At 37.4% G+C, this 144,179-nt stretch overlaps 1 protein-coding gene across 1 annotated transcript; it reads left to right on the top strand.

The window, feature by feature from the left end:
* Positions 1 to 29,859: 29,859 nt before the first annotated feature.
* On the top strand, positions 29,860 to 112,074 carry LOC149078126 (uncharacterized). Its single transcript, XM_089242102.1, has 4 exons — positions 29,860 to 30,058; positions 93,802 to 93,907; positions 102,447 to 102,604; positions 108,852 to 112,074. The coding sequence occupies exons 1-4, from the start codon at positions 29,860 to 29,862 to the stop codon at positions 109,331 to 109,333; spliced, it is 945 nt and encodes a 314-aa protein (XP_089098228.1). The 3' UTR covers positions 109,334 to 112,074.
* Positions 112,075 to 144,179: the final 32,105 nt, after the last annotated feature.

Genomic DNA, 144,179 nt, shown 5'->3' with positions numbered 1-144,179 from the left:
ATTTTCATGAGGAACCAGATTGTTTGAAATGTTGAAATTTTACTCTTTTTCCCAGAAATGCTTGAATGTTACGCTGTCCAGCTATCATAAATTTCAAGGGAAAAAAAAATCGGCCGAGATGTTTTTAGCTATACCTAGAAGGACCATTGTCAATTTGGCCGGTAACGTTATAGGCCCTTTCATAACAATGAGCCGCAAATATTTCGTCGAATCGTGGCTTCTAATTACAACTAATATACATAGATATGCTCACTTCGGCTAGTTGAACGCATCCTTAATGATAGACTAATCACAAAATAAAAATACTAATATGGCGAAAATAGCAAATCATTGAATGTATCCGAAAGTTAGTAGAAATTTCAGCAGTGATGATTGTTTTTCTTCTTTAATACTTGCTGAAATACTGAAGCAGAATAATACTACATTGGTAGAGATAATAACGAAAGATCGAAAAGAAATTCTACGTGAAATTCATCAGGGACCTCAATTTATACCAAACGCGTTTGACACGTTCATACATAAAGACGTTTCATTTCCTGTCCACTGGGTAAGAAAAAGGAAAATATTCTTCTACTATGTTCAGTGCATTTAAATACATATTCTGAAAATTAGAAAGAAAGTTCTAAAACCATCGAGTTTTACAACAAAATGAAGAATAGTGTTGATCAGATGACTCGAAAACATTCCATGCCAATGTCACTCATTTGCTAGTGTGCGTTTTCCACAACATTCGAAGTACCTTCAAGAAATGCTTAGTCGATTCGTAGGGGTAAAAAATGAAACTGGGAATTTAATTTCCTTCCTGTTGAAATTGGCTAAAAAAGCTAAGCAACTTATTTGTTCCGGAATCAAAATTTTGCTAACAACAACAAGCGCTACTGTACTAGGAAAAAAGACAGCGATGTCAGGTCCCGCGATGCAATAACAAAACAAACGATAAATTTTCGATGCGGAAAATGTGTTTCTAATATAACGAAGGCATTGAAAAGTGTAGAAAGTGCGATGCGTGTGCGGATACAAAACCAATTATAATGTTTAGAATGCAATTTTTTGAAATCAGTTATGCCACGAGGAACTTATGGGTAGGTTTGTCCTCTTCAAACCTAAGCCAAAACTCACCATTTAAGTTATTTTTCTGATGGATTTGTGTTTGTTGTCGAAATGGCAATTAAAAAAGGGGGAAATTGGGGAAATTAAATAATCAACTTAATTAATTGTTTTAATAAATCAATAATTTATTAATCATAATTAATTAATTAAAATTAATTAATCAGATAAGAACCCCTTACTCATACCTCAAGTCTTAACTTGAAAAAAAGCAGCATTAAAGAAACCATTAAAAAATAGATATACGTATGCGTATGCCTCTGGAGCGAAGAGATTAAAAACAAAATTTAGTTAAAAATTTGTTTGGAAAACACCAGTTTTCATATTATATTGCTTACCTACACTCATATCATTTAAACAAAAAACTCAGATTTCATAGTGAAAATCAGCCTCCGGTCATTTCGACCGGTATCGGCTCTTCTAGATGAACGAAATGTCGATCCTTCTAGTGCTAAAGGAGTGTCAATTCAATGAAATTCTTTGAAACTGGGTCTTCGCACTTATTAAATTGATTAAATTTTCTAGTTAACCATTCGTGTGATTATGGAAAATTTAGCTAGACCCACAAGACCTTCAGCACGTGTTTTTGAAACAGAGCTGAGAGTGTTCAGGGTTTACACCAGGGGTTCAGAACCTTATCATCTCCGGCCCAGATATGCAATATTTGTGCAGCTGGTGGGCCAGAAACAGGCATATATAGGGTGATCATATGCCCCACATTTTGCGGGATATTTCCGTAATTATGACCGTCCGGATTTCTATACATTGCGTCGTCTTTTCAACGAAGCTTGAATTTTTGCTATTCACTCAAAATTCGAATTAAAAATGACCATCATAATGAATTGTTGTCATCTGAAAATGGTCTTCCGATATATTTGTCAAATATGAACTTTTTCTATGACTTGGCTATAACTTATTTCGGCTATAACTGGTAACTTAGGTGATAATTTGCGATATCCCATTTTCCCGAATTTTTTGTGAATGAAATATGGTCAGCTTTTTGCTTTTTTTCTTCCCCCACAGGGACACCTTTTGAGGTTTTGAGGGTTGGACAGAAATTTTGGATGGCCACATATGGCCCGCAGACAAGTGTGTTACCTTCCCATCCCACGGTTTTTATGGAATCCCTTCTCAACCTTTTCACAAACTATGATCAAAGTGGCTCAACTGAAAAATAAAAACATTTTCGTAGCACACACACACACAAATTCAATTTTACTTTATTTTATACTTCCCTGAAAAAAAATGGTATAATCATCGTAAATGTAAGCTCTAATGATGACATTTTTTACAAATTATCTCATTCTATTCATCGAAGTACCTCGCACTGTGGATCTGGTCCCCTCCGACCGAAATTTCTGACTAACGACTCGTTAAAAACGAGCATTCATTATTTAAAACAACACATGCGGTAGGCAACAGGGAGATGTGCATACAAATTGTAAATAATCATAATAAAATACTGTAAAAATATATCGTAGTTTGCTTATTCCACAGTGGTGACAATTTTTTTTTTTCAAATTATAACGTAATTAAATGTTTTATGATTGCATTTTATCACTTTATCGTGTTTATTAGGTTTAGATTTTTCTTCACATATATATTCATATTCAACTAAATATATGTGAAGCCTAGAGGACAGCACAAGTGTATAAAACACACGCGCAAAATCTACTTACGAGATATAGTAAAGGTAAAATTAAACAAATACATTTATTCGTAAAATAACAAAGAAAGCCATTTGAAATGCTTCTTTGAGCCTAATGGAATCTTGTTGATGAGCCAACGAAGCCTTTCTCCACTACTCAAAGTACTCATTCATTATAACCGATTTCTTTTATACAGGGTGGTAACTATCGACCGCCCAATAATTACACATGTGATTTCTTGTATAGTATAGTATAATATTATGTTTATATTATTGTGTATAGAGACCATTCTCAAATCCTTCCCACTTCAGCATGCCAACTTCTTCTTCTCCTTACTTGCTCGCAAGCCTTTTCCACACTTCTTGAAATCCCATTCTGCAGCCCTCATGTGCCACTTGGCGCACGTGCAATTTTTCCCCCTTGTCATTGGGTTCATCTATAAATTTTAGTGAAATGGCTTGTTCGTTGCATCGAGTTGATGGCAGTCTTCATGGGAAGAACGACGCGAGTGATTCGATACTTGCGAGCACGGAGCAAAGAGAGCCACCACTATAAATCTTTGCCAACTCTTCCGACACAACTCTGCCTCTTTTGAGGTAACGGAAGTAAGGTGCTTTGCATCGGTTCGGAGTTGTGAGCGGTTCTATCTACCTATCTCACAAGTTTATTGATAAATCACGTAATTGTCCTTGTTTCTGGTAAAATAGGCCGATATAACTGAAATAGATGGATAGAGTGATAGATATAACCACTCACAACACCAAACTAATGCAAAGCGATATAACCGGGAAGTTACACTAGAGAAAATAAACGAATAAGACCAGAAGTTTTCGTGGAAAAAAATCTCTTTTTTTTTACACGCTGACCCTTTGAACGAACAGCATTCATTCAGAAACTGAAAAGAAATATTTCCACTATTATAGAAATAAAATTACATTTTTTAGCTGTTTAACTTGTCGGTCAAGTTTTCTTTTAGAATTTCGTATCATTACGCGGCGTTAGACATTGTTCTGAGATAAAGGAAATTGAAGTTGAATAGGAATAATAAGATATGCCCGAAAAAAAAAATTCGGAATTAGTTTAATTAGAGTGGTTTTTTCAATTAGCTAAAATGGTTATTTGAGATTAAAAATATAAAATTTCCTTGATTTTCCAGGTTATCTGACAGCAGGCGAATTTTTGCTCAGCACATTTAATAGTTTTTACCTTGAATTTCATTTCCGATTCCTTCAATTTGGTGAAATTATATAAATCTCTGAACACGTGAAATTTCAGCATCACTCAAAAAATGACATCCCACAAGGAATCAACTCTTTCTATAAAAAAAAGTTTGCACTTATGTGTCCTATTTTGCACTGAATCGACACTAAAAGATGTAGTTCCTAAACCATTAAAAAACGGAGGAAAGAATTTGGCATAATGTTCTCTTTTTTTTGGGGGGCGGGCGGGGAATTTGGACCATGCATGGTCTATTCAAATATTTAAGGTGATAGATAGATAGAACGGCTCACAACCCCGGACCGATGCAAAGCAACTTACTTCTTACCTCAAAAGAGGCAGGGTTGTGTCAGAAAAATTAGCAAAGATTAATCTAATTAATTGATGATTATAGTAGTAACCCCCTTGCCCCGTACTCGCAAGTATCAAATCACTCGCGTCGTTGTCCCTATACATACGTCGATGTAACGTACAAGCCATTTGACTAAAAATGGATAGCTGAACCCAATGACCAGGGAGAAAAATTGCACGTGCGCGCAGTGGCACATAAGGGCTGGAGACCGCAGCTTGGGATTTGAAAAGAAGTGAGGAGAAGTCTTGCGAGGCAAGTAAGAAGATGAAGTTGGTATGTTGAGGTGGAAGATTCTAATGATGTAAATACACAATATATACAAATTATATACAACGCCTCCACTGTGACGGGAAACGAGGAAACAGAGCCTCCGTCAATAGTGCTGAGCAGTTTTGCTTCCCTTTCTTTTTACAGAATATGCAATATGCACACACACATGAAAAGACACAGCCTCCACTGCGATGGGAATAATCACACAAACAGCCTCCGTTTTCACAGTGCTGGGCATTTGCATTACTCACATGCATTATTTACATAGCATAAGTTTACCTTTTTTACGTATAATTGGGAATGCACATAAACATTACTATAAATACAACACATACTGGGAGCAGATATTATGTGCTCATATCATACAAATACCATGGTTACAAAATTACAATCATGCTATGCCAGTGTATATACTAAAACATTAGTATTATTCTTCCGGTTGTTTACGACAGGGTGGCTGAGTGTGGTGTTTTTAAAATAGGGTGTGTGAGGACACTAATTCTTACTTTCAAAAATTCCTCTTACACAGATGTCCTTGATTCCAGATGATTGTATATTATGGTGTAGGAGCCTAAGTTGGCCCACTTAAATATTGAGTCTGCTTCTATTTCAGATTCTACTTCCGAATTACTAGTAGTCTGTTCACTGCTTCCAGTTATTATCAAAACAGTTTCTTTATTATTCACCAGATAGTTCAAGATACTCTTGAGTAATAAAGAAACTGTTTTGATAATAACTGGAAGCAGTTAACAAACTACTAGTGAGATAGATGGCTTTTTATCATCCCAAGATATCAAGTAAACATTTATTTTCTGGATATTATGGAGATGAACTCGGAAAGAAAAGTCATCTAGTCTCCGCCGGGACTCGAACGTCGTGTCTCCAGTGGTGTAGATGGTAGCATGCTTGACCGCTATGCAAGAGGGCCTGGGTTCGGGTCCCGGCGGAAACGAGATTACTTTTCTTTCCGAGTTCATCTCAGCATAATATCTATCTATCTATCTAATATCTATCAGCATAATATACAGAAAATAAATGTTTCCTTGAAACTACTAGTGATTCGGAAGTAGAATCTGAAATAGAAGCAGACTCAATTTTTAAATAGGCCAAATTAGGCTTCTACACCATAATATATCAATCATCTGGAATCAAGGACATCTGTGTAAGAGCAATTTTCGAAAGTAAGAATTAGTGTCCTCACACATTATTTTAGGGTGTTCCATGGAACCAACTTACAGAGGTGATAAAAGACACCTAAACAAGATAAGCATGTTTTATGATAGAATGTGCGGTCGAATCGCAATAGTAAAGGGTGTAGAAGGTGTTTTTAGAGACTTCTCAATAGTACTTTACCAAAAACAAATATATTTTCAGACGGATTCGTTGCGATATGGGCTATCAACCATTTGCGGATGCACCGTCGGATTGGAGTTTGTGTTTTACTGGTGCAAGCACCATGAAGGTTATTTTGCGTCAAGCAATGTCCAAGCGGTATAGGGACTTGTGGTACAGTTACTCAGTATACGTTACTCAGATTGCACCATGAGAATACCTATAACACTACAATACCTCCCACCCTGGAATGGTTTATTGGACTTATTGCAGCAAATCCAACAGAAAAATAGGATATATGCTTTTGGTGATGATTTATGCTCTAAGAACACCCTCTACCGCCTTTGCTATAGCGATTCGACAGCTCATTATAAATCCAAAAATTCTTGTCTAAACTCCTATATCAACTCTTAAAGTTTGTCCAGTAAATTTAGAATTACCTAGCACACAGAACTATAAAATGGTTAAAACTGCCAAAGTGGCCTGCCAGGTTTACCGAACCGGAACCGTTCGTAAAGACGTTATCGGAGAAAACGATACAGTTAGTTACCGAACGAAACCTGAAATTTATCTTCTAAAGGCTATATAAACCGAAGTTTATTATGGGAAAAATCGCGCCGTTTCATACCTATCCTTTAATTCGCACACTGAAAAAACATTATTCGGTTTCATTTGCAATGAGCAGTTGCAGCTAGCTACACGACGAAGGATGCCCTTTTGGGATGGAGATTGCTGGATTTTCTGAAGTTTTTTGATGCTTACAAGAAATCTAGAGGAATTTTGAGATACTATCTTTCAAAAATGGATTTTGTACAGTGTCAACATGAAATTATCAATATGACTTGATTAGTTACACTTTCACATTGTTGTGGGGTTGCGATTTTGACTACCCCCGAACTAGCAACTTCTAACGAATTCCAGATAACTGTATAAATATTTTAAATATTACTAAATATTCTTAAAAAACAACTAAAAAAATAATCGATCGTATAGATATACTATATAGAAATTACTATAACTTCGTTATTTGTTTTAAATGTTACATTCAATCAGAAATTTTAACCTGTTTTGTGGATTGCGATTCCTTAACTATAATTTTCTAGTCTGACGTGTTCTCTACGATAGATGGCAGCAACTGACAAATAAAAAGCACATCCGATAAAAAAAAAAGAATAAAAGCAGTGCTAACTTTTTCACAAATGTGAAATGGTGAAAGTAGTTGTGAACTGTTTCGCATATACCAGTGGAAATAGGAGAAGTAAATTCACCTACCGGCGAGAGGAGAAAAATAAATACAGTGATTCCCCCTGCTACCGCGAGGTCGCGCGATTTCGGAGCGATTTTCTGTGAAAAATACATAATTCTGAAGTTTAAAACTAATCGCGGGATTATTACTAAGGTTGTGGGGATCATCAAGTGATAATCAAGTAAGGAATTGTTTCATTCGATTTGATTCTTTATACGTAATGAAATTGAACTAATTGCGGAGAGGCTACAATATCTAAAGATGAAATTTGCGCTGGGATGTAGAAATGGTACTCCAAGTCTCTGTTTATATTGTGTCTGCTATTTTTTTACAGATAGGGTCACAATTTTATACCTTTATAGTTTAAAAAAATAGTTTGTTTTACTTTTGCAGCAGCATGGACGAGATATGTCGTCTAACTTGATGTCATTTATTTATTTCCGTAATTGCGAGTAAACTCTTGTCCTCAAAACCGCATGACTGAAATTACTAATATTTCGGCTATGCCGAGAGTATTGCAAATACCTCTTCTCAGTAAAACATATTTTCCGGCCCACTCAACCTGTCGGATCAACTGTAGTAATAACAACTGTAGTAATGTCAACAATGTAATATTCTAAAAGTGAGAAAAAAATACTAAATCCGTCGAGTTTCACAACAAAACGAAATACAGTGTTGATCAGATGACAAAAAAGTATTCCGTGCTCAACTCATTCATTTGCCAGGGTGCATTTTCCACAACATTTGACGCAGCCTTAATAAATACTCGGCCAATTTGTAGAAAAAAAAGGAAGGTGGGAAAGTTAATTTCCTTGTTGAAATTAGCTAAAAAGTTTAGAGACTCTTAATTGTTTAGGAATCTGAATTTTGTAACAACAGCAAGCGCTGCTGTACCAGGAAAAAGACCAGCAACGCAATGATTTTTATATCAATAGTAATAATATGAATTGAATAAATTTTGAATGCGTAAAAAATCTGTGTGCGGAACATAGGTTTCTACTATAACCCTTAACTGGCGTTGCGAAAATTCTGTGCGTAACTGACGCCGTGGTGTCATTTTGACCCCAGCAAGTGTCAATGCATTTTAAAAGTCAACAAAAGAAATTTTCATAAAATCAATGGGCTTTTTACATGACTTCATTCATGCATCAATTAGTTCATTAAATAATTTTTCAAATGTCTAATTATTTTCCCAAAAATTTTCAGGAAAAAAATGGAAGAATACAGAAGGAGGATTTAAAAAAAAATTCAATTATATATTAAATTTTTGAACGTAAAACTGAACTAATATAATTAAAACATACCTAGAAAATAAAATTTACTATATTTTCACAAGCACCAAAGTTAGTCTTATTTTCTAAGTCGAAAACCCACTACTTGCAAACAACACCATGAAATATTGATCACGCATATCTTAAGTACAATTCGCTAACAACATCATCTTCATGCTCATCTCGGATATTCGATGTTTCACCATTTATTTGATCGCCATTTATTTAAACCGCTATCGAGAAAACTAGCGCTCTTCCAAGACGACATCAACACTACGGCCGTAAGACAAAAAATGTCTTACGCAAACGGAAACTTTGACAAGTAAAATAACGGAAAGAGAAAATAGAACAATCTCATTAATTTGTCAAGAACGTATAAACAACCTGCTTGAAAAGTACTGATAACAGGATGCACCTGATACATTTCTTTCTCAAGGGAGTGGCATGTTGAGTAGTAATGCGTGGGGTCAAAATCACCCCGCCACGCGAGTTGATGGATAAAGAAGTATTGAAAAGTGTTGTCTGCGAATACAATTGAAATTATAACGTTTGGAATAAATATTTTTCCTATCAGATACTAGCTCTTACACACGGCTTCGCTCACGTGGATAGCTGAAAATCGTTTGGCGATGATTTTTGTGGAGAAAATAAATGCTCCTTTCTGGGAACCCCGTATGGCGAACTATGTTTGCCGGGCCGAGGATTAGTATCTCTTATTAGTTATAAGGGGGGGGGGGGGCGTTCTCTCAAATGTTATAAGTTATAACATTTGAACGCCCCTCATGACACATTGGTGGTTGAATTTGCAGAAATCAGACATAATGAGTCTCTATATTATGAAATATAATACTGACCAAATTTCATGTTTAAAGCTTCAGCGGATTGGACTCAGTGATGCCCACATAACCGTTGAAACCTGCTCCCACTTATGGCCTCCCCCTTAGGGGCTGGGTGATTCCTAAAGTGGTTTCGGCTAGATCATAAAGGGTTAAAACTGCCAAAGCGTGGCCTGCAAGGTTTACCGAACCAGAAGTCGGAACCGTTAGTAAAGAAGTCATCGGAGAGAACGCTGCAGTTAATCACCGACGTAGCGAGTCATTGTGAGAAGAGAAATTGCTGATAGGTGGCAGCACTATAACAAGAATTACACAGAAACAAGATTCATAACACGGACATGCACATCCCAACAGGTACCAATTCGTTAGAAGTTCCGCAGAGGAATATGGACGAGGTGCATGTGTGGTTCAGTAATTAAGTTAATTACTGACGGGGGCTGAAGTTTTACTTCTAAAAGAGTTTGTAAACCGGAGTTTACAAACTCTATACATACCTGTCCTTTAATTCAGACGTTGAAAAACATAATTATCTTTCATTTTCAATGAGCAATTGCAGCTACACAGGGAAGTTCAAAAGATACACTTTTAGGATGAAGCTTGCCGGATTTTCCGAAGATGGGTGTTCACAAATGATCTCTTCCAGAGAAAATTTGAGCTGCTGTCTTTGAAAAATGCCTTACGTATCGACACGAAATAATTCATATGACTTGATTAGCTATACTTTCAAATTGCCGTGGGGCAAAGATCCTTACTACCCCATTACTAATAAATTAAGATAAATTTCAGTTCTGAAAATATTAATATTATAATTTAATTATATTTTAAAAAATATAATTAAATATTCTTGAGGAGAAATTGAAATATAATTAATCGCATAGTTATACGATTTAGAAATTTTTGCAGCTTAACTTTTTGTTAGACGTTACATTCAATTGGAAATTCTGATGTTTTTTTAATCGCGATTCATTAACTATAATTTTCTATTCCGATCTGTTCTCTACGACAGATGGCACAAATTGGCGTATATAATAGGGTGGATCGAAAAAAGTATAGGAATTTTTTTTTTTCGAAATTACTTTTGGCTTGGGATGGGAAAGTTGTGTCTTGGTTCTATTAGTTTGCATTTCGGCAATGCCGAGCCCACAAAGATTTGTAAATACCTCTGCTGAGTAAAGCATATTTGCCATTCCCCCCCCCCCCCCCCCCCCGGTAACCTGTCGGATCAACTGCGAGTGGGCGGTGAGGTTCTGCTCAAAGTTAGATAACGTAAGAAGAGAGTCGGTGTTTTTTCCGGCATAGTATAGGAATATGCGCGCAGTATAAATAATAGAAAAAGATAGAGTATTCCTCTTCTCCTTGTTTTTTCATAATTGATCTTTGTACTGGTGTAAATCACTTATCACTGCATGAAATCGAGAAAAAAAGTATTCTTCTTGAAAACGGATGGTACATTGCAGTAGGTGTAGTGACTTCCACTGTGATAATTGTAATGTGTATTCGGGAAATTTTTAAAGGTTTATAAAACATAATGTATTGCTGTTTGATGTTCGTACTTTACCGCACACCAACTCCCACCATATATCGCCATATCGCAATTTACAACTGGCTGTGTTGAATGGGAAATAAAAGCACCATCTATCGGGGGTTGCCCCAGGCTCGATAGGTAAAGAGCTTTTTCTGATGTTCTTTTGGCTAGATTCGAATCCGTGGACCTTGGCGGCAACCTTCATAGTGGCCGCGTGACAATGCACCTGGGTCTACAATTTTCAATTTAACTTACTTTCTACTACGTTAAATGCATTGAATTATTGAAATATAATACAGTCGAATCCCGTTTCAACGAATACCGTTATAGCAAAAATCTCGTTTTAACGAACACTTTTCTAATCCCCCCAAATAAGTTTACATGGGAACAATGCCAGGTAACCTGGAATTCCTTTATAACGAAATTTCATTTCAACGAAGTGATTCCTCCAGTCTCTTGGAGTTCGTTATAACGGGATTCGACTGTATTCTCAAAGTGAGAAAAATTTCAAAAAAGCGTCAAGTTTTACAACAAAAAGAAGTATAGTGTTAATCATTATGTCCAGAAATCATTCCGTCCTCATATCATTCATTTGCCAGAGTGCGTTTTTCCCAACATTCGACGTACAATAAATACTCGGCCAATTTGTAAGGAAGAAAAAAAGAAATTGGGAAAAACGGTATGCAAGAGGGCCTGGGTTCGAGTCCCGGCGGAGACGTGGTGACTTTTCTCCATTAGTTCACCTCACCATAATATCCGGAAAATAACTGTTCACTTGATATCTCAAGCTGAGAAAAAGCCATCTATCTCTCTCTAAACCGTCCCACCCGGAGGCCATTTCCTGAAGTTAAGAGAGGCTACTAATGCCTCTACTTCAGCACCTCACGCCACAGCGCATGAAATAAGGAAGGCCGGGTCATGTCTCCAGTGGTGTAGATGGTAGCATGCTTGTCCGGTATGCAAGAGGGCCTGGGTTGGAGTTCCGGCGGAGACGTGAGTGACTTCCCGAGTTCACCTCAGCGTAATATCCGGAAAATAACTGTTTCCTTGAAACTGGGAAAATTTGTTTAGGAATCGGAATTTTCTCTAACAACAGCAAGCGCTACTGCACCAGGAAAAAGACCAGCAATGCAATAAGTTTTATATTAATAGTAGTAATATTAATCGAAAAAAAATTTGAATGCGCGGAAAATGGGTTTCTAATATAACGAAGTATTGAAAAGTGTAAATAAAGTGTTATTTGCGAAATACAATTGAAATTATAACATTTAGAACAGTGTTTCCCCATCCTTTTGAAGTTCGCGGCACCCTTTTGAAAGACATTAAAAACTTGAGGCACTCTTCCGCGAATACAGAATATAGTTTATTACAACAAAAATCACTGAATAAAAATACATCAATAGAGTTTTGTTCGATTATAATCATTAATGTGTAAAACTTTTAATTGATGCTTAGAGAACAGATACTTGCAGTCTATTTCTTGCTTTGCATTTCACTGTTGCTCGCATAGATATGATGTGGAAAACGGTAAAAAAAAATTATGTGCCAATTTCTTTCTCCATCAGATCAGGATACTCTTCTCTCAATCCATTCCAAAAAGCAGCCACAGACGCCTCACTCTTGGTGTACTTACCTTTGAGTGTGGAATCAGTGCAAAGATCACAATAAAGTCATCTTGTTCGCAGGCAGTGAAATATATTTCCTCCGCATTGTCGGCGAAATCTAATGGTGAGAGACAACCCAGTGAAGATTCTCAGTGGAAAGAGATTGAAAGTACATATCTCTATTGTATCTTGCGGAATGAGGTTTTTCAGCTTATCGGAAGATGAGGTCACTCTCCACTATCACTACGAAGGTTTCGACAGCTTGCTGATGCGAAGATAAGTCCAACAAAAAAAATTCAACTGTCCTTACGGAGAATCGAACACACGTCCTCTCACTTGCCGTTTGATCACTCCTAGACCACTACAAAGCCGAGGAATCCTCGTTCCTTAGGTGCTCGAAACGGGGCCTAAGGAATACATGGACATACATGGACAATCAAACCTAGCACATTACTCACAATACCACCAGATGGTGACTTATCTGATAAGTCTGCCATGCATGAGAATAATTAATTCAAGTTAATTCATTTTCAGACCTTGAGTGGACCGCAATATTTTTTTATTTTTCTTCTCGAGATTTTATTTTTCCATAATATATCTCGCGTCACCCCTTAGCCGATATCACACCCTGGGGTGCTTGGGCACATCGGTTGGGAAAGACTGGTTTAGAATATGAATATATAACTGATAATATATATATATATATATATATATATTATCAGTTATGCAGCAAATCGCTTTTGGGTAATTATCATCCCTTTTAAACTTGAGCCAAAACTGACAATTGAAAAAATTTTTTTTGATTGATTTGCGTTTATTGCATGTCAAAAATGGCGTGTAAAAGGAAACTGAATGAGGGGAAAAGTAATTAACTTATTTATTTATTCAATTAGCTACCCTTACGCATAGCCCAAGTCTTGACTTTCGAAAAGAAACATTAAAAACGGTCAAAACACGGGTACACATACGTATGCTCATGGAGCGAAGAGATTAAAAATGTAATTTAATTACAAAATTTATTAGCAAAACTCCGGGTTTTCATATTGTATTGCTTCCTTACACTCATATCTACATTGAAGCAAAAACTTTTATAACAAAAACGAGATTTTATAGTGAAAATCAACCTCCGTTCCATGACCGGTATCGGTCCTTCTAAGTAGAACGAAATGTCGGTCCTTTTTTTTTTTTTTTTTTTAATAACATACAAACATATATACAAGCATATACAGAAACACATTAAACATACACTTTTGACCTCAAGGGACATGCCTGTCCTTCCAGTAGGTCTACAGGGTTTCTCCGTAGATTATTTTTCTTAGCAACAGCCTATTATGGTTTAGGTCGGTTTATAATTGTTCAATATACAGTTTTTTTTTTGTATTTATGTTACAAAGAAATTTTACATACAGATGGATTGTATCATGTGGTTGTATTATTGTTGTAATATAGATTCTAGACTGGTATTCATAGAAAACGTGAATATATTGTTATTAGATCTTATGTAATTATTTGTATGATTGATTGTATGGTATAGATTCATTATTTTTGGAGCGGTGTATCTATAACTCTTTTGAAATAACGTTTTATTTGTTTTTGGCACTTTATATATGTTATTTAATCTAGATGACATTCTATTTTGTTTCATTTCTAACCAATTATTGTTTAAGAATGAAAATTTTATTAGTCTATAAACATAATTTTGTCTTATAGTTAGCTTATGGCATTCTGTTTTGTTGGTGTTTATTGTGGTGCTTGTTATTTGGGATCTTATCTTGTTATATATATTATCTAGTTTTTGTATATCTATTTGATATGCACCTCCCCAAGCAGTGATTCCATATGTTACTGTTGAATATATCCAAGCATAAAATAAATCTTTTAGAAAGTTATTGTCTATTGTGTCTATTAGTCTATAAAGAATTGCTGCATATATTCTTAATTTTTTTATTATTTTTTCACACTGTGATTTCCATTTTAAATCATCTTGTATTATTATTCCTAGGTAGTTGTATTCATGTACTCTTTCAATTTCTTGACAGTTACATTGTAATATATGTTGACACGGACAATGATCATGAATTTTTATACTTAAATTTGCCAAACTATTTATGTTTCTTGTTTTTAAGCATATGTATTTAGTTTTCTGTATGTTTAGTTTTAGTTTATTTTTCTTGAGCCAGTTACTGATTTTATATAGGTCCTCTTCAACTTTTTTTATTAAATTTGTAATTTCAGTGTCTTCAACATACAGTACTGTATCGTCCGCGAATGAGATTAATTTACCATTTATGTTGAGTTTGAATATATCATTTATGTAAATGAGAAACAATATCGGGCCAAGCACAGATCCTTGGGGGACACCTTTTTTTACTTCTATGCATGTACTCATTTCTTCACCTATTTTAACTGATTGTTTCCTATTAGAATAGTATGATTTAAACCAGCTCAATATGTTTCCACGTATACCAGCTGTTGACAATTTTCCTGTGAGTATCTCTAAATCTACGTAGTCAAAGGCTCTTTTTAAATCCAGAAATATCGTTATAGAAAATTTATTGCAGTTGAACCCGGTATTTAAATAATTGCACAGCTCTAAGATGGCCATTTCTGTATTCTTACTTTTCTGAAACCCGTATTGGTTAGGAGCTAAATAATGCTGATAATTAAGAAAATCTACGAGCTGTTTTTTTATGCACTTTTCTATTACTTTTGAAAATATTGGAAGAATTGATATGGGTCGATAGTTTAGTAAGTTATTTGTCTCTCCTGATTTATAAATGGGGTGTACTATGCCATACTTTAAATCGCTATAAAAGACTCCTTCCGTTATAGATGAGTTAATTAGGTTTTTTATTACATCCACGTGATAATGGGCAATTATTTTCATCATCTTAGGGGTTATTTGGTCAATTCCACTTGCTTTATTAGTCTTCAATTCTGACATAACCTTATCAATATCATAATCGTTAATTTCAAAGAAGTACATAGAATGGTTAGAATTAGTCATTGGTTGGTCATCTTCACAATTACAGACTGTGTTTAATTCTATTTCTTCCAAGTTTCTTGTAACAAAGTCTTCGTTAAATTTCTTCGCTAAAACGTTATGGTTATCACAGATAGGGAGTATATTTTGCTTTGCACTTTTATTAAGTATATTCTGATTTATACATTTCCATTGCATTTTTTTGTTATTCTCGCATTTCGTAAAAGTATCTCTGATATATTCCTGTTTTATTTTTCTAATATACTTTTTCAGTTCCTTATTGTATTCTTTGTAGTCTTGCTCGTATGACATAATAGTGGTAATAATCCTGCCAAATTCACCGAACTTACACCAAGCATATAGCTTGGCGTTTTTGAGCGCTTTTAATATTCCATTTACCCTAAGGGAAATCGAGAAAAGAAACGAATTTTTTCCATTTTGTGTGTGTGTGCGTGTGCGCGCGCGTGCACTTTCCAAATTTTTACGTGATTCTTATCGTTTCGATTATTTCCCAAAAATAAAAATGTTTTTGTTTTGATCAAAGTTTCACAACGTCTGTTGTTCATTTTATTCGTCACGTTTAAATGAATAAAGTGTCACTAAATTTTGAGGTGAATTTTTTTTTCCAGTTCCAATTTAAAAGTTTTGGAAGTATTACATGGTGCATCACGGCTGCTGATTGTGATTCGGCAACACAATAAGCTTGTTGAACGAAATTGGTCACAGTTACAAATTGCCGTGATTAAGTCCCACAAACACAGTTTAAAATGTTTGCGGCATTTGATTTATGTTATGGGTGTGTGTGTATGAAACAGTATTGAAAGCCTTATCTGGAACAACAAACAGCAAAGAGATGGCTTTCATGTTGAAAATTGAGAGCTGCATATAATATATCGGCTTAGATATATAACATAACTATCTTACATTATATATAGGGTTCCAATTATATTATAAGGGGAGAGGGCATGATTTTTCGGAGAGAAAAAAAAATTATAAAAAACGAAATTTAAGAGTATGTCAAAGGCACGGAAATGTGCCTAGCACAGTGGGCGCCTGAAGCCTGAAGTCCCCATTTCTGCTAAAAGTGACTATGGGGGGGGGGGGGGGGGCGGTTAGACAACCGCTCGTTTATAAATACGCCTTTGAATGAAACTTCATCTGGAAAAGTGACCAAGTTCTGCGCGAATCATGCAGGCTGAAATAAATTTCCAACTATCAAAATTTTACTTGTAAAAAGGTAAAGTAAATTTATTAACACATTCAGGCGCGGTAAAAAATCGATTGCAGTCACAAGGAAATGAAAAATATTCACTGAAACGTGCAGAATTCGGTAAAAATGAGACTTCTATGAATCGGAAAAAATCCGAAACCACTAATTACTTCGAATACGTCAATTCATAAAATAATTTCTTTCATTCACATTTTCTTTCTGAATGTTTATTACCTGTTATCTTTCTGTTTCCTCCAGTCATCTTCATCAAGCTACCATTTTTACATCCTTCATTGAAGCTTTCTACGCATAATAGTTTCGATAAAATTTTGTAGAAAAAAAACTCAAAAAATATTGTCCTGTTTCATTGACGAACTAATCTAACTGATAACTGATCTAATTCGACAGACAAGAGAAGAAAAACGATCGCGCAGTAAACACCATGCACTGCATGCACCTTCCCAAAAATAATTTCACTTAACAGTGAAGGAGAGCAAAATTACAACATTTTGGGGGAGGGGAAAGTCTTGATTTTGGGAACAATAGATCTCATTTCTCTAACGCTTAGTGATAAATTTGCCAATATAAGTGGGCGTAGCTACCACGTAATAACAAGGTTATAACATCATATTAAATGGAGAGATGAAGCGTCAGTCGTGAAAGAAGATGACGATCGAACTTGGCTTCCAACGGTATTTAATATTTCAGTTCCTTTCCAGAAGCTAAAGCCCACTTGCAGGGGTGCGTATTTACTTTCGTTCAGTGTTTGGCGTGTAACTGACCGTTACAAAACTGACACGTCACAAAAATTCAAAACCCTACATCTCCTTAAATATTCGTCTGATTCTTAAAACAGAAAACACTTTTGCGTATCAGTTTTCACAAGGAATCGCGTAAGTAATAATTCGGCGGTCGATAGTATCCATCCTATATAGTCACAAGTCAGTGTTCACTTTGGGCCTTAAGTATTTTTTTCGAATTTCCAGGAAAAAAAATACGGGTCGTTCTGTGATTTCGGACGTGCAAAAATAATGCTTGGAATCATACTTTTCAGTGCACATATGGTCAAAGTGTCTTTAAGAGACCGAAGAAAAATTTAAAAAAAAGTGAAAACAATTTTTCGATCAACCATGAATCATAGAAAATTGCTAATAATTTGTAACTTGTACAGAATATTTTACTTGCTCCGTAGAAATGCTGTATGCATTTTCGTGAAAATAGCCTATACATTATAGAATAATGTGCAATTTCCTTCAATTTGGTTGAAACTAGTTTTTATAAACAAAAAAACAACATGCGATGAAAATTTATTTATTTTTTCAAGAAGCATGTATATCTTCTTAACTCTTTACGTGGTTTTTGAAATTTCCCTGATCCTCATTATAACTGTCATAGTAGAAATCACTAAACCTCCAATAAATTGACACCTGTTTTCAAAAAGATTATTGGGTTTATTTTTCCGATCACGTGTAGTGATAAATATTTTTTCCTCCCAAAACCGAATAATTATAACAAAATAACAAGGGACATACAGTAAATACTCTATCTGTTTTCTATCATTAATTTAAACCACCGTCTTCTTTCTCCCGTCATTCAACTTCGAATAAAAGCTGACTCCACCCACTTGGCAGTTGATTGACAGGACGGGGTTGGGGAAGGAAAACATGTTTATCAGGCAAAGCTCTGCGTACAGAGCTAGCTGGGCTTGGCATTGCAGAGGGTTTTAAAACAGTGATATACTTTGGAATCGCCGAAATGATGGGTTCTAAGAAGACTCGGTATGACCACGGTGAGATTAAGTAAAAACGCCCATGTGCGTGTCATTTTCACGAAAATTGATACAAGCATTGCGCAAAGCAAATAAAATATTCTGTGTGAGTTACAAAGTATTCGCAGAGGCTACAAGGGCTTATCAAGAACATTTGTTTTCCTTTATTTATTTCTGTCGGTTCACTAAAAACACTCGCGACCGAGTCTGCATTGGAAAGTGTGAGTTCAAGCATTATGTCTATGTGCTCGCAATTATATATTTTTCTAGAAATTCTGAAAAAAAAATGTCTAAACTTCAAAGTGAACACTGACTTATGGCTTTATAGCTATAAATAATATAGCTAACTATATGTCAAGTGGCATCACATTCAGAAACAGGTTTAATGAGCACGTTATTGGAAAATTACTTCACTAATGCTATGCAAGTCTCGTTAAAGTTAATTTCAACATGCCAGAGTCCTCTCCGCAATGCTTCAGAGCAGAGCTCGTTTACAAGTGATGTTTGAGCTGCGATATGAATCGATAGCTCATGTAATCTCAGCATGTTTAGTTCCGGAATGCTCCGAGAAGTGCCCGTGAATTATGAATGAGCATTCGCATTCATGGTTGGATGGGCTGGAATGTTACTCAGTGAACACGAAGCTTATGGTCATTTTCGTGCTTTATGACTCGGGGAAAGGTTATAGCGCACATCGTAGACAAATAAAAACACGGGAAAATACCAATTTTTCATGGGTGAGAACACGAACATAACTTTGCTATTAGCCTTTTTTGTGAATAATTTTTTATGCGAAAGGAAAACACTATATTTGAATCTATTTTGGCAAATCAGAACATAAAGATTCTATTCTAACGATAGTACAAGGTGTCCTATAAATCCGTAAATAGTTAAAAAAGTTCATAACAGTCCAAGGAATTTGTATATTTCAATGCAGTTTGCGGGAAAGTTATTCTCACGAAAGGGGATTTATTTTCGTATGGAAAAAAATATTTAGTTAAAATGTTTGTTGATAGAAAGCGCTGCCGAAAGCAAATCAGTGGAAATACTCAAATCAGATTCCTATAAATTGCAATTTGTACGATTAACAGCTCATTTGTGAATTTTCCTGTTACTGACGCAAACCTGAAATTTTCAGTGTGAAGTTGTTTTACCTCAATTACGAATTTTCGCTCCGGTCTGAATGTATTCGAGCAAAACCAATCTTACCGAATCGGAAAGACTTTAAAAAGATGTGGAAAGCTTTCAAAATAACACACTGCATAACTTTCTCAATGCATCGATGCTGATTAGAAATGAAAGATATAAAAAAGGATGCTCGTATCAAAACAATTACTCATTATGCTGAAAATATCGCTGGAAATTTCTATCAACCATTCCGATGAATCGGAATTTCAACATTTAAGGGAAATCACTCTTCATCGCTGTACAAAAAGACTCCGATTTTGCTAGACTGAAAAACTTTCTTAGGGTCATTAGGCATGAAATTTAGAATGATTGTGAGAAAAAAAAATCAAGTCTTTTGAAAAGGACTGCAACTGTGTATAAATAATTATTCATTTCATATTATTCACAATTTCACCATATTAGCATAATATAGGGTGGTTATACACTCATGTCCATAAATTAAGGATAATTCAGAATCACACGGAAATCGAAATCTATAGTAAAAATTTCACCTGTAGAATTATCACACACACATCTGCATGAATGATATGCAAATTTCAGGAAGCCACCAGATGATGCCGATAGTACGTCACAATGACGAGAGTGTAAGAGGGGGGTATATAAGGAATGGTGTCAAAGAAGTAAAATTGTTCACAAGAGTTCTGTAAGGCGCTCAGTGCCATAAGCGAATAGTTATGACACAGAGGACGCATGTGGATGATTTTTTACGTGGTAGAATTATCGGACACCTGGAATGTGGGCGTACTCAGATGGAAGTATCCGAGGAACTTGGAATTGCCCAAAGTGTCATCTCTGGGCTTTGACAACGATTCCAAGATAACGGAAATGTCAGTAGACGTTACAGTACGGGTCGCCCCTGAGTTACAACGCCGAATGAGGACCGGTATTTGGCAGTAACTGCCAAAAGAAGCAGACGGAGCGCAGCATCCGACCTGTCTCGTCAGTTATCTGCAGCCACAGGTACCACAGTTTCAAGGCAAACCGCGTACAGACGTTTGGAAGATATTGGTCTATATGCTCGCAGGCCTGTCAGATGTGTTCCGCTCACGGCAACTCACTGTCGGCAGCGATTAGCCTGGAGTAGAGAACATTCAATGTGGACATCGTCACAGTGGGTTTGTGTGATGTTTTCCGACGAGTCCAGGTTTAGCTTGCAGTCCAGTCTTATTCACGTCGGACTTTCATATGGAGAACGCCAGATACCCGTTACCACCAAGACAACATCATTGAACGACACCGTTACGGTGGTGCAGCATTGCTCGTTTGGGGTGGAATTATACTGTGTTCCAGAACAGATCTGCATGTTCAAACCGGAACCATGAAAGCCCAAATTTATCGGGACATCATTCTGGAACAACATGTACGTTTGTTTAGGGGTGCCATGGGGGGAAGAATTTGTGTTTATGGATGACAACGCCCGTCCTCACCGAGCAAACATCGTAAACGAATGCCTTGAATCTGAGGATATGACCCGTATGGAATGGCCAGCATTCTCAACTGACTTGAATCCGATAGAGCATGTGTGGGACATGCTTAGCCGACGAGTTGCAGCCCGTCAACCACCTCCTACATGTGTACCGGAACTTCGGAGAGCATTGCTTGCTGAGTGGAGTGATCTTCCCCAAGATCAGATCGATAATTTGATACTCAGCTTGCCTAGGCGTTGTACGAACTGTATTTGATCGCATGGGAGACATACAATGTATTAACCATCATACCAACCATGTAATAGTAAGTTTTTGTAAAGGAGATATTTTTTACAATTGCTCCAGGGAGCAATAATCGTAGTTTTTATGAATGGTATCATACATACACCATCGTTTTTGTTCTTTATCTTTTGTTTGATAAATGGGCTTTTTAAATAAGTAACGATTGTTTTGTTTCTGAACCTTTATTTGCCGGAGCTGGCATTATCCTCAATTTATGGACATGAGTGTACTTTAAATAAATTGACATTACTCAGCTTAATTATATTTTCACTATTCCGACCTATGTAGCGGTATTTCATTGAAACTTAGTATATACGTTATTTGGACGACGAGAAAAGATAAGTGCGATAAAACGCGTCAGTTTTTCACCTGGTGGCCAAAAATTGAACTATTTATATTGAATATTTATTTTCCCTAAATGGTCCATATATCCTACAGTCTGTCTCAAAAGTATAGATAATGCGGTTTTCTTAAAATAACAAGAAAAATTCTGTGTGTAAAATTAACACCTTTTAATGAATAATACTTGAAGCATTTCTACGTTCATAGGAATGAAAATTCCACTAAAGATTATTTATAAAATATTTATAGTACCAAAAATACAAAAAAACGTCTGCCTCAAAATTTAGAGAAAATTCAGGTTTACAAAAATTACAGGCTTTTAATATAGCTAATAGGCATTCCATTTTTTTCTAACAACCTCAAACACACTATCCTCCATGGATCTAATTAAATTCCGTATCGTTCCAACATCAAAACTGTACCGTGTTTCCTCGATAGAGCTCTTCAAGTCATCAATAGTCTGATACTGTATCTCATTTGCAAACAAATTTATCGTAAGTATGCCCTATGTAGGAATATCCTAATAGGATTCAAGTCGGGATTCAGCTATGGCCAGTCTAAAACCGATACATTTTTGCGATTAAATAGCTTGTTGTGACGGCAGATCTTTGAATAGACACGTTACAATGCTGAAATATCATGTTTGTCCTCTGAAATTTTCGCCAATCAGTAACAAGTTGTTCTCGAGGATTTCCTTCAGGCATCAAAGGTTTGACGACGAATTCCAAAACGTAAAGAATCCTAATCATTTGAAGCAAATGCTGCAAATACCATTATTACCATTATTATTAATACCATTTACGAAGCTCCACCTTACTGTCTGCTAAAAACATTCGTTTGGAACATGTCAGCTCCAGCTCCATTATTTCTTTGCACCACTAAATATGATACAGTTGACACTCGTTATAACGACCATTCTATTACAACGACTGGTAGTATAAGTTTCATGTGTTTTCATAGAAAGAATATCATTTGTGTTTGACGTTCGATTTTACCACCCTCCCAATATAACGTCTGTTTTGGACGGAACGAATGGGGTCGTTATATCGAGCGTCAACTGTACCAAGCTATTTGTCTTCATAAAACATGATTTCATGCCCCTTTCAATCTCTCTTCTCCACCTCTCTCTGTGACAGCCTCTCTCTGTGATACTTTCCTGTGACAGGCGATTTACTAACCCTTTTTTATGAATCGAATGCAAAATTCTCTGATCTGTCTATGTATATGTTGAAGTTTCCACTCTAGGACCTTTCATAATTTCATGCAAGGCCATTTTTTTTGCGTTTTTTGCCAATCTTCCAACGGGTTTGTTTTCTCATAAACTTGTACTGCGTTGCCTACCACAACCAGGCTTTGACTTTTGGGACAAACGTTGGGTCAATACATGCCAGACACTTTTTCACTCTTCTTGTTTTATATATAATCTATGTTAATATCATAACTGGCGGGGGAGCCTCTACAATCTAACCTAATTTAAATGGATCCATTGTTTTTTTCCTGCCCAAAAAAAGCACCATAAAATTTAAAATATTTCCTATTTCATACCGCATTAAAATTATTTGCTTAGCGCACTAAGGTTTTCGAATCAACATACATATGACGAAGAGGCCATCAGCTGAGTCTACACTCAGCGAAGACCCTCGTTACACCATTCAAGTTTTCGAGAATCACCGGCTGAAACAGTTTGCCAACGTTTCGAACACAGGAGAGGTTGAAGAACTGTTCACAAGTCCCATCACTACTGCCGGACCGGTTTCCCAGCACCCTTATGAAAAAGAAAAAAAAATCGAACTAATTTTTTTTATCTGTACAAAAAATCTCTCTTTGTGAGAATAACTTTTACGCAATCACTGCATTCAAATATATCATTCTTTTCAATTATATGAGTTTTAATGTTTCTAATGTTTCTAATGTTTTAATGTTTCTAATGCTTTAATGTTATAATGTTTCTAATTACATTTTTAATTGGGTTGCTTTATTTTTGAAATATATGACATCCATATTTGTTATGGGCATCTTTTTCTCAGCCACCTCGCTAGGCATTTTGCCTGTTCTGGTGTTGTATTTGTATTTGTATTTTGTATTTAAGATGTTTACGAATTTATGCAACGTCCATACTCATATAATGCCAAACACAATGTCTTATGGTTCAAGATATTAAATTTTCTCATTGTTAGTTTTTACATGAAAGTTGTTTTTATTTGGAGTCACTTATTTTTTTTTTTGACATCCATACATCAGTCCATGGATCAATTTATTATACTTAGTCATCTCATTATCGTGTATATACAGTATTCCAAGTATACGTCAACATGCTGCTTTCACGTTCCATCCTACGTCAAGTTGCGAAAGCTCTTAAAGATTGCAAGTCATTGTACTTCGCTCGAGAGATTGGGATTGGGGCCTTGCACAAAACTTCCAATTCTTCGATAGGCATCTCTTTCTCTTGTTGATGGGTCCTTTCTTACTTTTTGTTTGTTTTTAATAGTAACTTGGTTGGCGTGACTACCAAAGAAACTTGAACGGTGGTACACTAAACGTTGGTGTAGAATAATTATCTACATGGAGGCATTGGCCACGTCGTCAGTGAATATTTCTTCCGGTACATAGGGTTTAAAAAATCTGTCCTAGCTTCAAAAATTTCTTGTTTAGAGTCAATCACTATGAAAGGAGATGGTTTTACACAACCGTTTCAATGTTATGTGTATTGCTTTTATTTCTAAAACAAAACTTGAAAAAGTTGCGTCTGATATTCTAGTGTCTTTTAATTATTTTTTTAATTCAAAACTTGTTAAATTTTAGTCGGAGACAAAAAAAAAAAAACCCCGTATGGAGTGAGAATTTCGAGTTTACTTAGAGCTTGAATACTCCGATTCTTGAAGCGTCATCTGTTGATGGCATTTGTAAAATTTAGTTTTGGTTTGTATTCAGTAGATTCGGAATTTTTTTCATGTTTTCGAATATTTACTTTATAAAACATCAAAATATATAAAAGAAAGTTATCCAGAGTTGAAAATGAAGGCGTTCTATGTGGAGAACGCTATTTGCTGACGGAAATTATTATGATGAAAAATGTTTTTTTTTATTAGATGGGTAAGTTTTCTGAGTAATTTAATAAAGTGAGAATTCTTATTCAAAAGAGGATTCAAATATAGATAGTAGCTCACAAAGTAAGTTAATCACTGTTCAAGGGGTTAAGAGGACGATGGACATTCAAAATGAAGATTTATATTAGTTTAAAATGTTTTCAGCTTGCCTGTATGTACGCAATAAATGCATTTTGGTGGAACTAGTCAGAGTATTTCGATGAAAAAAAGTCATGTGTTTAATTGAATAATGTATTGAAGAAAAACCGCAAAACTGAAATTAGTCATATTTGTCGCCTGTGTTTTCTAATTTGATGAAATTCATTTGTATTTTTTATTCTGCTTCCAAAGGCACACACAAACATTTATAAGCATTCATTTTAAAATGTGTCCAGCAGTGAGTAAGAAAAAGAAAAAACTAGAAATAATAATCGCAAATCACAATTTACTTTCCCTTTTTCACAATAAAATAATTTCTTATGCACTAAATATTAATGTATTCATAAATGGATGCTTAGTTCTCTCATATAGGTCATGGAATAAAAATGTGTAAGGCCTGGACTGCACTATAAAAGTTTTACTGAAGTTGTTTTTGCAGTGTAATTCCGGCCTAAAATTTTGGAGTACATTGAATGGAATTTAGTTCACAAGAGACATTTTGAATATCAGTTTGTGACTAAAAACGCACGCTTAAAAAACAAGAGATATGGCAGGCCGCTGTACCCAAGATTAATTGCACCTACGGAGAATTCATTTTAAAATTCATAAACATTTGGGAATGTAGTGTGAGGGCTCCTAGCGGATGTAAACTAGTGATACGCAGTTGTTCATGGGTGGTGGTCGGCTGAAGTTGGTTTTCTGTTGCGCTCGCGGGAATGCGAGTCGATCCCCCCCCCCCCCCAAAAAAAAAGTCTTGCCACGGAAAGCAACAAGCCTACACCGGGGCAATTCAATCATTGCACTTCATAGTTAGAAAAACTGATGGCAGATGGCAGCGTACTACACATAACAAGCATTACACAGTAGTAAATTTCACGTTAGGTTCACAACAGGAATACACACACATTCCTACATCTACCAATTCGTTTGAAATGCCGCGGAGGAATGTGGACGAGGTGCATGTGTGGTTTTGTAGTAGTAGTAGTTGCTCACGGGAAACTAGCTCGTGCAAGACTCGAAGTAAGTAAATGTGATATTTTTACTCTTTTTTTGAAAGTCAAAGTGCAGAAAAATGCATCTCATCTTTATTTCTTTCCATCCTTTGTCATGGTCGTAGTTAATTATCGAGGATTTGATGATTGAATTTTGATTTTAAAATCATCGAAATCTTAACCTACCACTTCATTTAAAAAAAAAAAAAAGGCAAAGTGCACCTTCGGACACTCTAAGGCCATAGTGCACAAATTTTTTGTTCCATCGCCCCCTTCTTCAACTGTTTTGTCCTCTGATCGCCCCCAACAGAAGCCAACCCTATATCAAACTCAGGAAACCTACCGCACCACTGGACTCTTCCATCGCCCCATATTGGACGATATTTCCCACTTTGGAAACACTGCTCTAAAGTGATGTACCTTTGGACACAATCGTTTGTGTCCAAAGGTGTCAAAAACTTCCGTCATCGGAGTCCAGTCCAGTCATCGAAACCGTCAACACGTGTGTGTGTGCTCCATAGTAAATGGATTATTAAATATTTTCGAGGAAGTTTTAAGTGTCGCGTGGCTTTTGCCGCTGTGGTGGTCGAGTGGTTATAGTGACGGACTCGCGATGCGAGGATCCGGATTCGAACCCCACAGTGGTGGTCGGCTGAAGTTGGTTGAATTTTTAAAAAATCAGTATTCACAAATTTAGATTTTAGAAAACATGACTTTATTCATTAAGGTTTTGAGCACAACCCGAGCATTTTACCAAATGAAAATATGTTTCCCAACGGCTGAAGTTTTTTTCTGTTTTGTCTGTATAGGTATAGTCTTCTCCCTCTATTATTTCCCGCAGATAACCATGATGTTTTAGTTACAAAACCTCCAAAAGAAAAATAACTAACGAATTGAATGGATTTTAAAGCAGTGTGTGTGTGTTGAAATATTTTACGCAATTTTCGCTCTTTTATGTAAGAAAAATCAAAACGAATAACTATCTCGTATCCCCTTAAAACTGCAAAGAGACCATTTGCCATCAAAATCTATTTGTTTCAGTTTCTCAAAATATACACAGGTTTTGGAGATAAACAGTTCATAATTTCTTACGCGTTTTGGCAATACTGTAATGATAACTTGGGACTGGTGCATCCTTCCATGACTATGAGTTAGATTTACTTACCAGTACGACTGTGTTACCGCCGAAGCCCGAAATTGACCAGTTCGTCAAGTGGCCAGAGCTCCCTGGACAAAGTCCGACAATAGAAGACATGATCCAGGACTAGCGTCAAGTTGGCTTATTGTTTCGTTATAATTATGTCCACGTTAGCCATGGCAAACCATCATCCCACACACAATCACGATGCAGGAATAATTTGTTCCCCCAAAAATTGGCAGAAAAAACTATGCCTATATAATTATTTTTATAGTTTTTTCCTGTCAGATTTCACTTTTTTTCTCTCTCGTCTCAATGGAGCTAATCCAACACACAGCTGCTATAATGTATAGCAATGTATCAGACGTTGGCGACGAAAAAAAAAATGCATTTGGCTCCTACCGGACCTTCATACATCAGCACATCGAACTTTGGCCAGGGTTCTCTGACCACTTCGTGAATTGGCCGGCCAAATCCCGAATCATTTCTGAAAATCGGAACTTTGGCCGAAACTCTCGACCACTTCGCGAGTTAACCACACTTCAGGCTTTGATACCACCACCACCAGACCAACCGTGACCCCCGCTCTGTCTCTCTAGGGGATATAAGCTGGTCCGTCTCAGGAGACGTGGGCCACGGTGGAAAAAATCCAACGATATCCAAGACCAGCAAACCACCCACACCAAGCCACATAACCACTCAAGTCAACCAGCAGCAGGACCCTTCAGCTTTGGCAGCAACAACTGCAAGATCGTTAGTTTCTCCTCGTGACAGATAATTATACCGAGAAGGTGAAAGTAAAGGGAATTTTAAAAATGCAATCACTAATCAGAGTATATTAGTTTAAGAATAAAAACAGTGCAATGAGAATTTCGAGTTAATTTAGAGCTACCATACTTCAATTCTGGCAGCGTCATCTGTTGACGGTACATGTCAAATTTAGTTTCAGATTTAATTTTTTATGTCGAAACCAAATTTATTTGCTTTCGTTTCAAAGTTATATAGACAAAAACTCAAAATATGTTAAAAAAGTTATTCAGATTCAAAAATACAAAACTCATACCTAGAAAACACTAACTACTAAAGTAAACTGTATTATAATAAAAATTCATTAAAAAATACCATGTCGCAATGAACAAAACCTTTGGATTCAAGTAATGAATTCTCACCTCAATGAGAATTTACAAGAGTCTCGCTTAATTGTTTACAAATGTCCGGCTCTGCGATTAATTAATTATCTTTCAAAAAAAGGGCATTTTTTTTCAGACAAATGCTTCATAACTTTCTAGGCATGTTGGCACCGTAGTACTGCGACAACAGCTTCAGATCGGTTCATTATTCATCATGTCTTTCACATGGAAAAACAAAAGAAATTCGCATATGCAAAACATGTACAGAAAACGGCATGTTGTGTGAAGATGCTGATTTTTTTTTTTGAAATATGATGATTATTTTGGGAAAAAAAATTCATCAAAAGTTTTTAAGTGCAACATTCAGTGACATATTTGAATTCAAAAACGGGGAAAAAATTATGAAAGAACAGCATAAATGAGGGAAAGAAGCTTTGTGCGTCAGTTTATTTTTTTTTATATAGGCATATTTATAGCTCACCACGGCACATTTTCGGAGTACTTTTTGATATGGACTCACGGCACACATTCAGATCTGTTGTGTGTCCCGTGGCACAGTACCAGTTCAACTGAGCGACCCGCTGCATATTTATAGCTCACTGCGGCACAGTTCCAGAGTGCTTAAGTGACCTGGGGCACATTTACGGAGAGCTCAAGGGGGGTTGGCGAACGATGTTGGCTTCCCAGGGAAAAATCTCCAGCCTTTAAGGAACATTTGAAAATTATCCATTTGCTTTATGCCCTGATTTTTTTTTTTTGTCTATCACTATGGATATTTTTTATAGAATTTAACACAAGCATTTAGGATTTTAATTGTTGGTTATTTGTTCTTGAATTTTCGATTCAACAACATGCAAAATTTTCCAATAATTTACCCATATTTTGTACCATGATTTTTTTAAAAATAATTTTAATAAAAAATCCCAGTGTTGAAATATGTAACACCATAGCGATGACACACATGCAGTTTCAAAACATTTGAATAAGTGGTGTTCCAACCAAAAACTTACTTTTGAGAAAAGAATACTAGAGTGGGAAACATTAGCATATATAATTCCTGCCAGCAGTTTATATCAGGATATTTTAAAAATATTTATACTATAGGTAGAGCAAAAACTTAAACACAGTAAGACGAAGAAATTTCCATAGTATTTCGAAATTGAAAATTCAAAAATGTATTTGTTTTTTGGAGAATATGAGTGCATCAAACCCCCTAGTGGCCGTAGCGCATTTACAAATAACTTTTGTCCCGCGACAGAGTTCTAAATCACTCAAGTGGTTCGTGACACATCTGCAGATCACTTAATTAAGTGACCCGTGAACGTTTTCAAATCAATGAAGTAGCCAGCACTCTCCTGAGGTTTGAACAACCTTTTTTTCACACAAATCTAACTTATTTTAATTTGAACAAACAAATTTACTTTAACGCGTGAGAAATTGAAATGCATGTTAGCATGCATACATGCAGTTGAATGCATGTATGCCACAGAAAATTCTTTGTGAAAGTATCGCCTGGAGAAAACTTTCCCCCCATTGTCAACTTGTCATTCCTTTTTCTTTGCATCTCTCATTCAGGGTGTTTTTCTTTTGAATACAGTTTCAAGCTCAAAAGATGAGGGGGGAGAGGCTTTTTGCATTGTTATTCTTTGTGAAATTCCTTTCCATCCCTCTTTTCCAGTTTTCTCCAGCGCATCTCCTAATTCAACGAAACTGCCACCTAGCGGTGAGATGGACCATTAAGATCATGTATTCCAGTGGAAAGGATGTCAGTTTACGGGTCTACGAAGAGTCACTAAAGATCAGAAAAGCGCTCGAGACAACATCTGCCACGGGTTTTGGGATAAGTTATGTCACAAACCAAGTCGCCAAAATTGAGCTCAAGGTGCTTTACTTAGGATTAGTCGTATTGCAATCCTTTCGCTGTTCTCTCGGTGAGGAATTTAGTAAGTACTATTATTACTGTCGTAATTAAAATATATCTCGTAGCATGTGCGTCAAGAAAAATATCCATTAAGAAATAATAATATATATTCTATATTGTGAAGTGAAAAACGAGAATTTTTTGTTCAAAAAAATATATGGAATTTTCGTTAAGGCAACTGACTACGTGCAGAACACTTTAAAGCAGTGGTTTTCACAAAACGTGGTTTTTCAATCAGAGTGTACTGTATAAAATAAGGTAATCCAGTAAAATTTTCTAAATTATTCTTATAGCTTTTTGAGACGTTTTTATGTTATGTTACCAAAATTAGTTCAGTTTCAGCACTTAGGCCGGGCATAATACACTGAAAACTACAACGTATATTCGAATAACTTTAGTACTGTGTGTTGCTATGAGTGTTTCTATGAAACAATACGTGAATTTTCATAAAAAAATTAATTTTTCTATTTGAACAGCTGTAAAATATTGAATTCTAAGTATAAAGACAATCCAAGTTTCTTGTTCATTGCACAGTTATTGTTATCGTGAACAGTTGTTATATTGTTATGATGAACGCCGTTGGGAAAGTTTCGTGAGAATATCTAGAGTAGGTTTTGGAGAACTTCGGTTCCGCGTGGAATAAAGTAACAAAAAAACGAATCTTCAAAAGACGTGTTTGAAACTGTTTATTGCCTTCGAAAACAATTGTTTCAAATGATTTAAATCAGCCGTAAGTATATTTTTACTTATTGCATGTCTTTGAATAAAACAATTTTGCATTCTGTGTAAAACAGGGGTGGCCAATCCGCGGCACGCCGGAGTGACACGCCAACACTTATCAAAAATTAATGAAATTCTATATATTCCATTTTTCAATCAAAGAAATTCTTCCAACTTTTAGACAATCCTTTTCTCATGAATTATGGTCTTGTAGGCTGCCAAATCCATATTTTTTTTGCTACACCAAATATAGTATCAGATGCAGTGTTTTATCCAATAATATGATTTTGAGGGGTATATAATTTGACTCCTCTAATGAAATTTTGATGGACATTTTGGGAAAAACAAAGGTATTTTTTTGTCACAGTGAAATAACTCTAGTAAAAAAATTGCCTAAAAAATTTGAAGGAGTTTTTTCATTCCTCAACGGAAATTGGTGAAGTAAAATAGAATTTTAATTAGATGCGTATTCGCGAACACGGTAGGCACATTTAAAATAATAGTTATGTGATGACTTTCTATTCAATGCGTTTCTGTTCGGTTTTTGATAGTTGCTGGATATTGCATATGTACGAGAATCAGTATCGTCGAGATCAGGATACGAAGTTTATTGGGGAGGGGGCGGGGCTAAGCAGCTTTAGTCCTTAGGGTCCAGTGTCTTTACCCAACATGGTGTAGGTCAGATGAACTTCTGCGGATATACATACACAATCTGCATTGAGATAGTCGAAATCATGATTCAAATCAAATAGAATCAATTTAGAACTCTATTTTGAAAATGGTAATACTTTTAATAATACATACCCTTTTCTCTCTTTAGAAAAGAATGATAAACTGAACGTATTTTTGGGAAATAGGAAGACAGCCGAACGCTATTTTGCAGAAACGTGATGAACGTGTCCCGTAAAAACGGGACGGATAGTCGTATGCCTTAAAATTCGTAGAAAGCCAAACGCATCGAAAATAATCTTGATTGTGGGCACGGCTTGGTAAAGGTTGGCCACCCCGTTGTAAAAAAATCCTTTCAAATGAATATATATAACCATTTTCGACAGTTTTCAAACAAAAAAACAAAAAATTCATACTATCTAGTCAGTTGGTTTAAGAGACTATTTGAGTATGTGAGTGTGTACTGAAAAGTACTGCTGTAATAATAGACATTTCCATGTATTAAGAGTTTTTTGTTTTATTAATACATCGGTGTTTAAAAAAATTGCATGAAACGGATTTAATGTCTGTTAAATTGTCAAAATACTTTATCTCATCTGTTTATTGGTATCTAAATTGGTATACAAAATACCGTATTTCTTAGCCTTTCCGCTTCATGGGCATGACCAACATATAAAAATTGTCAAACTTAAGGGCCGCACTTTGTAGGAGAAAATCAAACGCCCACATTTATAATACAGCGGAACTTCGGTTAACGAGGGCTTCGGTTAGCGAGCAATTCGCATAACAAGCAAAAATTTTGAAAAAAAATTGATTCGATTAACGAGCGGTGATTCGCATTACGAGCAAATATTTTGCGCTTTGTTTATTTAATGTCATGTTTTCACAACTAAGCTGATGATTTTTCGCTTTCGTTCACACATGTGCTGTGGAATTCTAGTAATATTCTCCTCTCTACAGTATTCGAACAGCGTGCCTCACTGGAAAAATTGAGTGTGACTATTATACGAAACTAGGTGTCGCATTGTAATCGCGCGTTTGTGCTCTTGTTTTTTATATAAATTCTGCTTGGCCAGGAGATGACCATAGACGAACTAATCGACCACCATTGCATGCAACAGCAACAGCTTATATTGAAGGTATTTTTTTCTGAGGAAGAGAGAAGTCCCTCACTTTTCAAATGTGATTAGAGAGAAGTGTAAAATGTGGGAATCCGTGCAAAATTATGTAGAAAAGTACCAATGAAATAGAAGCAAGCAATAAAATCTACACAACGACAATGCAATTTCCCATCTCCGAGAAATCCTAAAAAGGAGGCAAAAATCAAATTTCATTGGATACGTTCTTTTTAAAATCACACAAAACGAATAAGAATGCAAACAGTGACTCCGTAAATCGTCCAACACGACAGTCCTCTTCTCTCTCGTTGTTTAGAGTAAGTTAATTTGGATACAATATCATATCGTATGTTTGTTTATGGCGTTATTACATTATATATGTTGTACATATTTCACATGAAAACTCCAATTCTTCACCTCTAATTCTGTGTGTCTGGCCCCCTTCAGCACTTATCGTGGCTCCACTTTCCATTTGTGGCCCCCTTTCAGAGTATCCCAGGGACACAAACGGACCAGATGGCATCAAGTTACGAACTACTACAGTATTTTATATATATATATAAATAACATGCAAAGAACTTTTGCTGCCACCTATCGAATAAAACTGCTATAATTTCCCGATGTAACTTGCTGACCGGCTTCTGAATGTCGTAATAAAGTGATAAAAAAATATCATATGATATTAATATTACTTTATAAAGCAATAATATACATAAAATTATCAAATATACAAAAGAATGTTGCCAGTTAATATTTGTATACAGCAATATTATATTAGTAAATTTTGTCAAACGAGTCCGTCTTCCGCTTTAATGAGTGATTGAAGTTAAAGAGGACGTAGACCAGAATGAAACGGAGTCCACATTTAAACCAGGACGGCTCTACTTTGCAAACGTACTGATATTATTTTACTTTTTAAAAATATCGACCATTAAAAATTTTGAAAAAATTTGATAATTTAATAAATATTATTGATTATAAATATATTTTATTATACCATATTATATTATTTTTTGAATATAACCTCATGAATCCGCAATTTTTTACCAATGTCAATTGAAAAATTATATTAATTTTATTCGTTAGGTGGCAGCAGATATTTTAGATCAATAATTTATGTTATTACCATTTTAGATTGCAGTGGTTCTTAACATGGTGCCATATAGCCCTCCAGTGTCTCTGGGATATTCTGGTGGGTGGGGGGAAAGGAAACAGGTGAAAATCAGATGAAGCGGATCTACGACAAGTGCTGAACAGGGACCCTCAAAGAGAGGGGAGAGAGCAAATGTTACTACTTTCTGAATCCAGCACAGCATAGAATCAGGACCATCTAAATCCACGGGCCCATATGGGCAGGATCCGGGCCCCTCATATCCATGGGGGGGGGGGGCACATGATGAGACCTGGTATTACAATTTCTGGATGTAATTAATAAATAAGCAATTACTTTTCTCTCCAGCCAAGTACGGGTGACCCTAGAACACTTTGTCAGTGCCGTCTTAACACGTGGGCCCACCCTGGAACGACCCGGGGACCTTCAAGTTTGAAAGGGGTGTTCGTGATAACGATATTTGGTCAAAATTTTCGAGAGCTTCAATATGTGAATAGCATACTAGACTGGCATTTCTATTCAAGTACGGGGCCTTAGAAAAATTACTGTATCCAAGGGGGGAATGACTCTTAAGACGACTTGCCCTGCCCTCCCCGCAAGAGAGGGAAGTTCACTGATTTCTAGTCCAGGATAGGCACGGGCTACGACAAACTATCTCTGAAAATTCATTGGCTCGTCCAATATATGTATTTTATTGTGTTATATAATATTATTATTATTGCATGTATTATTGAATAAATGGCGTTCTTATTAGCCATTTTTTGAATGCGTAATTGTGGAACGAACTATCCGTGTTTCTATTATTTCCTATGGGGGAGTTTGATTCGAATAACGAGCGATTCATATAACGCATACGTTCGCGGAACAAATTAAGCTCGTTTAACTGAGTTCCACAGTATTTATTTAATAATTCCTAATTTCTGAAAAAAAATGGTTGCAAAACGTGCAGACCAGTTTCTATATTGTTGAAATTAAATTTATATTTGGTTGAAATTTGAATGTTATACGGTGCTGTTCACTGTCAATTTCGTGTATCTTGAGTTTTTTTTGAGTGTTGTGAGGGAAATGAAGGCTCCATCCATCGGTGGGCGCTACAGGCTCGGTAGGTAAAGAACTTGCTTCTTACGTTCTATGCCCGGACTCGAACCCATGGACCTTGACGGTAACCTTCGTAGTGAAAGACGAGCATCTTACCACTTCGCCCATAAATATGTAGCTGGCCTTGTTAAGGGAATGTTCGTCATTGTCCTATTGATGCCTGATGAAAAAATATGTGTTCGGCACCTCGACTTTCTTGTCAGTGACATGTATTTTAACATATTTGTCATTTCCGACTTTTTCATTCATAAAAATGTACTTTTAATTCAATTTAAATGCACTTTAATTTTTTTTTAACACAGCTTACTTTCATATCTCTGTTTTTACAAGAATCGGGCATGAAAATAATTTGCATAAGTTGTAAATTATGTGATAAGGAATTTGGCTGAATATTGATTTCTCATATTTGGCAAGTTAAATTATTTCGCCTAGAGATGCGTTTTTAATAGCTGCGCAGTTGTCTGAAGGGTTATTAAAACGAATAATATTTGGCAATTCTGTTAACAAAAGTGGCATCATTTTTGGGGAGAATAAGTGCCATCTCTCATACATGCAACGGTGAATTTGATAATCTGGTTATTACGCATAATAACCAACTATCATGAATAATTACCGAGAATTTCGGTAAGTTTAATAAATTTCCCTAAATTTATCTTACCAGTGTCAATGCTTGGTACTAAAGCGTCGTCATTGCAAAATTTAATAAGTAGTAGCAATTACCATTTTAACCAGCGATTACGTATGCATAATATATACTCAAGCGTCGCGTCTTTGGTAAACATGATAAATCGTACTACATGATATATTCGTACACATGATAATTCATACAGCTAATGTATCATTATATCGGAGTCCAGCTATACTCATCGCACATGATAGACTCATTTCGAATTTTTTTTAATATTTATGAAATTCACCAATAAAACTAGAGTATTATGCATAATCCCCGATAAATTCGATAAATTTCAAGTATTCATCAAATTTACCAGCGACGCTTCGGCATTATGCACAATCACCTATAAAAGCGATAAATTTATCAAACTTAAGACGATTGACAAGTATGCATAATAACCACATTTATCACAGTTACCGTAGCATATATACATATATGACGTATATGTATATGATCCTCAAATTTCCTTTAGTTTCTCGATCATACACATGGTCACCCATAATCATATTGAAAACGACTTCACGCACAGTATTTGATTGTATCTGATAGTCTGCATCATTCGTCGGGAAAATGCCTTAGAAACGTCAACCTCGGTTATAACGACAGAAATTCACAGAATCTTTGATGTACCGAGTTCGACTCGCTTTTCGTCAATCGTACGAAAATTACGTATACCCTAATGATGATAAGGAGCTGTTAAAAGCCAAAATAAGCGTTGAGGTTTCGAACGCACATCAATATTTACACTAAATAAATATTTCGGTTTTTCTCTTAAATGAAAGAGATCATTTCCCGCGTGAAACTCCTTTTATTTAGAGATTTACGAATATAGTCGGCAAGGGGATTCGATTTCCAAGAAGCTTTTAAAAATATCTGTTTGCCCCCCTCTTCGGTTTCTACGTATTCATTTATTTATTCAAGACTAAACCAAGACTAAACTCGAGGCAATTGGAGATCCATTAGCGCTACTTGATGTACGACTAATTCGAGTTTCCGTGAGACAAAGAACAGCTGGTGCTCTCTCGGATCGGAACAAAAGTTCTCTCCTGACAATTTTAAGAGAAAATTGCAGCTTTTCTCCTGAGATATTGAGATTTATATGCGTCTCGCCTCTCTCTCTCTCTCTCTGTTGGTAATTGCTACGATTCCGGCGACTTAACAAGTATTTGATGATAAAAGAGAAGAGTGAGGAAAAAGTCTAATGATAGAACAATTACTGATGGAATAATGATGTGTTGCTCGACTGAGATTGGTTTCGATGTATTTATCAATTTCGGTGAACGGATTTATGTTCCCCACGTCGTCTATTTCCGTGGGAATCGCTCCCTTTTTTTGTGGTGGTTTTAATGGGAATTACTCGCATTACGATGAGCGAATTGATTATATTAAGGGATTCATATATATATGTATAATTGAATGAATTGGATCATTTTTTTTTCTAAGTATAAGTCGATTTTTTTCTTCAATACTCTATTTCTTAGATTAAGGCAACCAGAATATATTTTATGGGTAATGTATGGCATATTATTAATTATTAGTTTTTTTTCTTTCCTGATATATGCTTTTATGATGTAGAACCTCCCTTAACGGACATTCCCCGTTAGCGGACACTTTTTGGATCCCCCCGGTTTCGTGGAATGGAGCTTTAATGTCAGTAAACTCCCCGTTAGCGGACAGTAAATTTTGGCAAACTAATTTTTTTCCTCAAATTCTAATTTGTGAACTTTTGTTCATAAATCGAGAATTTATCATACTCAACGGTGATTATGTATAATCCGAAGCAACTGGTGAATGGGATAATCCGTCAATTAATTACTTGATTAACTTAACTATGGTCGAGGACAGGGCCGTCATTTCAACTTTTTCCGGGGTGGGGGGCAAAAGGCATGTACTAAAGGTACCCATATATATATATATTTATTTATATATAACATTTGTAGTGTATTTTCAAAAGCCAGGGGGGTGGGGGACAACGGCCTCCCCTGCCCCCCCCCCCCCCTAAATGACGGGCCTGGTCCAGGAGGCTGATTCCGAATGGTGATGTTGATTTTGTTTGCCTATGTTGATACGTGTGAAGAAAGCCAACATAACTGATAATATTGTTATGAAGGTTTAGTTCTTCACACTTATTTTAATTTAATTTAGTTTTTATTACACAAAATATATGTAGTGCACGCACCATGGACGGGTAAAAATAATTTATTGGTTTAATGAATAGAAGAAAAGTTATATACATTTTTCCCGTATTTTCAGACTTTATTTGGGAATTATTCATAATTTCCGGTAAACGTGATAAATTTAGTGAAACTTTATATCGAGACGTTTGATGATTATGCATAACCGCCGGTATATCACTTTTGCACATAGTAAGATATAGGAACCAATTGCGACCGAAGCCAAACGTCGTATAAATGTGAAAGCCGTATAAACGAGTTTCCACTTTATATCATACCTCCCCAATAGCGGACAAAAGTTTTGGTCCCATGGGTGTGCGCTATCGAGAGGTTCTACTGTATTGGGTTGCTGTATTTTGGTTATTGACTTCCATATTTTTTGTTGGCATCTTTATTCAGTCAATTCGCTGGACAACATGTCGGTTGCGGCGTTTGTGTTTGTATTTGTATCATTTAACACCAAAATGATATCAAATAGAGATTCACGAAATATTGTCGTTATAGCTAAGGGTGGTATTTTATTTCCAAGGCCGTTCAAATATGAAAAATGCAATCATATGAAATCAAATACTGTAGAAGAAATTGCTAAAAAATGGAGATTATGGTGACCATAATTAATCGGAAAAAAATACATTCAATTCTCGTTTTTGATCATCGCGATCACGCCGTTTCACGCTACATACAGCGAAAATGCCAATTACAGATAGTAAATAGCCCTCTGAAGAAAATAAAATAAAACAGCTAGTACATAATGAAAACAAATGTACAGGGTGTTTCAAAAAGAATCATCCTATTTAAAAAAAAGAAATCGTAACTATTCAGCTTTTAATCCGTTTCGATTGAATAATGTATAGGTAGAAAGAGAGAAATCTCGAGTTTTACGCAGTTGCCGACAGGTAGCGCTAACGCTCTTCCTTCGGCCGCCACTTCAGTGTTTGTCAACATGGCAACTGCACCACAGAAATCGTTTTGTGTTCTAAGCTCCGCGAAGTATGAGTCCGTAACAACTGTTCACCGTGCTTTTCGTCCATAATACCCTGGTGTTGAACTTGCTACCACTCAGAGCGTTAGGCGGTGGTATAAACAATTCCGAGACACGGGTTGTCTGTGTAAAAGGAAATCCCCTGGCCGTCCCGCATGTCAGACGAAAATGTGAAGAACATCCGACAGAGTTTCGCCCACTCGAAGTGGATGCAAACATGCGCGAAAAAGTTTGGGACGAATTTGACTACCGTATAGACATATGCCGTGCATCCGTAAGTGGACATATTGAGCACCTTCCATTTGGTTTGTGAAAAAAACTTTATGATTAGCATGTAATATAAAATTAATCTTGAGTATCTATGTGTTCAATATTTTTTTGTAATAAACGCATTTCAAATCGGGCGATTCTTTTTGAAACACCCTGTATTTTACAAAAACAATAAGTTATTTTTGTACACGACAAGTATATGAGAGGAAAATTTATATTTATAGTCATATTCAGGGGGTGCGGAACCATCCTGCGGCACACGGGCCAAATGCGGCCTGTCAAAGGGTTCTATCTGGTCCGCGAGAAATGTTCCGGTTGTATAAGACCGGTATTACACTATGAAAGTTTTATAGAAAAACTTTTGAGACTTACAGTAGCAATATCGCTCATCTGGCCCTCGGAACGGAAAAATACATGCACCACTAGTCATATTCGTTGTAATGCAATTCACAAATTGTGTAAATAATCTTCATCTCCGATTTCAGAAAAGATTATGAATTAAAGTTTGTCCCGATAAAAAAAAACGGGACATTTAAAAATAATTACAGGAATCCTGAATACGGGTCATACGATTACTCCCTCTACGTATAATATATATATAAGTAATACAAACAAAAATTGACTAAACACTTGCCGTTAGTTCTTTGGGGGTCGTTGCGTTTTCATTGACGTTATAAGCAATGCTCATTAACATTTTTCTCTATGAGATTAATCAGGACGGCCAATTACTATTGATGGTGTAATCAAAGTTACAACCGAGCTCGAAAAATTCGGGTTTGTTTGTATTGGGAGAAGACTCGGACACAAAATATATGCATTTTATCCATCTTCATTCATTTCTGATTCATCACTTTCTATTCTGAAGGTAGATGGCAGCACGAGCTGAATTTATTACGCCAATACGCGAGCATACTCTCACGCACAATATCGATTTTACCATCGTGGTTCCGACGCAATCCACTTTATTATGGTGAAAGGAATAAAGGCCATCAGTGTTGTGGGACCGGAATATGGATCAGGCATTGATCCGGGACGATGTGTTGAGAAGGGCGAATTGTGTAAGTTCGTTGGATCGTCCTGTATTTTATGAAATAGAAGTCCCCTCCTATTATTGGGCTCTTGTGGAGGGGGGGGGGGGGGGGCTTTCTGGATCCTTGCCTGAGCGAAGGCAAATATCTTCAGCTGCGAATAAAGCGGAGACAGGTGGATCCAAGATGATGTGTTTGAAAAGTGACTTTTGTGTAGGTGGATAGAATCAACCCGTATTTTACGGGACAGAGAAATTTCACTCATATTATTCGGCTCTTGGGTGTAGCGATTGCTGCCATTACCCCCCAGGATACGCAATTTATATAGATGGTCGAAATTACTCTATTGTAATGGAAATCCCTACCGCAATCAGCGTCGACGAAAAAAAAAAATCTTACCAATAAATAACTTATTCTAATTAATATCTTTCGAAATTGGCCAAATTTATTTCACTGTGACACCAAAATTGTTTCCCCCCTCATTATTCAGGTTAATATTTCAAGCTATAAATTGAGACGTTATAATAAAATAATCATATCTCTCTTTCAACGACACACACAATCACAACTTCTAAATTCTTCGTCGTACATCAGGACAGAAATTCGAGACGCGATAAATTTCCACATAAAATCCGAAGACAAAGCGGAATATTTTTATTTTTAAACGAAAATTCCGTGGGAAAATTGAGCTCTGTGCTTAATTTATGAATCATTTTATCACATGAGCGAGTGAAAGACCGGAACCGAATCATCCGAAAAAATAATTTCGTTATATCGCTTTTTACGCTGCCATTTTATGGTTATTTGAGATAAAAACAACAGTTTGCGTTTGCTAATAAACTCATTTTTTTTTCACTGCCAGAGGGGTTTTATTATTTACATTTTCTCCTTAAAACCAATTCAAATAATCCAATAATAAAACGTTTCTGAATTCAATTTAAGGGCGAAAAATTGGGTGATTCCACAGTGAATGGGAACACGTTATCTGTCTTTTGGTATTATCGTTATTTTTATTATTTTTATTATTTTTGTTCCCCGTATCGATACACTTTATATATAGGGCGCTCTATTGCTAGCTGTTCAAATAATAAATGTGGTTGGGATTTGAATTCTTGTTTTTACGGATTTCTGGGACGGAAATTGCTTCACCCCGCTTATTTATTTAGATTCATTTTATTCAAAATATCCTCTTTTGGTAGAATTGCCTGGAGTTTATGGTGTTTCGCTGACTTTTTATGCTCTTCGTTGGCCATTGATAAAATTGTGATAAATGGTCTCAGACTATAGAATTTTCATCCCTTTTTTTTTTTTGGTGTTTCGAATGCGGTGTGTTTTTGTCTATTTCCTAGTTTAATTTTTCTAGTGTTATATGTGTGTGTGAGGACATAAAACAAAACTGTGGTCAAATGAAATTATCGATCTTAATTACATGCTGAATGTTTGCTTTCAACAGCATAAAGATCAGGCCAACACTTTCTACAACAGAAAGCCTCCGCGCGGAGCTCGTGACGTCACTGAAGTCGTCCATTTCACCTATAGTCATTGGATATACTACTAAACCAGACGTGCACCTCATACATGTTCCTCTGCGGAACCTCTAACGATTTGGTGCGTGTTGGAATGTGTATGTATGTATAGTGAGCTTTCTGTGAAGTTTGTTTCTGTGTAATGCTGCCATCTGCGATCAATTTTTTAAACTGTGAGTTTTTTCCCTCAACTCATGGAGCGTGAAGTGTAATGAATGAATAATTATAACGTTATAGGCCTGTTGCTCTCTGCGGCAAGACTTTTTAGGGGGAGATCGGATCATTTGCGTATCGAAGTTGGGAACTGCAGGAAACCAACTTCAACCGATCACCACTGCGGCGACGGTGAAGTTTGAACCCGGATTCTCGCGATGCGAGTCCGTCATTATGACCACTCGGCCACCACAGCGGCCATTGGATATACTGCGAAGAAAGGTGATGATGAAGTCACCCAAGATTCGGTAAGCGGGAACTACCAGCGTGCGAAACCGGTACCATGTTCATTGCTACTAAGAACCAAAAAAAAAAAAAAAAATTTCCGAATTTTTTTGTATTATTATTTTTTAATGTGTGGCTACATGTTACATATATTGTGGAAGAGATCCGTAAACCACGCAATAAAGATGAAGTTTAGCTTGAAATTTCGCGAATGACATATCTGATTCCAATTATAGCCTGCAATTGTTCAAAACATGAGGAAAAAAAATAGAATTAAGCAAGTCATTTCAACATTATAATAGACAGGAAACTCAAGGAGAGTTTCCAATATTTGAATTATCCACATTATTGAAATTGACCAAGTTTGAATTAGTTAAGTTCACCTGTAGTATGACAAATGCATGCACGTTCTGCTGTAGAAGGTGTTGACCAGACCCAGACAAATCTATTTCCCAACATGCCCATGGGATATAAAATTTTGAACGTGCATGCATTTTTCGTACTACAGGTGAACTTAATAAATTCAAACTCCGTCAATTTCAATAATGTGGATAATTCAAATATTGGAAACTCTCCTTGAGTTTCCTATCCATTATAATGTTGAAATGACTTGTTTATATAATTCTATTTTTTTCCTCATGTTTTGACCAATTACAGGCTATAATTCCAATCCGATATGCCATTCGCAAAATTTCAAGCTTACTTTTACTAAACTTCATCTTTTTATTGCGTGGTTTACGGATCTCTTCCACAGTATATGTAACATGTAGCCACACATTAAAAAATAACAATACAAAAAAATTGGAACATTTGTTTTGTTTTGGTTCTTAGTAGCGATGAACATGGTACTGGTTTCGCGCACACTGGTAATTACCGCTTACCGAATCTTGGATGACTTCATCATCACCTACCAATTGCAGATGAAAACGCTACGCGGCTCGGGAAGTACGCTTGTGTGAATGCGTCTGTGGAAATTTTCCTCTGAGACAGAATTATTTAAAAGCTGGAATATTAAATTAACGCACAAAAGCATCGCTGCAACGTTGGTAGACTGCAGCATTTATATTGTCGTGAGGCTGACAAAATTTATACTTTGGCGATATCTCTCGATAGGAGTATGAAACATTGTTTTAGATCTTTTTTGCAGTCTCGTGGATCTTTTGCAGTCTGGTAATAAAAGTAAAAAAACTAGAAGTAAAAGTCTCGTGGATGACATCGGTATCGCATCACATTTCCGTGTACTGGATACAATGCCTTCCATTGCTCGAGAATATTCTCGCTGATACAACACTGTAGTTTCTGCTGCTGTAGATGTGGAGGTCCACGGCAGACAACAAGCTTTCGGGATAGCGGGCACGACAAAATAATAATAATAACAATAAAATTGGGAACCATTGACGTAGTCCATAAATCATTTGACCATTTTTTGTCGTACCACGGTCATTTTCTGCACACGAGGGCTAATTAGACCTGGACCTACAATTTATTACCGATTCCGGTTGGTGCGCTAACTCCATAGTCCATAAATGGTAATACATATCCATGTGCTTTCTCTCGGAAAATACAATATTGATTCGATATACCAATTGTTTGGAAACTGAATATTGCATTTCTTTAAAAAGGAAAAACAAACAAATTTATATTATTATCGCGTATTTGCTGTCAATGAAAAATATCAGATAAATCCACCCCACGCTTCTTTTTTTTTTTGGAAAATTTCGTGTATTGATTTCCGCTTGCGGGTGAAAATAGTTGGACGTGGTGGTTGCGGAATAAAAGTTTTAGAAGCGATAAAGTATTGGTTTCTCCGGGTTTGTTCCAATAAGAAACCAATAATTAAGTAAAGCTTCCTTCGGCGACAAAGCTCGGTTTTCATAGGGTCACCATAACTTTTCACTCGATAAGAACGGACACAAATTGCTGACCTGCGGTAAATGAAGCTAATCGTCGCCGATTTATTGCCATTTGATCGAATTAATGACTATATTCACGGAGAAATGGCACCAAGGGGGGAAAAAATGTCATTTCGGGACGGAAAATGTGCCCACGTATATATTAGTAACCATTACAGGCATTCCTTGATTTATTTTATGCTACATAATCGCCTTTTTTTTTCGCATTTAAGCAGAATGCTCCCATGATCCACAGATGATCAGCATAGTAGCCTTGCTCAATGATCCATAATGATCTGAATTTTTCTTTTTCCTTTTTAAGGGGGTTGATGTGGCCGCAAATTTTCCAAAAAATCACGTTTTCTAATTTTCAAATACTATAAAATTTTCTGCGTCCAACAGTGTTCAAGCTTTTGTTCTAGCTGCACTAAAAGTATTTTTAAAATATTTTAATATAAACTGCTGGCAGCTATTACGCATGCTGATGTTTTTCACTAAAATGCTTTTTCTTCAAAACTAAATTTTTTTTGTTAGATGAGGAACATTTTTCCGAACAGCACTCATTCAAATGTATTGAAACTGTGTGACGCTCAACACTATTGTGTTACATATTTTAACTAGAGCTTTTAGAGTTTTAATTGTTGGTTATTTTTTCTTGAATTTTTACTTTAACAACATGCAGCTTTTTTTCAAAAATTATCAGCATTTACCCATATTTTGTGTCATAAAAGTTTTAAAATTATTTTAATAAAAAATCCCATTGTTGATATATGTAAAATGTGATATATGTGTTGAGACACACAAAGTTTCAAGGCATTTGAATGAGTGGTGTTCGAGAAAATGTTCCTTACTAACAAAAACTTAGTTTTGAGAAAAACGCATTTTAGTAAAAAATGCGTAGTGCCTACTAATACTACTACTACTTAACCATACATGCAGGTCGTAGACATTCCTCTGCGGGATTTCTAACGAATCTGCACATGCCGGAATGTGTGCTCTGAATGTATGTGTGGCCCCTAACGTATTTATGTTGCTGAGTTGCGCTTGTTTAGTGTTCATGCTGCCATTTTCTGAAGTAACGATGGAAATGCTTGTATTTTCATGTTATGCCAGTATCGTGTTGTAGGTCTGCCTGCTCTCTGCGGAGAGATTTTTCAAATAGGAAATATTAATGGGAACGGAGATGGCATGTGTAATGCCTGTCAGCAGTTTATGTTAACATATTTCAAAAATACTTTTAGTATACTTAGAACAAAAACTTGAACCAAATTAGACGAAAATTTCATAGTATTTAAAATTTTAAAAATTGGAAAACGCATTTTTTGGAAAATTTGCGTGCACCAACCCCCGTAACATGAAGTTCTTAAAATGACTTATAGATAGCGTTCTTCGACCTATGTTCTAGTTTTCTTTACTATTTCTCTATTTACTATGTAGCAGAGGTTCTCAACCTTGCGGTACTCGGATAATCTAGGGGAGGTGGGGGGGGGGGCACCGGTGAAATTCAGATGAAAGAGGGAGCCACAACAAGTGGTGAAGGGCGCCACAAAGAGCTGTGGAGAATCGTAGATAAAGAATAAATTTATTTATTCTACGCCTATGGAAGAAATAAAACTTCCCAGTGAAGTATTGTGGGAAAACTACCGCTTACAGAATCCAGCATTGCTTTCCATAGAACCAAGACCATCTCAACTTATGGGTTCCTATGGGCATGACCCAGGGCCTCATATTTAAAGGAGTCCTCCACGATGAGATCTGGTGTACTATGACTTTTTAAATGCCGAGGACCCATGATGTTGAGAGGGCCATGCACATAACCCCTACACAAGGAAGAAGCGCACTGAAGCTCTTAGAGTGATGTTTCGCGGGTCTATTTATTGTGTACATCCGTTGAATTTTACGTCCGTATTTCACACATTTTTCCCATATAATTCGTCTCTTGAGACACCTTCTTGACCCGTGCTTCGCCCAGGGTTCCAGAGATCGATCTTATTTATAAAATCTTTGTTCGTTATAAATTCAGTTTTGATTAAATTCAGTTCGATAAGTAGAAAGGGTCTTGCTCTTGGGTGAGTATAAGGGGCCCTGGATAAGACACGGGAACCACGAGAAAAAAAGAAGGTCCAAATAGGGGGAGGGGGGCCCGTGTGCTGAAAAAGTTTGATAAGCCCTGCTTTATAGGATTGACGTAAGTTGATGAGAAGTAGTATAATGCCTGCCTCTACCAAGCAATATTTTGTCAGTTATTGTGGGTTCGGACCCAGATTCTTTGTATTCCATTTTTTCGCGACCAGTGAAACCTGTAAGAAACGGAACGTCAGAAACAGAAATAATATTCCAGTTTAGACAGGTTTCCGTTTCATAGAGGTGCAGATAAAAGCGGTAATCAATGCAGGGACTATATTTCTTGATTCCGTCAAGTCAAAGACAGGTTTCCGTCTCATATTGTGTCCGTCTTAGATAGGCATCACCTTATTTGCAACATATGAGTTTGTGTGCCATCTATCTTTCATAACAAACAACTGGAATGAAAGGGAAATTTTTTTACACCAAACGGCAGTGTTACCGCCGTCGCTCTCTCCGATTATTTTCCGCACCCTAGGAGTTAAAAACCCATGAAGTTTAGAAAAATTCACGCATTCTAATTGTTTCTCTCAAACTGAGCGCAAGTCTGGTCTATCGACATGTGCAATTTACTACCGAATGAGTTATGCCGGAAATGTGAGTACTGACTCTAGTGTCATGCGGGAACTTTTAGAGCTGCCATCAATTTCTCAAACTACGAATGCGATGTAATGTTTAAATATTTGTAGCGTTGTAGGTCTGCTTCTCTCGGTGGCAAGACTTTTTAACAGGGAGATCAACTAGCATTTACGCCTTAGGGTTGGAAACCATAGAAAACCAACTTCAGCCGACCCCCGTTCTGCCGCTGGTGTTCAGATCCTGGTCTCTTTACGATGCGAGTCCGTATTGATGAAAGAAATAATTCCAAAATTAACTGAAATTCAGAATTGATGAAATATTTCCGGAATTTGTGAAAATTCCAGAATCAAATCAGTTGAAGCTCAAACACCTTGTTTAATATAAAAAAATGCATTTGATAAAACGTATTTTTTCACTGATAAAGTACTGTAAGTCGGGAGCCCTGCGAAGTGCGATGCCCTGTGCGACCCCACCTGTCGCAAACCCCTAAGGGTGGCTCTGGAGCAATTTCGCTGAACGGAAGTAAATCATTTGCGAATCGGCAATAAATAAATTATTAATTAATAAGAATTATTTTGTGGACCGACAGAAATTCACAAATGATATTTTCGAAGATACATCTGAAACCGGATTTCGGGCTTTCACCGTAACATATACGCTATCTCTTAAAAAAAAAAAATAATAATAAATCATCTAAAGTGCCTGCTGATCGAATTCGGTCCAATCGGTATGGATCAGTAGCGCGTCCTCCATAATCCTCTGAAAGTTTAGTTTCGATAACATTGTACATTTATCCTAGAATGAAGCTGGAAGTGCTGGCATGCCCTCTTGTAAAACTTTCATGGATGTTATAACTCTAACATTGAATGGAAAAGAAAATCCTCTCGCATCTTTCACTAACGCCATTTCCGTTGTCTTCACTATAATAAGTCTAGAGCTTTAGTGTCGGGGAAATATATTGCCCAGCTTTCTGTACAAAAAAGAAACGGATTTCAGAGTAACACCGGCGAATAAAAAGGAATGGGCTGCCCCGTGACGATCAAGCCTCACGCTACAGAAGAGTGCGTAGGAATTGGATTAGGACTGTTCCTCGAATCGACAACTACGTAAGTGAATAAAGGAAAGCCCATTCTTTGGACTTTAGGTGGTTTCCTTTTGTGTTCGAATGTAGAGAAAATAGGAGATTTAATATTAAATGTATTTGCCGTAAGAAAAACGCATCACACAAGCCATCATATCCGCAGAGCGCCGTCCCGTTTCTGTTCTGTAAATTTTTCAGCAGTACAAGTGAATGTGATTTGACAATTCCTATGGGGAGTGGCCCAGAGTTTGCTGAAGGAGAATGCTCTTACGTACTGTTTATTATCGTTTCAGTAAAATATTTACGTACAAGTTTTTGAAATATATGGCTTCCATATTTGTTATGGGCATCGTTCCTCAGCCACGTTGTTGGGCATTTTGCCTGTTGTGGCTTTGTATTTGTATAAGTTTTTATTAATACTTTTTTCTGCATAGTGTCACTGGGCGCTGCTGTGGTGGTCGAGTGGTCATAGTGACGAGCTGGCATCGCGAGAACTCGGGTTCGAACCTGACCACCGTCACAATGATGGTTGGCTGAAGTTGGTTTTCTGTGGTTCCCAGCTTCAAAGTGCGAATGCGAGTCAATTTCCCTGTTAAAAAGTCTAACGAAGTGCATGTCTGGTTTAGTAGTTAAAAGTCTCGCCACAGAGAATATCATTCGTACAATGGTACGAATATTCAATCATTGCACTTGACTCATAGATGGCAGCACTGGAACTCGAAACACGACACTAGATACGCACTCAGACTGTTAGGCACCTGCACACACATACTTCCGGCACAACTCAATCGGTAGTAAACTGCCTATGGCGATAGACCTGAGTTATTCTCGGTTTGAAAGGAAGAAAGTTGGTAAGCAGGGAAAATCTCTAGGTGTTGAGTACTATGCACGCAACGAAATTTCTGATAGAATTTATGGAATATCACTAATCCACTAATAAGCGTCGTTCATGTTTTCGGCAAAATGAATTCCTCCAGTGCACAATGCGATCGGCAACGAGAAGCTGTCCTACGTATCTATTTTACATTGGTCACAATTTGGCGGCTATTCACGTTTGTTTTTTCATTCCGTACATGCAATCTCTTCGCAAACTTCACGCGTATTATAGTTCAAACCTTATCACTGGACTGCCAGGAGATAATGAAGCTACGAATTATACAAGAGATGAAAAAATAATTTTTTAAGGTAACAAACCACGGGATTAGTGTTTGTAATAAGGAATGGCCTTTTGTTCAAAATTCAAAAAATAAAAAAAAATACATTAACAGGGACTTATTGCAGAATAAGTCGAAGAGACTGAAGAGAAACTATTTAAGAGAAGTTTCGGTAGAGAAAAATAATTTATTTTGATTTGTTCTGTCCCGGTCGAAATGAGTGCTGTCCGTCGTTCCAAGTAGCTCAAAATTCCCGTTGCTCTTGTGTTAATTTAATTACCTTCTATATAAGGTTACGTACGTAGAAATTCCTTTTGAATAACGTAGAAATTCGGACATATAGTGAGCTAGCTATATTTAAGGTAGATTCTGAAAGTAGCTGGATGGTAAAGGATTTCCCGTAGATTGTCATCGTGGTTATTTACATTATTCAATCACAAATAAGCGCAGTATTTCGTATTTAACAAATACGCGTATCGGACAGAGAAACATAGGATATATTTCTTTTGTTTACATCCTATATACTAAAGATTTATTCATCCTGTAAAAGAAAAATAATCTATAAATTAAGTAAAAGTTTTTTTTTTAATTATAAGTACTGGGTGATTTTTGGCTCTTGAACGAGTGTTTTCTCCAGAATTCAGTAATATTATCAGAAACACCCCTTTCCTCTCTCTGTGCAGACTGCTACAATTATATTATCAACAGATGTCACTGCTAACTGTGACTCTAGGAACACATAATGACTTTCAAATAATTTTTTTTTTCAAATGAAGTTTGTGGTTATTTGAGATGCTATAAATTTTCTGAGGGTCTGCCTGTGTAAGATTTAAAAGAAAATACAAAAATGAACTCTTTATGTTTGAACTTGTGTAGAACAAAAATCTATTTCTACAGTCGTTGAGAAGGGAAAATATATATTTTGAGTATCCTGCACACAAAATTGAAATCGTGGACAAAGGAAATTTCTGTTAGCAATTATGAGACTTTTTTTTTGTCGTGTCGTGTGTTTCCAGCAAAATGAATTCATTCAGTGCACCAATGCAAGGCATCGGAAAGGTGCCTTACGTGTGTATTTCACATTGCTCAGGATTTGGCAGGATACTAACGGGTTTTTTTTATTTCGAACATGCAGTCTCTTCCCAAATCCCTCAAGCGGATTATGATTCAAAACTTATCAGTGGATTACTAGGAAAAAATGAAGCTACGAATCATAAAACATCTGAAAAAAACCATAGTCAAATCTCTTTTTCAAAGTCACAAAACACGAGATTAGTCTTTATCGTGACAAAATAATTTTCTCAAAACTTCCAAAAAAACTGATTGACTAACAATAGTTTATTGCAAAAATAAGTCAAAGAGACCGAACAGATACTGTTTTGAAAAGTTTCGGGGAAGAAAAATATATAATTTATGCTAATTTTTTACTTATTTGCTGTCAAAATAACCGCTATCCGTCGTTTTAGGCAGTTACTGTCGTTCTAGCGTTAAAAAGGGGAAAAAAGATCAATCATCATAGGATCATACCACGCTGATCGTCTGAGGAAGATCGGAGAGGTTTAAGCGGAAAGTATGTTTGATTGCCGGGAAATGCTATTAACAATTATTTGGAACAGCCAAGTTTATGCTTAAAAGAATGACATTTGTTATATCCCAAACCAGAGGTATATCTGGCATGCGAAAGATGTCCCCTAGATTACATTTGAAAATAATTTTAATCAATTACCAGATGTTCCCATAATATTGGTCACCCTTTGGTTCCCCCCCCCTCCCCCACTGACATGAAAACCTTAGAATATTTTGGAATTATACAGGGTGTCCTGTAAGTCTCGAAGCGGCCTTTATCAACCATCCGTCGTAGAGGTATGATTCCAATTTACGTCCAATTATGTTCAAAATGGGTTCAAAAAAATTGCCCTATTCCAGTTTTGAGAGTGGAGATACAGAGTTTGATGCGTATTGAATGTTTTGTACCACAAAATAGAAGTATATAAATTTTTTTGCGGTCCACTTGTCCTATAACTTCCAATTATAGCGTTGTTGCTCCGTATGTCTTTAGGCGAACAGAAAGAAATTCCATGTTTCCAAGTGCAATATCCACTAAGATATGTGAATTCAAAATTCTGAGAAAAGCTATGTAAGAATAGCAAAAACTAACGAACAACGAATTCCCCTTTCCCTCATTTATTCTATCCTTTCCCGACTTTTCTTCACTTTTTGAATTCGAATACAGTCCAATCCCGATTTAACGAATATAGTTATAACGAAAAAAAAAACTCTTATATCGAATACTTTTATAATCCCCCAGATAAGTTTACAATTTTACAATTGTTCCTATGTAAACTTATCTGGGGGATTAGAAAAGTGTTCGTTAAAACAAGATTTTCGCTATATCTGTATTCGTTAAAAAGGGATTCGACTGTATACCTAAGTGACGCGGACGGTAACCTTGAATATCTATATGAGCTTACAATAATATTTGTTCTCAATATGGATTGCCCTCATAGTAATGTTTATGTGCATTCCCAATTATACAAAAAACGAAAATTTATATAATATAAATAGTATACGTGAGTAACTCAAATGTGAATTGCCCAACACCAAAAACAGAGGCTCTGTTTGATTATTCCCGTTGCAGTGGAGGCTCTGTGTATTTTCATGTGTGTGCATATTGCACATTCCGTAAAAAAATAGGAAAGCAAAACTATCCAGCACAGTGGACAGCTGTATATGTTTTGTATACATTATGTATTTTTAGATCATTCTGGAATCTCTCCCACTTTAACATGGCACCTTCTTTTTCTTACTCGCCCTACAACTCTTCTCCGTACTTCTTTTGAAATCCTAGGCTGCGGTCTCTGGCCCTTATGCGCCACTGGGCGCACAAGTGCAATTTTTCTCCCTAGGGTTCAGCTAAGCATTTTTTGTCAAATGGCTTGTACGTTACATCGAATTTATAGTTGTCTTCCTGGGGAGAACGACGCGATTCATTTGCAACTTGCGAGCACAGGGCAAGGGGACCACTGCTACGAATCGTTGCTAACTTCTTCCGACACAACCTTGCCTCTTTTGAGGTAACAGAAGTACGTTACTTTTCAGTGAGTGGTTATATCTATACATCCATGACGGACAGTGTATGAGATAAAGGCCACATTAGAGAACTTACAGGACACTCTGTATATACTCAATGCCAGAGACTTTCTAAAAACCTAAATAAAACGCACTAGAAGCATCAATTCCCATCATATAGGTGAACAAATGGTTAACAAACACTGCGATATAATCTCAGGGCTCGAGTTCTTAGGCGTAGGCATGAAGTCATCCATCACGATGACATCGTCTGATAGGATACTTTTGCATAAGAGCGAACATGATGGAAAATGATTGTCGCTCGAAATTTGCTCTGAATCAGAATTTCGGTTTCATCGTTCAAGCGTAGTGAATGAGCGGATTAACGTAGAAAATCAAATCTTCTCATTGAAATACAGTGTATATGTTACGGGTAAATGTGATAAATGAGATTATCGTTCGTAGTAAAGTGTTGTTATACATACTTTACAAGCATTTTGGTAAGTTTCATAAATTTCCCAAAATTTGCCTGTTTTTACCGGTGATTGTGCATTGTGCATACATGATTGTGCATACCCAAGCGTCGTTGGGGAATTTAATAAGTAAAAAAAAATATCACTTTTACCTTCAATTATGCATAAAGCATCTACCCAAGTATCGCGTCGTTGGTAAACATGATGAATCTAATATGATATACTATATATATATGTACATACATGATAATTCGTACGTGTATCGTATCATTATATCGGTGTTCTATAGTAAATTTTTCAATCTTGTATCGGGGATCCGACTATATTCATCACACATACTAGACTCATTTGGAACTTTTTTCATATTTATCGAATTCACTAATTAGAATAAGGTATTATGCATAATCATAGATAAATGCGATAAATTTCAAGTATTTATCGAGTTTACCAACGACGCTTGGGTATTATGCAGGTACATTCGCAGGTAAAAATGATAAATTTATAAAATTTTCAAGACGATTTGGTAAGTGTGCATAATAACCAGTTGTTATGCACAAAAACCAATTTATCACATTTGCCGTAACATATATAAGATAAAAGTTTGAAAAAAATACATAAATCGGAGAAAAATAACTTATACTTATAATACAACGTCACAACAGGCAAATTGCCCAACGAGGTGGCTGACTTCAGAACATCATGGATCCCCCGAGCCATTTTTTGGAGGCCCTACCTACTACGGCTACACCACACATGCACCCCGCCCACCCCCCCCCCCCGCGGAACCCCCAACGAATCGGTACATGCGGGAATGTGCGTGTACGTGTAGTGAAACCTGACGTGAAGTTTTTTTTTGTTTCTCTGTAATGCTTGTTATGTGTAGTGCTGTCATCTGCCACCAGTTTTTCAAACTATGAGTGAAGTGTTATGATTGAATGATTTATCGTTGTAGGACTGTTGCTCTCTGTGGCGAGACTTTTTAACGATGAGATCGGCTCGCATTTGCGCCTTGAAGTTGGGAACCACAGAAAACCAACTTCAGCCGACCACCCCTGTGGGGTTCGAACCCGGATCTCCGTCACTATAACCACTCGACCACCACAGTTTATTCATTTCAGCTTGAAATGAATAAATAAATGGGAGAAAAAGATTTAAAATCGGTAAAAAATATATTTTATAGGACAAATAATTTGCTATAGGGGGAAAAAAGGGGGAGTAAATAATTTGTGTACTGACGAGAAAATTCATGAACAGGAGGAAAAAAAATTGCGGATTTGAAAAAAATTACATAAACGGGACCAATAATTGGCTGACCGGAAAAAAAATGCGTAAACCGTGGAAATACATCGCGGACTGGCAATAGATAAATGAGAAATGCCGCTGTGGTGGTCGAGTGGTTATAGTGACGGACTCGCGATGCGAGGATCCGGGTTCGAACCCCACAGTGGTGGTCGGCTGAAGTTGGTTTTCTGTGGTTCCCAACTTCAAGGCGCAAATGCGAGCCGATCTCCCTGTTAAAAAGTCTCGCCACAGTGAGCAACAGTCCTACAACGATAAATCATTCAATCATAACACTTCACTCATAGTTAGAAAAACTGGTGGCAGATGGCAGCACTACACATAACAAGCATTACAGAAAACAAAAAACTTCACGTCAGGTTTCACTTCACGTACACGCACATTCCCGCATCTACCGATTCGTTGGGGGTTAAGTTACACAAACGGGACAGTTAATTGTCGGACCGGCAAAAAATGCATAAACAGTATAAATAATTTGCAGACCGACAATTGATAAATCGGAAAAGGAAAAAAAACACGTAAATAAGAGAAATAATTTGCGGTCTGACAAAAAACTTATAAATCAGGGAAATAATTTGCGAAAAAGAAATAAATTGGTAAATAAATTTAAAACTGCAGGAAATGCATAAATAGGAGAAATAATTTGCTGACAGTAAAAGAATACGTAAATAAGAGGAATAAGTTGCGGACAGACAAAAAATACGTAAGTTGGAGAAATTTGAGTTTTGACACAAGTACGTTAATCGGAAACAGAAAGAACTCGAGGACCGACAAAAAAATGCACAAACGTGAATTTTCCTAGTCTGTAGCTTTTTATTGATTGTGAGGTCGGTCGTCCACTGGAAGTGACAACATGCGGCAAGCTGCGTAAACCGGCAAGAACCCCAGTGATTGATCTCAAGAGGAAATATGATCTTCGACCACGTCGGCGTCAACAAAAGTAACCGATAAAGGGAAAACAGAAGCAAGTTCACACCTGCGAGGAGATAAATCAAGTCATTGATGGCAAGGACGAATTAAGTTTGATTTACTCGGCTATATATAGTGAATTGCGCTGATCTTAGTTCACCCAGTGACGATTCCGGTAACGATTTGCGGCTTAGACGACGATGATCCGCGACTAATTCACCGTGATTCGAAATGTTATGTTCCAAGATTATCGGCAATCATTCGATCAATTGACGATTACTAGATTCTTATGGGATGGACGGCTATACACCACCATCTTATAATACCGTTTATAATTTTGATTGCCCATTGGCGTTGATTGTTTAGATTTTATTTATTTGTTATATGACTTCAGGGGCTGACGATAAATTTTTATGTGAATTATTTTATTTTGCTGCCTTCGTCTGAGGTGGTCATGTTACGTTGTTTTTAATAAAACTTTCCGGATACACCTATCCTACGGGAACGCTTCGATATCTCTCTTAGATGGAAAGCGAGGTGTGTCCGGTCTCCAAAGGTCAAAGGCAAGCTGCACAAGCCGCAAACGCCGTCATTGAGTCCGACGGCGAAGGGCGTCTGACGTCGTCCACTCAAAGCGACTTCTACACGATACTCAGTTCACGATTGCACTCCATGCAGAAGAAAGATTGTGTTAGTTAAATAATCTTGAGGATTATATTGAAAAACTAATATTTGAAAAAATGTATCAAGGCCAAGGCGTTCTTGCAGTTCAATAAATAAATAATTATATTTAATCTATTACTATATACCATCACAACCCGTGAACGGCAATTATCAAATTTTAAGCATCCACGCTCACTCAGGCAAGGTGGAAGGAGACTGGTCTGAACGGAGAGAGAGAAACCCACCGAAATAGGAAAAAAAAACAGAAACGGAGCGATGGCGCGCTAAAGAAGTAAAAAACCACACTGTGCACGCGCAGATAATACAAGACGCGTATATTCCCAATCCAAGTGGAGTCATCGCGATTCCTCGTTTTTCTGCTGATGTCGCTCGCTCAAGATCGTTTTCAGTGGATATGACGTACTCTTTTCTGTGCAATGTGGATCAGTCTCGTGAATACGAGCAACTGCGGGCTACTGGTTTATTGATTCAAGCTACTGCCATTGGACTACCTGCTTTAAAATCACGTAGCAGCTACACGAATTCCGTGAAATGTTCTGCAGACCTGCAGTTGAGATGAACGCTGGTCTGATTGATGATGGTAATTTCATGCGCAAGTCAATTAATATTTGGAACCTTCCTCATCAGTACAAAATTCCCTCATTTTTATCAGATTCGATATTTCTCTGAACGTCCAAAATAAGTTGCATAAATGGAATGGAGATTTTATTTTGGAATATGAAGTGGAAACACGGAAATTCCATAATTATATTATGTAATAAATACGGTTTAACAAATATTTTCTGCCGAATTTTTTTTTCTTTGAACGTAACTCACGATACTTTAGGTAATAAACCATCTAAGCTCGGATAGTTTTTTCCCTCGAAAAGTTTCTTTCACTATATGGAAGAAACGTGGAAGCTTTTAAGATCCATTAGGTAAGACGGAATCGTTTCCTCTCAAATGGACGAAAATTGAGAAATACTGTGTTAGGCCGGAATTATACTATAAACGTTTTATAAAAGTACTTTTATAAAACTTTTATAGTGTAATCCCGGCTTTAATATGATAAGAATTTGTCTTTTACAAAGATTTTTTTTTCAATCACACGACTATTTTTTAAATGATATCTTTGGAATACGGTTTTCCGTTATACGGTATTCTATTTTCCATAACTATTTTCCTAACTATGGTTAATGTTATTAATAATCGAAACTCTACTTCTTAGATATCGTCGGGATCAAGAACAAGATATCCATTTATGATTTATCCATCTATCTCATCTGTTCTTTAACCTATGGGTCGCTACCGTAATTTGAGTCGCAAGGTCTTCCGCGATGGATCGTTCAAATATACTAACAAACTAAGGATCTCTTGCGCTATGGGTCACGACAAAAAACTTGATTTACCACAGGTCAGGTTACACTGACTTATTCTTTTGCCCTGTAAGTAATCGTTATTAGGCTCAAAAACTATGTAGGGGACTAGAAGGTCTTTCCTTTTACCTCGCTTATTAACAAACATTTCCGTACTATAGTGTTTCTTCAAGCTCACGGCTCCTAGGGGCGTCGTGGTGAGTTGGTGAAACCTATTTGTGTGGCTATTCATGCTTTGAAGTGGGAATTCATAAGAGGAAGTATATACCAAACTATTCTGGTGAAGTCACAGATCAACCATGAACTGGACGAAGGAGCCGTGTGTGAGACATAAGTTTGAGAATAGTTGCAGAGCTCCGTAATCGGATGTGATCCATGCACGCGAAGAGCTGCTTTTGCAATGGTTTTCCTATAATGAAGGAAAATGTATGACTCAAAGAATAGGTAGATATTTATAGAATAAAAGAAAAAACGAGAAACTATTGAACCTTATGCAACCTATAATGTCGGAAAGAAAATCAGTTGTCACGTGTTTCCCCAATACCCACTTACCACACGTCCCATTTGACCAACCGGGATGTATGGTTACCGTACATAAAAATGAGATTATTCGGATGCAGATACCATTCGGTTATTGTTATCAGAAACCCTTAGTCCCGATGCGATCTAAGTGGCGTTGACTGTATATCCAAAAGTATTCTCGTATTATATTTCTTACATTAGTTCTAAGAAGTATTAGAGGTTTTGTAATACGGAAAAGAGAAGATTTAAAAGCAATGACGTCATAAATGACGTCCCACCGAATATATTTCATGTTTCCCCTATTGACATTATCTCAAAATGCTTACTTTGAAAGGTTTAGTTTTCTCTATCCGCGTTGTCAAACACTTCTAGTGACATGATATCTACTGATAGATCTATGTTTAGTTCAGGGATAAAAGCTTAAAATGTTTGCTTCTTGTGTAAATAAGTCTGAGACAGAATAAAGAGGGTTTCTTTTCTTTCCGGATTTCAATTATTTTGCTTTCATAGCAACACGAACAATTCAAACAACCGTCGACTAAAAGGACGGCAAGTATTGGCGGGCACGGAAACCGAATCCCTTGATATACAACACTCTCCCTTGATGTACAGCCATTATGTTGAACGATGCTTCCAGCTGTCATGCTTATGGCTTTTTTTTCCCGGCATTTCAACAATTGTGCTCTGACGTAATAACTTCCTCTATCGTCCGACGCAACGGTGATTTTCGATTAACTTCTCAGCATGAACTATAACGTATGAATTTCGCATCAGGACGGTCATCATTCGCTGTAGGTGACATCATTCAGAGAGAGGCCTATAGTATTCAAACATGAAATTGCTTAGATCGGCATTCATGATGCGCTTGTCATAAGATCTCCAGATGGCACCACACTAATAAAACTATTTTTATCTTAGAAATAGGCAAGCAACAAACCTGCTGTACATTGCACGGTCCCATTCATATAGGCTTTTTTTTTTTTTTTTCAAACCGAGCACAACTCAGGTCTATTGCCATAGGCAATTTACTACCTAGTGAGTTTTGCCGGAAGTGTAAGTGCGTGTACCAAACAGTCTGAGTGCGTATCTAGTGTTATGTATGATTTTTCAGTGCTGCCATCTATATCTCAGAAGTGAAGTGAGTGATGTGTAGTGACTGAATATTTGTACTGTTTGTAGGACTGTTACTCTCTGTGGCAGCGTGGGGGGGGATTTGATGGCTCGCATTTGCGCCTCGAAGTTGGGAACCACAGAAAACCAACTTCAGCCGACCACCACTGTGGCGACGGTGGGGCTCGAACCCGGATCCTCGTGACGCGAGTCTGTCACTATGACCACTCGACCACCACAGCGGCGATTCATGTAGGCTGAAAGGAAATATATGTCCGTTGATTCCGTAGCGTAGTGGTCTAGTGCTCTCACCCCGTTTGCAAAAGGACGGTGGTTCGATTCCGGCGGAGGCAGTTGAATTTTCATTCCTGTATTCATCTTCGTATCAGCCAGTTGCTAAAAGCTTTGCATGTAATGGACCACACCCACACAATAATAACGGTTGCTTTCAGTGATTTTTCTAGTTAGCTAAAAACATTATAATACAAATACTACGAGTCAAGAAATACAATAAATTCTTTGATGGCCCATATAGGCTCTACAATGCTAGCATGCATGTTTGATGTGCATGTTGTATCAGAAAAGGCCTTCTACCTTTAAAATGAAATAACTTGTAGAGAGTGATAGATTGAAAATGTGTGTGAAGCACGTTTTTCATTTGATTGGGGGAAGCTGGAATATCGAATGCGCAAATTTGCGATATCAGTTACATCTTTGATTAGTAGATGAAATCACAATCTCAGTGTAGTATCTTTCACATAGTGGGAGATATTGTCATTCGCCAACATGGGGTCAAATTATATGGAGATGGATTTGAAGTGAGAGATCACCTTGCTTAATAAGGACATGACAAAATGGAGCAGTCGTGTGCGAAGCCACTTTCCTGCAATGTCTCTGCTACAACGCGTTGTAGTGTATGTGCTTTACAGATGAGCAGCGTTTGAACAGCCTTTCTGTAAACAATGACTTTCGAATGGCCCTACAGAAATAAATCATGAAGTATAGCAACTGCGGGACCATTTGTAAGTAAAAAATGCAGTTAATGTTGCAAACTGGTGTAATTAAAATTCTAAGAATCTTATGAAACACCTACTACTTCTTCCTCCATCTTTCTATCTCACAGTTACACACACAGTATGCCATTTCAACATTAAGGACTTCTTTTTGAAACACCCCGTACGAGTATACATTGTCTAACAAAGAAAGGGTCCCAAAGTGACGTCTTTAAAATATTTTGAAAAAAAAAAAAAATCTGATTCTACTCATGCAAATATGCACAAAAGTACAAAAATTTACTGCGGAATTATAATAGGCCACTCGAAAATAAATGTAAATATTTGACGCCAATAGAGGCTAAAAATGAATTTAAAATCGCCGCAACCCTAGTGTCACTGACGCCATTCAAACAATACGTAATCAAGTACAGCACAAAGAAAGAGAAAAAAAACAGACATAACTAGTTTTCCTATTTCAAGAAAATACAACAGAAAAAACTGGAGGAAAAGAGAAAGGAAAAGAAAGTGAAAAGAAGTTTTTTTTAAATAGATATCGCCAAGAATCACGAGAGGCGATGAGTATCTGACTGTTATTATTTTTAATAATTTTTTGGGACTTTAATAATTGCATTCCGTCGTATTCTTGTTTCTGGCCAATCCTTTTCTTCTATTTGTTTCTGGGCGAGATGAAAGTACTTGTTTTTCATAATATTTTTGAGTACGACTCCTTGAACCAATTTCCTTGCAAGCAAAGTTTTTTCCCCTCTTGGAAACACCACGTTCTTCTCTCTCATTGAATATTTCATTTAAAATTCTACCACGTAGGTGTAGCTACGCTTTAGGGTGCATTTAATATAAATAAATGAAAACATCCAACATGATTGATGCTCGCAATGCGTATCGTCGTACACGTGAATGCGCATTACTCGGATTCCCGTAATACAATCCTCAGGAAGATGTTTCCAGAGGATTTTTTTTTTTTTCATCCGCCCCGAGGCCTTCTTTCATTTTAGAAAGGAAGAGTAAAAAGGAATAAATAAATATATTTTAGCTTCTTTTCTTACGAGAGATAAATTCACGGGTGAGTTGAGTGATATGGTCGTTTCTTGGATGTAGGCCATTGATTTCCTGACTGGAATGAGACGATGCGAATAAAGGAATCGAACAGAGATGAAAGGAAAAATGCTCCTTTTTTTTTTTACTTTCCCATGCATATAACCGGATGACAGCTCCATTTCATATCTACGCTGTACTTTCCATTTACCAGGACAAATATTCATTCACGACGTTGTTTGTTCACCACTGACGCGACCGTATTTATATGTAATGATAGCCTGAAAGGAAATTCCGCCCGGCATCGATTTAAAAGCGACTCGCTCGTTGAAGGTATAAAGCGGAGTGGACCGTGTGCAAAATTGTATTATCGTAGAAGTGTTAGACTTAGATCTCTCGCAACATTCAAATAATGTTTGGCTTTTTAATTGGATCTTCTTTTTGCATATGTTAATATTTGTTTGCACGGAAGATATCTCTCTGCAACTGTTGACTTTGGAAACATACTTTCAATCACAAAACAGTTTTCAAATGGCATGCACTTACTTAAAAATCCCAAATTGTGTTCGATAGGCCGTATATATAATATAGAAAAATAAAGAAATAAACTCATTATACAGTCACTACAATTACTGAAATGTAGATCCCACTCTCAAAAGTCATTTGCAAAGAATTTCATGTTTTCGAATGCAGTGTTTTTCGATATACATAATGTTGCTGTGTTTTGGCAAGTTATCGCTGTGTTGGCAAGTTTCCATGTGCTCAAAAGTTGCCATTCTTAGGGAACTGCACACAAATACAATGTGAACTCAATCGTTTTCATTTTTTTATTCGAAATAAATGAAGTTACATTTTTGGACAATTATTTTGAAAATTGCAGAATTTTTACCGAAGACTTCAAAGGCAATTATCTTCATTAAAATATCGCTTTTGGAATTATGAAAGTTTTTGCGAATGACTTCACTTAGCCGCATTTGCATTTCACTAATTAGAATTTTCATCACGCAGGGTCTACATAAATATTCAATATCTATTTTTTTCATTTATATTATCCCCTTGGGAAATTTAAAACTTTTTGAGTTTTCTCCGCACGTCATTTGAACCCCTTTTTGTAATTTAAAGAAAAAGCTAGCACGGATGCGCAGAAATATCTGCTGTGCAAACAATTTGGGACAGCCTCTATATACGTAATGATAGCCTCAAAGAAAATTCTGACCGACGTCGGCTTAATTAAATACTCGTTGTTTGGGAGGGAGTATAAAATTATACTAGAGCGCGTAACCCCAAGCGTATTATCATAAAAATGTTAAACTTATGATCTCACAACATTCAAACAATGCATTGCTTTTTGTTGGTTCAACCTGTTTGAGATAGACGGACGACTTCTTTCTCAGCCGATGATATCAAGGAAACAGTTATTTTCGGATATTATGCCGAGGTGAACTTCAAGAGAGACTACTTATGCCTCTACTTCAGCGCCTCACTCCACACTGCGTGAAATAAGGAAGGCAAGGTCGTGTCTCGAGTGGTGTAGATGGTAGCATGCTTGCCCGGTTTGCAAGAGGGTCTGGGTTCGACTCCCGGCGGAGAGCGGATGAATTTTCTTTCCGAGTTCGCCTCGACATAATACAGAGAAATATCTGCTACCCTTGTAGCCGGTTTGACAATACATATGCACGAACACAATACATACACATGAGAAGCGGGGTGTGTCCGGTCCTTCAATATCTCAAATTCTTTTCTCAGCGGATTTTCTGCAACCTTGACTTTATTAGTATACAGTCGGCCCTGTGTGTGTGTGCTTAAATGGATATCAACGGATCTCTCACATAATATCTCATTTGACGGGATTTTCTATTACTCGGGAAGAACTCAATTGCCGTTTCACAGCATTAGTACAGTTTGTAAAATGTATCATATGGTTTGCAATGTCGTGAACATCAAATTGTTCTTTTGCAGCAATCTGCGTAGCCATGATTTTGAAGCAATCGTCATGGGGGGGGGGGGGGGGGGGAGTCTATTCAAATGGTTCTTGTGACGTCAATTACCAAGTGATCCTGTTAACCCATACAGAGCAGTTGCATTGTAGTACTGCATGAGCACTGCAGCACCACGCTCTTTTTTAGTGTTAAAAAAATAACTCCCAGAATTTTAAAGAGAGGAGTGAAATTACTATTCCCAATTACTTTCCCGAATAACACAACGATGCTTAGAATTTAGATCTCCTACATATATCTTTCTAAAAGGTGCATGTAGTACAACATTCCCAGACAACATGTCATGCCACATTCGCTTCGTGCTCCGAAACTCCTGTAAAAGACGACTCGGTTCTCCTCTGCTCCATTTTCATGGAACAACTAAAATTGCTAGTTTTTTTCCCCCCTTCCAGACATAATGATGATGAAAATTGCATACACAGACAATGACAGTCTTCATGTTAAAGGAATGTGCGTCTCTGGGAGGGAATAACAGTAAAAAAGAAAAATATGTTGCTTTCACCCTTTTCAGAGAAGAAAGAGAATATGAGGTAAACACAGAAACGTTACGAGAGCGTAACACGTCAAAGTAGATGAAGGGAATGAGCTAAAGGATGTATCTTGGCGGATGCTCAAGACAAACACAGGTAACATCTTCTCTTTAAATCTCTTTGCAAACTTCCCGCTGGGCACTTTCTGTTAATGCCGTGGAAATACACCCCTTATTCTTACTAAGCTATAAAAATCCACAAACGTCACGTTTCGGCTCAAAAAAATTGCTCATACAACGGATTTGAGCGATAAGTGGAGCAGTTAAGCATAATTACCGATTTTTTTTTTCTTTTGAGTGTTTCGGTGACAAAAGAAAGTGGAGATGTATCCTCAAGGACTCATTTCACTCGATATACTTAACGGTAATTTGGAGCCGTGGGCGTGAAAAAAAAATTATCGCAGGTGTCGTCTCTGGGGGAATTAATTTGCTTCATCAAATTCGAAGATGGATGAAGTGATATTACTTGAAGTATTTTGAATACGATATTAGTGATTAATTTTAGGAAATTCTCCAAAGATAGGTTTTAGAAGGTCCCAAAGCCAGGAATTATGTGAGAATATATTCCTTGTTTCTGTTTTCCCGTCTTGTACATTCATATTCATGTATCGCATTGGTTAAGGTATCTACGAGTACGTTTAAAACGTCATCATAGAAAAAAATATCAATTTTGTTTTTTTGGTGTGAATACATCCTTTAAATCGCTTGACGGTACTGGGGAACATTCGCACAAAAGTCAAGTGACGAAATTTTTTAAACTCTCCTATCTCAGGGATTACTCAATGCGAGTCAAAAGCAATGGTATCATCAGATGTAACTGCCAAAGGTGAACTCAATGATATCGCTCCGGTTTCAATATCTCTTCCGATCTGGGCACCAAGCCTGCTGCTCTGATTCGTAAGAAATTTTTTCCGTTATATCCGTTTCGCCGTTCACAACGAAAATAGGCGACATTGGTGTCGTTTGTTAGCTTTATTACAAAGGGCCGCTGTGGTGGTCGAGTGAGTGGTAATAGTGACGGACTCGCATAGCGAGGATCCGGGTTCGAATTCCACCGTCGCCGCAGTGGTGGTCGGCTGAAGTTGGTTTCCTTTGGTTCTCAACTTGGAGGCGCAAATGCGAGCAGATCTCGCCATTGTAAAGTCTAGCCACAGAGAGCAACCGACCTACCCACAACGATACAATTATTCAATCATTACACTTCACTCATAGTTAGAAAAAACTGGTGGCAGATGACAGCACTATATATCCACAGAGAGCAACAGACACTTTTTATTGTACAAATTGAACAATCATAACACATCACTTCACTTCTGAAATATAGATGGCAGCACTGAAAAACCAAACGCAACACTACGTACGCAATCAGACTTTAGGTACGCAATCAGACTTTAGGTACGCACACACAGTTACACTTCCGGCACAACTCACTAGGTAGTAAATCGTCCATATATGGTGATAGACCTCAGTTGTTCTCGGTTTGAAAGAAAGCAATACACATAACAAGCATTACACAGAAAGAAACTTCACGTCAGGTTTCATTACACGTACACACACATTCCAACATATACCAATTCATTAGAAGTTCCGCAGAGGAATATGGACGAGGTACATGTATAGTTTAGTAGTAGTAGTAGTAGCTATTACAAAGGCAAAGCCAATAATGACAATTATGATAACTATTTAACCTCATATGTCAGTACCAAACACGCGATTCACGCACGGCACATAAAAACGTATTCGCGTCAAAACCTGCGGCCACAGCCTACCCCATTGTTTTTCTTTCATTTACTTTTTAAGAAAACCCCCATTTCTTGTGATTCCAAAATAGGACTTGTATATGACGTTTAGAACCGAATTTACGTGCACATTAGTGTTACGTTTTTGCATCAGGCAATCTGGGAATAGAAACTTTAAACGTGTTTTACGAAAAATGTTGTTCTTGACATTTCACTTGAGTTTGAAACATGATTTCTAAATATCTATTCATTATATCATTACGAAATTTTAATATGATATTCTGCTATATGTTGCCGGGGTTATACGAACTAAAATCTTAGGTCTATGACATACATTTGTCTAATTTACAGTGTTCCCGTACATCAACAGATTTGAGTGTACGTTATGAGAGAAATATCTTATAATCCTCTAAATTTTAGTTTATAGCCTGCATCATCGTTATCTGTAAGTACTGCGAAATTAACAAAACATAAGTTTTATAAAAGGGATTTTATCAAACTTTTATAGCGTAATACCGGTCTTACATGATATTTTACTTGAATTTCAAACATGATTTGTGATATTTTACATGATATTTTACTTGAATTTCAAACATGATTTGTGATATTTTACATGATATTTTTCCATATATTCTTAAGGTTATGAACCTAATTCTAAGGTATATCACACGTGTTTATACAAATACAAATACGACGCCACAACAAGCAAATTGCCCAACGAGGTGGCTGACTTAAGAACATCATGGATCCCCGAGCCATTTTTTGGAGGCCCTACCTACTACTGCTACACCACACATGCACCCCCCCCCCCGCGGAACCCCCAATGAATCGGTACATGCGGGAATGTGCGTGTACGTGTAGTGCAACCTGACGTAAAATTTGTTTCTGTGTAATGCTTGTTATGTGTAGTGCTGTTATCTGCCCCCCAGTTTTTCTAACTATGAGTGAAGTGTTATGGTTGAATGATTTACCGTTGTAGGACTGTTGCTCTCTGTGGCGAGACTTTTTAACGGGGAGATTGGCTCGCATTTGCGCCTTGAAGTTGGGAACCACAGAAAACCAACTTCAGCCGACCACCACTGTGGGGTTCGAACCCGGATCCTCGCATCACGAGTCCGGCACTATAACCACTCTACCACCACAGCGGCAAAATGTTTGTCTAATGGTAGCGATTAATTAACAGTCAAACGAACTAATTAACAATTAAGTTTTATTTACGATATGTAGAATAAAATTTTGAAATATTCAGGTGTCTATCAACAGATTTGGGTGTAACTTATGAACTTACCATACAATCCTGTAAATTTCAGTTCATAACCTGCACCATCACTAGCTGAATGTACTGTTAAAAATAACACATTTCAGTTATTTTTTGCAGTCGTGTTTCGAATATTACATGAATTATGCTTGAAATTTTATGTAAAACATAACTTTCTCATATAAAATTACACATGTGTAGTCCATAATTCATTATTATTTTCAGTATTTTCAAACACTTTCTATCAAAAAATGCTATTAATGTTCATTCCATAATCATTTTGCAGAAAACTGCTAAGAAAACCAGTCTTAAACCTTAATTGATTGCGGGGTCAATAAAATGTCGGATGGATATCAAATTCGAATTACAGTTTTATTCGAAATTAGAATTACAGATAATTATTTATTAGAGCACGAGTTCCCAAGTTTTTAATTTACTGAATAGGAGGTTTTGGAAACTGGCTTATGCGAAAGTAAATTCTTCTGCTGGATAGGAAATTCAACTGCTTCTGTGAAAGGAATCACACCACTTCCCGCTCACAATACGTGCAAGTGAATTATAATACTGAGCTACTAGAAAGTGACGGTCATTTTTTTTTCCCTTACACCGTATTCACGTTGACAGGGCCAATTATACAGTTTACTCGGACCTAACTCAGTTAATAGCTCGTATACACTGGCATTGGGTACCAGATGGCGATGTACATATTAGAGGAGAGGTCTAAGGGTAATTATGGAGGATGTCCTGTAAGCGCTATCACGGCATTTATCTCATCAACTGCCCGGCGTAGTGGTATGATTCCAATTCAAAAAATGCTCAAAAGACGTTCGAAAATTACCCTGTACCAGTTTTGAGAGTGAAAGTACAGAACAACAAAAATTAACGAACCGCGCCCCTTCCCCTTTATTCACTCTGTTCTTTCCCAACTTTTCTCCGATTTTTGAATTCGAATATCTCATGGGAATTAACTTAATAACTTAATAACTTAGAAACATGGATTTCTCATTTTTTTGCTGTTATCAAAAAATAAGAAAGAGTTTTTCGAGAGCCAAGACAACCACTTTCTAGTTGACATTTAGAGCACAGGAGGACCGTATAAAAATTTAGATATTTTTATTTTGTTACACACTATATTTTCACTCTCAAAATTGGTACAGGGTAATTTTTGAACGGCTCTTGAACATTTCTTGAATTGAAACTACATCCCTACGACGAACGGTTGATGAGATAAAAGTTGCATCAGCGCTTACAGGGCACCCTGTATATCTCTTTAAAGACGTACATGAATAGCGCAGATTGGCATCTTCCCTATCATAGATTAAGGTGAAAGCACCCGTCTGTTATGAATAGGCACATCTGGCATCCTCAATTGAGCACAAAAATGCTCACTTTATAAAAAAATATATTATCATAAACAAACTGATACTGTTCAGGTTATCTTTCGAGAGTTTCTGGATTCTTTAAATATATACAGAGTGACTCAAAACATTTGTAGTAGAAACTTAAATGGATCAAGCACCAAACACAAACAAGAATTCTTTGTCATAGAATGTGATCGGATTGTAATGTCAAAGATGTTGGACCGTGCAAGTGCTATAAATTCCGTTTTTATGTTTATTCTATCACATTTTAAAACATACGTGCTCATTCCATGGCCGGCGGGCCGAATGCCGCCCTTGGAGTTATCTGGTGTGGCCTGAGACCTCACGCATAATTTTGTAAAAATGTGCCAAGCGACATATTGGCAGAAAAATTGAGTGCACTGTGGCACAGTTTCAGATCACTCAAACGGCGCGCGGCGCACTTCCAGACCTCTAAAGAGACCCACGGTGCGTTAGCAGATCGCATTATTAAACCACGTCACAGTTCTAGATGAGTGTTTCTCCCAGAGACACGAGACACTCAATCACTCAAGCGACCCGCGGCGCATTCGAAACCGATAACGTTAAAATGACTCGCTTCGCATTCACAGATTACTTGAGTGGCCTGCGACACGTTTTCGTTCCCGTCTAGTATATAATCACGCGGAAAATCAATTTTTCTCATCAATTAAACTCAGCGAACCTTCCATATATTAGAATAGATTCCTGATGACACAAATATCAATATAAATTCCTAGACAAATATCAATTTTTATCGCGATTCTTATATTCCAGTGATACACAGAAATCAAGCTACGCTTCCTCAATTTTCCACATGAACTACTTCTAACGTTTTAACATTGTTCTATTATGCGTAAATATTCAATAGCTATTTTCGGACCTAAAGATTTAATAAAGGTAATTATTATCATCGTCATATAAGAACAGCAAGACCATCCCCTGTAACGCATCTCGATCTCATCAGAGAAGCGCATTCATGTTGCTCATCGAGCCATAATGAAAGATCCGACGGAGATTCGGGAGATAATCTACGACCAAACAAAAAGAGATACAGCCATCATTTTTCCCCTAAAAGAGATAAAACTGTCTTAAACATCGACGGCTTTAATACCTCCTCGATTAAACTCCATTAACATCGCGATGAGCTGAAGCGGCTAAAGACCGTGTGGTATTATGGGGGATTTGCCTCCAACGCGTAATATACTTACAATATGCAAATGAAGGGTATTAAGGAAATCGCCTGAAGCCACAAAACAGGGTTATAAATTAATTCGAGACCACCTCTGACGATTCCTTTAATTAAAAAGGGGAAATCCCGTTGTACGAAAAGCCTTTAAATACAGCGGAAAAGACCATGGATTCTTGATAGGAATAAATAAGCTTGCTTTCTTGAGTTGTTAATTAGATTTTAGAGCAGAAAAATCCAAATGAAGAACTCTCAAGTAATTTATTTGAAAATACGCTATTATATGGTGTGATTTTGAAGCATCAATTTCAACAAATCAAATCATACTATGAGACAGTCCTTGTGTCTCATTTATAAATAGCCCATCGATTCTACTAAAGTACATGTAAAGGAAAGACAGTCGTGAGGCCGGATCACCAGCCTCAGTAAAGTAAAATAATTATGTAGAGAAATACATCCCCTCCATTGGTTAAATAAGGAATACTTTATAGAAATGCTTAATCTGGTGGCCTTGATGGCACTTGCCGGATGTTGCTGCCGTCCTACGCTCGGACCCCATTCAGCATTTACATATATAAGCGGAAAAAGGGAATATCGTATCTACTTTCATAGCTAAGTGGTAGAGCACTCGTCCAGCATACGAGAGACCGGGATTCGAGTCCCCGTGAGGGTACAGATGATGTGTTTGAGGGTGAAAATTTAATATCTCTTTGTGTAGTCAATGTTCTGTATGGAGAAAGTGGGACAAGAAAGAAGAGAGTTTGTATATGTTTGACACCATCGAATGAAAAAAAGACAACCATTCTGGTGTATGACCTTCAAAAAGGTTTCACCGATGGACTTAAATACGCAAAAGAGAGCATTAAAAAGGAAGTGTTGGATGCGATTGATTCAAAGGAATTCAGCGTTTACAAGAAAATGTGGTCATGACAAACCCATAGTATCTACCACCCCCACTCCCCCAGATTATGGTTGCCAAATGAGAAAAGGTGACGAATTTTAATGGCAAAAAAAACCGGGACATCTGGCTACGCAATCCCAGATAATTCCATCCCACTAAAAACGAAACACTGCTCTACAGCTGTGGTTCTCAATCCGTGGTCCGCGGAACACTGGTGCCCAGTGAAGCCAATTCAAGTGTTCCGCGAAACAAATCAAATCCGTAATTAAAAAGTGTTTCAAAAGAAAAGTCGATACAATATGTATTAACTTAATACACTCTCATTCATACATGCTCAACCCATGGCACGCTGGCCCAATGTGGCCCTCGAAGTTGTCTGATGTAGATTTCAAACCTAATTTTGTTAGATGTGACATTCCCAGGCACATTTCCAGATCACTAAAGTTACTTGCGGTGAACTCCCTATCACTTAGGTTGGCAGCGGCACATTTCCTGATCACAAAAGTTACCCGTGGTGCAGTTACCAATCACTTGAGTGATCCGTGGCACATTGCTAGATCACTTGAGTGACTCGCGACATGATTTCCAACTATGAAGAAACTACTAAGTTTCCACTACTACTGAACTACTAATAAACCCACTCTGTCCTAAAGGTTGAGTACCCTATAATTGCTATTAAAAATAACGTTGCATACAAGACCGAGTATTATAGGAAAATCTAGCAAATGGCATTACGATGTCAGAGAAAGGATACATTCTCCAGCTCCCGGAGGTGAGCTGGGGCTCCTAATGCCCCAGGTGTCAGTCAGGACCATCCCAGTTCATGTTGCATTGTAAGTGTTTGGCTCAAAAAAAAAAAGGCAGTTTAAGTGTTCCTCGACTTCCGAAAGATTAAAAACTAAGGCTCTACAGCAGAGGTTCTCGACGCATGGGCCACTGATCATCTTCAGAAAATGGATTTAAAAATTTAGAAGCGATGGAATCTAGATTTAATGAAAGAATAATTCCGGAATCAATGAAAGAAATAATGCAGACCCTCAATCTCGTCTGAAATTTTTGTAATAGAGGATTTTAGTTATACAAACTGTGTGTGTCCATCGATTTTTTTGTTTTGGTGAAGTAGTTCTTTGATTTCGATGAAGTACGATATACAATCAATATGGGCGTCAGTCTTTAGAGTTTGTGGTGTAAACTGTCCTCCCGGATTCTCTTAGAAAGCCATGACGATCTCTCTTACTGGTGAGTGGAGTAACGAGCGTGTTTGTAGGTTGAAACACAGCGTAATCTGCAATGGAAGCGTTTTTAACCATTATTTCCTTTAGTACCGGGATTTCGTTTAATTCGAGCGGCCACCAACAGTCTCCCCAAATTTAGAAGCAGGCCGAGTGCAATCACGGAAAATGAAATGTCGGACAGACATATGGCATAAAAGAGCTTCAGAATAGGTAGTTTCTCGACTCATATGCGGAGCAAAATAAAAACTTACCGTTAAAAATATCTATAATTACTCGGTATTGAATAGATGAGATAGGCATAGCGCATAGTAAACACAGGACGACTAAAAACATCTTTATAACTCGAGAACTACTGTTGCCGCCATTATCCACTAACAACCAGGGATTCTTGAGCTATCTGTCCATACCCAGACATGATGCGCATTGGTTTCAGAATTGGGTCGTACTGATTCACTTTCAACCAGGGCCTCTTCATTTATTGGTCATGACCCAAAATTGATTCGCCGGAACTTTCGAGAAGGGTCATTCAAATCCACTGACAGTCAGGGATTCTTGGGCTGTGAGTCACGACCCCCTACTTGATTAACAGGAATTTATAAAACATGTCTGACAAATTCATGAACAGTCAGGGGTTCTTGAGTTACGGGTCCCGACATAGACTTCATTAGTAGGAGACTTCCGACAAGGGTACTTGAAATGTGTTTTTCCAATTTTTCTTCTATGCTCATATAAGTTATATACAGAAATGCTTCCAGGTCATCTTCAGCCAAATAGAAAGTCGTATCTACTGCACTTCCGTTAATATGGCTGCGTATCACGTCTCTAATGTCAATCGTAGTCAATGATAGAGCATTCGCCCGAACAGTGAGAGGTTTGTGGTTCGATTCCCCACAGAGAAATATCGATTTTCTTTCCGAACTTCATATACGCTTGGTTATCCAGACTTTCGTACTTACCATTATGTAAGACAGCTTTTCGATTCTTCACGATCTTACCCACAGAGCTCCAGCCGGGAGACCGAGAGGATTCTTATCATTTTGCTTTTTTTCATACCATGAATTCGCTGTAGAAGGACCCTGGGAGGTCCAACGAAAGATCCCAGCCTGGGGAGGGGGGGGGGGGGTATGGGGAGCCATTATTTTTTGCAGCATATGTTTTCGACTGAGGAGCAAAAAAATAATTTTGCAGAGAAAAATTTGGTCTTGAGCAGTATGCACAAATGAAATTGAAATCAGGGATGAAGGAAATTTCCGTCAGAGATTATGAAATTTTATTTCTCTATACTAATGAGTGTATCATTGATGTTTTTCCGACAAGATCAACTCATTCAGTGAACGATGTGATCCGTATCGAAAATCTGCTTACCCGCGTGTGTAGCTCACATTGCTCAAGATTTGGCGGCTATTCATATTTTTGCACACATTCCGACAATCTCCTCGAGAAAATTTCTCTAAAGGGTATTTATTATACTCCAAACCTTGTCAAGTTTGAACTGCCAAGTGGAAATGAAGCCACGAATTACACGAGCCAAAAAATCATAACCAAACCTCTATTTAAAGTAACAAAACACGGGATTGGTCCTTGTCAGACCACAAGCCCTTTTATCAAAAAAAAATTGGTAAACGAACAATGGTTCATTGCAAAAATTAGTCGAAGAGGAATACTGTCGTAAATGGATACTCTTTAAAGAAGCGCCGATTGAAGAACTACAGAGGTCATTCTGACCACTACCATTACTTATAACATAGTAGACTTTGAAAATCAATTATTATGTTTTTTGAAATTACATCTAAAAATTTTCTGTAATTATATAATAATTTTTATTCGTATCGTCTTAAAAATATCACTATAGTAATATAGTTTTAATAAATTATGTTTAGTTGAAAAATATTTACTCAAATACTCACTAAAAGAAAACTCAGCATATTGAATACAAATCCATTTGAAAAATACAACCCAATTCTATTTTGTAGGAAAGATGGCAGCACTAACTACTGTTTGACCGTACATGCGTGCGACGTGTACAAATTCTTTAACGGAATTTCTAACGAAATGGTAAACGTCGGAACGTGTTGAAATGTAATATATCCCTTATATTAGACAGACCTGAACATTCCATTTTTGGAATTTTTACAATGGTTTTACATTTTTGATACAAAAAAAATTCATGTCAGCAAATAATTTTCATTTTTTTTCCCTTCAAATTTTCAATTTATTTTATTTTATGCTTTCAGTGAAGAAACAATTCACTTTTCATTCAAATTGTTTCAGCCAAAATGGTGATATGTAGTGTATATTCATCTTTACGTAAACTATTTTCTAGAATTTTATTGCTAACTTTTATGTGATGAATCACAGTTTTCCCGGAGGCACTTTCTCCTCGAAGCCAACTTGAAAAATCCCGACAAGTTCAACTTCGGGTGTACCTTCTGATGAGAGCCCCAAAAGATCATATTCACCATATTTCCAACTCAAAATTTACACAATCCTTCAAGCCAGGACTTGATGGACTTGAACTCAATAAAGTCAAAAGGAAAATTCTGAAGTGGGAAAAAGCAGCTCACACATTGTGACACCAGGGTTATACAATGAAACCTGTGAATAACGATACTGTCTATAACAGGCATCTTCAACCCGTTGCTCATGAGCACCACGGTGCTCCCTGAAGTACTCAGAGTACTCGATACTAATGTACAATTTCGTGCTCGCGAGCACTTGATTAACATTCCTATTAAACACCTTAGAGGAACTGTATTCAAGGATTGAAATCATCGCCATTTCATGCATTCGTTTGTTAAACTTGCCGTGAGGGTGCTCTTCTTTTGATGATGGGTACAGGCAGTGCTCGCGACTGGAAAAAAGGTTGAAGACATCTGGTATATAACGATAAACCTGCCTATGACGATATTTTCTTTGATCCCGGCGGAATTCCTATTCAATAGGAAATAGCGCAAATGCTCAAACTGTTTACAACGATAACCTGTCTATAACAATATTTTTCTAGGTCCCTACAGTATCTTTATAGACGGGTTTCCAGTGTACATGCATGGCCCTAACCTATTTATGTTTTCACAGCTCTGCTTGTTCGTGTTCTTATTGGTGCCGCCATCTGTCTTCCATATTTTAGAGTAAAGATGATAAATTCATGGATTTTTATGTTCTCGCCTATCATGAAATTAGTTCTTTCAATCAAAAATGAATTACCAGAGTGTGGAATTACTACTCCGAATAAATCTCTTTCCTTTTATAGCAGCCGAGACAATCGCGTGTACGTCTTCCGACTTGTTTGCGCATGTGCAGGCGACCTTTGGCATTCGTTCTTGCAATTTCTCTTCTGCTCGTATAAGTTGTCAACAGAAAAGGCTTCCGGGCCATCTTCATCCAATTAGCAAAGCCGTATGCACTTCACTTCCATTAGTATGTCTGCGTATATCTACCCTTTCCTGTCTCTAACGTTAATTAATTACGACTCCTGCTCCAGGAGTTCTTTTTCTGTCTTTTCCCCTCTCCTGTTTCATGCTTCTAAAAAAATTCCCCCCCCCCTTTTGTTTCGAAACTTTTCCGACGTGATGTTCGTTCGTAATTAAAATTCACCCTCGAAAAGTTTCTGTGGGAAGAATTGTTGGTCAGGATGAATTTTCACGAATATACACATGAATTCTCCCTCTACGTTATTCGTATCTCCTTATCTCTCATTAGCCCTAATTATAAAGCGCTGTTTCTGTATGAAAGTGAATTTTCATCGAATTGTACGTTTTCTGATATTTTATGCATGGTCGCGGATAAGTATTTTCTTCAATTGATAAGCGTATGTTTTTTATTTGGAAGTAAAAATGATCTTTGGGTATCCATATCGTGCCGAGTTATTTCTGTATTCGGTGATTTCGGGGCGTATTTGTGAAAAAAGAGGTTCCAACACTCTCTGCATGTCCATAACTCGTCACATATTCAACTTAGGACGGGATTACACTACAAAATTTTCATAAAAGCTCCTTTATAAAACTCGAAGAATGCAACCAATAAGCAAATGGGTTGTTGGATCAAAGACTTCTTGGTTGTTGTTTTTCAAGTTTTATAAAAGAACTTTAATCAAACTTTTATGGTGTAATCCAAGTTTAACGCCACTATAAAAGTTTTATAAAAATTCTTCTATGAAACTTGACGAAAGCAATCAATGAGCTGATCGAATGCAACCGATACGCTCATTGCTTGCATTTTTCAAGTAAATCAAATTGTAAATCAAATTGCCACCAAAAACTGTATCCGACAATTCCGAAGTTCCGTCGAATATTCGACAAACGCTGATTTTCAGTTATGTATTGCGAACATAAGGCTGAACTTCTCCTGAACTAAAACACCGATATGGTCTATTGCATTATTCTATTGCTCTTATTGTAGAAAGCTAGTGTAATGGATAAGTTTTTTTGGTAAATTTGACCGATGTTGCTAGAAGGGCGTTTGCGTCGTTAGTCACTCAAAATTTTGGTGACAATTTGATTTTGAACTTCACCATTCTTTCAGCGCCATCAAATCCAGATATTTCGATGAAATTTAAATCGCTTCATAGGACTTTCTCTGTTCTTTAAAAATATGTGCTTAGTTTGTGAGTATAGGTCTCTCAGAAACATCACAAATGCAGGGTGTTTCATGTTACATCTGGGCTGGTCTATCACCCTCTTTCGTTTAGCCGAACATATTACATAATATTTTATGATTATATATCATCAAATAGGCCAGGCCCCCAATAGATACACTATTTATATGAAGCCCTGGGCCATGTCCACATGGGTTTATAGGTTAAGATGGTTTTAGTTCTATGGACAGCTAAGCTGGATCCTGAAAGTAGTCAAATTTTCTTCCGCCATATTTCCCTTGTATGCTTTATTTCTCCACAGTTCTCTGTGGGGGGACCCCTTCACCACTTGTCATGGCTCTCCTTTTATCTTATTTCCATCTGTGTATGTGTGTGTGTGCCCCTCCCCCCCCCCCCCCGAATATCCCAGAACCGCCAGGAATTCATATGGCTCCAGGGGTTAAGAACCACTGTTCAGTGATATAATGCCAAAATCGATGTTTTCCTCTCTACTTTTCTTTCGCACCATATCATACTTCCAATATCCCGGGGCTTTCTTGTTAACTATAATATCAGAGCTCATACAGGGAACGTTAATTATGTTCATCCTGTGTACACATGCAGATTGAAACATACGCGCGAACTCACATTTTTCCTTTTGGCTTGAAATCAGGGTTTTTGAGAAACGATTCATTTTCCAAAGTAGAGCAGTGTTGTGTGTATTTCGCGACACTTTTTCCAATTGCGGCTTGAAAATGTCGCAAAGGATCTCAACAACTAAATGAAAATTCATATTCGTCGAACAAATACAATCACTATGATATTACAATCATTTGCTATTTGAGATAAGTATTTTTTTTTCAAGTTTTCTTGTGTATCGAACCATTTTTTTTTCTAAACAATTTTGTTATTTGTGATACTCGGTAGGCGTTGTTTATCTGCGATAGATGGCAATCAATTTTTTTCTTAATTATATATTTACTTTCTCACTTTTCCCTTAATGTACTAACTAAAGATTACCGAGAATCAAAGTCGATTCCGAATTATTACAATCGATTCAGTTGTGAGAAATTTATTTTCCAATTTCGAGTCTCTAGAGCATAAACAAGCCTTACGTGGAGATAGATGCACAGGACGAATCAAGACCGATTCAAACTGTACGTAACGTCAACGTGACATGCAATTATTATTTAATGTCATTTGGATGTTGCCGTTGACGTAGATCCACAACATTACGAGACATAATTTTCAATTTTACGCATGAATTACTCCTCTTTTCTCGTCGCCGCAAGTATCAGATGGTCATATGGACCTGAAGATTTAATAAAGGTAATTATTATCATCATGTAACAACAGCCAAACCATCCATTAACGCATCTCAATCTCATCAGTGTGTTGCTCTTCGAGGCATAATGAAAGATCCGACAGAGATTCGGGAGAAAATATATGATTAAACAAAAAGAGATACAGCCACCATTTTATCAAATAGAGATAAAGGTGTCTTGAACATTGATGGCTTTAATACCTTCTCGATTGAACTCCATTAACATAGCGATGAGCTGAAACGCCTAAAACCCGTCTGGTATCATGGGATTTGCGTCGAACGTGTGATATACACTCATACACATGCAAATAGAAATGCATGAAGCAAATCGCCTGAAACCGCGGAACATTGTTATAATTTAATTCAGGGCTTCCTCTGACGATTCCTTTAAATACGTGAGATCCCGTAAGAGCGAAAAGCCCTTGAAATACACGAAAGAAGCTCCAGGGATTCTCCCGGGAGGAATAAATAAGCTTTCGCTTCCTTGAGATGTAATTATATTCCGGAGGAGAAAAATCTAAATAACGCACCGTTTAGAATGGTTTCCAGCAAATAGTATCTTTAAATTTAATTTTATGTTTCAAATTCATTAGATTTGGTTCATACGACGAGCCAATTTCCGCGTGGGATCTATGCGAGTACTTTCTTATTTCTTTCAATGTGTTTCCCTAACCTCTAAGAACCTGCGGTAGACATTGAAGCGTTTTTTTTAGACAACGTTAAATTCAAAACCTCACGAATTTGCGACCATTACAAATACGGATCCAAGTTACTTTTCTAATTTTTATCCAGGTTCTCATATTGTAAGAAGAAGGAAACTGTTATACCTTCAAACATTCAAAATGCTTTTAAAATTAATGTATTCTAATTGATGTTTTGGAAGTTCAAAAAAGAGATTAAAAATACATTAATACCTCGCTACAACGATACTGGATTCAACAATGAATCCCTCTACAACGATATTATTTTAAAATCTTGTTTGGAATTGCCTGTAGTCTAATGTTAAACACCTCTCGATATAACGATGTCCTTGTACTACGATAAATCTCTCTATAACGGTATTTTTTGAGGGATTTTGAAACCGCTGCAACAATTTTTTTTTTATTTCGCTGACAATCATCTTGAATTTAATTTCAACTTCGTCACTCGTTTCATTTCTCCAAGAGCGTCCAATGACATCGGCGTTTTGTACCACGTGATCGCTGAAAAATGTTCATAAAGCCATTTGTATTGCCATTTTCTCGGTGCGATACAAAAGTGCAATAAACTAAACTTCTTTACAGGGGCAATGCATTTGAATGAATTCCATCAATGAACGAATTGATTAGTTTCCAACGACAAATATTTTTTTTTTGAAGAGTGTTTTTCTGATGGTGCTAACAACACAGATTTACAGAAGATGCCAACAACAGCCTAAATTTGGTGCCACGTGATGACAATGCTGCTTCTGGATATAGCGATAATCTCTCTACAACGTTATTTCTTCGTGGCTCACAGAATATCGTTATATAGAGATTCCACTGTATATAACCTGAAAAATGAGTGTTGTTTTAGCTTTTTGTCTGTGACCTTGAGAGAGATATTGCAAGTGTAAGACCCATTTTCGTTACAACAAAAACAACACAATTTTGTATGTCTTCCCAAAATTGCATATTTAATAAACTACATACAGTAATTACGATTTGTGTCAGAGGTCTTCCATGCATCGCCCGTTGACCACTTTTGGCCCTCGGAACTTTTGTCATGGCCCGCTGATCATTTTCAGAAAATGGTTGAAAACATTGAAAAACGGTTTGTTCTAGAATTGATGGAAGAAAGTTTCGGAATTGGTGAAAGAAATAATTCTAGAATAAGAAAAATAAATAATTCTAGAATAAGAAAAATAAATAATTACAGAATTGATGAAAATCCAAAATAGCTGAAAGAAGTAATTTTACAATTTTTGAAATAAATAATTTCTCAGAATAGTGAAAAAAAATTACAATATTATTTCATAATGAACAAAATAATAATTGCATAATTATTGAAATAAATGATGTCAAGATGTATTGAGACGGAAAATAAGTCCAGAATTACCGAAATTAATAATCAAAGAACCATTTAAAGTGAATCCAGATTAAAATTAATGTCACAATTTAATCAGTAATTGATTTAAAACTTTTTGCAGAATTAGTGAAAAAATTATTTCAGAAATAATCGAAATTTATAACTGATAAAAGTGATAATTTCAGAATAAATAAAAATTCTTCAATTATCTTTATATCTGTTAACCTCTGCCGCCCCCCCCCCCCCCAGTTAAGATTTCATGAGCTGGTGTCCCGTGGCCTTCGTTTAAATGTGGCCCGCCGTGCCTGAAAGGTTGGGGACCCTTCATCTATGCAATCAGCCGATGAGCCATACCAAGCGCTCAATCATACCAAGAACTGTGAATAAAGCTATTAATATTTTCTTTCGCAAATGGTGGAACCACATCATTCACCTTAAAACCATAAAAATCCCATGCACCCCTGGAAACAGTATGCAACTTGAAATTTTAGTAGTTTATCTTGAAAAATACCCTTAACTTACGCTAATTTTTCAACTATTTTTCGTTTCTTTTTTGCATACAATTTATATTTTAAAATTTACTTCTATACCAGAGACTCTTAACCCCTATGGGTCGCAGTGGCTTCGAGATAGTGGGTCGTATAAACCCCCTTACAGCAGAGTATGTCACTTTTGGTATGAGTTACGACGGAAAATTCCTTTGTGATGTCTTACCAAAATGAATCGTACAAATTTTTTTTCAGCCAGAGATTCTCGACCTATGGGCCACGAACCAAACTTTATTTGCAATAGCTTCCGAAATGGGTTTTACAATCCCTCATACAGCCGTGGATTCTTGAGCTATGAGTCACGACCCGAAATTGATTCACTCTGGAATCCAAGATGGGCCGTAAATACCCTCGCACAGCCGAGTATTCTAGAGCTATTGGTCACGACGAAAATTTTATTCCAAAATTTTTCGAAAAAATCTACTTACAGCGAGGGATTTTTCAGCTATGAGTCACGGCCCAAACTTGATTCCCAAACATTCACTTATAGCCAGGGATTCTTGAGCTATAAGCTACGACTCAAACGTGATTCGCAGTGTCTTACTAGATCAGTCATTCGAATCCGTTTACGGCCTGTTATGAAATATACTTATTTTGTGTTACTGATTTCTCTCATTTAAAAAGTCCCATGGGTCGAAAGCTGATCTTCGGTCACGGCTGAAAGAGGTTAAGAACCCCCGTCCTTTACTTCTCTCCTACAAAAAATTCAAGTTTTGCCCCAATTTCTTCTCTTCCGTCCACATTTGGTTATCTCCTGGTCAAATTTGTTAGAACAAATATGTTGTGGGATGACATGCGCCAAACAAAAACTTTCATCAGTTGAATTCTCTTACGAGGAGAGGTCAGATATTATTTCACTCCCCTCAAGCGCTCGATATAGCAAATGTGACATCATGGATGACAACAGGACATCAACACTCTACGGCAGGGGTTTTCAACGTAGAGTTTCTTGAGGAACCCATGATGGTCATTAGGCTGTTCAGCGGGACCCTTGGCGGTAATGAGGCTGTTCTATACGGAACTCAAACGAATTTTTTAATATTTATCGAAAAAAAAAAGTGTGTCCCTACTGCCGTGTCTCAACAGCATCATAGACCCCGGACAAAATGAAAGAGGGCTTAGGCACGACCTCCTAATCAGGGGCGTACGCAGGATCTATTTTGAAGAGGGTGCAAAAGGCTTGGGGGCACAAAATTTGTCTTTTTCCCGATAAATTTTGAGTTACCGCCCTTCAAAAAGCATTAGAAATGAACAGAAATTGGGAAAAATAGCACATAAAAGGTATTTCCATTCGATATATAAAATTTTTAAATCTAAATATTGAACTTTTTTTCAACTTTTTGTTAATTTGGGAGGGGAGGCAAGCAGGGTCCCTCTATTCGCTCCCCATGCGTAGATCTCTGCCCTTAATACACATATTTATTTTCATTAATCATTGTGTCAATTATTATCGTGGAACCCTTATTCAAATGAGGTCTCCGCATGGCCCGTACAAGAGATTGGGCTGTCAGGGCTCCAGCCCGGAACAAGTGATTATTCTCATCATTTCTGTTTTTCACACTATGCGTTCATAATGGGGGGGGGGGGGCGTAAAGAGTCTTACGTGGCAGCCCACCGAAGATCGCAGCTTACGAGCCTTTCTTCAGGATGGGGGGAGAGGGGTCTCCGTGCCGTGGCCCATTCAACTCATGGTTGGAACTCGAGAGTTTGGAGCCCAGTCATCTGATTCAGTTATTATTTATCTGAGTTGTCGGGTTTTTTACACTTTAAATTTACTATAGAGGAGACCCCACTTAAGATCTTAGTCAAGTGGCCTGGCTTCAGTATTGGAGGGGGGGGGGGAAAGGGGGTCATTATTATTATTATATGATATGTGCGCTTTAACTTTGTTTTCTTCCAGATGGGGGTCATATTGTCTTTTAGTTCACCTGCACTGACCCGTTTTTCTGCGCATGAAATTTCGATATCTGTTAAGAATGTCGAAATAGCATGCTATATACAATATCGGGAATTTTTTTTTCTGAGCAGGAAAAATTCGTGCACTCAGGGGCATTCTCAGTTATTCTCAAACTCTAAACGCTCATATTTCGTATACTTAAAAACCATGAAAAAATGGCGTCATTCTTAGTTACTTCTATCCATAACCAACAATCGGGTAAAAATGAAATATTAGCAGCCAAAGTATGACTTTCAGAAAACAACTACACAGTACAGCATGTATTATACTGAGCAACGTCATTAAAGTGGAATCTCTTCTGATACTTATGAGGTAAAAGACACAACTGTCTTTTATCTCATAGGTATCAGAAGAGATTCCGTTGGGTTCTTGTAATTGTAATCGAAAAGCATACGAACCGAAAACAAGTAGATTTTGGTTGTAATCACAAGTTAATGAGGGCCTATCCTAAATATGACATAGTGAGTGCACTGCCGTGTACACGGGGTTCCTTTCAGCAGAAAAACAAAATTTCCCCACATTGTATGAGGTAGTATATATTTTATTTTCATTCCGCACAGATATCGAAAATCTGTGCGCAGAGAAACAACATGTCTGTGCAGGTGTGTCTGTCAAAGAAAATGTGTCCACTATCTAGAAAATAAAAAAGATCCTTGGTAACACACACACACCAGAAATAAGAAATTCTATTCAGCTCAGCAGGATTTGAAACCTGTCGGTTTCAAATCTGTGCTGATCAGCCGCTGTGGTGGTCGAGTGGTCATAGCGACGGACTCGCATCGCGAGGATCCGGGTTCAAACCCCACTGCAGCGGTGGTCGACTGAAGTTGGTTATTTGTGGTTCCCAACTTCGAGGAGCGAATGCGAGCCAATCTCCCCGTTGAAAAGCCTCGCCGCAAAGAGCAACAGGCCTACAACATTACATTCATTACACTTCACTCACTATTAGTTGAAAAAACTCATAGTTTAAAAAATTGATTGAAGATGGCAGCACTACACATAACAAGCATTACTCAGAAACGAACTTCACGTTAGGTTCACAACATGTACACACGCATTCCAACATGAACCAATTCGTTAGAAGTTCCGCAGAGGAAATTGGACGAAGTGCATGCGTGGTTTAGTAGTAGTAGGAATATGGACGAAGTGCATGCGTGGTTTAGTAGTAGTAATAGTACTACTAAACCACGCATGCACTTCGTCCATATTCCTCTGCGGAACTTCTAACGAATTGGTTCATGTTGGAATGCGTGTGTACATGTTTTGAATGTACACACAATGTGAATAGTAGGGGTTCTAATGTGTATAATGATATTATTTACGCACTCACACAATATGCGAGGGGTAGCGTTACCTGAAATTCTTGAAATTGGACATGAGGACGCATGTACATGCATCTTTGTCTATGTTCCTTGCACAAAAGATGAACAACAATTGTTTTACAACCAAAACAGAACCACACCTACGATGCTTTACAACACTCAGAGTATTTATTATTAATTATCAAGCATTGAGTGCTGTTTCATTCATTTTGTTTGCTTCTAAATTGAAGAGGGAAGATATTGCCTGATACTTTAATACCCCCAGGGCTGTTTCAACGCATGGGTACTACTACTACTACTAAACGCATGGGCCCCGCCAAGCACTGTTCTGGGATCCTTCTCTGGTGCCTAGGGGCACTCCATGATCCAAATTAGCCACCCGGGACAACAACCTGCTTAGCCCCCCCCCCCCTCCCCCCATAAATATGTCTCCGTGTCACTGTCTTTCGGTCGTCCACATGCTTTCACAAATTCTAGGGTAATGTTGGCGTCCGTTTCTCACCGGGTCATCCTTTTGATCACTCAAATGCTTCTACATTCTCTTGGTTAGTCCTCCGAGTGGTCTGGATTTTTTTTAAAGGGCACTATCTCGTTAAAATTCAAAACAAGGAACAACTTTGCGAACATCAGTAGGTAACAAGAAAGTTTTCTTCTTTAAAAGCTCCCAGAGATCCAGGATTTTTAAGGGTTCCGGGACGTTTGATGACGCGGAACCCCAAAAAAAAACTGTCAGGGAACAAAAGAATTCAGCAGAACACCAGTTAAAAACCCGTGCTCTACAGTTCATTAGGCCAACGGTCTTCATCGCATAGTCCGCGGGCCAAATGTAGCACTCTTCGAAGTGACCCGTCAATTATTTTCAGATTATAAATTCGCCGATATAAAGTCCGAATTAATGAATGAAGTGATTTCAGAATTATTAAAAGAAATAATTCCGGAATTACCGAAAGAAATTAATGATAGAAGTAATTTCAAAATAAGAGACATAAATAATTTCACAGTGATTGAAATAAATGTTTTCGATATATATTGAAAGAAATAATTTCAGAATAATCTAAAGTAACGTCAGAATTAGTAATCGGAATAATTGATCAAAAATGAATTTCATAATTTTTTTTCACACACAGAACAATTAAAAATGTTCAATTATTTAGGGCCCTTGTTTTTATTCCGAGTGGTGTTTGGCCAATATGTTATGACATCATTGAAAATTTCAATAAGTTCTTGCGCGTGAATGGATTCTACCTTACAACTATGAATACCGCCGTTTGATTTGGCGTAGAGGCCAGCGGGCTTCATGGAAAGTTAGCATTTGGCGAGCAATCTCTGAAAGGTTGAAGACCCTCCCCCCCCCCCCTCCTGCATTCGACAATCTGAACACTCCCATTTGTCCAATATACCTACAGCATTTAAAAGGAATGTTTGGGAGGTATTAGTCTCCAAGCAAAATTCCCGAAATGAACGAAATGAATTTCCTCGCCGTTATGTTTCCCTGTCGGCAAATTTACGATTTGTGATATACGCACAGGATGGTTAGAAGCACTATTCCTAATTAGATAATTTCGAAAACTTGTCAACTCCTTCAGATTTGAGATTAGATTGATGAGCGTCTTCAAGTCATTATAGTCGCTACACCGAGAGAAGTTTACAAAGATTGTGTTAGTGAGAACTTTGATTGCAATTATGGGAGTTTTGATCGCTCTAGGATGGTAAGCCGTAGTTTTCAGTTCAGTTGAGTGTTTGAGAAGCATAAATACAGTAGGACTCCCACTTATATGGACTTATAACTAATGTGGACCGTACCTAACTTGGATGATGGAAATCTTGGATGTTATGGACCTCACTACACGAAACTGTAATGTACTAACATTTCGAAGATTCAATATAAACGGAAAACTGGCTATATGTAGAAATGCTGATTCGTTTGGATAGTAAAATTCATCTCTTCCTTCACAAGGACTCGAACCCTAGTCTCTAGTATACCGAACGAGTGTCCATTTCAAAGAAGAAGAAAAAAAAAACAGTATATGTAGACATGTTTCTCTACATACATGTCACCAACTGGTGCTCCCTATATCGTTTACGAGAAGTCAGCTGATTTTTGTCACTGTCTATCGCAAGGTGTCGTTCATCATGTTTTTATGCTCCAAGGAAGAAATATCCTGTCTACTTTCATATCTTAATGGCAGAGCACTCTCTCTATAGACGAGAGACCCGGCTTCGATTCCCGTGCAGGCAGAGATATAATTTTCTTCCCCAAAAAAATACGAGCATCTCTAGATTTAGCCAGTGTTCCGAAAATATTGTATTGACAAGTAAAGAGAACATCTAGCTCCACATTTAGAAGATTATTTTACATTCCGTATACACTCTTAAATTCTTCAGGGGGAACCAGAGCCATCTTAACAGCACCATGGGTACCTGAGCAGAATTATGTTCCAGGGTTCCTACATAGCTGGATGTGTGCCTGCCTACAAATTCACATGCATATTTACTTTTGGAAATCATAGTACTAAATCTAATAACCACGCGGTTCTCTATGCGGATGACGGCCCCGGGGCAGTGACACTGAGGTCCAATGCGTTAATACGAGGCTGGGGAGCACCATGGTGCTCGCGAATTAAAGTGCGGTATTTTTTCTTAATTCCGGCCTTATAAACATTTGCCTCTTCATTCCCATAGCTGTTTCATTCCCTCTTCTTCATAGCTGCTACTACATTATCGATTACCGACACCGGTCTCGTTGTCATACAGCCATTACTACGACAATCATAGTCGGAAATTTTTCACCTCAGAGAAAATTATGTTACACGTCTGTTTTCGTCTTGGACAGAGGTGACTTCCGGAGAGAGCATATTGAGGCGACATCTATCGGTGGTCACCTCAGGTCGACAGGGAAAGAACTTATCTATGCCCCCCCCCCCTCTCACCTCAGGATCAAACCCGCGGAAATGACGGTAGCCTTCATGGTGGAAGAAGAGCAAAGAGCTGTGGTGAAATTTCAGTAATGGTAATGGACAATTGAATAAATCTGGTTAATGCGATAAACTGGTTTTTTATACATAACCGGAAATTATGCGTGATGACCGATCATTTTGGTTTGATAAAAATCTCTAAGTTAATTACTTTTGCATAGTACTCAAGCGTCGTTTTTAAATTTGCTAAGCACTAAAAAGCTATCACTTTACAGGTGATTATGCATATTACCCAAGCGTCGCGTCGTTGGTAAACATGATAAATCATATTATATGATATACTATACATGATGATTCACACATGCATCGTATCACTATATCGGGGTACTATTTTAAAATTTGTTATCATTATATCGGGTTCCGACTATATTCATCACACACAAGACTAATTTGGAATTTTTTTTTCATGTCTATCAAATTCACACCAATTATACTAGGGTAATATGCATAATCACAGATAAAGCCGATAAAATTTTAATATTTACCAACGACGCTTGGTTATTATTCATAATATACGGCAAAAATGGTAATTTTTTTAGTATTTATCAAATTCACCAACGACGCTTGAGTATTAGGATATTCGCCGGTTAAAGTGATAAATATATGAAAATTACCAGGACGATTGGCAAGTATGCATAATAACCGGATATTATGTATAATATAACCGATTTATCACATTTACCGTAACATATACATAGGGTTTAAGAACTAAACAGTGCAACTGGAGCAACATAAAAAAAAATGTAGGCACAGTTAAATTTTTTTAGGGGCTGACACTTGATACTTCGAATCACAATAAACGATATTGTGAAATTTCCAACGTCGAACAGATACGTCGCACGGAATTTTCGATTAAGCCGTCAGCAAGTAATGAGCAAAAGGATGGTATTCTGGCAATTTTGCGGTCGACGCCAGCCATGTAAACACAAGCTTTCGAAAATAAGTGCATATCACTTTCATCCATCGTCATTACTATACGACGCCGAAGATGAACTCTTGCCTGCGAAAACAAAGGAATGTATCCCTCTCGGTGGATACACTGTTTCGCTATCACGATTGTCTTCCCACGGATCATCTTGCACGTATATATGGACACAGAAAAAGAAAACAACCTCCCTGACGTCGGGACACCGTTTTCCATTGAGGAAAGTTCCTATATCAAGAATTATGGGAGCGCTGGGACACATATAGGCTACAAAGAGGAGAAGCGAAAAAACAAAATGGCATAGGAGGAATCATTTTTCTTATGTTTGGTATTCCTTAAATACGTAGGCAATGCGGCCAGGATGAATTCTCTGCTTCTTTTCCCCCTATGTACACAGAATTTTCCATTTATCCCCTTTATGCTCGCCGTGTGAGAAGAATATCACGAGTCACATCCAGCCGTGTGAGAGATAAAAGTACCAAAAAAAGATCGAAGTCCTTATCTTCCACACGCGTGACAAGTCATAAATAAGAGGAAAAGAACACAGGGAAAAGTAAAGCATATATAACCAGAATAAATCCAGGAAAATATTCTTCTGTGCACGCAATGGTCCTCCAAAAGAGCGAGACATTGTTTCGCACTTTTAGGATTCGCATATTAGAAATATCTGAATTAAAATAACTTCTCTGATATCGTTGAAAATAATTTACTTCGATGGAATTGAATTTATTGGAAATTACGTGCTGGTTGTTTGGATATGAGTGTTTCCAGTAATATTTTCACAAACTACAGGTTTGAAAGCGAACTGGTTTCTGTATTGGGATAGTAAAACGTTTTTCGCCGTGAATCTCAGAACTGCAATATTCTAAAAATCATAAATTTTATTGATTTAGCTCTGGAGCAATAATCAAGGTGGCAGTGCATCCAAAAATTAATAAACAAAACACAGAGATGTTAGAATAAAGCACCAAGTTCTAGGGTAATAAAATAAATAGATAGAAACAATACATTTCGGACAATATAAGCAAACATAGAGTATATGCAATTATATTACAACATAAAAATGCATTAGCAAGGTAGGGGGTTTTGGGGTTCAAACCCCGCCCTTGAACTGAGATTTTGGTGTTATTTTATTGTAAAAAACATGACCCCCTGGCTGTGCAGAGTTCGGGCGGTCTCGATGGGACGCCCTGCCTGTGCATTCACGTGCGAATGTGCATCTCGGTACGGTTCAATGCGGCGATCTCGAACATCCAATTTCAGATTCATAATCCTCTTGCCATATTTTTCTTTTCTCACAAAGTTCTCCGTAGTAAATAACTTTTGAAATAAATTTGCATACATGAAAACTAAATTTTGTACCAGAGTTCAACAACAATGTCTCAAATTATCAACTTTGTTCTTTAAATAACATATTGTATTATATCTAGATAATACGGGCAGTGAAAAAATACGTGGTTCCATGTTTCAATTACAATATGTGCAGTTGGCCCCAGGGGTAATTTTGAGAGCTTTGCCATTAACAAATAGACTACCAGCTTGAGTTCGTAACTGTATGAATATTCTTTTAAATATTCTAAAAATATGTCAATTCTGGTATCGAATATAGACAGGACAACAACCTTTTAATCGTATTTTCGAGGACAGGTTGTACGTATAAAAAGCTAATTTCTATGTTTTGGTAACAACTCTACGATCCTTTGCAACATGAATGACGTACCTTAGGTCTATACGTTATTTGGATAATTTTCCTATGGGAAGTATGCCTTTAGGACAAAGCAATTCGGCCTTTTTGTAGTCGCGAGCACTGGCTGTCCCCATCATCAAAAGAAGACAGCAACCTTGCGGCAAGTTTGGCATACGGATGCATGAAATCAAGATGATTTCAGTCCATAAATGCAATTTTTACAAGGTGTTTAAGTGAAACGTTGATATCTACTGTTTTCGAGCACGAAATTCGACACGATTATCGAGCACTGTACTTCAGAGGGCCACCATGGTGCTCGTGAGCAACGGGTTGAAGATGCCTGCTCTAGGATCAACGGTTCGCTAGTAAAACGCGGCCAGGTTTTAATAGCAACGTGCCATTTTTACCCCTTTTCTATAGTATATGCAATGGCTATAGGTGAGATGACCTTCTTCAGTAACGTCACGAGCTTCGCGCGTAGGCCTTCTGCTATAGATGATATACCCGCAGACGTACAAAACACTGAGATATGAGCTTTAAATTATTTATTTATGTAACTTCTTGCGAATGTACCCAGTATCGTCAGATGATTTAAAAGCCGTATTCGCGTCAAAAACTATGGAACAGCTTTAGTATAAGGGACACGCCAAGTTGGCGACTTTTTTCCGACGGTAAGTCGCCAACGCCGGTGCCGCTTCCAAATGCTTAAAATATGACTAATTCCTCGGAAACCCTCCAAGTACAACTTGTCATTGAAAAATAAATGGCATGACAAAAATCCGAGCCCTACCTAACACTACTCATCGAACCAAATAACCTTCGATGTGAGACTTGCGATAATAATCATAACCCCATCGATAAATCACTTCAAAATTCACTTCAAAATGAATATTGTGGAGATCCTTCAAGTCTTGATTATTCGAATGTTATAAACTTGGTATTTGCGCAGACTCATCTATGATCTCCACAAATGACTAGGAAATACTCATTGTTGGTGTAGAGAAATGTAGAGCGGAAACGAATGACACTCAAAATATTCATAGTAGTTTGTTTGCTCCCCCGTAATTAACCCACTGTAAGTAATTACAGCGAATTTTGAAGCTCCCGAAGTGTTATTATCCCTCGGGCAGGATAAACTTCGGTCACATCGCCGGGAGTTGGATAGTTAGCAAGTGTGAATCGATATTCAGACTACACCACATGCTTTTTCTTTCCGAGTGTTAATATTGATATCAGAAACGGTTTCCTCTCAAGATATCAAGATTCTCGACGAGAGGAGAAGCTTGACACAGAAATCGCGACGTGTAAATATTTAAATTAGAAATCTCTCACCAAAATTAGTCTGAACGGCGTGTTGGAATAAATATCCGAACTTGCAAGGAGTATATAATTAAGGGGATCGAAATAAAAACCTGTATGCACAGGTTGAACTAATAGTGGCCAGGCTATCAACACTATCACCGTTGATGAACTTCAAAATCAATGGATCTATACAGGGTGTCCTGCAAGTCCTAATTCAGCTTTCATCTAATCAACCGTCCGTCGTAGAGAGGTATAGTTTCAATTTAAAAAATTCTCAAGAGGCGTTCGAAAATTAACCTGTAGAAATTTTGAGAGTGAAAATACAGTATTTACGGCCGAACTGCAGTTTTTTTTCAATGTCCACTGAGAGGATGGTGCGCTAACCCCCCCCCCCCTCAATGTCCGAGTACCAGCAATCTTCTCTTGTGGTCATGTCGCCGTTTCTGTTTTACCACTGTGTCAGGAAGGTTTCTGACAAGGACTAACCGGGTATCGAACTCGTGACACTTCTAAACATCCTTTAACACTTTAGACGAGTATCTTATCGATTTGGGCCACCGCGCCGCCCAAAAAAGTGTTAAGGAAGGACAGCAAAAATGAGGAAAATGAGGTTTGTGTCCGTTAGTTTTACTGTTCCTTCATAATTTGTTGAAATCAAATATCGCGCGACAAGGGTAAAAACATCAGTATCGTTTTTAGTAAGGGATAATTGCAGGTTGTGGAGTCGCAGGGTGTTTCTTCTCTAATAGAGTTGTTAATAAATGGACTAGCTTAATTTCGACCGTCGTGAATTCTATTACACTTTATACGTTTGAAGGAGAAGGACGATAGCTATTGTGGGATGAATCGGGAAGCTATCAATACTTAAATTTGAGACAACCATAATCTTTTTTACTGGCAGTGTATTATATATTATTATTATTTATTACTAGCTACAATACCCGGCGCTGCCAGGGTTTTCTTCAATGAGGCTTTTTGGATCATGCGATATCTCCCTCTTTCTTTGAGGGACATGCAAACCGTGTATAAGTTAACCAATATGGCGACTTCCTGTGCGACTCATGAAAGAAATAAATCTAAATTTAAAGAAACGTAGAAATGAATAGTCCCCCCCCCCTTTTTTATATGTGTAAGATATTTCGATCCCCTCCCCCTGAACTTCAAGTTATCTATTTCTGCCTGTTTGAGCTTCCAAAAATGCTTAATTAAAGCTGTTTAAAAAAACACATTTTTTTTAAACCAAGCGATTTGAAATTGTTATTATATAATTTATATCTGTATTATATTGTCATTAAAGCAATTTTAGCAAGAAATATAGAATAACTAGCTATAATACCCGGCGCTGCCCGAGTTTCCTTCAATGAGGATTTTCAGATCACGTGATATCTCTAGCTTTCTTTAAGGGACATACAAACCGTGTCCACGTTAACCAATATATGGCGGCTTCGTGCGCGACTCATGAAAGAAACAAATCTAGATTTAAAGAAACGTAGAAATGAAAATATATTTTTTTCCTTTTTCAGGGGGCGCTAAGTATTTCGATTCCCCTCCCCAACCCCCCCCCCCCCCGAACGTCAAGTTAGCTATTTCTGCCTATTTCAGCTTCCAAAAAATCTTAATTAAAGCTGTGGAATTTTTTCGATGCACTTTACGGGGCCCAAAACTAATTTTAAAAACATCCTAAACTATATGAATTTATGCAAATAAATATCAAAAGACTGTATGGAGACATTCATTTTCGTGATTGAGAAGATATAAATAAAAAGTTGAAATCAATGTTATTGCATGGATATCCAACTCAAAAGTAGATCCGGGTAATTACTTCGTATTTGATCTCCTGGGCTTCGTACATCTATCTCTAAGCGACCTCACTATTTCAAAAATCGAGTATTCAATACAATTTTTATTATTGATGTGACAGAAAACCCCAATAAATTTCCGCATTTATACAATAGAATCGGCAATTATAACACTGATTTCTAGGAGGATCACCCTTTTCCTGACCCTCAAAGCGATGATGGTGATGATTATGATGTCTATTCCAAAAGCCTCATTACTGAGAGTATTGAAAATGTGGCAAACCATTACAAAGGCATAAACTATTATACATAACTGGCAGCATTAAAGAAGTGACAAACCATTGTAAAGGCATATGCATGTCTGAAACGCATTGCTATGGAACCACGGTAACCAAAGTAAACGTTCGGAAAGTGATTGTTGAGGTCCAAAAACCATTGTTTCCCGAGAGTTTTTTTGCCCGTTTGGGGCACTTGCCCTGCTCTGATGAAATTTTAAAGTAGCCTATCGTTCAAGTCGGGTCCCATTAGGTATATATGCAAAATTTGGCGACGATCGATCTAAAATTGTAGATTTGTATAGAGAACATACACACACACAGAAAATCAATTTTATATACATAGACTAGCTGATACCCGGCGACGTTGCCCGCCCCGTAAAAAATTTATATATGTATAGCTTAATAAATTAAGCTTAATAAATTAAGCTTAATAAATTATAGCTTAATTAATTACTTTATTTCTTAATGAATGAAATTTCCGCAGCAAGTAAGAAAAAATTACTTTTATTTTTAAATATTTTAATTAAAAACTTGAGGCAATCGCTTCTGGATACACAATATTTTTTGTTTTTCCATCTGGTGTGTAGATGCACAAATTTTTCGGATTACCAACACGCGAACAGGTGACGAAAAGGTGTCCGTGTGGAAAACAGGGCTCAAGTAGTATTCAACGACTTCAGAAATTCTGCAGGATACAGAACTGTCTGCGCTGAGTCTGTGAAAGTGTCAACCGATTTGTAAGATGTGGTCTCCAGGAATAATTTTTAGGATTTTTTCGGTGATCTTGTTCACACTGTCATTTTTCGATGCCAGAATCATTCTCTCACAAAGCCACTCATGGTTTCGGTGATTTTGCTGAATGTTTGGGAAGACTGTCTGAGTAAATTCTTGAACTGAGTTCAACAATTGGCAAAATCCATTTGGGAACGTAATCAGTCCAGTGCTTGGGTCTACGGGAATTCTTCCATTGCCAAGTTTGGTCAACTGATGCGAAAATTATAGCAGTGCTGAGTCATTTTGCTCGCATGTTGGTGGATAATGATAATTTTTTAACTTCGTGCCAGAGTGTTGATAATTTGAGGCAAGCATTGAGTTCATCAGCTGGCGTTGAACATTTTTATTTCCAGTTTTGTCGTCGTAGTTGTTGTTCTCTGTTGTTAGCGACGTCATACGTCCAACTTGTGCAGCGAATATTATTCAAACGCCTTTTACGCATTTTTTAAATTTAAACTATACCTATACGATGGGCGGTTGATGAGCTAAAGGCCACATTAGCACTTACAGGACACCCTGTATACATGCAAGCAAAAATATCTGGCGCTTCCAGGGTTTTTTTTTAATTACTGGGAGTATTGGAAAAGAGCCAAACCATTATAAAGGAATAAACTGTAATGATGGCAGTGTTAAAGGTGTGACAAACCATTGTAAAGACATATACACGTCTGAAACGCATTGTTGGGAACCACGGTAACCAAAGTAAACGTTCCGAAAGTGATTGTTGAGGCCCCCAAAACCATTGTTGCCCGACAGTTTTTCGCCCATTTCGGGCATTTGCCCAGCTCTGACGAACTTTTAAAGTAGCCTACGGCTCAATCCCGGTCCTGTTTGGTATATATGCAAAATCTGGCAATGATCGGTCTAAAACTGTAGATTTGTATAAAGAGCATACATACATACATACATACATACATACATACTTTCACATTTATATATAAGATTAATATTATTTTGGTGATACATGCTTTTATATTGGGTTGCTGCATTTTTGTTATATTCGAGGTCAACATTTTTTCCGGATCATAATTTTTTAAGCCATCTCGCTAGGCAATTTTGCCTGTTGCGGCCTTAGTATTTGTGAACTGTTATTTAAACACGTTTTGTGCTACTTTGGGTAAATAATGAGTTTTGCTAAATTTAATGTCAGAAACTCCCTTAATAGCGATACAAACTTACGTTTAAATTACCTTCCGTTAAATAAAACTGGAGTAACTTGTAACGAAGAAAAATGAACTTTAATGACTTCACGAAAATACGAAAAAACTACGCATATACTTTATATTTCAAACACAAAATAACGATCTGGTTAACACAAAAGCGTTTAATTAAATTCTATTCTATCAAAAAATTTCAGAATAAAACGATACTTCGTTTTTCTTTGTCAAAACTAGGGCGTAACACGATTTAGAATTTTCAATTTTGAAAGCTTTTTTCCCATAAGAAAAGACTTTTTTCCCCGTAATCCAATTTATATTGAAAAAAAACTAATCAACAAAAAATATATGTTTTTTATGGATTTATTTATGTACAAATCAGATTTAATTATTCGAATCCAGAGAAGAAAAATGTGGGGAAAAAATCAGTTTCGAAACAAAATATTATATTCAGTCGTTATAGAATTTTTTTGCCGTAAATCACTACTTGATTGAATTAACGTTTCCTCGATGCGATTCTTATTTTGATAACTACAAGTCGGTTAATTAACTTTTTATTAATTTCTTGTTATATTTGATTTATTGGAGTTTTTTTATGGTCTTGATCCTTTATTCATTTAATGAAAATAAGTTAATAAGTTTCATGCGAAATGGAGTCGATGTGAATCAACTGATGTTGAAGTAGAGTTTTAAATTGGATTAAGATTTAATTTGGAAATTAATTTCATTTAAAATTAAATTATTGTTTTCTTTCTACAATTTTAGGTGGATCTGTCCTGTGCGGAGGAGAAATAAAGTACACGTTACCTACACCATTCAACGTGTCAGTGGTGTTAACTTCATGGCAGCCACCAGCTGTTCGCATCGAATGGTAATGATTATTACTCATTAACGGATTCGCGCCCACGTCCTTTCAAAGTGTCTATTGATCGAATCATATTCTTTTATTAAGATACTCTCTAGCTTTTAATGCATGCATACTATACCCATGACCGACCTGTGGACCAAATATGGTCCTCTGCGTCATCTGATGTGGACCGTGACCTGAAACCTAATTTTTCAATCAGTGGCGTCGGTGCCGGAGGTTCTGTGGGCTCGACCAACAACAGAATGTTCTAGTTAGGGTCTGAGAAGCCCAGAATCAATTCAGAAATCAAAATTTCCATTATGACTGAAGACGAGCATCAGCAGTTCTAAAACATTTCCGACGCCCCTGTTTGCGAAAATTCATAAGGGGCACATTTCCAGCTCACTTGAGTGACCCGCGCCACAATTTCCAGATTACTCAAGGGGTCCGCGGCCCATTTTCAACCCACTCAAGTTACCCGCGGAACCTTCCCAGTTCAGTTAAGTAAATTGCGGCACGAAGTAAATCACTTCGTTAATCAGTAAATCACAACGTCAATCAGTAAATCACAACGTCAATCAGTAAATCACAACGTCAATCAGTAAATCACAACGTCAATCAGTAAATCACAACGTCAATCAGTAAATCACAACGTCAATCAGTAAATCACAACGTCAATCACTTTTTAACGGGACTTACCGCAACTCCAATTAGAAGTCCGTGTGGCAACCTCATTCACGCGCGAACTTATATATGTATCATCTACATCAAAATCATTCTCCGCGATTATCTTTGATTTCCCAGATTACTTAAGTTAACCGCGACACGTTCCCAGATCACTTGAGTGAGTTAGTGACCCGCGGCATATTATGAATCAACTGAGTGACCCGTGGCACAGTTCCAGATTACTCAGGTGGTTTACGGCACATTCCCAGATCGCTTTAGTGGCTCGCTGCATGTTTACAAATCACTTGAATGTCCTACGTCACGGTTATATACTCGAAACGTGAAATTAATCCGAACATTCTCAATGGATCGTTTTGTTTTCTTCGTTAGAACCACTTGAACAGATAATCGAAAAATTTTCAATTTCGGTTTTCTTAGAGTTTAGTTGAACGGTTCCGGTCTCTTGAATTGGATGAATTTGATAATCTCGTGACTTACGAATTACTACAAACAAAAACACACACACCATCGAGGTAAATGCAACGTTAATCACTTATTAGCGTGACTTTCTGCCGCTTGCATTAGAATTCTGTGCGGTAACCTCATTCACGAACTTATGCACTATTTGCACAAAAAAATGTATTATCCGCGTTTGTCTTTAATTAATTCAATGTTAAGCTCAAGAGAATAGTTCGTTAATTAGAAGAAAAGTTTAAATAATTGCGTTTGGTCCTATTCATTATCATGGAACTTGACTTTCATTTCTGGGTTTGTGAAAATGGAGCTTGGGAAAATGCAAAACAAGTATTTTTGTCGCCAAAAGTTTGTACATATCTATATGAACGCAAATGTCAATTTCCGATTCCAGACTCTTCGCCAGTGTCTGGAATCGGGATGAATGTATAGGCAAAATCAATAAACCTGAGTCTCAGACCTTCCAAGGCTAGAGTCTAACCTTCCAGACGTTGGTGGCAAAATTAAAACTTTCCGTGAAGCCCGAGAGCCACGAACTCAGACTGCACACTGCATAGAATTGTAAGACTCACAAGGACTTGGTGTCATGTACAGTGGTGTCTTAAACAAGTGAACTAACAAGCCCCGAGTTCAACGGAGGGACATAAATCATTGAAAACTTTCATTCGTTCCGAATATCATCTCGTTCATTAAAGGGAATTATCATCAGTTTGAAATTACTAAAGCAATTTCTTTCATAAAATATGAATTCGCAAAATATTTTGTGAATATATTTGTGTACTCTTCACACGTGGAGCCAATACCGAGAATTAAAAAAATATTATTTTTTGACTGAGTTTTGTTTGCTGTATATCAAAAAAATGCCCTTTAAAAAATAATTAATAATTATTTCGGGCCGATAACTTTACTAGGAACATTTCAATAGGTACACATATGTGTAACTCAGTTCTTGGAAAAAGAAACATTATAAAAACCATTTAGAACCGTTACACATATGTATACCTCTGGAGCGAAGAGTAGGCTATAGGAAATGATTTCTTTCAATAAGGTAATCTGTAAAACTTCTTGAAGAATAATTTAAATAAAATGAAATGAATTTCTCTAATAGATATTAAATGGGTAACAAAGTTCTCGCCAGAAATGATAGGTAGCTCCAGACGAGCTACAGTAGTTGTGTTTACAGTCCGATTTGCATAATCGCGATCGTTTTGGAAACGTTAAAGTGTGCTCTAGTAGTACGCGGAATTTTGTCCGTTGTTTGCAATGTTTGCGGGACGTGTAAAATGTCTCGAAAAATCTAAAATTCATCACATCATTTGGTTCCACTGAAAATCCAAACTTAATGCTTTCAGGGCTGCAACCGCAATAAATTACGTCTTAGGAGAGTCCACTGTAAGTGCCAGAACTGTAGTATACTACTAGTGTTTCTACTATGTACATACATTTCCCCCCGGCAAATCCAGCTGGAAATTGCCCTGTGCGAGGGCGAGAAAGGTCGCCCGCCACACGCACGCTGACACACAATTAGGTCATATTGCTTATCTGGTGGGATGACCGTGGAATAATCAATCTTCTGTGACTTTTTTTCCGAAAAGATATTTCTTGCTCTTTTTCTGTATTCTTTTATCCAAACGATAAGTTTCCTGGCAGGAACTCTGTTCCCCACTTAATATAAAGCTGTCAGGAAATGCATTAAGATCCCGACTATCACCAAATTTCTCGAAAATCAGCTTGCTAAATTACCATCCTGTGTGTGTGCGAACAAATCTAAAGCTATGCAGGTTAATTACTATGGACTACCCAATTATTACGCACGTGATATCTTGTCCAAAAACTGACATAGAAAAGAGTTTTCCGTTTTTTGATTTGACCAATAATTATAGAATTATATTATTTTGAAATTTTGTGATGTTTCCGTTTTGTAACGGTCAGTTACGTGCCACACAACCAACGAAAGTAAATGTCTCCGTCATCGGCGGGTTGCTACTTCTCCAAAATGAACAGCGAACTATTCAATCCCGTTAGAAGCCAAGATCGGACTTTTCCTCTCACGATTGGTGCTTCTTCTCGTTACGAAGTATGACGTTGTGACCTTGTTATTACGTGTTAGCTTCGTCCGCTATATTGGCAAATCAATCACCAGATGTGTACAGAGTTAGAAAATCTATATTAGAAATCTATCTATGTAAATGAGATCTATTTTTGAAAAAAATGTTTCTTCCAAATCAACACATTTGAGCCAAAATGTGATAATTTGCTCTCCCTCACTGTTAAGTCAAACATTTTGAGGCAAAGGGGGCATACAGTACATAGTTCATTCCGCTCGATCGGTTTTTAGCCTGTCTTTCGAATTAGATCACATGTTGATTGAATGAAACAGAGAAATAGCTTTTTTGAGTTATTTAAAAATTTCATCGAAACTGTTACTCGTAAAAAGCTTCAATGAAGGATGTAAATATGGTAGTAGCTTGACGAAGGTGACTGGTGGAAACAGTAAAATAATAGCAACGATATTCACACACCTAATCAGACTTTTTAATCATACAAATCATTTTATGAATCGTCATGTTCAAAATAATTAGTGGATACGGATTTTTCCATTGATTATTAGCCGAGTCACATTTTTATACCGAATTCTACATGTTGCAATAAAGAGTTATAATTTATTTGTAACGGCAATGATTTTTATCGTGCTGAAATGCTAATTGATTTACTTTGTACCGTTTCACAAGAAAGATTCTGGAAGGAGTTCAAAATTCGTTTCAGCTTGTATGTGATTCGCACAGAAGTTTGTCATTAGTTCAGATGAATTTTCATTCTGGGTAGTATTTATAAGGTGCGGTTGCCTCGTGCTCCTCCTAACAGAGACGGGCTTCAGGCTCTTTCCGTCTTAGGCACTACTAATTTTGCCACCCCTTTTTGTGAGATGCTCTTATTTTTCTTTTCTTAATTGTATTTTTTCCAGAAAAATCACACCCTTAGCTCTCACTTTTCAAAATGAAAGCTATCTTTAATTGTTTGTTCTTCTAAATATATGGTTTTGAATATTGTTAAATTTTAAACTATATTTGTTCACGACTTCATCGTGACAATTTGTAATTGTGATCGATTTCATTTAATAATCTTATTGTGTTAATCAAGTTGATTGCATTGCCACCAAAAGCCGTGACATGCTACGCGTAAATGTTTCAAAACTTCTCAATTTCAACTGGGGAAAAGAAAAATATTCTCAAAATTGTTTGTGATGTTTTATTTATTCAAAAGAGAGAAATAAAAAAAAGCACAATTTTATGCAACATGATCAAAGCAAAAAAAATATATATATATATTCTTGGATGCAGTAAAATTTTTAAAAGTGGCAAAAAAAGCAAACAAAATGGTTTTCCTTCTCTATTTCTATCGGGGGTAATAGGACATCATCACTTCCAAAAACGCCAAAGTAATGCGTTTAGAGTATATTCACAGTTTGGCAAGATTATGAAGTGACATAACCAATTTTTTAAGCTTTGTAACTCCATAAAATATTAGTCAAATCAAAAAACGGAAAAAGGCGTTTCGTATTAGTTTTCATAAGGAATCAATAGGGATATGTAAATTTCGAATTTATTCACAATAACGAATTCCAAATGAAAAATTTCCCTTTCGTTCACACACACACACAAATAACAACTGGAATAAATGAAACGGTTTAAATCAAAAATTTCGCATTAAAAAAAAAAATATATATATATATATATATATATATATATATACATATATTCAATTAATTTAACCTTACTTTTCAAATGTTTTTTATAGCATTTTCCGAAATTCAAAAAAAGTTGCGTATACACTCGGATACATTTATAACATAACCGGTGGATAAAAAATACGGTTCTGAAATCCTTAAAATTTGGCCTATTCATGTCCATACATTTTATCTCTGTTATAGCACACCCTGCTTAAAACATACACTGTGGATATAACAAACCAAAAAAAAACGGGCTTAACCAAAAAAATAATCCAGATATAACACTGCAAAAAATATATATATATAATCAAAAATAGCCTTTTATTTGTATACGGGTGTTAGCCCAAAATTTTTTCAATTAACGCAAAAATACATGGATGGAATAGTTACACTTCTTAATCAACAGATATACCACTGAATACTATAACTGGCAAACTGTCGCGTTACCTGTCGGTGATAAATGTAACTATTTTGACGATGAAATTTTTACATTTAATAAAATCCTCTCTTGCTTTTTTCTGTATTTTTAATTGTACAATACTGTCAACTTCAAAGGAAAAAACCATTAGCATAAACTCAAAAAAATCTCTCTCTCTCTCTCACACATATATACATACAGTAAAACCTCGTTAAGTCGTCACCCTAATAAGTCGTCACTCCGGTTAAGTCGTCATTTTTCTTCAGGCCCTTCCAGCTCTCATAGACAACAATGCTATTAAATCCTCGTTTACTCGTCGCTAATTTCGGTTAACTCGTCACTATGAAAAAGTTTGAGAAAGAGGAACAGACTTTTTATGGCTGCCATTAACAAAAGAGCTTGTTAACAGCATTGCTATATACTCAAAAGTCACCATAAAATCCTATATATACCCAAACGGAACAGTTTAAGTAACGAAAGTTACGCTAGGGGAAGTTCATTTGCCAACTAAGGTTTTTGGAACGTCGGGAACTGTTCGAGCTAGATCTCATTTCTGCATGGGCTCTACTAATTTAGAGCTTGAAATTTAAACAAAATATCTTTGTTGAAAAAAGTTAAACATTCATTAAACAAGTTGGAGGTGTTCTGTTTACTTTTCCCTGCCCAGGGCCCCTCCACTAAGTCAAAAGTGTTCGAGATTACTTTGTAGTTAGTTGTATCATGAACTACACAGGTGAACAATTAAAACACGAAAATTAAATTTGATGTATATGTAAAATTAATGTGCAATAAAGAGTTATTATGGCTGGACTTAGACTATTATGAAGAAAAGCTACCTTTATTCTAACAGTTGCTCTGTTAGTCTAAATTAAAAATTACTAGTATAAATTAAAGTGTACAGTGTATTTTACCACAATAATTTAAGTAATTAGATAAAAAAAAGATAAAAATTTGCTATTGTTTTTTCTTTCGCAATCTATAAATTTATACGATTTTCACAACATTGCATATTAAAACTGACGGCACTCCGCTTAAACCGTCATAATTTTTAGATAACTTGAGGTGACGATTTATCGAGGTTAACATATGTATATTATATATAATAAATTAACTTGATACTTTGTGAAATAATATGATATTGGATTCATTTTAGTAATTATGTGTACATATTTTTATTTTTTATTTAACAAATATGATAATTGCTTCTCAATAGGTTTTAGTTCACTCATACTTGTGAGAATAATGCATAATTATTACAGGAATTTTATTTAATAATTTGATCGCGAGATGTCAGTAAATTTTCTTCTCTCATGGATATTGGGATTTTTTTCCCCTCATTGGAAATAAATGTAGGTATTTATGAATTCTCGTCTATTATAGAGATTACTACTGTTCAAAAATTAAAAATCTCCCTAAAATGCAAGGCAGTTCAAGTTTAGTGTATTTTTGTGCTTGGTGTGTGTGTGTGTGATTTCTGTCCTTTTTATATATTTCGACAAGATAGTTGTTTCTTCTTATTGTCGAGAGAATGCAATACGCTAGGGGTGCACTGCATAACTCCCAGTTCGCGGGCTGAATGCGGTCTGCTAAGGGCTTCCATCCAGTCCGCAAAAGATGTCATGGTAGAAAAATGTCAATCTTCAGAAAACTATAGTAGGCTGAATAATTAGACCTTTCATCTAAATTATCAGGCCAATGAAAAAAAAAATGTAGATCGATATCTCTACGATAAAATATGGGAAATCATCAATCATTGCTTTAAAATTTCTCAAAGGTGAGAAGAGTTTCCATTCATCACACTAAAAAACTACCGATGGCCGAAAATGCTGCGTTACTGCAAGTTACAATGGATAAAATATAATTCAAGGAAAAAAACGTTTATTTTGGCAAATATATGAGATGGATCTTAATATCACTTTTATTAATTAAGTATTAAATTATTACTTTTATTAGTTAAGTATTAATTGTTAAATTATTAAGTATTAAGTATTAATTATACTAATGTTTTTGTCCATTCCCAATTATGTAAAAAAGGGAAACTTATACTATGTAAAAATAATATATGTGAGTAATTCAAATGTGAATGCCCAACATTGTGAACGGAGGCTCTGTTTGATTATTCCCGTCGCAGTGGTGTGTGTGTATATTGCATATTCTGTAAAAGAAAAGGAAGCAAAACTGCTCAGCGCAGTGTACGGAGGCATTGTTTCCTCGTTTGTCGTCACAGTGGAAGCGTTGTGTATACAGGTTGGGCAAAAAGTCCATCGAAACTTTAAAAATGAATAAAAACCGAAAAAGTAACCGAAATGAAAAAACGGTTAGCAGGGTTAGCATCGCCAGGTCACTAGAATTTTTTTTGACAGGAAATAAATAACTCAAAAAACAGCCGATAGATGGCACTGGTACGAGCGACTTCGGTGGAAGTATGCAAATCAGACGGTTATAAGAACTTGCGCTTCTAATCCACAATCAGTTCATCGTTATAAGCCGTGTATGTGGACCTGCTGCACTCTGTCGTTGCTGGGAGTGTGACTCCATGGAATGTGTTACCCCCGTGGTGGTGATGTGGAACACATACTGCTGTAATAAACGATTTGGAGGCATTCTGTTCGTTATTTGCGTATCTTTTTTTTTTTACTTGTGTATGTCAGCGCAACCTATCGGCTGTTTTTTTACTGTCAAAAAATTCCCGTGACCTAGCGACGCTAAACCCTGCAAACCGTTTTTTATTTCGGTTATTTTTCCAGTTTTTATGCATTTTTAAAGTTTTTACTGATTTTTTTGCCCACCCTGTATTTTGTATATATTATTCATTTAGATCATTCTCGAATCTTCCATCTCAACATGCCAACTTCATCTTCTTACTTGCCCCACAAGTCTTCTCCTCACATCTTTTGAAATCCCAAGCTGCAGTCTCCAGCTCTTATGTGCCACTGGACACACGTACACTATTTCTCCCTGGTCATTGTGTTCAGCCATCCATTTTTAGTCAAATGTCTTATACGTTACATCGACTTGATAGCTGTCTTCATAGGGAGAACGACGTGAGTGATTTGATAATTGCGAGCACGGTGCAAAGGGGCAACTACTATTATTCTTTGCTATAACTTTTTCTGACACAACCCTGCCTCTTTTGAGGTAACGGAACTAAGTTGCTTTGCATCAGTCCGGGGCTGTGAGCGGTTCTATCTATCTATCTATGAGATATTTTCTAAAAAGCATTATGTGTAATTCGAAGTAGTTATCACTAAATGAACAAAGTGTTATAATTTTAGTTACAGAGAAGTCCGAGAGCACCAGCCGGAGCAGAGATCGCTGACTCTGAAGCTTCTCGTGTCGGGAATCGAGTACCAGATTAAGATAGCTCCAGTCTCTGTTGGTGGCGGCCTGTGCAAGAACAGCAGCACAGTGCGATTCGTTCCACCGGATGTCCGTATGTGTTCATTATTTTCTTTAATAACGGTTGCACGTATAGATGCAATGCAATATACAGTGTGTTTCTGAAATGACGCTCTAACCTTGAATTTCAAATGCTGTGCACTGGTTTGTGTAATGCAGTTACAAATTTGACTAATAGCTGGTGCCACAATCCTTTAAACAGTGGGTGATGATGTCTTTCGCAGACATAAATATGGGTCAAATCATACTGCAATATAATCGAAATGATCGCCATGCATAGCAAGGACATGACAAAAGTTGAGAGCAGAGTTTGAAGCCCCTTTCATGAAATATCTCTACTTTCTTCCTTTCAAACCGAGCACGACTTTGGTCTATCGCCATGGGCAATTCACCAACGATTCAGTTGCGCCGGAAGTGCAAAGGTGTGTACCTAACTATCCGTGCGTATATAGTGTTGTGTCTGATTTTCAGTGCTGCCATCTATATTTGGAATTGTGAGGGAAGTGTAGAGATTTAATATTTGTACCGTATTGTAGGCCTGTTGCTCTCTGTGGCGAGACTTTTTAGTGGGGAGAATGATTCGCAGTCACGCCTCGAAGTTGGGAACAACAATAAACCAACTTTAGACGACCACCACTATGGCGAAAGTAAGGAAATGTCTCTACTGCGATTTATAAAGCCATGACCATGACCGTGTCAAGGCTGGCCCAATAGTCATTCGCAAATATTTGCTTCCAATATTTGTCTCTCCCTGATGCAAAGAAGTGACATAGGCTGGCTTCACACTGGACCAGCTTGGCCTGATATTCCTTAGTGAATATTCGCGAAGAACTAGACGATAATCGGTTTTTCAAGAACACTCTTAATGACTGTTGCCGTTCTTCGACAATTGTGCGACCAATCAGGCGGATTGGAAGATGGAGAAGGAAGGTGACACCTTTGACTGACGTTGGAAGCTGGAAAGTACTCGATCAGCCTTTCAATACCTTCCATCCTCCAACATATGGCGATCATGACCAATGGTGGAGCTGCCACACTACTTGCCCATGGAAACTATTCAGATAGCCTTGACACGAGTGTGGAGAAGACTTTAGTATGACTCAATATTTAGTAAAGTATTATACTTTAGTATGAATCGTTTCAGCTGATACAGCAGCTGATCTAGCTTCAAATGATGACATTGGGATATATCGACTCTGTTCCCTATCTATTAACCAAAATAGTAATTAATTTTGCAAACCGTTGCGTTTAAAGTGCCAGGCCCACCCACAAAACTCATCAATTGTGTAATCTTTCTATCTATCACTCTTTCCAAATCATGCCATGTCATGTCAAAGTTAGGAAGTCCTTTCTGAAACACCCTGTAGCTAGGCAATGTCGTTTATACTGCTGATTTTTCACTGCCTCAGAGAAAACTGAATTTTACTTTGCTTTACATGTGCGCGTGCAATGACGACAAGGACAGAGGCTATTGTGAGCTAGTGGTCTAACGTAACACAACAAGACATTTTGGATAGAGAAGCTATAGATACGGAGCTGGATAAACATTGTGGACGTGTTAGACGCTGTTTAAAAGTAATGTCATCAAGGACTCAGAGAAAGAGACGCATGTTCATAGGTGGAGATACGGGGGGGGGGGGGGGCAACCGTTGCCCCCCCCCCTAGCGTCAATGCCGGAGCCGACTCATCTGATAAATATGCACATGTGTGAATAGGCATCATCATAATCATGCCCCTCCCCGCTTTCATGTCTATCCCCGCCTGTGCGTATATTTCACTAAATAACCAGCGGCATGTGAACGACATAGCACGGCTTCATTGGCCGGCATTCATAGTGTCGCCTTAATTGGAAATACAGGGTGGACGAGAAGTCCTGGACACATTTTGGAAAACAATAACAAATCAACGAATTGACATTAAAATGTGCGATTAGCACTAAAATGTTTATCATGGACTACAGTTGGTTCTTTTTTTTTTTTTTTTGATAAATTCAAAAAAAAAGTTCAAATTTCAGGTGAAGCTGTAAAATGAAAAACTCGACATAATGTATAAAATGCGACGCAAACAGTACATAATTAATGCTTATCACGGTTTGCGTTACAATAAAACAACCATATTTCAACATGAGCACTTTCCCACCCGTATAGATGTAGGCCAAGGTGAAGAGGGTTGCTCTTGTTGAAATATATGATGGTTTTATGTGTAACGCAATTTGTCATACATAAGTATTATGCATTGCTTGTTGCATTTCATGTGTTATGTCGAGGTTTTCGTTTTACAGCACTAGGGCGCGGTAGCCCGGTCGATGAGATACTCGCCTCAAATACCGAAGGATGTTTAGAGGTGTCGCGAGTTCGATACCCGGATCGTCCTTGTCAGAAAACTTTCCTGTGTGACACAGGGATGCAACAAAAACGGCGACTTGACCACAGCAAAAAATTGCTACCGCAGCGAGTCCCCTATCGAGGGGTTAGCGCACCAACCCATCGATGAATATAAAAATCAAGCCTGCCGTTCGGAATCGGCAATAAATTGTAGGTCCCGGTCTAATTAGCCCTCGTGTGCAGAAAATGACCGTGGTGCGACAAAAATGATCAAATTTTACAGCACTATCTGTGAGCGAAAAATTTGAACTAAAAAACACACACACACACACACTCAAGGCCATGATAATTATTTTAGTGCAAACTGCACTTTTTTTATATCAATTAGTTGAGATTTGATACTTAATTTCCAAAATGTGCTCAAAACTTCTCATCCACCCTGTATACCCTTCGTTGTTATCCATTGATATGTTTCAAATATGAACAGTAGTAATTGCGAGGGACATTTGATAAGTAAGGTAAAAACGGTTTTTTACATTTTTTTTTTGAAAAAATTCTATTTCATATTCTAACATATTCTCCTTCAAGCTCCACACTTTTTCAATGTCATTCAAATTTCTTAATCCCGTCAGAAAATTACATTTTCTCTAACACTTTAGAAAAAGTCAATTACAGCTGCGACGCGAATGAGCCTTCATTTGATGGGGAAAAATAAAACATTTTCGCCAAGTGAAACTTTCAATACCAAGGCTACTTTCTGACAGTTTCTGATGGGTTTTATAAAGTTTCTAGGTGAAAATACGAACTTTTTTAATATTACTCTATTGGTCATAATCATTACTCATCTTTTGATTACGAATGAGACTTTTAATTAATTATTATTCAGAGAGATGATATTTCACTAAATAACTGCCGCAAATGCATCCTTGCTTATAACGTATTTCAATTTAGTGACAGTCAGATTTTTCACTATTACAGTCTATATTTTGTCAGAAAGTTTTACTTGCAAATTATTATTTTAGGACTCTGAAAGGCAGAAGGGGAAAAAAATATTGAATAAAATTTGCCAGAATTATATCGAATTTATTCGTTTTAAACGAACTTAAGATCATAATAGCTGAAAGTAAACACAAGAAGATAATTAAAAAAAAAAAATTGGGAAGGCTGTCTCACAAACACTGCCGCCCGTTCTGACATGAATTCGTTTTTGCGTCTTGAATCACGTGTTTGGCTTCATTATCATCGACATTGTCTTTGGAATAGCGAACAAACGACACCAATGTGCAAACATTTATGCTCGTTGTGAACCGCTCGAGATATAGCGGGAAACAATTAGTTACGAATCACGGCAGCGGGTCTGGTGCACAGACGGGGAAAGATATTGAAAGTAAAGGGATATCATGGAATGCACCTTTGCTATGAGCATCTGACGATATCATTTCTTTTGACTTGCGTTAGGTACTTCCTGAGATATGAGCGTTCAGAGAATTTCGTCGTTCAGCTTTTTGCGAATACTTCCAGTATCGTCAGGCTATTTAAAAAAGACGTGCTCACGTCTAAAAACAAATTAAAATTCCAGATTGAGGCACAAGTTTTTAATAATTACTCTTCCGCTGGTAACAACCATCATATGTCAGGAACAGGAGAAATGTCTCGCTTCCCTCCTGTTGGAGTATTTATCCTCCTCACTATTTCTTGTCTTGGTACCAGATTTCATTGTTCTCATCAAACCATACCCAGTATTTGCCTGATTTATATGTTACATTCAGTAAATTACCTCGTTTACAAAATTTAGCAATCATTTCTGGATAATATTCATCCTCATAAACTACAACAGCAACATAGACACCCCCCCCCCCACCACTTTTTTACCTTCCTCGCTGATCCGAGGAATGACTTTGGCTTCTGATCCAGATTTCTGTTTGATTCCAGCTGGTATCTGATTCTGCATGCACACAACAGACTCTACATCACTTTCACATGGAGAATCACATGTTTGAATCTTCTTTTTTGGCGCTTTTTTGTGCTGGATGCAGAAGGTGTTGGCTAATTTGCACTTGATGAATTCTGTAAATCCAATGAAAAGATGCTCTTCCCAATCATATTGATTCTTTTGTTTCTTGTCTGCCTTTTTTTTCCTTTCAATTCAGTTGTTTGCGATGCAAGTGCTCTATAAAGTTTTCTCTCATTCATTTATTTTCTCTCTTTTGAACACGTCCACATAATCAATTTAGAATTTCTCTGTTTCGTGGGTATATTCCAACTTTCTAAATGTGGAAGACACGTGTTTCTCTCGATTATCCTCAGCTTCCTTTTGTCACAAAGTTGCACCACACTTCTGTAAGTCACACACGTATTTTACCAGAAAATATACTCATACTAACATAATCCTTTCACTGAATTATTGCAATAAATTATGCATTCAAATAAGTTCACTTTGGAGTTCACAGCTGCTCTATATTTCGTACACCAGTACAAAGTTTCAACACTTTCCTGAAAATCACTCATAGCGCATTACCTGAAACAGTTTTATAGGACTGTTCCCGCTGTACTGTGCATGTACTTTCGAGAGTCACGAACAAATGAAAGAAACTTCTGGGCACACTCTGGTGAAATATTTTCTTCCTCAACCGCTTAGAAAAGCTCGGAAAATTTGAAATTGTGTTGTGGGGGCGTATGTGTTACAAAGTTGTACTCGCTGTCAGAAAGTTGCCCGAATTTACGCTATTAGGAGCAAGAAAAAATCACGCCTGACCAAAACCGTAGAATTCGGTGAATGAGAGCTTTGCAAAGACTAATTCATGCAATTTGTCCATTGTAATGATATTTGTTTGAGATAGGACTTTTTGATGCTTTAATCTTGGCAGTTTCACCCCTGCAGCTGTTCTTGTAAATCTCCCAGAAATATGACATAATCTTCTTCAATTAGTGTCTTAATATTCCTTAAGTGGTCTAGGCAGATTACGTCTTGAGAATGTCAAAAAAAGGTGTGGCATCAATTTATAGCAGACAAAACAATCTTTGCCTTGATTGGTGCCGTTTCACACCTATCTATCCACTGTTAAAATTGTTGTTTTGATGCATATTAGGAAATTCATGTTTCACCCACGGTCAAAAATTCACAACGAAAGTTTTTAAGGTTGTGAGCCATTTTTGACAAATTTTCTTTTGAAATGTCTTTTGTATTCGCTTTTGATAAATTGTCAGCAATCGTGGAGCCCATCTTGCACCAAGCTTTTTCATTTCCATTTGCTCATGAAGAATATTGTGAACTTGCTCTATTCAAATTCTCATAACATCAGATATCGCAATCAACTTCAAACTGCGATCCTCCAGGACGATATTAGTCCACAGGACGACATATAGTCCTACTACACCACACATGCACCTCGTCCACATTACTCTGCGGAACTTCTAACGATGATAGATAGTCCATTATACCATGAACTTTCCCAATGATTTCCAGAGTGGTGGCCTGAACCTGACACCCTGGACGGTCTTCTTCTTTGGCGGACGTGTGGCCTGTTTGAATTCATTGATCCAAAAATAAGTGTTCTTTAATGATGGTGCAGAATCACCATTTTAATACAGCTTTGCTCTGGACACTTTGCAACTACTTTAGATTTTTTTTCACTGCATGGTATTTATTTTTATACATATTCAGAACAACTGCTACACCCGAACGTGGAACGACTATGTAAAACAAACCACAAAGCCCTTTGAGCTCAGATTTGTTGAGACAGGTTTTGATACACACAATTGAATAATTTGAAAGCAATGTTTCTCCTATATCATGGAGACCTTACTTATCAAATGACCTACATAATGCTGCATAATGTGAATTTTTTCCCAATACGTCACTAATGTAATGGCAACTTTTAGGATGTGAATATTTCTTCTTCAGTAATCATATGAATCTCGTAACTCTAATCGTTTTGTTTTTGACGATATATCCAGATAATGAAAGTTGGAACGGAGCCATCGGGGTGGAGCATGTGCTGGAAGAGGAGGCCTCCATACCACCACACTTCACAGTAAGAGAAGAGGAAGTTGTCATCGTTGTCATGGTCCTGGCATTCTGGGTGTTCGTCATCGTGCTTTTCTTCAACAAGTGGGGCAAGATCAGGATGCTGGAACCCTACCAACCCCAGTACCATTCGCACAACGCGATCCAGAAACCCACGAGGATACCGCTGACGGACAGCGTGGGCATGTTGGAGAGGTTCAACGCCGAGTTCGGTTCGCAACCGACTTACCTGATACACAAGTCGAGACCCAGACAGAACTCGGTGTTCGTTGGCAGCCCGTACAGGAGCAGGAGCGGCTCGGCACTGTTCGAACCCCGCATGCCAAGAAAAGTGAAAAGTGCCGAAGACATCAAGTCACTTGTGGTCCAGGTCACAAACAACAGGAATATGCACCAATCCACAGCCCTCTGACGTTTCTGAGCCATGTTTGGTGCGTGTGTGTGTGTGTGTGTCGTCACAAATTGCCTTCTGTGTTCATCACTTCCTCGCACGCACACGACTTTTCAGAACACATGCCAGCTTATTCCTGCTCTCATCGCAAAACAATAATGATAACGATGATGATAACAACCTTGTACCAGCAAGAGATTTACTGTCTTCTGCTTTTGATACCCAGTGTCTCACTCATGGTCGTGCCTTGCACATGAAAAATCTCTCATGGCCAATATCTCGCTCCCAAGTGTTTAAAAACTATTGTTATTTGGCTCTCATTCACCAGCGTTCGGTTGGAATACAGTATTAACGAAGGTTTTCAACAGCAGGCTGATGCGAAGATCAATAAAATGCATCTGCTATTGTGGAAAATCGAACCCACGTCCTCTGACCCTGTAACTGAGAGGACGTGGGCAGTTGAATTCCCCAAGGGCAGTTGAATTTTCTATCTTCCCTGAATTCATCTTCGTATCACTGGGCTGTTGAAAAACTCCGTATAAGGTAGTGAAGAGCGACATCATCCTTGAATACAGTGTTTGTTCGAGTATTCAGACTCCGAAACTCTTGTTAAAATAGCCGAAACACTTTAAAGGCTTGAATTTCATTTCACGTTTTTGGACTTGTGAAACACTTTGTGAGCTGTCGATGTGTGTTCAACCTTTATTTCTGCCTCCCTTGTATGGTTATGGTTATGGTTAAGTATTCCAGAAACCGTTGCACATGGAGGAAGCGTCTTCATGTTGAATGTAATTATATTCGTTTACACTGTAAATACTTACTTCCGAGCAACTGTTAATTTGAATAATCTTTAATATTCAACACGTACAATAACCGTATCTAACGTATTAATTCCATGATGCTCAAGCTATGGCACACCAAGAGGGTTCTATTCAGCTCGTGAAGGGTTTTCCGGTAGAAAAACATCCAATACACCCATGGGTCACTTGAGTTATCTGGAAAAATGTACTGCTTAGTTTATTTTTACAAACGAAGGCTTCGGAAGCTTTTTAGACCCGTGGATGTTCGAGTTCAGCTTTACATAATAAATTTCGATTTCTTAATTGATTCTGTGGTTACTCGGCCCCATGATGTAAAGTTCTGTTGGTGCTCGAGCAACCACAGAGTTTCTCCTCCTCCTCCTTGCCAGATCATGGCCCGTCACTCTGGCTCAAGGAAGAGATAATATGCAGGTGGTTGAAGAAGACCTGGGCAATGCTGGGGAAAAAAAAACACGCGCAACATCCCCGACTATAATGCCAGTGTTTGCACAATTAGGTTTGAAGGCGTGGTTCACATTAAATGACACCGAGAGCCACATTTGGCCCGCGGGTCATGGGTTGAAAATGTATGATGCCAAGATATATGAGTTCAGATGCAGTCGCTCTTAAATAAAATACCACCATTGAGTAAATGAACGCCAGAGCTCACATGTTTGGACTCTTCCCGTTGCCAAGATCTCTTCCATCTCATCTTTATAGCAGACTACGGGACACTTTGTAAAATATCACAAGAACACCTATTTAACATGAATATTTTTTTCATGTTATCCTATTTTAAGGTGGAGCTTCAATTAGCACATTGCATTATATTATTCATAAACTGAAGTTATAAAGCTAGAGTATTGTCTGAGGCGTTCAATGAGTTATAAGCAGTTTCCGGGCTATTAGGCCACGGTCTGAGGCATTTTCTTCCTGACGTTTTTCCCACATCTGTGGTAGGCATCTTCTGAGGTTAAACGCACGTAGGTATCTTCGACAAGCCAGAAAGGATTCATAGTGTCGTGATTTGTTCTCCATGTAGACTTCTGAGTCTTGATCGGCCGGAAAAGAGCCACATTAGCTGGCTTGCGTGGATGTGCCGTGCTCTTATGCGTCAGAGTCAACAGTTCACACACAGCCAATCAGAGTACGGCACGTTCCACTCAAGCTAGGCAATGCGGCTATTATCAACACCACCTACAGAACAAGGCATCTGCACGAAGCTTGCGGCGTCACTGTAGAAGGCCATTTCTCCTATTGCCATTGGATATACAGCAAAAAATTTAAAGATATCGCATGCGTCAACCTGCTATATCCAATGGCAATAGGTAAACTGGCCTTCTTAAGTGACGTCACAAGCTTCGTGCGGAGTCCTTGTTCTGTAGGTGGTGTTGCAATTATGCGGCAGATCAAGCCTGAAGTCTACATAGAGAGCAACTCGACGACTTGAGCCATGGCCTAATAGCCCGGAAAAACTGCTTGTAACTCATTATTAAGCTGGACTTTATGTTAATCGCCATTAAGGAACAGGTTGAAAATGTATTTTTCGGATAAAATTTCAAGAGCTTCCTTCAAGTGTCTGCAAGAAAATTCAAACAACTCATCTATGCCGTAAATAAATAAAAAAAAATCTTATATGACATTAATGTTGACATGAATTCGTCCAGAAGTAATACTGATAAAAGAATACAGGAAAAGTACGCTTTAGAAAATAGTTTTAAAAAAAGAGCTGCATCAAAAAATAATAATAGTTTTTTATGCTGTTTTAGGCGTATTTGCAAATTTTAGCGCATAAAATACTATTATAGTACAAAAAAAATGTTAATACATATATTCCATACAATATTGCAAAATGAATAAATAAATAAATATATATATATATATTCGAATGTGGAATTTCATGCTGAATTTATCTTGTAAGAATTTATATGTGGAAATAAAAGATAATTCCTGATATATGATAAATTTGTCTCTATGTGATCATTTCATGAAACACTAGCTGGCTACATGCAAATTACCAAATACACGCGGCTTTACTAGCGTGGATTTGGTAATCTGAAAATTTCTGGGCGATGATTCGCCCAATATAAAATTCGAACGCCCCCCCCCCATGAAATACTTGGGTGTTGAATTTCCAGAAATCCCGTCTTGGGGTGAGTCTCTATATTATAAAATACAGTCAGCCCCCCCCCCCCCCGTATTCGCGGTTTTTTTCTCTTTATTGAAATTTTTTTTGCAACACTCAGAAATCATCATTCACGTGTCTTGTTTACAAAATTTGAGTTGTGCATATTTAGAATGGTTCGCTAATGACATTACTGTCATCACCAGAGCCGTGGCAGCTCCCAAGAGAGAAACAGTCTTCTTGGGTTGGATTAACCTTTTGCCACAATGTGCACTAAAGGATGCAACCACTTCTACAGAGCCAACTGAAGAGACTATAAAAGACATTGTCACGTTAGCGAAACAGGTGGGTGGAGAAGGGTTCAATGATATGCATATAGAAGTCGAACAACTGATTAATGGCAATTCAGAGGCATTGACCGAGGAGGAATTAATGAAGTTGACTGCTCCTTCGCCTACCAGATGAAAATCAAGATAAGAAGTAGAGAAGACAAGTTCACCATGAGTAACATAACGGAAGGGCTTCGCACGTTCTAATGAGCAATAGATTGTTTTCATGACATAGATCCCTCTATGGTACGTTCTTCACGTGTAGAAAAATTGTTAGAGGAAGCCTTTTCAATCATATTCCAATATACTTGATGATATGAAGAAGAAACGGCAAACAGAAATCACAATGTTCTTTCAGAAAGCATTTCCCGTATTCGCGGTCACCCCCGGAATGTAACCCCCGCGAATACGGGGGGGGGGGGGGGAGACGACTGTATAATACTGACCAAATTTAATATTTATTATTATTATCAGCGATTTTCGCTCAGCTTCCGCCTTTAACCCCCTCCCCCTACTGGTCGAATTTCGTAGAACCCTATCTTACTGAGTGTTTATTTAAATCATAAAAAAAAATTATGGATAAAATTTCATATTTATAGTTTCAGTGGTTTCGACTTAGCATCATTTCTCTATATAAAATATGAAGCCCCTTATGACGCCCCCCCCCCCCTTCAGGGTAGAATTTCTAAAGAAAAGAATGAATCAGTCCGTCAGTGAATGCATGTTATCTATATACAGTCGAATCCCGTTTTAACGAATACCGTTACAGCGAGAATCTCGTTCTAAAGAACATTTTTTCTAATCCCTCAGATAAGTTTATATGGGAACAATGCAAAAAACTTGGAATTCCTTTATAACAAAATTTCGTTATAACAAAGTGATTTCTCCGGTCTCTTGGAGTTCATTATAACGGGATTCGACTGTAGACAAAATTAATTTTCTGTCTGTGTCTGTGTATATTCTATATACAAATCTACAATTTTAGATCGATCGTCGCCATATTTTGTATATATGCCAAACAGGGCCGGCATTAAATAATAGGCTACTTTAGAAGTTCGTCAGATACGGGCAAGTGCCCGAAACGGGCAACAATGATTTCTTTCTCTCAACAATCACTTTCAGAATGTTTACTTTGGTTACTGTTGTTCCCTATCAGTGCGCTTCAGACACGCCTTTACAATGGTTTGTCACCTCTTTAACCCTGTCAGTAATTGAAGAAAACCTAGGCAGCGCCGAGTATTACAGCTAGTTTTATATATGTAGATTATCAACGAATGTTACGGTAAAATGTTGTGAATCGGTTATTATGTAGAATCGACAATCGTTAACATCGTTATACCCAGGAGCATTGCAAAGTAAATTCTCTATTTTCGTTTCTGAAAGAGGCTCTTTCATAATCTGAAATGCACCAATGCATTTTTATCTGATGTTGATATAATATTCGTAGAAAAACACGTATTTTTCCAGACGGGTACTTAACCAGTAAAATTCTGGAGAAAAAAAAAACTTCTTCTGATGAATATTCAGTTTCTTGAAACTATCATTATGATCCTGGATAGTGTTTTCCTTAGGGGAAAAAGAAACTTTTATCTCAAGTGGTGAAAAGAGAGAAAACAACAGTAAATTCTTTCTTTTTCTGTGAAACTAGTCTCATGAAAATATGAAATCGATTTCGTTCACTGTAATGACTCTTAAATGACCGTCATCACGGAAGCTGAGAGAAATTCTATTCCTAAGGTTCATTATATAAACGTAGATTCTCTGGATCAACATTATATTTTTTTCGGGAGAATTTTTTAATATTCTGTTCACTCTAGAACTTATATTATTCACGGTTAACAAGCGTCTCATTCAAATTTTCAGTACTATGAAAGAAATTGTTTTTTGAATGCAGTTGGCCCCGTTTATGTGGATCAGAGAGAGATCCTCCGGCACCAAATTTTTTCCCATAGAGACAATGTTAAAGTTACCCACTTAATATGATAACTTCGACTCTTTCATGCTTGATCGGATATTACGCTTCATACGTGAACATAATGCGCATTAGCAACAATACACATATTACTTTTTTATTGAATACAAATACAACGCCACAACAGGCAAACTGCCCAACGAGGTGGTTGACTTAAGAACATCATGGATCCCCGAGAAATTTTTTGGAGGCCCTACCTACTACTATTGCTACACCCCCCCCCCGGAACCCCCCAACGATGTACGTGTAGTGAAACCTGACGTGAAGTTTTTTTTTGTTTCTCTGTAATGCCTGTTATGTGTAGTGCTGCCATCTGCCACCAGTTTTTCAAACTACGAGTGAAGTGTTATGATTGAATGATTTATCGTTGTAGGACTGTTGCTCTCTGTGACGAGACTTTTTAACGGGGAGATCGGCTCGCATTTGCACCTTGAAGTTGGGAACCACAGAAAACCAACTTCAGCCGACCACAACTGTGGGGTTCGAACCCGGATCCTCGCATCGCGAGTCCGTCACTATAACCACTCGACCACCACAGCGGCAAAAACATTTGGAATTAATGGATAATATGTTATTAAGTTAAAATTTTGGAATTAAATACCGGGCTCCAAGTATTAAAGTTGTATTCAATACGTACATTTAATTATTTTATTTTTGTTCTGCATTTAGCCAATAGAGGGCGCTACCTAAGAGGGAGACAAGCGTTGTCCGTTAGTTTTTTTTCTGTTCTTTCATAACTTTTCGTCAATTTTCGGATTCGAATATCTTAGCGAATATTTCACTTGCAAACTTAGAATTTCTTTTTCCCGTTGGCCTCAGGGCAATAACTTTCTAATTGGAAGTTAGAGGACAGCGGGATCGTATAAAAATGTAGATTTTTTTTATTTTGTTACGCGCTGTATTTTCACTCTCACACAGGGTAATTTTTGAACACCTTTCGAGCACTTTTTAAATTGGAACGATACCTCTACAACGGACGGTTGATGAGATAAAGGCCCCATTGGCAATTACAGGGCATCCTGTATATGTGTGCGCCACTATATGCCATTTTAAGAACTTTTCAAGCCATCACAGTATGTTGGAGCAATCTACTACAACTCATTGTCTGTGGATGTTGGGAACGTTTTGGCAATCAAATCCACTGAAATGCAAAGATCTGTCTGCTTGCCGTTTCTGAGAAAAAAAAATTCTATCAAATTAGGTTCTTTAGAGAATACACAAGAAATGGTGTGTGTATATATATATATATATATTGGACCTCGAAAAATTCACTTTTATTCCTCTTACCAACAAATTAATTCCAGGGCCACCTATTTAAGTCCATTAGGTACGTGCCGGAATGTGTGTTCTGAGTGTATGGGTGGCCCTAACGTCTTTATGTTGTCAGAATTGCGTTTTTATCGTTTCTGAGTTCGGGATCGCTTTAAAGTGTGTGTCTTGCAGCAAATCCCTGTAGCTGCCAAAGATGGCGTTTGCTCACTTATGTTCCTATGTGATTTTATTGCTATCGTAGCCTGAATTGCCCCTTCAGTTTGGTAATGTTTTTTCTGAATCACCCTGTATAGCCGGTGAATGTTCTCAGCATGACTTTGGCAAGGTGAAGAGAATCAAATAACACACATACGTCTCCCCATTTCGGATAATTTCCTTTATTTCTTCTAATCAGCGTTTTTTTGCGATGGACGAAACTGCCTTACGTGAGCCGTTTGCCGATTATCATTAATCCGTTCTTCGGGAACCGAGTGAAAAGATTGATAGACTATTTGTTTTGTTTTTACCGAACATGGACTTTCTTGATTATTTGCAATAACGAAATTTACCATAGATCCGGTTGGACTGGAATTTTGCCTCTCCGGTTGTCAACTAAGTCTGTGTGCAGAAATTCATCGCCAACGATTAATTCACTGCCACACATTTCACCGAAAAGACAATCCACCCGGTGGGAAAATTTATCAATACAAACGATTTATTCGCCGACAAAGTGGAACAGTCAGTGAGTGGATGAGCAGGTGAGTGAGGAAGTGAGTAACTGATCTAGTGAAGTCAGGGAGTTGGTGAGTGTGCAGGTGATCAAATGAATGAGGGAATTACCAGGTGATCAAATGAATGCGGGGAATTACCAGGTGATCAAATGAATGAGGGAATTACCAGGTGAGTCAATGAATGAGTGTGTGAATGAGAAAATGAGTGAATGTGTGAATGAACAAATGGATGAATGTTTGAATGAGCAAATGGACGAGTGTGTGGAGGAAGGAGTCGGTTAATGAACAAGTAAGTGAGGAGGAGAGCAACTGAGCGAGTTAGTGAACAGATGAGCAAGTGAGTGAGTTAGCAGGTGAGAAAATGAGCATGTGAGTGAGAAAGTGAGCAAATGAGCAAGTGAATGAGCCATTCATACTTTCACTCACTTGGTAAATCACCCACTCACTCGGTCACACAATCGATAACTCACTCATCGGTTACACAATCACTCACCGACTCACTTGGTCACTCGATCGGTCGTAAATGCGGTCACATATTCGGTCACTCACTCCCACATTCACTGGTAATGTACTGTTATCAGTGCTTAGTGAATTTCCCTAGCGATGATTGTTCCGTCGATGATGAGTCTGTCAGGGAATTTTTCGACCGCTGAATCGCTAGACGGTGAAATTACCATAAACTATTCAAGCCCACAGGGACATATTAGCATATCAGCAGGAAATGAATCATCTTGGGTCACATTTGAGATTCAAGAAGTTGTGTCGTTGTATCCGAATTTCCTATAATTGAGTCTGAATAAATATAATGTGTACGGGAGCGGGGAAACAGATTATTATAAGCTAAGCTGAGAGAAAAACACGTTGATGTCGAATATTTGGTAGGAAAAATAGTTTCTGGATGATATTCATCCATCATCGTCAATTATCACTGGATAAATGAACTGTCATGCAACGGAAATTGCCTTCCGTACAAAAATGTCGTTACACTTTTTTATATCCTTCCTCTTGCGTATTTGATTATGAATATTGCGTAAATTCTGGTTCTGAAGGTTCTGGTGAACAAATTCAGGGTTTACGGAAATTTCGCTTCTGACATTTCACCACTGGCACGTTTCGTTTCCGATACATAAATTTCACCTAGGCTATTTGGCCTGCTCTGACTATATGAGTGACCGAGTGAGTGAATCAATGACCGAAAGACTGACCAAGTGAATGGGTACGTGACCAATTGAACGAGAGTGTGACAGTATGAGTGAGAGTATGTGACTGTATAATAGAAAGTGTGTGTGGTCACTCATACGGTCGCTCCCTTGGTCACTCAAACACTCATATGATCACTCACTTAAACATTCATACGGCCACTCACCTGGTCACTCACCCATTCATATAGTCGATCGCACGCTCACTTGTTCACTCAAATGGTCACTCACTTAAACACTCATGTGGCCACTCACTTGATCACTCAAATGGTCACTCACTTAAACACTCATGTGGCCACTCACTTGGTCACTCAAATGGTCGCTCGCTCATTCATACAGTCGATCACACACTCATTGGTTACTCATAAGGTTATCTACCCACTTATATGGTCACTCACTTGGTCGCCCATGCGATCATTTGCCCACTTATATGATCACTCACGCACTGGTCACTCATATGGCCAGCGCAGACGAAATGTGTGGGGCCCGGTGCGACCGAACCTGTCGCACACCCCCTAAGAGCAGCCCTGAAGTGGCGTTATCTGTTGTTGCAATATAAACATAACTACTGCCCAACTGAAAGTTTAAACAATAAAGAGGTACTTGTGCGTGCAATACGAAAGTCATTCTCAGAAAACTGACTTACACTGATTGGCTCTTCTGAGCCCTCCATATGTTTTTTTTTTTAAAGAACGTTCCTCGAATAGTTAAAACCTTTCGGGATTTCTCTCTCTCTCTCTCTCTGTATAATTTTCTCCGGAACTTTCCAGTTTCTTTCCATTCAACTTCATGCGAAACGCAGGAATGCAGCTGTCACTATTTTTGAGCAGTTCCTACACTTCACAAAAACGTGGAAACAATAAGAAATGTCTATGTTACGGTAAATGTGATAAATGCGGTTATTATGCATGATCACCGTGAATTTTGGTAATTTTGATAAATTTCCCCAAATTTATCACTTTCACCGGTGACAACGCATAGAACCCAAGCGTCGTTGGTAAATCTAGTAAGTACTAAAGAAAATTACAGCCTTTACAAGCGATTATGCATAATATCCAAGTTTCCAGTTGTTGGTAAACATGATAAGTCGTACTATATTATATACTATACATATATGATGATTCATACTTGTATCGTATCATTGTATCAGGGGTGCGATCGTAAAATTTGTTTTCATATTATACATGATTACAGATAAAGGCGATAAGTTTCAAGTGTTTATCAAATTTACCAATGGCATTTGGTTATTATGCATAATCGCCGGTGAAAGTGATTCATTTTAATTATCAGTGTACTTCCGCGTGTGATCTTTTTGCTACCCGAATTGAAAAATAACCCGATGATGATAACACGTGAAAGCGTGCGTCCCACATTGATTCTGAGATTTTTTGCCTTTCTTCATGAAAAAATTGCATTTCGAATTTTATGAGCCCCAAGTTCGTGAATTTTGCTTATCACTTCTGTAAGGATGCATCCCTTATTTAAGAAAATTTTCCTGGAGAGGAGATTGTATTCACGAGAGCTAGCATCTCCCCAGAACAATTTCCGTCGTCCTCTAGGGCAGAGGTATTCAACCTTTCTCCAGTAGCGAGCACTGCCTGTACTCATCACCGAAAAAAAGAGCACCCCTTTAAGCCATACTTTGCATACGAAGGCATGAAATCAGGATGATTTCAATCCTTTAATGCACTTTGTACAAGGTACTTTAATTTGAACGCTGATCAAGCGCTCGCGAGCATGAAATCAGACACGAGTATCGAGCACTCTGGATGCTTCTGCGAGCAACGGGTTGAAGATGTCTGCTCTATTAAGAGACGGCAACCAAATTTTTGTAACACCATCACTGATTTTTAATCACTGTTTTTTAAATTAGGTACCTTTGATCGAGACTCGTCCTGATTTATTCCATAAAGCTACATGATACATCAGTCCACTATACCTTAGACGCTGAGTGTGGACAAGGAACTGAACAAACGGACGTTTCTACGTTCTTTTATACAGTACTTAGCCGAGAGAATCATTAAAACATTATGAAGCATTTCGACGGGAAATGTTCATAAATTTAATATTTATAAAAAGATGGAGCGTGTTCAGTTACTGGCTCGGGAGAATCGTGGGGCACGTCACAAAGTTTCATAACAACGCCATGAAAATATAATTGATAAAAATGAAAAGTTATAGGAATGATTAACATTCAATTCAATTTTATTCATCGCATCATAAAACTTACATTGGCAAAACGAAACGAAGAAAATCCATCCAAGGGATCGCTGTCGATACTAGGATGGATATATACATCACTGGTGGACACGATTATTATTGAGTTAATTTACTATACATGAATAGTAAATATTAATAATAAACTAATCATAATTTTAAAAAAAATGAATAAGTAACAAACAGAACAATGAAAAAACGCAAGACAGAGAAATCATCTAATGAATATGACATACACACACGCATACGCAGACACAAAGTATTACATTGATTTAAATTAAGATTGGTGATTTGTTTTATTAATATAAATAAAATAAATTATAAATGAAGAAAATAATTAGCATTAGTATTAAAATAAATAATGGCAACAACGGTCTTCCCTATTTTCGGTCGTTAAGATGGATCGCGTATCAAGGCTAAATTCATGGAAGAGATGATAAAAAAAAATGGCAATATACTACTGGGATACTTCGACAAAGACAGGTTGAGAGATATACCAGGTAGACCCAAGAGTCCACCTACGGTGGCCTAAAGAATTAATTTTCTTCATCTCACACGCATACAATATGATCCCTTCTGGGCCGTCATTTCAACGTTTTCCCGCGGGGGGGGGGGGGGGGGGGGGGTGCAAAGAACATGTACTAAATGTATGCATATTTGTGTATATATTACCATTTCCAGTGTAAATTTAACGCTTGCCCCCCCCCCTCCCAAAATGACGGACCTGGGCCCCTTCGCTTACCTAGAAAACGCTTTAAACTTAGTTCATCAAATCTACGTAAATGCGGTAAGGAGGGGAATACCTACCGTTGCGCAACATTATGCGACTTCACGGAAAATCATAATTTTCACGGCTGTACAGAATAAAACTTGAGATTGTCCGGGAACAACAAATAATTAAATACTAGCCAAAGAGACAAACGCTACCTAAGATTGTCCAGTTCAACGATAGCAATGAAGAACAGGGTTGATCACTGCTGAAACAATCCGAAGGAAGGTTCCTCAAAGCATTTCAACAGCTACAACGTCTGACTCCGATTCAGACCTATTGATGGTTGAAGAAGATGGACAATGAAGTTCAAAAAATTACCGTTTCCATCAGATATTGTGCAGCGTTTGTGTTTCTAATGAAAAATATGATTGCTCTGCTTTACAACCATATAATGACTTAAACAAATTTCTTAAACAGGTACATGGGTAACTGTCGCACCAGCTTGGCACTGTCTGCTATGTTTTCTAAAAATATCTATGCATATATATCCATGCTTATCTGTGCATATTAATTCCTTTTCTGTGCATATTTGGTCTTTTTTCGAAATTTGTTTTTTTCCTTATTTCTGTGCTTTATTTTTAATACTTTTCGTGTTATTTTATTGCAATGCCATTTTAATTTTCTTTTCTTTTAGTTCTTATTACTTCTTTTTAAACGCAATAAATAGGGGGATGGAGAGCAGAGAGACATTGGGCGGGGTGTCACGAGTGGTGGGGTCAGTACCTGTTCTCCCGGCAGCGGGGGAGGACACGCATGCCCCCCCAAAGGGGGCACTGACAGGGCTCTAGCCCTGGGGCCCGGGATAGTTACCATTTTTATGTTTTTTCACGCTATAAATTAACTACAGAAGGGGCCCGTGAAAAGTCTGACCGGGGGCCCCGCAAAAGATCCCAGCCCACGGGCCCCGCTCTAGGATGGGGGGGCCATGAGGACACGACTACATTTTTTCCAGCATGGTCCAGATCTTTGATCACCTGCTTATATCTCCTCGTTGACATAGAGCGACTGGCCATGTTCTGGTTAAGAGGAAGAAGTCATTCAGAAGCAATTATTGGTGAATGACGCTCTAAATAGGATTAAGTGATTTCTTTATAAAATCAAAAATGACAATTGAAATATGGAGATTTCTCCCTTTTTTTTTTTATCTTGCGGTAACATGATAAAAAGCTATGATTCTCACATTATCGATGAAATTTAATAACTGCTGCCATCTAGTGAAGAAAGTTTTTCTTTAATGTGTTTACTATAGTTAACACATAAAATAAGGGTAATAACACATAAAATAATAATATTACAATTAATCAGATTTTTTTTATAGCAGCTTTCATAAATCACAACATAGAATATAAAAAGTAATAATTTGTATACATTTTATAACAAAATTGTATTTAAATATCAGTTAAATATTATAATAAATAAAAAATATTATGTAAAATTGGTATTAAAATTTTATTAATTGGAACTATTAAATTTATAACTCTTATTCGGCTTCAAGTGACTACGGTCTCTTAGCGATATGCGTTCAGAAGAATTCATTGTTGCATGACATAGCTTTAAAGAGTACATTCGTGCAATCTTACCAGACATTAGCAATGCGTTCGACAAAACTGAACCTGACGCTATTTGCCGAATTCTGGAACTTTCCCCGACCATATCAATTTTCTTATTTCAATTATTTGAGAATGGACACTTAATGATCAAAAAATATAAAATCTCTCCCTTTCAACCAAAATTACCCTGTGCGGGATTGCCAATGTATGCCCTCTACATCAATGAATTCCCTGACTTTGGCTCTTTAACAACGATACCATTACAATCGCTGAACAGAAGAAAAAAAAACACATAAGAGACGAAGACAGCCAACCTATCGGACACGCTGGAGGAAATGGTATCAGTAAAATGTTGCAGAGTTGAATCCCTTGAAGTGCTACTGCACTTGGTTCACGAAAAAAAAAAAGACCCTGGTAATGGTCCACTAAATCTCAGAGTGCAAGAATTCGACCGGTAGCTAATGTCAAATACCTCGGCGGTATTCTGTGTAAGCCAAAGGCATTACAATTAGTGCGCAGTAAAGAATCACAGGCCCTAGGAATCATCATACGGTAAAAATAAGGTAATTTTAAACAAGATGGTTATTAAACTAATGATGATTTATGTCATGCGTCTTTTTTCTAGGCGCACGCCTGCATGTTCAATATAAGCTCTCTGCTCTTTTCTTTCAGGATCTTAGTACGATCACCAGATTTAAATCATTAATTCGTCTTTATGATTATTTGTAAAAATCGTACTTCGGCGGTAAGATCTTAGCCATTACGCTCTATCGGTCCTTCTGCCGGGAAGAGGTCGCATATCGCATAATGTTCTTCGTGGTGCTTGAGGCATTCGCGATGATAAGTAGTCAGCGTCTTCATTTCGTCATGTCGGGCCATTCGCACGATCTTTCTTGTTATGGAGATTGTGGAGGTTAAGTTCGAAATACCCTAACATGTCTTCTCATTCACCCATAGTTTACCGGACTGGCACGCAAGTGTTCTCTTCTTTCAAAATATCAGGCAATCTTTAAAGAGACTTCCAAACTTATATTATATTCTCCTGGGACACTGGACGACGTAGTGTCACAAAGACCCACGTCGTTGCACTTTGTAGACTGAGTCTTTGCAGACGCAAACAAAACTAAATCCTACAAACCCTAGTTATAGCACCTAGATACATCAGAGGCGCAGATATAAGGAAAGTCTCTCATTTTTGAATCATATAAAAAAATTGCCTAATCTCACTACCAGAAAGTGAAAAATCCAAAACACGAAAATATCTGCCCGACATTATGTTCTTGAAGTGGATCATAGTCGACAAAGAGTTCTACATATGAACTGGGTGCTAAAATGATCAGTTCCTGATTCATTGTCTATAATGTTTTGGTGTATTAGTGTTTGTTGGTATATTAATATATGATGCTTACCGATCTTTTATTGAATTTCTAGAATCGGTTATCAGTATATGTGTTAGTAATTTAACATAATATACGTTTTCTTTCAAGTTGAGCGTACAATTCTAAAGGACTTGTATCCGAAATCGGCCTACAATTCACGTATATTCTCTTCTTCACTCTGCCAACACTCACTGCACAAATACACATTTCAAGCTCAATCTTGTCTATTCTTCTTCCGTAGCCTCCAGAAACAGAAATCCGTATGTGATGTCAGACAGCCGTCTTTGGCTTTACTGTGACAAACAGATCCGATTCTGATCCGATCTTTATACGTTTTCTGTCTTCATGGTTGCGTCGGTACACCCTACCTAAAATGGTGGGTGATTTTTATATCTTTCTTGCTCATTTTTAAAAGAGAAAACATGTTTCAGTCATACTTTAAAGTGTAATTCCTAAAACAGACAAGAGATTTATATAATTACAATAATTTTGCAATGAAAGAAATTTCAATTATTCACAGAATTAATCCGAATACAGACTCATAAGGTAGATTAAGATGCGCATAGGCATAGATTGGGGTCCCACAGCTTGGTTTCAGAACCAAAAATATCCAAAAGAAAATATTTTTCCTCTCTCAAAGTAATATTTATACAGAGCTAACATTTTTGGTCAAAATGTGTCTAATACCAATTAAAAAAATATATATAAATAAAATTCTTCCATAAATAATGCAATTAATTAGTTTTTGTTTCTCCTGAAAAATTTGTCAAATGTGATCCATATGCATGGTTTTCAAATTAAACGGCTCACGTATTCGATAACTGCTCCCAAGAGAAAAGTATTTTCTTATGCACTCGAATAATAACACATGTGTTGAGAATAATCTTTATGTTTGCAGTTTGCACCTTATCTTTTCATGGTCGTATCACACGCTACGATCTCACAAAACACAAAACGTTTTTTTTTTGTTTTTTCATGAAACACCCAATATATAAGTTGTATTTTTATTTTCGAAATCCTCGCTTATCACGAACCCAAAGCACTTCATGTGAAAAACATTAAGTTTCTTGAATTTTTTTCCCTAAGGAAAAGAAAAACAGAAACATTATCACGTAGAAATAATGTTTTCTTCAATGGCCCTTGAAAATGAGGAAACTGAAACCCAAGCGTGAAAATTTTTTCTTTCCACGCTCATCTAAGAAAGCAACTCAACCGCTACTTGGTACCGAAATCCAATCGAGTAAAGCCCACCGTTTCTTGAATCTCCAATCCATTTTGCGAATCCTGTTATACTTTATCAAACATTTTGCAACCGTGTACTTGTCTCGAACAAAAAAAACAAGCACAAAAGCAATCCCCCCTGTGTTTCTTGTTTTTTAATGCACTTAGGCTCCAATCGATGCATTTATCGCGGGCTTTTCCTCCTACAAATACAGAATTTTCAGAAATCGTGAGCAGATTTATTTCAGTGAAATGGTATTATATATGTAATTGTGTGTATCTTTCTTAACATGCACTCTATTTCAAAGTATATAGAAAATTTCATACGGGTAATATGGAATTGGATGCCACTTCCATTTTTTTCGATTGCTCATATTTGAAACATGGTAGAGACCCGAAACATATATTGCTACAAAGTATGGTTTCTAGTCTTTACGTTGACAACAATGTAGTATTTTCAGAAAAATATCAAAACTAAGAAAAAAGGCGTTTGAAAAAATTATTTTCGGATGGCAAATGGGGAATAGGAGGGTTTAAAATGAAAACTAATTCAACCAAACTAATAAGCTCAAGTCCGTAGCGGGGGGGGGGGGGGGAGCACTTGAGGTCTGGTCTCCCCCCCCCCCCCCCCGAAATGTGAGAAAATGACCGAGAAAACGGAAAAAGATGTCCAAATCGATTGTTTTATGACTTTGCCCCCCCCCCCCAAACGAAATTTCTGGCTACGGGCCTGAATAAACTAATCCAAAATAGGATTTAATGAGTCTATGACAATGAAAAAAAAATTATTTGTTTTTCTGGAGGACTTTAATATCCAGTGCTACTAAATGTGATGCGATAGCAATGCCATCTACTGCGGACTACAAAAGAACCAAAAAGAGCTAAAATAACGTTTTTGCTCTTTAGGTTCTTAGTTTAGCTCTTTTGGTTCGAGCTTGTACCTAACGAGTGATGCCACCCACAAGTAAAATGTTCGTCAAATCATACCAATATTACTGCTGCGGTCAACCAATGCTGCAGCGGTGCATTTGCACGCCTTTTCAAGTAATTCATTTATACATTTTTTTTTTCATTTATATCTATTTTTTTTATGATTCTAAAATTTTTCCGTAGACCCCGGGGGTCCAGACACCTCAATTCGGGAACCACTCTTATAATTTATTACGAGATTCACAAATGCGATCATCCTATTCTACCTTATACTATATTGTATTTTCCGCTGTATGCCTCTAGGGGCGGGACAGCCAGTGCCGTCTTAACGCATGGGCCCACCCGGGCACTGCCCGAGGGCCTCAAGTGAAGAGGGGCCCTCACAAAAATGAGAAGAAGTAGTTGAATTTTTCGAGAATTTTCCAGGTAGGGCCTCCGAAAACCACTTGGCCCGGGGGCCCACGATACTCTTAAGACGGCCCTGGGGACAGCAATATATATGATTGATATATTGTATTTTATTGTTTCTAAACCTTACCTCTTCTATCTTACTAAACTTCCCCATTTTGAAGAGATATGCTGACCCAACTCAGAAAATACTTACAGTATTCCATATTACCCGACGCACCATTAAATATTTACGCGCATTATACGGGATATAGTTTGCGCGGAATAAACAAGAGATAGAAAAACAAGAAAACTTACATTTTGATATTGACGTGCAATGCATCTTTGAATCTAGGATGGTGTTTAACGTGTTGGGAGGCAAATTGAATTTTTTTGCTGTTTTACTCTAGAAAGAAAAGGGCTACCATCTACAAATTTAAGAATTTCTATTTTTTCCTCTGCACTTGGAGCATCTCTTTTTGACTTGCTCTGAGGCATTTTGACTCGAACTGTGCTCGGCAAAATCTAACGTTGTTACTGCTTCATTTTCTGAAATTCCAAAGGTCATGAAAGCATCGTGTTGGCTATTTTGTGTGTGAAGAATATTAAATTACAAGAAGTACGTTGGGAAATCCGATTTTTCCTATCTGGAAAAGACTCCTTCAAACGCTACTTCATGCTCTGGCGTCTGAAAATCCGTCAAGTTTTTTATGTTTTGTGTCCACGTCACACTGTTTTGCGGCTTGATTTTGTATCAATAGATTCGGAAACGGATGAACAGACCCACCGTTTCATTCCTGTGTTATACGCAGACGTCGTCTAACACCACCATGAAAAGATTCGTTTTTTTGGAAGAAGTCATTTTTTTTGGAATAGATCTAATGCGGCAAATTTGAATAAGACCGCAAAAGGAGAAAAAAAATTAACCCCTTCCGAGAGAACTTTTTCCTAGGTTCTTATCTGTTATCTCCTTATTCAGTGACATAACTTCGATCACTCTGGTGTATGTGAACACTGGTAAGGGGCCGTTTAAGTATTACGTAAGCAAATTTTAAGCCATACAATGATAAATCGCATAAAGGCCCTTGGCCCGCGGTCCAAATATGGCCCCGGGGGGGGGGGTTATCTGATACGGCCTACCCTCCTCAAAGTTAATTTTGTAAAAAAAAAATGAACTAAGCGCCACATCTACAGATCACTTAAGTGTCCCGTGGTACAACTCCAGAACATTTAAGCGGCCCGTGGCACCACATTTTCAGATGTGAACAATGATCACATATACACTTAAATGACTTAATGATCACTTAAATGACCCGGGACTCAGTTCCAGAACACTTAAGCGATCCGTGACACATTTAGAGATACCTCGAGTGACATGTGACGTAGTTATAGAGCACTTAAGTGGCCCCCAGTGCGGTTCTACATCACTCAGGTTACCAGCGGCACATTCTCAGATTATTTAAGCGATCCGCGGCATATAATTATGGATCGCTTGAGTGATGCGTGGCACAGTTCGAGATCACTTAAGCGGCCCGGACACATTCACTTGGATCCGCGAAAATTTTAGAGATCACTAAAGTGGCTCTGTAGGGCACTTATCAATAGGCAGGGGGATGTCACTTCAAGTTCCCACAAACTATCGAAAGGTTTTTCTCGTTTTTGGCGCACCGAGTAAGATGCTGTTAAAATATTTCATATTTTCATAAAGGGTGGTTGATGACGTAAGCATTATCCAAACTCCCTTCCCCCCTGTCATCAAAAGTCAGCAAATCGGAAACCCCCTCCCCATAGATGATGACGTAATACTTGAACGGCCCCTAAGGGTAGTTTATGCTCTGCACGCTATTGTTGGATAAAGGGAGAAAAAAATTATTCAAATTATTGTTGTGTGTGTGTGTGTGTATCTAACGCTTGAAAAGAAAACAAAACATACTTTCAGTCGATTCTTTATGCCACAAAAATAACCACCATTTTCGTTCCTTTACCTGTGAAGAAGGCAAAAAATACGCCGTTTTCAAGAGCGAGGAAAAAGCCCGATGTGAATGTTTCGAACGCTGTAAGCGGGAATAGCAAAAAAATTCAAAACGTTGTATCCGGGGGGAGTTAGCATTATCAATATAGGGAAAATGTCAAATTCGAAAAAAATAGTCGTACTAAGCGGGATCGACTGTATATGAATATTCAGTCGGTTTTTTCTACGAATAAAAACTGTCGGTTTTTCAGGGATTCAAGATCTTTTCAACAATTTCCCAACATGTTGTGTATGTTGAAGTTATTACCATAACTTCTATAGAATCTGTAGGATTTATACGTTTGCAAAGAAAAAAATCTGCATTTCTTAGTGCATCTAATCTTAGTTTCTAAATTCATCGATCACTATGCATAATGCGTACAATGCACGTAATGGAAGCCAAATGATGTTTTTAATCCCTTGAGTGCCCACTATTCTGAGATCAGCATCGAGACTAAAAGATATAATAATAGCTGGTAGATTTAACACATTTTTGCCATATACTGCTAAGATCAATCGGTACACTCTGTCTTTTTCTGAGCCACCTCGCTGGACATTTTGCCTGTTGTGGCCTTGTATTTGTATTATATTTGGACGTGGCCGTTTAGACGCGGGACATTTGGACCCGTGCCGTTTGGACATCGGCTGATTGGACCCCGCCCACCGCCATTAGGACGCTGTAATCAAGAAATAATCGAGTACTTGATGTGATTTTGATCTCGATTTGATTATGCTATAACGTAAATTGATATTTTTACGTATAATTTCTGCGTGATATTTTTAATTTGTTTTTTTACGCGCGCATTTTCATTGGTGTGTTTTAACGTGTTTTTTTAATTTTATAATAATTGTGATACGTAATATTGATTACTGATTAATAATGATAATTAATTAATTAAACTAAAATAAAATGATCCTAATGATCTGGCTGATAGGACGTGGCCAAGAGACATCGTCCAAACGGCATGGGTCCAAATATCTGGCGTCCAAAGAGTCGCATCTAAGCAGCCGTATACAAACGTCCTGTTCCTAAGGTCAATTCATTATTCGCTAAGAAAGCACCAAATTTTTCGGTTCGTAACTCGAAAAGTTTGTAAGTCTTGAAATGGCTGTAACTTTACACCACGTCGTTATGAAACGACATCGTGAATCTCCCGCGTTGTCACATGTTATTCTTCGAAGATGAAATCGAAACTCAGTATCGATCGATTTATAATTTCATTCAGTTTTACGCACCAATACATCGGATATAACCGCAGATAATATTATCGTGGATGTGGGGATTCATTGAAGTTTGAAATGATTCTACAGCAATTAACATGTCACGTGTCATCTTCGCACACACGCGATTTGCGGAATAGATGAAATTTCCTCTGTCATTCCTTCCTTATTTGATTACATCAAATATAGATACAAGCATTGCGGCATGACCTTTACATCAATTAAATTTGTCATATGCATTCGTTGTATGTATGCTCGATCGCTTCTTGTGTTGTGATAATTGGAATTATCGGAAGACATTGGAACTTTTCTCCACCCTGCTTTCAAGACATGCGTGAATTATGAATATAATAATGTATAATACAGTGAAAATGCGATTAATCGGTAATCACGCATAATAATCGGTTAATATGCATAATCTCCTAGCATTTTGGTAAGTTTCATAAATTTATCACTTTTACCGGTGAATATGCATACTGCCCAAGCGTCGTTGGTAGATTTGATAAATACTGAACGCATTATCACTTTTACCGGTGATTATGCATAATAGCCAAGCGTAGTCGGCAAATTTGATAAGAACTTGAAATTTATCCCCCTTCATCTATGGTTATGCATAACACCCTAGTGTAATTGGTGAATTTGATAAATATGAAATAATCCCAAATGAGTCTGTTATGTGCTATGAATGCAGTAGGACATCGATGTAATGACAACATATTTTACGATCGTACCTCGATCCTCGATATCAGATCTTAAGCTGTAAATTGAACGGAGGCAGATGGATCTAGTACAATGTGTGGGAGAATGTAGGTGAATTGGATCATTTTACGGGACAGACATTTACAACATAGTATTCTGTTCTTGTAAGGGGCTCTCACCCACCCATATTTCTGGATCCGCACTTGCAACTCGAAAGCCATCGTGACCCAAGTTAGGGTGGCGATCTGTGAGGTAAGAAACTCTGTATTACACGAGCATGGAGTGTAGGAGGATTAACGTTGATTTCACCATGTGTGATGATGATGAATACAAATACAGTCGAATCCCATTATAACGAACTCCAAGAGACTGGAGAAATCATTTCGTTGTAAAGGAATTCCAGGTCTTTGCATTATTCCTATGTAAACTTATCTGGTGGATTAGAAAAGTATTCGTTAGAACGAGATTTTCGCTATAACGGTGTTATTTAAAACGGGATTCGACTGTACAAAGGCCTCAACAGGCCCAACGAGGTATCTGAAAAAAAGATGCACATAAAAATATCAATGTTTTATTAAATGAAATAATTCCCGTCTTTCTTTGGTCAGGATTACGCAATGAAAGTTTGATAAAAGATCTTTTGCAAAACTTGAAAAAATAACCAATTAGCCTATTGGTACGAATGTAACCGGTACGTTCATTGGTTGCATTTTTTAAGTTTTATAATAGAAGTTTCTAAAACTTTTATAGTATAATGACGGCTTTAGCGTAAAAACGGGATTGCACTATAAAAGTTTGATAAAATATATTTTGTAAAACTTGAAAAGCAACCAATAAGCATATTAGTTACATTCGCCGCGTTTACATTGACAAATTCGGCGACGCTCCTAGCTACGCACACTTTGAGAAACACCGTTTGGTTAAAGAGAGAGAGAGAGAGTGATGCCATTATTTCTCGTTATCTGTTCGTAACAATAGCAGCGTCGACGAGATATTTCGTCAATTTCGCCTAAAAAGTTAAGATGCTGATGCATTTTGAAGTCTGAGATAAAAAGGGATGCATAAGCACACATCTTCTGAAAACTGATAGCTGCTGACATCTTGTGATACAAATGTGGGCGTGTTTGTGTTCTTTTAATGTGTCCGAATTTTTTAATTATTAATCAAAATTCCCATGAAAAAAATCTATAATTGGGAATTATATATATAAGAAGGTAACATAAATAGAAATTTATTTGAAATACTTACCGGTTGAATTTTATAGTGAATATTAAATTTCATAAATTTGTATTTTGCAAATTTCAATGTAACTATCAGATCCCCTATGTCCATGTAATGTCTACTCTACCAATTAGGGCGTGATTTGTTTAGTTCTCTTAGTTTCAAAAACAATGCGCATGAACGCCATCTGGGCATTGTAACTCCATTCAATGTGATTTCAGAAAAAAAGTATCCTTCCAATAGAACAACGACGTTCATGTTGTACTCACGTATGATCACTAGGGGGCTCGGATTTCTATGTCTTTGCATATTTCGCTATTTTTACGTGATAGAGATTGTTTTAAAAATTTTAAGACATATTTCATGTGATTTTTGGTAAATAAGTCAAGTTTTTTTCCCTCTATTCCAATCCTGCTTCAGACTGGTTTTCGCGGTTCTCGCCTCTGACGACAGCTATTCGGGCTTGGAATCTTATGCACTAAAAATGGAACGTCGTTGCTGATTGGTAAAAAAAATCCTGGCATTGAGGTATTTCAACCAATCAGCAATGACATTGTATTGTTATAAAATACTAGCCCTTCAACGACACTAGTGCGTGGCTGTAAATAGATTAATCATCTGAGTGTCCGTGATGGTAACTTGTGGGAAAAATTGTTAAATGACTTTTTGTGCTTTTCTAAAGCAAAATACTCAACTTGACTAGGTATTTTTACCTATAGATGGCAGCATGTTAATTCTGAATTTGGAGGGAGAAACTTGGTCAAAAGGGAATTTTTTTTTGAGGGAAGTTTAGGGCTCGATGAGGTTAGTTAGTAAAACGAAGAGAATTTCTGTTCATACAGTAAGTAATGGTTCAAAATCGTTTAGACATTGAAGAGTCTCGTGCTCTACCGACTGAGCTAGCCGGGCAACCGTTTTAGACAGCATCAACACTTCTCATTATCATATTATTTTGCTAAAACTACTGTTATTTGAGAAAGGAATGAAAAAAATGTTTACGACATATTTTTCGTTTTATAGGGCATATTTAGTTTTTTAAGAACATAAATGCATATTATATAGAGCATTTTTTAGAAGTTTTTAAAGCATAGAAACCGTAGCCCAATGCTCTAAATTCCTCGGTCCTGCTGAAGAGCAAATTTTTCGTACAAAATGATTTTAGAGACGAGATATTTCGTCAGTGCCGCTGAGAGGGTAAAAATAGACACAAAAACACCGTCAAGATTTACTGTGTTATAGATAAAGCGGCCTATTTTACATTTTTCTGTGACAAATGTTGTTTCAAGATGATGATTCGATCACGAATCGAAACATTTCCATTGAAAGACGCCCATTGAGTCTCGGACACTTTCTACACATCAACGATTTGCCATCAGGGGCTGTTCAAGTACATTACGTCAGCAATTTTTCAGCCATTTTTTAACCCCCCCCCCTCCCCTTGTCAGCAAAATTTCGTCGTCTCTACCCCCTACCTCCTATCACATATTGGTAGGATCAGAGACTGTATGCGGGGAGGGGGGACATAGGAGGGCTCTTGCAACCCCCCCCCCCCCAAATGATCAAAAAATCATTTTTTTAATACGAAAAAAAATATTTAAAAAAAATTAAAATTTCGAAAGAAAATACCTTTATATGTTATTATAACCAATTTCTGTTAATTTCAATGCTATTCGAAGCCCAAGAACTGAAAATTTAATTTTAAGAAATTCATTGTGACCCACCCTCTGAGCCATATAATGATAAATCCTCGCCCGTGGACCAAATGTGACCCGGGGGTTATCTGATGTGGCCTGCCCCCTCAAACCTAATTTTGTTGGTTGATGACGTAAGCATCATCCAAACCCCCCTTCCCCCCCTTTTCATCAAACGTCCGCAAATCGGAACCCCCCCCCCCCCCATCGATGCTGACGTTATACTAGAATGATCCCTATGTATCAGAACCGTAACGCTCCACCTTCTATAGCTGGAATCAATACCTCCTAGATAGCTTATCGTGGTATCTAGGAGGATATCTACGTAGTATCCATCGTGGTATCTTAGTATCTAGGTGGATATCTACGTAGTGTCCATCGTGGTATCTTAGTATCTAGGAGGATATCTACGTAGTATCCAACGTAGTATCTAGGAGGTATTGGCTGAGAACGTTTTCCGCAACATCATTCGTTGGAAGATTACTATATAACTCAGTGAATATCTCTCTCTCTCTCTCTCTCGGCGCAATCTCCATTATTTTCTTATGGCATAAATAGGAGTTTAAAACAAGAAATAATTTCAGCGTCGATGAGAGATAATTCCAAAATTAATGAAAGATATAATTTCAGCATTGATTCCTTCCGATAATTCCGGAATTAATGAAAGAGAATATTCCAGAATTAATGAAAGAGAATATTCCAGAATTAATGAAAGAGAATATTTCCGAATTAATGAAAGAGAATATTCCAGAATTAATGAAAGAGTTAATTTCAGCATTGATAAAGTGATGATTCCAGAATTATTGAAAGAGAATTCCAGAATTGATGAAGGAAATTTTTGAGCATTAGCGAAAGAAATTATTCCAGTATTAATGAAATAAATTATTTAATCTTTTTTCACCTTTAGAGATTAGTTCTGTATTCGTTTGTTGAATATTTAAAACGCAGTATTTAGAGACTGAACTGTACATTTCAATGGGGAAATTGCCTGGCACGAGCCGTGTTTTCACTGAGTCACGTGATTTCTTGAGTCACGGATGTCGCTGCCGTCCCGGCGGCTGGACGCTCCCACCAGTAATATACGCTCGATGGACACTACACATTCTAGTTATATCGCACGAAATCAAACAGTGAAAATTCTCATTTCACCTAGATAATAGGTAATAGATGAGCCGCAGGTGAACATGCAACACCCTATCAACCCTGTGCTACCCGGCACCGTTTCCGAGTTATGGTGGATAAGGGATTATGGATAAAGTCTAATGCCGGGTTTTCCTAGGAGTAAAACGTTTGCGCTGTGTGCAGCGTGAAAACGCTGATTGGTTAAAAACCTGAAATTCAGGTTTTTTTTTACCAATCAGCATTTTTACGCTCCGTGCTCTGAAGAAACCTACTCCTGGGAAAATCCGGCTTAAAGAAACCCGAATGCGCAAAATGGTGGAGAGAACTACACACATACTAAGTAGCCTACAGATTTGGAAAAAAGCAGAAAAAATTCTATAAAGTGGCACTATTTCCATCGAAATACATATGTATATGTGTTTATAATTGCATTTTGTAATTGTATTTTTAATTGTGTTGCTGTATTTTTAAAATATGTGACATTCATATTTGTTATGGACATCTTTTTCTAAGCCACCTCGTTGGGCATTTTGCCTAATGTGGCGTTGTATTTGTATTTGTATGTGTGTTATTTATATATATATATATGCAAGGCCGTAGCTAGCCTTTAATGTGCCCTGTGCAAGAATTTGAATTTCGGCCCTCTCTGTCCCATTGTTGGCCCATTCTGGGGGCCCCCTTCCAAGTGGGCCGAGTGCGGGTGCACCTGTTGCACCTGCCAAGTTATGGCCCTGTATATATGTGTTTCGCTGTTGTCAGCGGCATCGCTCGCGTAGATTTGGTGATCTGAAAATTCCTCCTTAACACTCCTTCAGAGGTTTAATTTTGAATAATCCGTTTTTTAGCTATATTATAATATAAAACTAATGACCAAATTTCATGCTTCTCGCTTCAGCGGTTTCGGATCGCTGACATTTCTTCATATAACCTTTGAACCTCCTATATGACACCCTTGAGGGCCGAATTCGGGAGAAAAAACATTTCTTAGTGAGTCTTTACACAATGAGTTAAAACTATTCACCAAATTTCATATTTATAAGTTCAGCGGTTTCGACTCGGTGATGATGAATCACTCAATCAGGACATTCTATTTTATAACAGGGTGCATAGCAAACAGGACGGAGGATACTTTACTGGCGAACCGTTGATCCTAGAGGCATACTCTCTTCAATTAGAAAAAGTTTTCAAATAACGTTTCTATGTAGAACGCAGATATACGTCATTCATGTTGCAAGGGGGTTGTATAGTTATTCAAATAAAATATGAACTTTTTGTCCAGTTCCCAAGCGGACCGAAACCTCATTAGAAAGTTGTTGGCCAGTCTCTCCTGATGCCAACTAAAAAAATTCCACGTTTCTAAGTACAATATTCACTGAGATATTCGAATTCGAAAACGGAGAGGATTAACTTCTAACCGGGTTTTGGGACACATGGGAACTGTATAAAAAAGGGTTTTTTTTACATTTTAAAAAATTCCACGTTTCTAAGTACAATATTCACTGAGATATTCGAATTCGAAAACGGAGAAAACCATTTTGCCCGCATTTAACTCTTTTTTTCAAAATATCGTCCGTTTATCGAATTTGAATATCTCAGTGAATATTGCACTTAGAAACATGTTTGTTGTTCTTGTTTCCATCAGCAGACACGGGGCAACAACTTTCTAACTTCTAACCGGGTTTTGGGACACATGGGAACTGTATAAAAAAGGGTTTTTTTTACATTTTAATAACTATGGAACCCCTTGCAACATGAATGATATATCCGAGTACTACACGTTATTTGGAAATTTTTTCTAATTAGAAGTATACCTCAAGGATTAACGGTTCGCCAGCGAAATGTCATACGCCCTATTTGCTATGCACCCCGTGTATACATTGGTGAGTTGCAAGCGCTGAAAGATTGATTAAGTTTAAAATCGAATTGCCTCCAAAATGTTCAATTGTCAATCCCACAAACACACTTGTAGCTACAATAAGTCAAATTTACCAAAAACTTGTCCATTGCACCATCTTTCAAAACAGCCTACGATGTACTGTATCACCGATATGGTTGATTGTAGACTGTTTCCGATATGCTATCGGCGATATAGTTCAGGAGAAATTCAGCCTTATGTTTGCAATACACCGAAATTAGTGTTTTTCCAAATTCTAGTAGGTTCTCTCGAAATCTGGCGCAATGGACAAGGTTTTGTCAAATTTCACCGGATGTAACTAGAAGGGCATTTTTGCATGTGACTTCCGAATTCGGAAGCAGACAAATTGGCTAGTTGTTTTTTTTTTGCTGTTGTAGGCCTTGATTGCTGCTCTCTGTGGAGAGTCTTTTTCAGTTCACGTTCGTGCCTCGAAGTTGGAAAACAGCAGAAATATTTAGCGCTGCTATCCACTGACTCCAATTATTAATAATGGTTCTTTTTATGTATACCTGGGGGTTCTTAACCTATGGGTCGCTACCCAAACTTGAGTAGTAGTAGGCTACCGAGACGGGTCATGTTCGAATCCTTCCACAACCAAGGATTCTTGAGCTATCTGTCACGACCCAAACTTGATCCGCAAAGGGTTTTCCGAGAAGGGTCGCACAAATCAACGGAAATGACAAAATAACGGGGAAATATACTGTAATGTCTCGTTAATACGGGTCATGTCAATGAGAAGCAAATCGGAGTGTGGAACATGTAATAAATAAATAAATATATATATATATATATATAAGTGTATATATATGTGTATTTTTTCAGCAGTAAGCATAAACAGACGAAAATTCCTTTGATGTGATGAGCTGTAATTCTGGGAATTCTTCAGTCAAACGCCGAAAAAAGCTGAAGAAAAAGCAACGGAAAGCGTGTCGTTATGTCCAAGTTCTTGGCGTTTCCATCGACGTTTGTGTGAAAAGTTAATCAACATCATTTTCTGGAAAAATCTGCTCATGCAACTAATTTTCGGGGTTATATACGAGGTGTCGTTATAACCATGTTTGACTGTATATCCATCGGAAAAAAGAATGTAATCGCCTATGAATATCATTAAAAGATATTAAAAACATTAGGAATATTTTTCCAATTAAATACTTTAAAGTGTTTATATCACTATATGTAAAAAGTAAATAATACTATGATCAACTGATAGGAAAATTTCATTCTCCGGCAAGGAGAGTTTTAGTTTTCCCAAAATAACCTTCCTAAAGGGGAAGGGACGTCGTTTGTATAGAAACTTAATTTATTGCAATGTTCCGATAGAGTCGTTATTCTTATAGGAAATATACTGGCCCCAGAGTCGCACTTGCATAGCCTGCAGTTTTGTTTGGGAGGGAGGGGGGGGGCACGCACTTACGGTAGTAACAATTTCTTTCAAAAATTATGAATTTTCAACAATTCTGAAAAATCTAATTTTTCATATAATCTGGAACTATTTCTTTTACTTATTTTGAACTAGCTGTTACACTCGGCTTGGATTTGGTAATCTGAAAATTACTCGGCGATGACTCCCCCATGTAACATTTGGAACCCCTCATGACCCACTTGGGAGCTGAATTTTCAGAAATGCCGTCTTACTGAGTATCTACATCGTAAAATATAATGCTGACTATATTTCATATTTATAGCTTCAGCGGTCTCGGTTCGGCGTGATTTCTACATATGACACCCCTCCATTGGATCCCATTATGAAACCATTGGGGGGGGGGGGGGTCAAATGTCGAATTTTGATAAACCCCTTCCTAGTTAGTCTCAGCCACATCGTTGGGCATTTTGCCTGTTGTGGCGTTGTATTTGTATTTGTATAGCCTTTACGTCATGAAATAAAAATAATTACCAAATTTAATGAATGCTACCTTTCATCCCCCCTTATAACATCTAACCCCTTATAAAATTTTGCATTTGTGCTAGTACGCTTAAAAGACAACTTTTACAAGTTGTCTTTTATCCCCATTTCGGTTTTTCGATCCACTCTAATAATTATATCCCGTAATATTCACAAGAAAATTCGTCGAGTCCTTGAAAATTGAAATTCTTGACTTTTGTTTTTGTGCCAATTTTTACGAACTGAAATGAACGTCTTAAAATAAATGCGTACGCAGATTATTTAAGAAAGTGATGAAATTAACAATTTCAGTCTTTTCTCTTCAACGAATTTCCATTTATATGTTAAAGGGTAAATTTCTTTTGGTCTGTTATTCATCTCTCTCGGGTAAATTTTTGGTATTTGACTTGATATATTTTACTTTAATTTTAAAATCAACAGTAGACTTTGAAATTTTTTCGGATACACTTCGTGAAACACCCGTTATACGCGACTGTTTAAAAGCTTTTTCTGTGATAGAGATGGGGGGAAAAGCTTTCGTGCTCCGATTCCAAATGATCTTTAATCTGTACCGAGAGTGATAAAAGATTGATTGAAAAGACTCTCCGGAAGAATCACAATCAACGCGTCGTCTCTCCACGTTATAAACGTGACCTGGATCAGTATTTTCTAGATTATACTTATACGAGTTCTTTAGCGTTAGGCTACTTTGTTATTAGAAATTTCAGAGAGATGCTACATGTAGATTTACAGATATTTCTGTAACAGTTGACTTTTTGGAAACAAATTTCCAATTACAAAAAGTTTTCAAACGACGTTCAGTTACTTAAAATCGTAAAAAATTTGTTTCCGGGGTCGCGTATATGAAAAAACAAATAATTTATCTTTTTTATAATCAATCCTGATTGCTAAAATTTCTAATTATCGAAATGCAGATTCTGCTCTAAAAATCCTTTGTGAAAAAAATCATTTTTAAATGCAATATTTAAAGCGGTATTGAATACTGTGATATAAAATCGCTGTATTGGTGAGGTTTCATTGACTCAAAAGTTATTTTTAGGGACTATAAATGAATAGCATCAGAGAGAGAGAAAACACTCTACCATTTTTTTTTATTTCTATATGAATAACAATTACGTTTTTGGATATTGGTTTGATTTGGTTTTGGATATTTTGGATATATCTGACAAATACAGAATTTTTACAACTTTGAATTTATTTTACGTTTCCGGAAATCGTAAATCTCAATTATTGGCAATACGTTTTCTAAAAACTTCAAAAAGTCAAATATCTCCGTTAATATGTCGTTTTTGTACAAAAAAAAAAAAAAAAAAAAAGCATCTCCGAACCGCATTATATCTTTTCACGAATTGGAAGTTTCAGCACGCAGGGTCAACACAATAAGCCAATTTTTCTACAGTTTTATACATACGACTCGGTGGGTAATTTTGGGCATTTTTAGTTATCGCGCGTCCTTTGAGATCTTTTTTGTAATTGAAAGTATGTTTCTAAAGTCAACGGTTGCAGAGACACATCCGTTGTGCAGACAATTTGAGACAGCCTGTATAAAGGGCCTCATGTGAACAAGTTCTGCATTTTCTCGTTCGTTGTCGTGAAGGAGAAGTCAAATACACTGCTCAAAACAAATAGGGGAGCAAGCAAAAAAGTCAAGAAAACCGTGCGAGACAGCCACGTATTGGCATACAACGGATAGTACACGCGTATCAATGCGCAATACAGAAAAAAGACGTAAAAAAATTTGGAATTAAGCTTTAATTCTTTGAAAATATGGAGAAAACATGAAAAGATGATTTAGGGCAACAATTTGGTTACATGTAAACGATAAAAAAAAGTACTGTTTAGACATGATGCATGAGTTTCAATAGGGCGTGTGGTCTCCTCGAACTGCTAAGACTGCTGCACACCCGTTTGCCATGGATGCGATGAGGTTATCGATCAGACTTTGGGGAATACTGTTCCACTCCTCAAGAAGTGCAATCTGCAAGTCTCGGACAGTAACAGGCGGCCTTGGTCGCGCAGCAATGCGTCGTCCGAGCATTTGGATTCAGGTCAGGAGAGCACGCTGGCCATTCCATACGCTGTATTGTTTCAGCTTCAAGCATGTTCTCCACCAGACGAGCTCTATGCGGTCGGGCATTATCAGTTCTGTTTGTGAGCGTAGCTTGTAGGGAACCGACTTCTTGTCTGTCGTCTGCTCATTAAGGGGTTATTTGTTTTGGACGTCTCCTTATGCTCAATTGAAGTAACCGAACTTTCAGTTTGAATTTCCAGTTCAGTTTATGAGCTTTGTTTATAAGGAACCGAGCAGAACAGAGAATATAGTTTTTTACTTTGAGCTTCATCATCACCCCATGAGTCACTTTTAAATTGGATATTAGATGGCAGCACATGTGCTATGAAGTGGAGTTTGGAAATTCTACTTTTTACGATCTTACCTGTCGTTTGGTGGTGTCAAGAGTGTTTTTTCCTTTGTTTTGGATGTCTCCTTGGGTCTTAAAAAAAACTGAACTGGGAGTTTGATCTTTCAGAACCGTTTTATAACCTTTGTTTATAAGGAATGAGCGGAATAAAGAATATAGTTTTTTATACCTGAGCTTCGGCATCACCACATAAGGCACTTCTGATTTTGAAAGTAGATAGCAGCACCAATAATATTTTTAAAAATGAATGTCTTAAAGTATTCTAGAGTATTAAATTAATTATATAATTCCCTTAACATTTTGTTAGTGACATTGTGAATTCGCTGCAAATGCTACAACGCAAAAATAAAAAAGAACTGCTATTGGCGGACGACGTAACGTTCCGAGTCACCCGGTAAATACGGGACTCTTACTTCCTAGATACAATATACTGTATTTCTGAAAAATATATTTTACTACAAAGTCGCATCTACAGGGAGGGCAAAAAGTCGGTAGAAACTTTAAAAATAATAAAATGACCGAAATAAGAAACGGTTTGCAGGGTTAGCATCGCTAGATCACGGGAATTTTTTTGCACAAGAAAAAACAATTAAAAACAGCCGATAGGTGGTGCTGACGTACACAAGTCAAAGGCAAATGACGAACAGAATGGCTCCAATTCGTTTATTACAGCAATATGTGTTCCACATGACCACCAGCGCAGGGAATAACAGATCACAGGCGAGTCACAAATCCAGCAACGGCTGCGCGCAGCAGGTCCACACACACGGTTAACAACTTTGAACTGCTTGTGAATAAGGAGCGCAAGTTCTTATAACCGTCTCATTTGCATATTTCTACCGAAGTCGATCGTACCCTCGCCACATATTAGCTGTTTTTGAAGTTTTTTTTTCTGTCAAAAAAATTCCCGTGACCTAGCAATGCTAACCCTGCAAACCGTTATTTTATTTCGGTTATTTTTCCAGTTTTTGTTCATTTTTTAAGTTTCTGCTGACTTTTTGCCCACCCTGTACTTCGCTGTAGAGTACAAAAACAAAACTACCTCATTTACAAAAAAAAAATAATAATAATAATGGACATACCTTATTTGTAGAACGTGTTCGTTCTTGTTTAAAATTCTGAAATTCACTGTAAAATGAAACTTTTTGGTAAAACTCTCACGTAACTTCAGAATAGGATGAGAAAATATTTCAACGAAATTTCGTGCTTGTTATGAGTTACTTGCGAGAAATTTAGATATATTCTCGTTAACTGAAGAGCCAAAAAAACTGGTACAGACATGCGTATGCAAATAAAGAGATATGGAACCAATCAGAGTACGGCGCTGCGGTCGGCAACACCTATATAACACAACAAGTGTCTGGCATAGTTGTTAGATCGGTTACTGCTGCTACAATGGCAGGTTATCGAGATTTAAGTGAGTTTGAACGTGGTGTTATAGTTGGCGCACGAGAGGTGGGACATAGCATCTCCGAGGTAGCGATGAAATTTGGATTTTCACGTACGACCATTTCACGAGTGTACCGTGAATATCGGGAATCCGGTAAAGAAAGTAAATCTACGGCATCGCTGCGGCCGGAAAAAGATCATGCAAGAACGGGACTGACGAGAATCATTAAACGTGACAGACGTGCAACCCTTTCGCAAATTGCTGCAGATTTCAATACTGGGCCATCAACAAGTGTCAGCGTGCGAACCATTCAACGAAACATCATCGATATGGGCTTTCGGAGCCGAAGGCCCACTCGTGTACCCTTGATGACTGCACGACACAAAGCTTTACGCCTCGCCTGGGCCCGACAACACCGACCTTTGACTGTTGAGGACTGGAAACACGTTGCCTGGTCTGACGAGTCTCGGTTCCAATTGCTTCGAGCTGATGGACGTGTACGGGTATGGAGGCAACCTCATGAATCCATGGACCCTACATGTCAAGCTGGTGGAGGCTCTGTGATGGTATGGGACGTGTGCAGTTGCCGTGATATGGGACCCCTGATACGTCTAGATACGACTCTGACAGGTGACAGGTACGTAAGCATCCTGTCTGATCACCTGCACCCATTCATGTCCATTGTTCATTCCGACGGACTTGGACAATTTCAGCAGGACAATGCGACACCGAAGATGAGACCTCATCGTATTCTTTACTGGACGTAATCAGCTTCTTCAGCTCTATCACTTTCATCTCGGGTTCGGTAGGTTCGCCCATCTCTTCGGCAAGGCGACGGAGTTCGTCTTTTCGATATTTCGCTAAGTAAGACATTTTCACTCACTTGCTACCTAATTAGGATGTCCGCTTAGCTAAAAACACTCACGCGTCTATTTTAAACGTTGGGCGCCAATGTGACGATTGGTGAGGTGTATACGAAGCGACGAACATGAAACATTCCTTTATTCTGCATTAACCTGCGAAACATACAACCCTTCGACATGAAGGTTAAAATCGAACTCTCGAGAATGTCTTCTTCTCTCGATACAACTTAAATCTCACGTGTCTCGTGAATAAAAGTATTACTGTACATCCTTGTTAACAGCTTGCCTGTTATATTATTTATTATTATTATTATTATTGCACCCGAATGAATGCAAAATTCGTAAATTGCAATTTTTTCTTTGGTGATAAGCTGTGGAGTTTCCGATTTGGTAATTGTTTTTGTGAAGAAAAATTTAGATTTTTTTTTTATTAGCACAAAAAATTCACGCATCTCTATAAGAATTTGTATTTAATGAGTGCAAATTCTAATGAATAAAAGTATTATTCAGTTTTAAAATCGTGATACAGAAAATTTAAATGCAATGAATGAATAGGTAAATACGTCTAAATATATTTCCGGTAATTTTTTTTTTTACTCCTCAGGCATTGTAATGCATGCATAATGCTTACATATTATATAAAAATATCGCGAAATATATTCGCATCAGAAGCTGTGGATAAGCTCCAGTTCATTATTTCGCAGGGGCTGAAAATACATATGGGAAATGAAAGTTTGAATAATTTATGGAAATGCGGATGCCATCAAATTTCGATTCCTGAATTAAAACATTATTCTGAAACGTCTCGATCCACATTTTTGAGTGTATTCAGATATCGTTCTATACACGCCACGCGTCCTGAATAATTTCCTTTGAGCCGTGATAATTCTGTATGCAACACACATTTCAGGGCAAATGTAGTCTAATATGAACTAAAACTTGTCACGAATAGGAATGGAAAATTGAATTAGATATTGTTTTGCGTATATTCACCTCGTCAGAAAAATAACCAAAATTCAATCACATCTGCAGAACATCATAACTGCAGATGTCTCTCAGATGTTAGTGACGCGAACTTTCTTGTTTTTCGAAGTAGTTTGGAGATAGTTTCCTTGATGTGGGAATATACGGACGACACCTTCAAATATTTTTGCAGATCGGTGAGGCGGAAAAATTTTGGTGCTCCAGAGAGAGAGGGAGTGAAGCGCCTGAGGATGATGGAATCGTTGTAATTTGCACGTTGCTCTTGGAGATGCAAAAGCCCAAGCTGGGGCACCATGTGTCAAGACAGGGAGAACGATTTGTTCATACATCCAAACTCTGTAAAATACACGTGTTTTGTTGTTGTCAAAGTTTCATTTGTGCAAGGAATCCAGTACATGTTTTAGTTTAGGTAAGTACCGAATTTTAAAGCCGATATCATTCTGAATAAAAATATATCAAATCATTTTTTAAGCACAACGAGGTTTTATGGTTACATGAGTACTTCAGGAAACAGTACTGATAAGTACGGATAAAAACGGGTTAATTCGTCTCAACTTAATAGTG

This window comes from Pholcus phalangioides, unplaced genomic scaffold (genome assembly GCF_987345545.1).
Source record: "Pholcus phalangioides strain wild (caught in Gottingen) unplaced genomic scaffold, Ppha-v1.0 ptg000014l_1, whole genome shotgun sequence".
NCBI lineage: Eukaryota > Metazoa > Arthropoda > Arachnida > Araneae > Pholcidae > Pholcus > Pholcus phalangioides.
This window is presented reverse-complemented; position numbering and strand designations above follow the sequence as displayed.

Bases quoted from the DNA above. Each gene is read 5' to 3' on its own strand.
- LOC149078126 (XM_089242102.1), top strand. From the start codon at position 29,860: ATGTATTCCAGTGGAAAGGATGTCAGTTTACGGGTCTACGAAGAGTCA. The intron at 30,059-93,801 runs GTAAGTACTATT...CTACAATTTTAG, and splicing joins TTCTCTCGGTGAGGAATTTA to GTGGATCTGTCCTGTGCGGA. The intron at 102,605-108,851 runs GTATGTGTTCAT...CGATATATCCAG, and splicing joins ATTCGTTCCACCGGATGTCC to ATAATGAAAGTTGGAACGGA.